At 37.8% G+C, this 144,179-nt stretch overlaps 8 protein-coding genes, 1 long non-coding RNA gene and 1 other non-coding gene across 11 annotated transcripts in view; 4 read left to right on the top strand and 6 right to left on the bottom strand.

Moving 5' to 3' along the window:
• The window catches only part of LOC130461247 (uncharacterized), a 5,854-nt gene extending 557 nt beyond the window's left edge, over positions 1–5,297 (bottom strand). The window contains exons 1-3 of the long non-coding RNA XR_008921659.1: positions 4,825–5,297; positions 2,928–2,992; positions 928–1,014 (exon numbers count right to left, since the gene is read on the bottom strand). This is a non-coding gene — a long non-coding RNA (uncharacterized lncRNA). The remainder of the gene's footprint in view (positions 1–927; positions 1,015–2,927; positions 2,993–4,824) is intronic.
• Positions 5,298–47,245: 41,948 nt separating this feature from the next.
• On the top strand, positions 47,246–48,787 carry LOC110805340 (probable F-box protein At1g44080). Its single transcript, XM_022010931.2, has one exon. It carries the CDS (start codon positions 47,346–47,348, stop codon positions 48,549–48,551), a length of 1,206 nt encoding a protein of 401 aa, XP_021866623.2. The 5' UTR covers positions 47,246–47,345; the 3' UTR covers positions 48,552–48,787.
• A 6,079-nt stretch (positions 48,788–54,866) lies between these two features.
• LOC110779966 (uncharacterized) lies at positions 54,867–57,947 on the top strand. Its single transcript, XM_021984410.2, has 3 exons — positions 54,867–56,326; positions 56,424–56,570; positions 57,137–57,947. Exons 1-3 carry the CDS (start codon positions 55,435–55,437, stop codon positions 57,649–57,651), a joined length of 1,554 nt encoding a protein of 517 aa, XP_021840102.2. The 5' UTR covers positions 54,867–55,434; the 3' UTR covers positions 57,652–57,947.
• A 641-nt stretch (positions 57,948–58,588) lies between these two features.
• On the bottom strand, positions 58,589–60,142 carry LOC110775725 (protein WHAT'S THIS FACTOR 1 homolog, chloroplastic-like). Its single transcript, XM_021980357.2, has one exon. The coding sequence runs from the start codon at positions 59,946–59,948 to the stop codon at positions 58,737–58,739; it is 1,212 nt and encodes a 403-aa protein (XP_021836049.2). The 5' UTR covers positions 59,949–60,142; the 3' UTR covers positions 58,589–58,736.
• On the bottom strand, positions 60,055–60,140 carry TRNAY-GUA (transfer RNA tyrosine (anticodon GUA)). Its single transcript is given in 2 exon segments — positions 60,055–60,090; positions 60,104–60,140. It is a non-coding gene; the product is annotated as a tRNA-Tyr (tRNA).
• Positions 60,143–71,970: 11,828 nt separating the features above from the next.
• Positions 71,971–72,384, bottom strand: LOC130460828 (glycine-rich RNA-binding protein RZ1B-like). Its single transcript, XM_056828435.1, has 2 exons — positions 72,126–72,384; positions 71,971–72,036 (listed from the first exon to the last, which is right to left on the bottom strand). The coding sequence occupies exons 1-2, from the start codon at positions 72,352–72,354 to the stop codon at positions 72,020–72,022; spliced, it is 246 nt and encodes an 81-aa protein (XP_056684413.1). The 5' UTR covers positions 72,355–72,384; the 3' UTR covers positions 71,971–72,019.
• Positions 72,385–81,170: 8,786 nt separating this feature from the next.
• On the bottom strand, positions 81,171–87,677 carry LOC130460702 (probable pectin methyltransferase QUA2). Its single transcript, XM_056828155.1, has 3 exons — positions 87,550–87,677; positions 81,854–81,989; positions 81,171–81,735 (listed from the first exon to the last, which is right to left on the bottom strand). The coding sequence occupies exons 1-3, from the start codon at positions 87,621–87,623 to the stop codon at positions 81,574–81,576; spliced, it is 372 nt and encodes a 123-aa protein (XP_056684133.1). The 5' UTR covers positions 87,624–87,677; the 3' UTR covers positions 81,171–81,573.
• On the top strand, positions 83,457–84,434 carry LOC110780100 (non-specific lipid-transfer protein 1-like). Its single transcript, XM_021984531.2, has 2 exons — positions 83,457–83,902; positions 83,998–84,434. Exons 1-2 carry the CDS (start codon positions 83,535–83,537, stop codon positions 84,008–84,010), a joined length of 381 nt encoding a protein of 126 aa, XP_021840223.1. The 5' UTR covers positions 83,457–83,534; the 3' UTR covers positions 84,011–84,434.
• LOC130460701 (high mobility group B protein 9-like) lies at positions 85,396–87,177 on the top strand. Its single transcript, XM_056828152.1, has 6 exons — positions 85,396–85,530; positions 85,689–85,767; positions 85,860–86,028; positions 86,376–86,441; positions 86,536–86,933; positions 87,034–87,177. The coding sequence occupies exons 1-6, from the start codon at positions 85,397–85,399 to the stop codon at positions 87,139–87,141; spliced, it is 954 nt and encodes a 317-aa protein (XP_056684130.1). The 5' UTR covers position 85,396; the 3' UTR covers positions 87,142–87,177.
• A 96-nt stretch (positions 87,678–87,773) lies between the features above and the next one.
• On the bottom strand, positions 87,774–100,530 carry LOC110805335 (rhomboid-like protein 19). Of its 2 annotated transcripts, none has more exons than XM_056828154.1 (9): positions 100,352–100,530; positions 100,109–100,251; positions 99,750–99,874; positions 95,812–95,872; positions 95,527–95,693; positions 90,460–90,574; positions 90,138–90,340; positions 89,904–90,041; positions 87,774–88,082 (listed from the first exon to the last, which is right to left on the bottom strand). In XM_056828154.1, the coding sequence occupies exons 2-9, from the start codon at positions 100,130–100,132 to the stop codon at positions 87,980–87,982; spliced, it is 936 nt and encodes a 311-aa protein (XP_056684132.1). In that variant the 5' UTR covers positions 100,133–100,251; positions 100,352–100,530; the 3' UTR covers positions 87,774–87,979. The 2 variants fall into 2 exon arrangements, with proteins under 2 accessions (XP_056684132.1, XP_056684131.1); XM_056828153.1 differs by having other exon boundaries at positions 100,109–100,237.
• Between the last annotated feature and the right edge of the window lie 43,649 nt (positions 100,531–144,179).

Below are 144,179 nucleotides of genomic sequence, written 5' to 3'. Positions count from 1 at the left end.
CCTGATACTATTACGTTTAAAGGTCTCATTCATTCGAGGTTCGTACATTCAGAAAACTTAAAGTGACTAACAGATAATCTATCAACCAAAATTTGATGATGATATATATGAAACCCGAAGTTTCTCATACTTCCTTGGACTGACTGTGCTGTGAAATCGCTGTCAGTATTAGATAAAAAATCTGAACACAATTAGTTATTCAGAAACATACATGATCAGTAGATCAATGATTTTGGCGGAAACTGTCTTCATACCTAATCCAAATTATTGGAAGAGTATGAGAATACTAATCTTTATATAAATGTATATTTGATTACAAAGTGAGAGTGTACTGACAGCTAATCAGAATACTAATTTGTATTAAACAACTAATCAGAGTGTACTGTTAGGAGAATGTTGTTTTCAGAGATAAGTTCCAACATTAGTTTCTAGTCTAATAAACTACTCTAGATGGATTCTGCACTTAGCTAGCTGAATACAGTAATCCTGCAGACCAATGTCCAATAGTTCGACATCGGATACGTGTACGTGTTCTACTGTTAAGCATGGAAAATGACAGCAATTTCAATGAGATTTATGACCTAAGAGTGCATGTTATAGCATCAGCTGAAAGATTATGTGAATTCATGGAAAATAGGAAAGCGAGGAAGAGAATAGAGTTAATTACATGAAATAGTGGAAGAAAAGAACATATATAAAATATTACCGTTATTGTGCCCCCCACATAACATTTTCATCTATTTTCCTATTTTCCAGGTGGTAAAAAACAATTTTTTTAAAAAAATTAGGTGGTAAAATACAAGTTTTAGTTTTTTAGGTGGTAAAAAAAAATTTATCCAAGACAATAACGAGCTAAGTAAATAGATTCCCCACTGTAACAACAATATGTTCTAGCTAGTTCTAATCAGGAAGCTAAAGTGTCCTTACCTTGATGTCTGGATGAGTTAAAATATACACTCCAAGAGATGGATCTAGAGTGAAACCATTAACACCGCTTCCAGTACTCAAAACAAGCTGTAAAAACAACAAAAACTGCCATGTTTTAACCACCTCAATTTAAACAAAGAAATAAATGAGAAAAAGAAAGAAAACAGGAGGAGGCTGCCATATAATTTGATTTCTACAATTTTGCAAATTCAAACAGATAAAACAATTCAACACAATGACGGACCAAGCAAGTACGAAGGAAACAGTTAGCACACAAAATGATAATATTTTTTTTCCTTGCTTTGCTGCTATAGTTTACCAATCTGCTATACTTAGCACCAGAATACGTGGGCATCACCGGCAGTATATCTTGAGATCAGCTGAGGCAACATAACCTCACTCACAATAGACAACATTAATGTCCTAAATCACAGGTTTCGATTAGAAAGAACTAGCTGTTTACTGCAAAGGAAACTTCAACAAACACACAGAATAATTTCCTTCAATAAATGTAAGAGCAAACCCATTTTCTGCACTATAGTTCTCAAGCAGCAGAAAACACTAGCGCTCTGAAATACACAAGTCCAACATGAATACACTTAATCACATCATACAAATAACGATCTGCTTTCTGCAATACGTCCAAAGTTTTAACAAAACCTAGAAAACGGATCGAAGAAGAAACTACTTCGATTTTATCAGATCGAAACAACAGCAACACATCATCATATACCATCCCAAAGAAACCCCTTGACGTCTTTCCACATCATACACCATTCAGACTTCAATACCAGCATTATTAAGGCAGAACCTTGATAAATAATGCTATTCAGGAATATAAATAAGGCAAAATGAAAGAGCACGTTTATACATCACTGCTCAATCTGAACTTATCGAAAAATGGGTTATAGTAGTGTTAAGTTAAACTGAACTTATTGGAATTCAACTGAGAAAAAGTGAAATTCTAAAGAAAAATAAATAAAAATAAAACATGGGATAACATTATTATTGGTGACATTAAGATTTCATTAAATTGTTACATTTAGTTCCTGTGAATATATATTAGTAGGAGTAGTACTGTAGTAATATATAGGTCTCTAGTCTCTAGTAGTATATTAGTAGGAATAGTACTGTAGTAATATTTAGATTTCATTAAATTGTTCATTTGGCCAGAGACACGACTCTGATTTGTAAACAATAGCAAAAGGCTAGACCTTGCAGTATCTCGTCCTCACTCCTCAGCCTATCAAGTCTAAATCAGAAACCTTAAATCAACAAAATAAGGCTAGTGTAAACATATAATTCCATCTAGAAGAAGCATGTTAATTAGAAGATTAAAGAATATCCTTAACCAAACACAAGAATGCAAACATAGAGGCAATTTTGAAGATCTTCACAACCATCGGTGATACCCTCCCCGCCTGAACCAAATAGAAAAAGGACTCAACGACCAGACAACCCATAATAGTATAATACTCAATGTGAGCACGACAAATAGAACAACCTAGTAATGGCTATGAAAGCTGCAACATACATGAATCTCTAAAAAGCAGTAATGGCTATGAAAAGGACTAACTTGAAATTCGGGATTGAAGCCTATACCAATCAACAACAACTTCTGGTCAAATCTGTTCAAAAGAGTAACTTATCATATGTGCCAACTAGAACTTGATGCATTGGAGCAACTATAAGTTCAAACGTGAAAGCAACAAAATATGTATTGCTAGAAACAATAGGCTAGTAAAACACTCAACAGACCACCAAATATATAAGGAACAAACTCGCAATTTGTAACAAAAAGTTAAAACGGACAAAAATAAAAAAAACAAGATAAAACCATGGATTCAAATTTCAAAATGGGCAAGTCGACAAGAAATTCCAAGTTAATATCCAATATTGATCAATGTCACACACACGAACAACAAAAGTCTAATCTCACACAAGTTGACAACTCCACAACCAGGATTACAAAAAACAATCAGATAATCTACATAACGTACCTCAGAGCCATGCTCCATATGGAACGTCTCTTGTACTCCACCAGACACTATGATACAACTGTAACCTGAAGCCAGACGAGATTTAAAATTCTTTCTAGTTGCTGGAGATAGACCCAACCATGTCCATAATTTCTTCTTTTTTTTCATTATTTTAAATTGCCAACAGGTTGTTGAATTTGTAAGAGGAATATGGACATAAAGGATAAAAGAAAGGTTGTCCATAGACCAGTCAATTGAGTTTACCAGGTGTGGTTCTAGTTGGGTCACGGTTTTTAACGGGTCAGGGAAAATAACACACATCACTAACCCATAGTTTCAATTTCAAGTCAACCCACCTATTGAAAGGAGCTCAGAGGCCCATTTCTAATGTCAAACCCTATACAGTCTTCCTACAGCATTTGCTGATTTCATGTTATGATTTTTTACAAATTTTCTAGTATATGTTGCAGTTCTCTTTTTGTTGTTTTATGCAAAAGACTAACACTCTAACAGTGTATAAGACTATTGTCCATGTCTTAGTGGTCCTAGAGAATGACCTAGGGATCAAATAATCAATACACTTTCATGCCTAAATTCGAACAAAAATGATTGAGCACAGGAAGAGAGAGAAGGGAATGAGATGAGAGAGGAAAGGTAGATGGTCTGATGGTTGGCAGCAGAGGAGGCGATCGCATGCAAGGTTGGCGGCGCCAGGCATAGGTAAGGGTGGCGGCAACAGGCACGGCGCCATGCACAGGTAAGGGTGGCGGCAACAAGCACAGCGGTGGGAGGCTGCAGTTGTGGGCCTGGTGGTAATGTGGGAAATAGCATGACAATGCCAAAGTTGGGGTTTCAGAGATGTTATGTGTAGATAAAACCCAACTGTGGCATAAACCAGTATAGGTAGCATGATAATACCAGTATAGCTTTCACATGACAATGCTATCTACGCTGGTTTATGTTTATCTACACATAAACATCTCTGAAGGGAAAACAAAGTTCACAGAGAGCAGTTGGTTAAACCTTATATGACAACTCCAAATGAGGTTCAGTGTTGCACTTAAACAAACATTCAAAATTATACATCATTGAAGACTACTTGTTCCTCCCCCCCCAACTCCAAATCCAGCAATACAGCATACCTAATATCCCGAATGGACCATAACAACCATCTTAAAGTGTACATAAGTGGTTAAGGAACAAAATCAATGAAAAGTCAAAACCTTCTCTTTTCTGTATGAAATCTAATATACTCTAGACTGGTAGGATTACAAAACTTTCCTGGCAGCATCAGTTCTAGTCAATGATCACCTTATTCTGAACATATACAAGCACATAAGTTCATAACCACTAAGAATGACTTTGTTTGTCAACGCGGGTCACGCAAGTGAAATTCATATCCGATAATGATCAATCTCACGCAAACGAACAACAAAACCGCTAACTCGCTGACACAAACTATCAAATACTCATCAGACAGATTAACATCAAAACAACAATCCTAAACCCAAAATAATGGACAAACAAAGTTTGAAATAGAAGATTGAAACAAGTAGAGTAGTTTGAGGAGTGTTACCCAAAGGGAGACGATAGTATCAAGAACCCAACCGAGTTGGCCAATGAAAGTAAGATAAGTCAATCCCACAACTACCATCATCTCATCATACAAAAAAAGCAGTAATAAAAGAAGACCCCATCCACCCAATCCCCATCCCCGGCCAGAACAAAAACAAAAAAGAATCAATTATAAACTAACAATTGAACTAGAAAACCACAAATATCAAACCCTAATTTGTAAATTCATCCAATATTGGAACATTAGCCTAAACTTTCTGCATAATCAACTCATTATGCTCAACTAATTGAAGGGAAACTGAATTTTAAGACCAAGCAAAACAAGAATCAATTAAAAGCTCACCTTGACAGATTGCGTCACTGTGTGAAACAGAGTCAACCGAGATAGGGAAGACGACGGTCGGGGGCGACTACTATGGAAGAGGAGGCGAGGAAGGTGGTGGTGGTGGTGGAGGCGCGCGGTGAGGAGCGGTGCGAACTCGCCTGCAGATTGCACTAGAAGCGTACTTGCTTTGTTTGAATATAGAGATTTGAAGGGATTGTTTTATCGGTTTGGCGATGAGAAGCTATGTTTTTATTGTTTTAAATTTCGTGAATATTGGTTGAAGCGAACAAAACAAAGCCCGCCCCTTTAGACTAGTATCTATTGAGGCGGGCAATATAAAGCCCCCTCCAACAAGTTCTATTGAAGCGAACTCTAAAAAAGCCCGCCCCAACCTGTTAGTAAATTTTTTGACCCGTGTTGACTAAGTGGTTGTTGAGGCCCACTTATATATGCCCCCCTCAACAAGGGGGCTACAACAGGGGTTTTTTCCACTAGTGTGTTAGCGGCCCAAAAGAAGACAACAGACTTACCATCCAAGGTAAACCCTCTAAAACTCATTCGAACCTAAAATGACATTTCCGCTCCCAACTTTGAACTAAAGAACCTAAGGACTCATTTGATTCTTATTACACGACTAATATGCATAGTTTTAAGTTTCTAAAACTCATTCGAACCTATTTATGCACATTTAAGGCTCGTTGGATCGTTATAGGTCATATATTGAGCTAAAATGACATTTTCGCTCCCAACTTTGAACTAAAGAACCTAAACACTCATTTTAATCCTATTACATGACTAATATGCATAGTTTTAAGTTTCTAAAACTCATTCCAACCTATTTATGCACATTTATGGCTCGTTGGGTCGTTATAGGTCATATATAGAGCTAAAATGACATTTTCGCTCCCAACTTTGAACTAAAGAACCTAATGACTCATTTTATTCTTATTACATGACTAATATGCATAGTTTTAAGTTTCTAAAACTCATTCGAACCTATTCATGCACATTTAAGGCTCGTTGGGTCGTTATATGTCATATATAGAGCTAAAATGACATTTTCGCTCCCAAATTTGAACTAAAGAACCTAAGGACTCATTTGATTCTTATTACACGACTAATATGCATAGTTATAAGTTTCTAAAACTCATTCGAACCTATTTATGCACATTTAAGGCTCGTTGGGTCGTTATAGGTCATATATTGAGCTAAAATGACATTTTCGCTCCCAAATTTGAACTAAAGAACCTAAGGACTCATTTGATTCTTATTACACGACTAATATGCATAGTTTTAAGTTTCTAAAACTCATTCGAACCTAATTATGCACATTTAAGGCTCGTTGGGTCGTTATAGGTCATATATTGAGCTAAAATGACATTTTCACTCCCAAATTTGAACTAAAGAACCTAAGGACTCATTTGATTCTTATTACATGACTAATATGCATAGTTTTAAGTTTCTAAAACTCATTCGAACCTATTTATGCACATTTAAAGCTCGTTGGGTCGTTATAGGTCATATATTGAGCTAAAATGACATTTTCGCTCCCAAATTTGAACTAAAGAACCTAAGGACTCATTTGATTCTTCTTAGATGACTAATATGCATAGTTTTAAGTTTCTAAAACTCATTCGAACCTATTTATGCACATTTAAGGCTCGTTGGGTCGTTATAGGTCATATATAGAGCTAAAATGACATTTCCGCTCCCAACTTTGAACTAAAGAACCTAAGGACTCATTTGATTCTTATTACATGACTAATATGCATAGTTTTAAGTTTCTAAATCTCATTCGAACCTATTTATGCACATTTAAGGTTCGTTGGGTTGTTATAGGTCATATATAGAGCTAAAATGACATTTTCGCTCCCAACTTTGAACTAAAGAACCTAAGGACTCATTTGATTCTTATTATATGACTAATATGCATAGTTTTAAGTTTCTAAATCTCATTCGAACCTATTTATGCACATTTAAGGTTCGTTGGGTTGTTATAGGTCATATATAGAGCTAAAATGACATTTTCGCTCCCAACTTTGAACTAAAGAACCTAAGGACTCATTTGATTCTTATTACATGACTAATGTTAATTGACTATTGTTATAGGAATTTTCGCATCCAAAGAAGTCGAATTCTAAGCCTAAGTCCAACTTAGAGGTCGTGGGTAGTTGTGATCGTAAAACACAAGAATCAACCACCAAAAGCAAGAAAGCGGGACTTGTACACGATGCAATTCAAGGTCTTGGCCCGTCATGCAAATACTTGCAGTTTATCATGACTTCGGCGCCTGATGATATATATGATAATACTACCATCCCATTGGCGGCCTCAGTTTGGCACTCGGATTTTGATCAAGAAACATACATAACTGCGTCTGATATAGGAGAGTTCCTTCGCGGGGCGTGCTTAAACATTTCAGCGATCCAAGTCTACATATTGTAATTAAATGTTTTATTGTTGTTAATATAACTATTATTTCTTTGAAGTTTTTCTCTTTATCGATCTTAATAGTGTAATCTTGTTTATTTTGTAGGTGTTTATTGCACGATCATGTCAAATCATTTGAAATGTCTCGGATTTCGTTCATTTGTCCCGAGATTATGTCAAGCACTAGAATCAAGGCCGACCCTGGAGCGCCAACAATGTATTTGAAAAACATTTTCCAAGCTGAAATTGAAAAGGAGAAGATGGGTAATCCTAACCTAACTAATTGGTTTTTAATCCCATATAATCAAGAGTAAGTGTGTTATATTATATAAGTTTCATATAAAATATTAATTATTATTGTTATTAAATATTTAATATATCATTTATAAATTATACAGAAATCATTGGAATTTATACGTGATGGACCTACGTAGAGGTTATGTATATATTTTCGATTCTGCTAGAGATCCACGTCGAACAGATTATGCATGGGGAATCTTGAGTTTGTAAGTTCTTTTGCTTACAAATTACATTAGTCTTTAAGAAACCTAAGCCAAAATCATATTCATGAGTACCCATGTTTCGTTAATTTTCTAGGGCATACCAAGTGTACAAGTGCAATGGTGGGCATTGTCCGAATAAAACGAGTTTTAAGTCGTGTAAACCCATTCATATAGAGGTATAACATATTTCTTAATTAGCTTTTTTCTTTGTTTTTATTAATTATTGGCCTTGCAAGATAAAGTATTATGTTTCTTAATCAGTGTGCTCAACAAATCGGCGGAACTGAGTGTGGCTATTACGTTATGAAGTTCATGTTAGAGATAGTCACGTTACAACATGACTATGAAGGCCGGCTAGATGAGGTAATTAAGTAACTAATTGATTCGTATTCTAGACTATTAATACATTGTCATTAGTTGCTTGAATGTTAAAATGTGACATTTCATTTGCATTTAATCGATCTAATGCTCCATCAATTTTTTGTTTTTGTAAGGTCTATACTCCGAGGACTGCGCCTTATGCTAGTGAGGAAATTGATGTGGTTCGTGAGCAATGGGCGAAGTTTTTTACCACCAAGTATTTATTATTGACCTGAGGGCGCTTGATCGTGTTGGTTTAGATGTTATAGAACAATCTTTTATGTTAAAATGTATGCGTACGTTGAAATTGGAACGTAAATATATTTAAATGTATCGGTATGTGCACTTTTGGTTTTGGGATATATACAAAACTCCAGTTGTTGTTTTTATATTTGTTATACAGGTTGCGTTATTCTATTATTGTTTTGACAGGTTTCTATATTTGGTGCAAGGCACTCTAGGTATCCCTAAACAAAATTAGAATTTTCCCGCCAAAAGTGCTTTTTTGCAGCGTACATATATGTTGTACGCTGCAACAAGGGAAAAAAATTTCGCAAAAATTCAGACTTGTTGCAGCGTACAAATAAATGTACGCTGCAAAAAATTGAGTAATTCAGACTTGTTGCAGCGTACAAATAAATGTACGCTGCAAAAAGTTGAGTCTTTTGCAGCGTACATATATATGTACGCTGCAACAAGTCCAAAATTTTGCCAATTTTTTGGCACTTGTTGCAGCGTACATCTAAAAGCCCGCTGCAACAAATCACTTTTTGCAGCGAACTTGTACGCTGCAACAAGTTCAGACTTGTTGCAGGCCTCCCAGTTGCAGCATACGATGTACGCTGCAACAGGGGTCTAAAAGCCCGCTGCAATAAGGGTTTTTTCTACTAGTGGACCAATTAAGTTTTATGTACTCCCACTAACTTCTTATATATCTATAAGAATCATGTACATTTTATGAAACTAAAATACTTATTAGCTTCACTAAAATACATTTCTAATTCCCAATTGCTTGCTTAAATCTGTACTTAGATTTTATAAACTAGCTTTTCTTTTCAAGCATTTATTTGGATCCACAAATCCTATGACATACCATGTACATAGTTTCTTCCAACATTTGACTGAGGAAGATGTTTTGTCATCCAATTGCCATATGTACCAATATGCAATCATTGCTTGAATTATAGACTTAAGCATTACGATTTTGCATGAGGTTTCAACACAATCCACATCGTGAATTTGCTTGTAACCTTTAGCAACTAATCTAGCTTTGTGTGTGAACACAATTTCATGTTTGATGGTTTTTATCCTTAAAACAAACTTTGCAACCAATAGGTGTGAAACTATTCTTGCAAATCAACAAAATTTCAATTTTGTCATCAAAACATTGAGTATGTTTTATGGTCTCTAACCATTTAAAACATTTGAGTCTATATATGGCCTCTAACCATTTTAGGGAATCTGGGTTTCGTCATAGCTTTCTTACAAGTCACAAACTCATTAACTACATGATAATAGTTTGACTGCAAGTTGTAGGTTTCTTCACTATCTAATAGAAGAATTTCATAGTTTCATTGACCAGAACTCTATGTTTCTTTACTATCTAATAGAAGAATCTCATAGTTCCAGTGACTTGAACTCTATGCCTACTTGGGTATAGAACATCAAACAATAGAATATCAACAGGCACTTTGAGAGTCCTTTGAATATTCTATTCTCTTTGAAGCACTTGTAAAGTCTTCTAAGAGATGTCTATTCTTTAAAGCCACTTCTAAAGTCCTTTAAGAATAAGTTCGGTTTTTCTGAAGCATTTCGAAAAGCCTCCGGATTGTCCGTTTATGTTTGTTGTTCGCCTCGAAGACTTTCGAGGTCTATTTTCTCCCACTGGTCATTTTGGAAACGAATCTCCAAAAGGACATTATTTCGAGCAAACAAACATTATGTTCTCAAAAATTCGTGGTAGAAACAATACCCTTGTGTCTCATTTGAATAAATCACAATGAAACATATATCTAGACTTGGGCCTTAGTTTGTTGAATAACAAACACTAAGCTCCCACTGAGTTTAGCAACTCTTTAGATATAATTGAAAAGATATCCTGAAATTACTTTTCAATAGCTTTGACGAATTTGGTTTAGTTTGGTGGTAGTTGAGCATTTTGTTTTATAAATTATAGGAAAAGTCTTTATGATTCATCATTGATCGAATCAAGTACTAATTGACTTCGATTATTTCAACTAAGATATGCCATATCTTATGGACCTAGATTGTGAAATTACAACACACAATCATTGATGATCATATTTGGTCTCAAGTAATCATCAACATGATCTAACCTAGATCTTTATGATTTCTTGCCAAGAGGATTTTATACTTCTGAATCTTTGAACTAGCCAAACAGATTCAACTTATATCACTTTTGAGTAAATAAACCTATATTCACTCAAATGTGAAATAATAAAGTCATAAAATCTTTCTTTAGCTTTGAACTCTATTGTCTAGGCGTTCTAACAATAGTTCATATCTTTTGTTACTTTCAACAAGTAAGACTAGCTTGTCTTGAATGATCTAGAAATCAATCAACTTTCAAAAGTCCATCAAATTAGAGCTTTTGAATGTTAACTTGTTGATATGGTCTAAGCAACAATGCCAAAGATTAGTGGAACTCAAATCAAGGGGTTGATTTGAACCTAGTAAAGTTCTTTAAAGAGTTCTTTGTTTTAATCAAGCATATTGACTCAACCTTTAATTGACCATTTCATTCAAATAAACAAACAAACATTTGTTTTTGTTTTTCTTGAATGTGATTCTTTCTGTGTTTGAAGCAGAAATTTAGGTATGCTGATTATGGAACAAAATAGCCATTAAGTTCCAGCCTTTGAAAGGACTTAAAACAAACTAGATGACCCTACAACTAATGTACCATTGCCATGCTTCATTTCCCACTTGTAGGTCATTAGTGTATCCTAGCTTCCATCGTTTGAGTTATTACCGAAGTAAGAACCTCAAGCGGTATATGATACCAAGGAAGTTTGATTGCTAGGTCACTGTTCTTTAAACATTTACTTTTAGGTAGAAACGGAATTGTAAATTCCTTTCATTTGTTCCTTGTTTTCCTATTTCTTGTACCCTTTCTTATAGTTTTAAGAATTGAATTCTCTAGTGTTGACTTTTATACTTTGTTAGACATGTCCAATGTCACTCCAACAAAGTTCTTACCATTTATGTTGAATATTCTGTTTCAACTAGATGATCTTACCAGAAGCTTCTAAAGTTCTCTAAGCATTGATCTATTCGAATGTCTAGGGTCTAGACTCATTCGAGAATTAAATGGAAAAAGATATTAGGTTGTTAACCATTGGTAAAGCTGAGCGTTTAAGCTCAATGCTTTATGATCCAAAACTACAGTGTATTTTGAATTCACAAGCACCAATTGGTTTGCCATTCGATTTTGATACTCGAAAACAACCATAAAAGTCGCTAAAAGAAACGTACATTTTAAATTGCTCATTTTCTCTCATTTCCGTGAATCGTTCTTGGATTCACTACCAATCGAGGAAATTTACTGTTACCTTTCTAAAAGGATTTACTGCAGTGCAAGATATTTAATTATAAACAATAATTAAAACATACATTGAAGCATGCAAAGTCTAAACATTTATCATGAGTAATAACTTGAAAATTAAAGCAATCATGCAATTTCAACAAGTTATTAGCATTTTATTCGAATTTATTGTTCCGGCAGGTGTGAATAAAATGATTCCAAGATCCTAAAATCATTGAAGAACTAAGCACAGTTTGTCGACTTAATCCTAAAACATCTTAGGTAAGCAAAAGCCTTTTGCTAATAGTCTAGAAACTATTCTTGGTTGATAGGTACGTCTAAGAACTTATTAGGTAAACCTATCGATTTTGCCACGACATAAAAGGACTCCTTACTTATATCGTTGAGTTTCACCAAAACTAACATGTACTCACAATTATTTGTGTACCTTGCCCCTTTAGGACCAATAAGTAACACCTCGCTGAGCGAAAACTATTACTAGATTGATGTAAAGGATATCCAAGCAAGTGTATATTTTGGCATGACACCTTATAGCTCAATTTTTAAGTTTGGAACTTAAGGCTCTTACTATGTTGGTTAGATTTTAAGTGAACTAAAATCCTTAATCATGCAACATAATCAAGCCACAATCTCATGCATAATTAAGACATATTTAAAGCAATAAATAACTTAAAGCATGCATAAGATAAATGTGATCTAGTATGGCCCGACTTCATCTTGAAGCTTTAACTTCAAAGTTCGTCTTGAAAATCTCCGTGGGAGGCACCATTTTCTTCAAATAGGATAAGCTATAATTAAAACTAATTACAACTATTTGATGGTACGCAGACCATATTTGAATTGAAAAACAACTTTGGTACTTTAGACCAATTACATTCAAATTAATGGTACGCAGACCATATTTTCTATCCTATTTGGGCCATACTAGTCACTTCATAACCTGCAAAACAGTACATATACAATATATACCATTCACCCATTCATTAACATGAATGGCCCACATAGCTGGTTAGTAAAACACATTATGCATCACATAAACATTTGCATCAATTAATCAAGGGCACCAATAATCTACAAATTATTCAGTCCTTATCAATTCTAATCAAGTTGTTTTAACCTTAAGGATTTGTAGACCTAATCAAGAGTTTATGACTAAAAGGGCTCCCACTTAAACCAATAAATTCATATGCTTTACTAATTTTAAACATAAAAATGTATTTCTAGTCTAACCGGAAACATAAAAATTTAATTAAAATTTAAAGCTCATATAAATTTATAATTGAATCCATAAAGTTTAATTTAATTTCAGTCGTATTCAAATTAATTCATGATTTTAATTTTAGTAAAATAATTAGAATAAATAAAATTTATTATAATTACAATATTCAAAATTAAAATCCAAGAAAATAATTTAAATTATTAATTTTAAAATTAATTAAAATTACGTAAACTGAAAATTTCAAATTAAAATTTCAAAACGATCTAATCGCAACGCAACAACCTTACGCATCGCACGCCCATGGGCCACACGCACACAGCCATCGCTGGCCATGTGCGCGCAGCCCATGCGCTGCCTCGCATCGCTGCTGCTTACCATCGCAAGGCATCACGTATGGTGCTCGCTGCGCGCGCCAGCGCTCGACGCACGAGCATGCTGCCGCAGCCCATCGCTGGGCGCAGCGCTCGTCGCACGTCGCAACACGCACCCGCACGCCATCGCTGGGCGCAACGCTCGTCGCACGCACAATAGCGCTCGCACGCCATCGCTTGCTGCGCGCGCTCTCCAGCACTCGATCCATGCAAGCCATCGCTCGCTGCGCGCGCTCGCCAGCGCTCGATCCATGCGAGCCATCGCTCGCTGCGCGCCTGCCTTTCCCGCACGCGAGCTTGCGCTCATCGCACGAGGCAGCAGTATGCGAGCTGGCGCTCGCTGCGCGCGACGCATCGACGCTGGGCGTAGCACTCGTGGCACGCGAGCTTGCGCTCGCTGCGCGCGAGGCTCCGCACGCTTGCGCGAGGCAGTGCGCGCTGTGGCGCAGCTCGCTTGCTGCCCACACGCGACTGCTCGGCCTTGCTCTCGCCCATTCGCCCATTGCACACAGCCCACGACACAAGGCAGGGCTGCTGCCTTGTGCTCGTGCACCATGGCCTTGCTCATTGCTTTTGTACCGCATGGGCGACGAGCTCCCTTGCTCGTCGTCACATGCCCGCACTATACAACACCCCTTAAGGGTAACACGTAGCGTCCATTGCTTTCGGCGTGCAAGTTATATGAGCGAATCGCATAAAAATTTAAAATTTATATTCAAAATTAATGACAAATTAATAAATAATATTAATTTCATAATTTCAGGGCGAAAAATCGAAAATTTATTATTCAATTGATTTCCGATTAACATGGATTCAAGTCTCGGTCATAAAAATTTAAAATTTAACATAAATTTACAATTTTTATGGTGGTTTTTAATCATAGGTATCTAATTAAATTATAACTAATTATGAAAATCAAATTAATTCTAAATTATTCCAATTTTCAACAAATTAATCATAATTACAAATTAGATTGCATAATTAACAAGGCTAGGCATTCAAACTTGTTAAACATATACAGTAGGTCAATCAAAAATTCAAGATTTATCAACAAGAATCGCAAATATTTAATTTAACATCTTAAATTTACGAAATTTTGCATTCGAAAAACTAAAACCTCCGAAAAGTCATAGTTAGGCTTCGAATTTGAGAATTCTGGGTTCGGCCGAAAAACACTATTTTTGTCAAAATTTTAGAATGCCTTTTACATGCGGAATTGACACAAAAATCACTCGATTTGGATGAGTAACGAAGAAACTGCCGAAAAACTGCGTACGTATAATTAAATAAACGCAATTTGCAATTAATTAACAATTACGAAAATTAATCACCCCTTTTAATTCTTGCAAATTTGTAATATTTAACCATGTTCATGCAATTTAGATTATGAAAATAATAAGAGGCTCTGATACCACTGTTGGGTTATGATACATATGACAATTCATAAATCATGCGGAAAAACCATAAAGCCAGGAAAACATATTATTTACACATAATCATTTAGCATAGTTTAGATGCATACTCTTTGTTGCGTGCCTTCCCTAGCTGCGCCCGAACCAAACAAGAACAAGTCTTTAGGACTCCAAGTGTCGTCCCTCCGTAGATAGTCCACAGCACGTCCGGATCCGCCTTAAGATTGACCAACTAGAATCGCCCTTAAGGTACTACTTATTTTCGGCTAAATGGGCAAGAGTTATGGCTGATTTTTCTGCTTAAAAATCCTAGATTTGAATACTTGAAAACACGTGTATAAATAATGACCCTAGGCCCTTATTTATAGAGGTATGGAAAAAGAATTGTAATCCTACTAGGATGTGGATTTGTTAATTAGAACTTTATTAGGACTCTAAATAACAAAGCAATTCTAATAAGATTAGGATTTTAATCTTCGCACGAATCCTAATAGAATCAGGATTTCCCGCACACGCATCGTACAAGCCGTGCACCCGCGCAGGCCTTGCGGCCCACGACAAGCGCACAGCCCATGTGCGGTGCTGCGTGTGCGCGCGCGCCCTTGGCTGGGACTGGCCTTGCGCTGGGTCTGGTCGAGGCGTGCGTTGCTGCGTGCGGATCGCTGGGCGATGGCCTGGCTTCGTGCTGGGCCTTCGTCTAGCGGGCCTCGTCCGATGCTAATTCGTACGATACGCTTCCGATTAAATTCCCGATTCCGGAATTCATTTCCGATACGAACAACATTTAATATTTCCGATTCCGGAATTAATTTCCGTTTCGAACAAATATTTAATATTTCCGTTTCCGGAATTATTTTCCGATTCCTATAATATTTCCGATTCTGACAATATTTCCGTTTCCGGCAATATTTTCGATTCCGGCAATATTTCCATTTCCGATAATATTTTCCGATACGTACCATGCTTCCGTTTCCGGCAACATCTACGACTTGGATAATATTTATATTTCCGATACGATCCATATTTCCGTTTCCGGCAATATCATCGTTTCCGGAGTATTCATTTCTTGCTTGTGACGATCTCAGCTCCCACTGAAACCAAGATCCGTCGATTCCGAATATCCATAGATAGAGTATTTAATGCCATTAAATACTTGATCCGTTTACGTACTATTTGTGTGACCCTACGGGTTCGGTCAAGAGTAAGCTGTGGATTAATATCATTAATTCCACTTGAACTGAAGCGGCCTCTAGCTAGGCATTCAGCTCACTTGATCTCACTGAATTATTAACTTGTTAATTAATACTGAACCGCACTTATTAGACTTAACATAGAATGCATACTTGGACCAAGGGCATTATTTCCTTCAGTCTCCCACTTGTCCTTAGGGACAAGTGTGCATTTCCTAATTCCTTTGTCGCTCGATGCTTGCTCTTGAACATAAGGTAAGTGTTGTCATCCTTATTATGTCCAGAGGTGTTCCTCGGTTTCAGAGTTCAACTGATCAAATAAACAGATAATCATAGCCTATGATTCATCCGAGCACGGCCATGCATTTCACAGTTTCTAGCTCTCCGAGTGGACTTGTACAACTTTTAAGCATCTCATCCCGATTTATGGGAGGACAATCCCAATCTTGCGATCTTGAGATTAGACTTCGTTTGATAGGTGATTACCTGAGCGTTGCCTTTATAGCCTCCTTTTACGGTGCGACGGTTGGTCAACGTCAAAGAAACCAGTTCTCAAACAAGTAATCTCAAATCACTCAGGTATTGAGGATTTAGTGTCTAATAATTTTAATGAAATTTACTTATGACAGATTTTCATCTCTTACAGTAAAGTTTCATAGGTCTTGTCCGATACTAGTCTTCCCAAAGTAAGTATCTATGCAAATGATTATGACATTGCCATGTCCACATAGTTCAAGAAACAGAACTACTAGTCATCTTGCATTCTAATCGTCTAACGTTTTCTATGCGTCCAATTTTATAGAAAACTCCAACTAGGGACCATTTTCAACCTTTAACATTCAAGTTCACTTGATAGACATTTCTTAGTCACAGGACTGGTCCTGACAGTCTATCTTGAATATATCGCCAAATTGAAGGGACTCATCATTTAATACTAAACCAAGATTAAATGGAATATGAAAATACATTTCATATATGATAAATGTTCAACCCCATTGTTTTAGAACCATGGGCCTCAAACCCATCTTTAAAACAGTTCATGGAATTCAAAGCTATGCTTGATTTCCAGTGCTACAATGTGAGTGTTGCTTCTCACTTGTTGCATAGGTTTAGTTATCATTCTTTGCCAATCTTAATATCCTTTTCATCGAATGTTCTTCGAGATAGATGATAAGATCTTTTGAGTATGTTTATTTTGTGATCTAGTCTTTCTTGCTGCAATAGTGGTTCTACGCATTTTGCAATGAAGAACCATTAAGTCAACAAACATGTGATCTTCCCAAGTTCAATGAAGAACTCATTAATATAAACAACTCTGTTTTATTGCTTCTTAGGCAATAAGTACTTTTACTTCAACTGTATAGGTTGCTAGTGATGCTTTGTTTGGATTTACTTATCCAAGCAGTTCACATATATGCGGAAGACTTTCCAACTATATCTTAGAACTTAGAAATTTAATTTCCCACGCAACAACTGATGGTCTCCAATCCATGTTGCCATTTCAAAACACGATGCTCTATAGCTCGTCCTTATCAATGGTTAATTCCAAAGGGTCTTGCTTGATCCTTTGCCAGTGTTTATGCGTGTAGCATCAATATTTAGGATTATCTTTATTTCCTTGAATCAAGAACTACTCTTATGTACCTTTTCAAGTACCGTAAGTTTTTCTTGATCTCAATCTAGTTGATCTTCACTTAGATCAATAGAGATTGGTATATGTTCCTCATGCCTAAAGTCATACGATACGTTTTTGGCGATCCTCATATTATATCATACATGATAAATTCTTTTGTAAAATAATTCCCAATTGAATTCTATTCATGTAACTTTAGCTCATTCTAGTTTCACTAAATCCAGGTAAATTCTTTGACATATAATTTAGGTTAAGAATCTTACTTAGATCTTTGATGTTTAACTTAGTAAATGCTTATACATAGTTCAAACATCCTTTACTTAGATTTATTCATATGGGTCAAATGTCTCCACTGGAGACTTTCTTGTTTGAGTTAGTAAATGCCATTACTTAATCCAAAACAATATTATAAGATCTTTGTAAATAGATCTTAATACCCAATATGTACTAAGTTTCGCCATGGTCCATCATTGATGAATAATTTCAAATCTAAGTCATTAGCATTTGAATGTTATTTCACAATAGAGAGATATGTGTGTGATACACACAGGACCAATTAAGTTTTACGTACTCCCACTAAACTTCTTATATATCTATAAGAATTATGTACGTTTTATGAAACTAAAATACTTATTAGTTTCACTAAATTACAGTTCCAATTCCCAATTGCTTGCTTAAATCTGTACTTAGATTTCATAAGCTAGCATTCCTTTTCAAGCATTTATTTGGATCCACAAATCCTATGACATACCATGTACATAGTTTATTCCAACATTTTATTGAGGAATTTGTTTTGTCATCCATTGCCATATGTACCAATATGCAATCATTGCTTGATTTATAGACTTGAGCATTACGATTATGCATGAGGTTTCAACACAATCCATGCCATGAATTTTCTTGTAACCTTTAGCAACTAATTTAGCTTTGTGTGTGAACTCAATTCCATGTTTGATGGTTTTTATCCTTAAAACCAATTTTCAACCAACAGGTGTTAACCTATTCTTGCAAATCAACAAAATTTCAATTTTGTCATCAAAACATTGGTTATGTTTTATGGCCTTTAACCATCTAAAACATTTGAGTCTATATATGGCCTCTAACCATTTTAGGGAATCTGGGTTTCGTCATAGCTTTCTTACAGGTCACAAACTCATTAATAGTTTGACTGCAAGTTTTAGGTTTCTTTACTATTAATAGAAGAATCTCATAGTTTCATTGACCTGAACTCTATGCCTACTTGGGTATAGAACATCAAACAATAGAATATCAACAGGCACTTTGAGAGTCCTTTGAATATTCTGTTCTACTTGAAGAATTTGTAAAGTCTTCTAAGAGATGTCTATTCTTTAAAGCCACTTCTAAAGTCCTTAAAGAATACATGTTCGGATTTTCTAAAGAACTTCGAAAAGCCTCCGGATTGTCCGTTTATGTTTGTTGTTCGCACGAAGACCTTTCGAGGTCTATTTTCTCCCACTTGTCATTTTGGAAACGAATCTCCAAAAGGACATTATTTCGAGCAAACAAACATTATGTTCTCAAAATTCGTGGTAGAAACAATACCCTTGTGTCTCATTTGAATAAATCACAATGAAACATATATCTATACTTGGGCCTTAGTTTGTTGAATGACAAACACTAAGCTCCCACTGAGTTTTGCAACTCTCTAGATATATTTTATGAAAAGTTATTCTAAAATTATTTTTCAATAGCTTTGACGAATTTGGTTTAGTTTGGTGGTAGTTGAGCATTTTGTTTTAGAAATTATAGGAAAAGTCTTTATGATTCATCATTGATCGAATCAAGTACTAATTGACTTCGATCATTCCAACGTAGATATGCCATATCTTATGGAGCTAGATTGTGAAATTACAACACACAATCATTGATGATCATATTTGGTCTCAAGTAATCATCAACATGATCTAACCTAGATCTTTATGATTTATTGCCAAGTGGATTTTATACTTCTGAATCTTTGAAGTAGCCAAACAGATTCAACTTATATCACATTTGAGTAAATAAACCTATATTCACTCAAATCCATGTGAAATAATAAAGTTATAAAATCTTTCTTTAGCTTTGAACTCTATTGTCTAGGCGTTCTAACAATAGTTCATATCTTTTGTTACTTTCAACAAGTAAGACTAGTTGTCTTAAATTGATCTAGAAATCAATCAACTTTCAAAAGTCCATCAAAATAGAGCTTTTGAATTTTAACTTGTTGACATGGTCTAAGCAACAATGCCAAAGATTAGTGGAACTCAAATCAAGGGGTTGATTTGAACCTAGTAAAGTTTTATTGTTAAAGAGTTGTTTGTTTTAATCAAGCATATTGACTCAACCCAAAAATGACCATTTCATTCAAATAAACAAACAAACAAGCATTGTTTTCGTTCTTCTGAATGTGAGTCTTTCTGTGTTTGAAGCAGAAATTTAGGTATGCTGATTATGGAACAAAATAGCCATTAAGTTCCAGCCTTTGAAAGGACTTAAAACAAACTAGATGACCCTACAACTAATGTAGCAATGCCATGTTTCATTTCCCACTTGTAGGCCATTAGTGTAGCCTAGCTTCCATTGTTTGAGTTATTACCGAAGTAAGAACCTCAAGCGGTATATGATACCAAGGAAGTTTGATTTCTAGGTCACTTCTCTTTAAACATAAACTTATAGGTAGAAACGGAATCGTAAATTCCTTTCATTTGTTCCTTGTTTTCCTATTTCTTGTACCCTTTCTTATAGTCTTTAATAATTGAATTCTATAGTGTTGACTTTTATACTTTGTTAGACATGTCCGATGTCATTCCAACAGAGTTCTTACCATTTTATTTATGTTGAATATTCTGTTTCAACTAGATGATCTTACTAGAAGCTTCTAAAGTTCTCTAAGCATCAATCTATTCGAATGTCTAGTGACTAGACTCATTCGAGAATTCAATGGACAAAGATATTAGGTTGTTAACCATTGGTAAAGCTGGGTGTTTAAACTCAATGCTTTATGATCTCAAAACTACATTGTATTTTGAATTCACAAGCACCAATCGGTTTGCCATTCGACTTTGATACTCGAAAACAACCATAAAAGTCGCTAAAAGAAACGTACATTTTAAATCGCTCATTTTCTCTCATTTCCGTGAATCGTTCTTGAATTCACTACCAATCGAGGAAATTTACTGTTACCTTTCTAAAAGGATTTATTGCAGTGCAAGATATTTAATTAAAACATACATTGAAGCATGCAAAGTCTAAACATTTATCATAAATAATAACTTGAAAATGAAAGCAATCATGCAATTTAAACAAGTCATTAGCATTTTATTCGAACTATGTGTTCCGGCAGGTGTGAATAAAATGATTCCAAGACCCTAAAACCATTGAAGAATTAAGCACAGTTTGTCGACTCAATTCTAAAACATTTTAGGTAAGCAAAAGCCTTTTGCTAATAGTCTAGAAACTCTTCTTGGTTGATAGGTACGTCTAAGAACTTATTAGGTAAACCTATCGATTTTGCCACGACATAAAAGGACTCCTTACTTATATCGTTGAGTTTCTCCAAAACTAACATGTACTCACAATTATTTGTGTACCTTGCCCCTTTAGGACCAATAAGTAACACCTCGCTGAGCGAAAACTATTACTAGATTGATGTAAAGGATATCCAAGCAAGTGTATATTTTGGCATCGCACCTTATAACTCAATTTTTTAAGTTTGGAACTTAAGGCTCTTACTATGTTGGTTAGATTTTAAGTGAACTAAAATCCTTAATCATGAAACATAATCAAGCCACAATCTCATGCATAATTAAGACATATTTAAAGCAATAAATAACTTAAAGCATGCATAAGATAAATGTGATCTAGTATGGCCCGACTTCATCTTGAAGCTTTAACTTCAAAGTCCGTCTTGAAAATTTCCGTGGGAGGCACCATTTTCTTCAAATAGGATAAGCTATAATTAAAACTAATTACAACTATTTGATGGTACGCAGACCATATTTGAATTGAAAAACAATTAACTTTGGTACTTTAGACCAATTACATTCAAATTAATGGTACGTAGACCATATTTTCTATCCTATTTGGGCCATACTAGTCACTTCATAACCTGCAAAACAGTACATATACAATATATACCATTCACCCATTCATTATCATGAATGGCCCACATAGCTGGTTAGTAAAACACATTATGCATCACATAAACATTTGCAGCAATTAATCAAGGGCACCAATAATCTACAAATTATTCAGTCCTTATTAATTCTAATCAAGTTGTTTTAACCTTAAGGATTTGTAGACCTAATCAAGAGTTTATGACTAAAAAGGGCTCCCACTTAAACCAATAAATTCATATGCTTTACTAATTTTAAACATAAAAATGTATTTCTAGTCTAACCGGAAACATACAAATTTAATTAAAATTTAAAGCTCATATAAATTTATAATTGAATCCATAAATTTAATTTAATTTAAGTCGTATTTAAATTAATTCATGATTTTAATTTTAGTAAAATAATTAGAATAAATAAAATTTATTATAATTACAATATTCAAAATTAAAATCCAAGAAAATAATTTAAATTATTAATTTTAAAATTAATTAAAATTACTTAAACTGAAAATCTCAAATTAAAATTTCAAAACGATCTAATCGCAACACAACAACCCCACGCAACGCACGCCCATGGGCCACACGCACACAGCCATCGCTGGCCATGTGCGCGCAGCCTATGCGCTGCGTCGCATCGCTGCTGCTACCCATCACAAGGCATCAATCGAACACGCGAGCCAGTGCTCGCTGCGCGCGCCAGCGCTCGACGCAACAAGCATGCTGCCGCAGCACATCGCTGGGCGCAGCGCTCGTCGCTCGTCGCAACAAGCAAGCTGCTCGCCATCGCTGGGCGCAGCGCTCGTCGCACGTCGCAACAAGCACGCTGCACGCCATCGCTGGGCACAGCGCTCGTCGCACGTCGCAACAAGCACGCTGCACGCCATCGCTGGGCGCAGCGCTCGTCGCACGCACACTAGCGCTCGCTGCGCGCGAGGCTCCGCATGCTTGCGCGAGGTAGTGCGCGCTGTGGCGCAGCACGCTTGCTGCCCTCACGCGACTGCTCGTGCCTTGCTCTCGCCCTTACCCATGCGCCCATTGCTCACAGCCCACGACACAAGGCAGGGCTGCTGCCTTGTGCTCGTGCACCATGCCCTTGCTCGCTGCATTCATACCGCATGGGCGACGAGCTCCCTTGCTCGTCGTCGCATGCCCGCACTATACAACACCTCTTAAGGGTAACACGTAGCGTCCATTGCTTTGTGCGTGCAAGTTATATGAGCGAATCGCATTAAAAATTAAAAATTTATATTCAAAATTAATGACAAATTAATAAATAATATTCATTTCATAATTTTAGGGCGAAAAATCGAAAATTTATTATTTAATTGATTTCCGATTAACATGGATTCAAGTCTAGGTCATAAAAATTTAAAATTTAACATAAATTTACAATTTTTTATGGTGGTTTTTAATCATAGGTATCTAATTAAATTATAACTAATTATGAAAATCAAATTAATTCTAAATTATTCCAATTTTCAACAAATTAATCATAATTACAAATTAGATTGCATAATTAAAAAGGCTAGGCATTCAAACTTGTTAAACATATACAGTAGGTCAATCAAAAATTCAAGATTTTTCAAAAAGAATCGCAAATATTTAATTAAACATCTTAAATTTACGAAATTTTGCATTCGAAAAACTAAAACCTCCGAAAAGTCATAGTTAGGCCTTTTACATGCGGAATTAACACAAAAATCACTCGATTTGGATGAGTAACGAAGAAACTGCCGAAAAACTGCGTACGTATAATTAAATAAACGCAATTTGCAATTAATTAACAATTACATAAATTAATCACCCCTTTTTAATTTTTGCAAATTTGTAATATTTAACCATGTTTATGCAATTTAGATTATGAAAATAATAAGAGGCTCGTGATACCACTGTTAGGTTATGATACATATGACAATTCATAAATCATGCGGAAAAACCATAAAGCCAGGAAAGCATATTATATTCACATAATCATTTAGCATAGAATTGATGCATACATGTTGTAGCGTGCCTTCCCTAGCTGCGCCCGAACCGAACAAGAACAAGTCTTTAGGACTCCAAATGTCGTCCCTCCGTAGATAATCCACAGTACGTCCGGATCCGCCTCAAGTTATACCAACTAGAATCGCCCTTAAGGTTACTAGGAATTTCGGCTAGTGTTTGCAAGTGTATGGTTAATTTTATTTCAAAAACTTACCCTTTGAATACTTCAATCGTTCTTGCAAATAATGACCCTAGGCCCTTATTTATAGAGGTATGGAAAAGGAACTGGAATCTTATTAGGATACTAATTAGTTAAACTAGAATCCTAGTAGGACTCTAATTAATTAATTTTATCCTTTTAGGATTAGGAATTTAATCATCAAACAAATCCTACACAATTTAGGTTTCGTATGTGAACACAAACTCTACACGAGCATGACCCACGAGCGTGCAGGCCATGCCCGCGCACAGCCCACACGGCCGCTCGGCCCACGCGAGCCGCAAGCCCACGCGAGCAGCAGCACAGCTCGCAGCCCATCGCTGCGCGCGCTGCCATGTCCTACTGGGCCTGGCCTTGCGCTGGGCCTGGCGTGGCCTTGGCTGTTCGTGTGGCGCGTTTGGCTTGCTGGGCGATGGCCTGGCTTCGTGCTGGGCCCTCGTCCGGCAGGCCTCGTCCGATGCTTATTCGTACGATACGCTTCCGATTAAATTCCCGGTTCCGGAATTCATTTCCGATACGAACAATATTTAATATTTCCGATTCCGGAATCAATTTCCGTTTCGAACAAATATTTAATATTTCCGTTTCCGGAAATATTTTCCGATTCCGATAATATTTCCGATTCTGACAATATTTCCGTTTCCGGCAATATTTCCGATTCCGGCAATATTTCCATTTCCTATAATATTTTCCGATACGTACCATGTTTCCGTTTCCGGCAACATCTACGACTTGGATAATATTTATATTTCCGATACGATCCATATTTCCGTTTCCGGCAATATCATCGTTTCCGGAGTATTCATTTCTTGCTTGTGACGATCTCAGCTCCCACTGAAACGAAGATCCGTCGATTCCGAATATCCATAGAAAGAGTATTTAATGCCATTAAATACTTGATCCGTTTACGTACTATTTGTGTGACCCTACGGGTTCAGTCAAGAGTAAGCTGTGGATTAATATCATTAATTCCACTTGAACTGAAGCGGCCTCTAGCTAGGCATTCAGCTCACTTGATCTCACTGAATTATTAACTTATTAATTAATACTGAACCGCACTTATTAGACTTAACATAGAATGCATACTTGGACCAAGGGCATTATTTCCTTCAGTTACAGGCCATCCCGAGCGTCGCTTATTTTTGTGGCGATCATTCGGGTTTGCGGAACACGTGTTTCGGTATAACTCTTTTGGCAAATTAGTCTATGAATGTTTGGGTAATTTTTAAGGTCGTTGATTTTCTAGGATAGTTTGTCACACACAATCACGTATTTCGCTACACATAATTACATTACAAACATGGATTTGAAAATTAAATATGTCACGTAGTTTATGATAGGCTTCTATGGGTAGTTTATTTGCGCCTGGCATGGTACCGCTTCTATCGTAGATCCAACACATGCCCCGGTCGAGGTAGTGTCTTCAACAAACGAATTTCGCCCAAGAGGCCAACCCGCAAGTGCAAGCCAAGGGGGCATGCAGGCGAGAGGGACCTAATGAGCGAGCGATTGGGTTCGGGATAGGTGTACTACCTGCACAAGTACCGAGTGGGAAACATGCGCGGCGTATGCACCCCCCTATTGGCGGAAAAAGGTATCCTTAGTCCCCATTCCCGAGGGAGCCGAGATTCGTTATGCGGTTCTGCCCGTTGACATTAATATGCTGATTTTCAGGTCGTCCCAACTTGATGGGGAAATAAACGCGGGGTAGGATCGTTTCACCCTTCGGCTATTTTGATTACCTACAAGCACGAGTATTTCCTTCACTATCCCCAGTGGAGTCGCCACTGTGAGGGGGTCGAAAAAGCACGAGGCTAATGCGTGACCTCGTCCCTCGTGGGTGTGACGATTCTTTTTATTCAATCAAGTGTAATTGGATTTCCTGTGAGTATACACCCAATTGACTAGTAATATAGGAGTCGCCATTCATTTTTTAACAACAATGAGAAAAACTGACAAAACCCGGTTATCGTGACATAAAGGGAGTGCAATTATGTTGGACCACGACGGCCGTAGGTTCCCTTGTGATCCCTGGTGTGGGGATCTCTCAATATACACCCGCAAGGTAGAGATTGAGGGTTCGGGGGACTGTAACTACCGAGAGGAGTACTTCGCTCGTCGATAACTCCAGAGGCAGGATATCCTTACTAGCTCTGCATAAATAATTGAAGGGACATGCGTTAACTATTAAACTAATCTGAGTTGATTTTAGCAATATGCAACATATAATACTAGATCGATCGTGATTATCTGATTTAAATAGTATTAAGGGACCTAGCATGATAATCCGATTTCCCAAAAATATTATATTTGTTAGGCGTGATAGAACAATAAGATTTAGTTAGTTTAACAGTTCATAAAAAGGGCGAGGAAAGCAGTTAAATCATCGAAAAGGGACACATTACGACGCACCCTTGAGAGGTGCGTCACGGTTCTCAGAAAACTAACCACTTTGACTTTGCTATTTCTCCTTTTTATTTAACGAATCTCAATTATGCGACAGGATACGTTCTGTTCGGTTTATGGATCGATTGCGACAGAACGCGTGAACAGTTTCACAGCGTGAGGCTTAGGCTAAGGGTTGGAGTCAATACTCAGAATATAATTGTGTGTTGTGTGTCCTTTTCACGTCGAATTTGGGGCTGTATTTATAGGTAAGAGTTCGTGGAAAGATAGAATTGCAGAGTTCTAATCCACAAAGAATTAGGAAAAAACACGTACCCAGGTATTTTCAGCGCCCAGGCCTGGGCGCCGAAGATTTCGGCGCCCAGAGCCAGGCGTTGAAAATAGGGTCTGGGCTGTTTTTTTAGTCAGATTCGGATTCCTGAAATCCGTAGCGTTTGAGACTTAATCGAGTCTTTTAGTGCGTATTAACCTTGCGACGGGATGCGTCTGGGCCCGTTACGAACTCTAGGCTCGTTAGGATTTTAATTAATACGTAACTCTTATTTCCGAATCATATTAGGAATAGGATTCTCGCAGTTTTCTATCTCATTTAGGATTTATGATGGAATGCAACACCTAATTCTGACAGGTTTCTATCCTTTATGATTTTCCACTTTTAGAAGCTACCTTTTACGGCAGTTACTATTTTTAGCAGGTTTCCATAAATAGCAGTTTTCTATAAATATCAGGTTTCGGGTGAAATGAAAAGGGGATTTGAGATTCGTTTATTTTATAGGAGATGCGTTGTCAAGTGGAGATTTATGCTTTCATCATCGAACCTTTCCCTTTCGGGAATGGGGACAAAAGTAGGTGTCTACAGTTAGCCCCCACTTTGACTGAGTCTTGGAGTAAGACGATGGTCAAAGTATTAGACGGAGTGCGTCACACAAGCCATGGTGTATGTGACCTGTTTTGCGAGGGTCTCACGAGCCCCCGAGTGATAACATTTGACTTAAGGGTCATCACTTGAAATGTCGACATATCCCTCACGTGTCTACACATATGTTTTAGGCTTTTAGGGCCATCTTTTCCAGAATTGCGGGAATATAAACCGTTTTCAAATTGACTTAGATTTACTTGGTGTATGTCTGCACAAAAGGTCAAGGTATACTTAGTTCTTTCCCTAACTCTTTCATTTCAATTTTTTTAGCCCCCAGTTGCTATTATGTTTTCCCATTGATGATGCTTTTAGATTTTGATTTTAGATGCCCGTGTCATATGTCTGAGTAGGGTGAGCCTTGGTTACGTGCCAAGTCCTATTGACAATGTCTGATTTCTTTTCAACGGAGATTCGCAAGCATTTGAATTACCATGAACGGGTGTCCTGAGTTCGAAGGAACGATGGGGCGATGCCGTAGGACAATCCTCTTTATTGCAAGCTTACTGCCTTTATTACTTGTTGGCGATTATGACTGTGTCTAGTGGTGAAAGAAGGTCTTTAAGCGAACGACTATGTCTAGTGGTGAAAGAAAGTCTTTAAGTGAGTTAGTTCGCTTTAGGGAGGGTCAAGTCGAGTACTTTAGAGGTCATGGACGCTTGCGCTAGCCCCCATTCAATTGAGGCAAAGCGATCCTTTGAGTCTTGGCTAAGTGCCTAGGAGTGTGAGTGCTCCTTCTGGCAAGGGTACGTGCCCTTATTATTTTTCGATGTGTGCTCGTTTTGGCATCTTGATGACTTGGATTCTTCCTTTGACTTAAATTTTTCTTTCGACGTGGGTTGCAAGTAATTTAAATTTCAATAAGGGACTCTATTTCTTATTCTTGTTATTCTATAGGCTTTAACATTTTTGCAAATTGGTTGGACCGAATCATGGATTGCCTACGTATCCGCCTTAAATAAATTTAATTTGGAATCAGGTCTTGCGTAGTTCTTAGCCAGAAAATGGTTTCTTAGAATGCCGATTTTAAACAAGTACGTTCTGAGGTGGAAACATATTATTTGAAACGGTGGAATAAGTGAAATTTATTATTATTTTAATCTGCTGCCTTACCGTAAGCCAAAAAATTATTTTATATTTTTTTGAGTACATGTATTTTTTTTTGGTGGTACGTATATCTGAATACGTGTTGTACCCCTCCAAGTGTTCGTTATTTTCCGTGCATGTGCGGATAAAAATGACGAGCACTTCTGAACAAAACTTGGCAGGCAGAGAGTTTCAACGCCCAGGCTGGGGCGTCAAAGTTTTCGGCGCCCAGCTGTGGGCGCTGAAAATTATTTCTGGGCGGATCTTTTTTGGTGCGCTAAATGCTTCTTTTTTTTAGACTAACTTTAGAGGCGCTTTGCAAGGTTTCTTTTTTATTATTCACATTTTTTTTTCTTTTTATTTTTACGTTGAGCGTAGAATGTACTTTTCATTTGTCTCTTTTTATTCGTGACTCAAGACGGTTTTGAAAGATGGGTTGAATGAGATAGGATAAGTTGTATAGGTATTAGTCAAGCACGAGGATTACATCAAGCAAGGCCAATGAATAGCATGGGGACGGCTCAAGGGTATATCAACAGGATGTATTCAAACAAGTTATATGGTCATTATGCTAATGGTGATGTAAGAGCAGGTTTTGGAAATAATGGGTATGACGCACGTGTCAATGGCCGTACGTGGTTTGCAGTTGATAACAAGTTCAAGAACAAGAGTCGAGGTAATGGTTTCTTGGGTTATGGCAATGAGAACATGGATGGGTTAAATAAGCTGAAAAGGCGCCCCAGAGCGAAGGCGTCTAAGAACATAAGGACTGGAAAGGGTAGACGTCGTAGAACTTTATGTAGTTTTTGTGGCATGATTTGGATTGGTTGACTCAATTCTTTTCTTCGTTTACTTGGGGATATTTTGCACTTTGGGAGGTACGGGCCAAGTATTTCATGGCTCGCTCTTTTCGCTCTCCCTTTTCTCTCTCTCTCTTTAAGTATATCATGGCTCTCTCTTTTCGCTCTCCCTTTTCTCTTTCTATTTTTTTCTTTTTGCATGGGATTTCTCCCCAACATAAATCCTTCAAATTTTTTTTTTATTTGGGCTAAAAGGTAGATGGTTGTGGTCTTTGAGTCACGAGGCGAGACTGAGTGAGCCTCGTTTGGTAGGCCTATAGTGGACCTTTAATTTTAGTAGGCCTAGGGTGGACCTTTAATTTTAGTAGGCCTAGGGTGGACCTTTAATTTTAGTAGGCCTAGGGTGGACCTTTAATTTTAGTAGGCCTAGGGTGGACCTTTAAATTGTCTTACTTTGCAAGCGTATTTAGTCGTTTCTTAAAATGTGCAAATATTGTAGATTCAAAATGTTGTTTTTACCTTATTGAAATTTAACGAAAGAATTACATCGAAAATAATTTTTTTCAGTTTTCGGGATTTAATTGGAAGTTGTGATTTAGACTCGAACTTTCATTAATCTTTCGGATTATAACCCGTGTATGAATACAAGGAGGTGACCTAGACTCAAAATAATGACGTGGCGTAAGCCTATAATACTTGACCAAGAAACTTTTAGACTTAGGCTAATTGGACCATAACTTTCATTGGTTGACACTTTAGATTTTAACCCTTGGGTGTTCATTTGTCATGCGCCATTTTGCTTAATGTTGGCAAAGTAGTTAGTTGGGGAGATCGAATTTTTCTTTTTTGCGAGACTAGAATCATTAGTGCGGTTTCCCTCTTAGTGTGTATTGCTTTACCCCGATGGTAGCCTTATTGCATGCCGATTTGGGTGTTTTCATGGTTCGTCATGTTGCATTCATGGAAAATCTTTTAGTCCGTACTTAGGAGTATTTCAAGGAGCGAGTGGCTCGAGAGGACTATGATAGTCGTGACCCAATGTGATCATAAGCCTTGAGGCCATTAAATTTTGCTAATGGTATTGACACCTTAGGTTCACTTTTGGGGGTTGTGCGACTATGGGGGAATGATTTTTAGAATGTGACTGTTTCCATTTTGCAAATACTATAATATATTCTTTTTATTGGTGAGAGAGAGAGTATTGAGGCCGTAGATTCTTAGCAAGGGATGACAATTACATATGGGTGCTTATTGATTTAAATGTTAGGAAGGGAGACTCAATATGGTTTAACCTTTTAACTTGCAGAACGACACCAAGCATTAGGACCGATTCTATGGATAAGACAACTAAGACTTAGGATTTAGATTGTACTTCGGCATAGCGTAGTCTAGACTCGGATATTTGTTTTATTATTATTCGAACATTATTTTTCCTTCAAAACTTCATTTGAACATTATTTTTTAAATACTTTGCCCATGTGACATTCGAGGTTATTTCAATTAGCGTGCTCGGTTTTGGAGCCGAACATTGTCGTCATAGGAGGCCTAACAACGACACAAAGAGTTATTTTATTTTTTACAAGTCGCTTTTAGAATCGAGTGCCTTTTCATACGCCCTTGCAGCAATTTTTACGAAAGGTTTTTTGCTACGTATTTTCTTCATGCGCGGGCACCGAGGCTGCTGCGCCTGACCAAAGGCCAGGCAGCAACTTCAGCGCCCAGCGTAGGGCGTGAGAAATTTTGGCGCCCAGCCAGGGGCGTTGAAAATGCGTCCCTGGCAGGTTCTCGTTTTCTGTTCGCGTATACTTTTGTTTTTGCGACTTTAATTTTGCGTTCTTGCCTTATAACGTCCTTTACGCGTTGTGCAGCGTTTGTGGGATTCGTTACAGGCCATCCCGAGCGTTGCTTATTTTTGTGGCGATCGTTCGGGTTTGCGGAACACGTATTCTGGTATAACTCTTTGGCCAATTGGTTTATGAATGTTTGGGAAATTTTTAAGGTCGTTGGTTTTCTAACATTGTTTGTCACACACAATCATACATTTCGCTACGCATAACTAACATTACATCATGAGGCAATAATAATATGTCATGTAGTTTATGATAGGCTTCTATGGGTAGTATTTGCGCCTGGCTTGGTACCGCTTCTATCGCAGATCCAACACATGCCCCGGTCGAGGTAGTGCCTTCAACAGACGAATTTCGCCCAAGAGGCCAATCACGATGTAAGCTAAGGGGGCATGCACCAATGAGAGGGACCTAGTGGGCGAGCGATTGGGTTTGGGACGGGTGTACTACTAGAGAAAGTGCTGAGTGGACAACATTTGAAGCGTATGCACCCCCCGGTTGGCGATGGGTATCCTTAGTCCCAACTCCCGAGATGAAACATCCAAGGGAGCCAAGATTCGTTATGCGGTTCTGTCCGTTCACATTAATATGCTGATTTTCAGGTCGTCCAAACTTGATGGGGAAATAAACGCGGGGTAGGATCGTTTTACCCTTCGGCTATTTTGATTACCTACGAGCACGAGTATTTCCTTCACTATCCCCAGCGGAGTCGCCACTGTGAGGAGGTCGAAAAAGCACGAGGCTAATGCGTGACCTCATCCCTCGTGGGTGTGACGCTTCTTTTTGTCAAATCAAGTGTAATTGGATTTCCTGTGAGTTTACACCCAATTAACTAGTAATGTAGGAGTCGCCATTCAGCTTTTAACGACAATGAGAAAAACTGACAAAACCCGGTTATCGTGACATAAAGGGAGTGCAATTATGTTTGACCACGACGGCCGTAGGTTCCCTTGTGATCCCTGGTGTGGGGATTTCTCAACATACACCCGCAAGGTAGAGATTGAGGGTTCGGGGGACTGTAACTACCGAGAGGAGTACTCGCTCTTCGATAACTCCAGAGGCAGGATATCCTTACTAGCTCAGCATAAATAATTGAAGGGACATGCGTTAGCTATTAAACTAATCTGAGTTGATTTTAGCAATATGCAACATATAATACTAGATCGAGCGCGATTATCTGATTTAGATTGTATTAAGGGACCTAGCATGATAATCCAATTTCCCAAAAATATTATCTTTATTAGGCGTGATAGAACAATCAGATTTAATTAGTTTAACAATTCATAAAAGGGCGAGGAAAGCGATTAAATCATGCGAAGGGGACACATTACGACGCACCCTTGAGAGGTGCGCGCGTCACGGTTCTCAGAAAACTAACCACTTTGACTTTGCTATTTCTCCTTTTATTTAACGAATCTCAAGTTACGGGACAGGATACGTCCTGTTCGATTTTTGGATCGATTGCGACATAACGCGTGATCAATTTCGCAGCGTGAGGCTTAGGCTTAGGGGTTGGAGTCAATACTCAGAATATAAATTGTGTGTTGTGTCTTTTTTCACGTCGAACTTGGGGCTATATTTATAGAAAAGAGTTCGTGGAAAGATAGAATTGTAGAACTCTAATCCACGAGGAATTAGGAAAGAACACGTCCCAGGTAATTTCAGCGCCCAGGGCTGGGCACAGAAGATTTCGGCGCCCAGAGCCAGGCGTTGAAAATAGGGTCTGGGCCGTTTCTTTGTCAGATTCAGACTCTTAGAATCCGGAGTGCATGAGACTTAATCGAGTCTTTTAGTGCGTATTAATTTTATGACGGGATGCGTCCGATGCCGTTACGAACTCTAGGCTCGTTAGGATTTTAATTAATACGTAACTCTTTTTTCGAATCATATTAGGAATAGGATCCCTCTTGTAATTTCTATCTCATTTAGGATTTATGTTGGAGTGCAACACCTAATTCTGACAGGTTTCTATCTTTTATGACTTGCCGTTTTCAACAACTACCCATTACGGCAGTTACTATTTTTAGCAGGTTTCCATAAACAGCAGGTTTCTATAAATAGCAGGTTTCGGGTGAAATGAAAAGGGTGATTGAGATTCGTTATTTTATAGTAGATGCTTTGTCAAGTGGAGATTTATGTTCTCATCATCGAACCTTCCCTTTCGGGAATGGGGACAAAAGTAGGTGTCTACACATGTGTTGAGTGGGAGAGTTATGGTCATTATATTAGTTGATCATGGTTGTATTTAGGATTTATGCTCCCCGAAGTCAAGGCTTTAATCTCAAATTTTTCCCAAATTTACCACACCCCTACCTAAGCCTAACATTACAAAAGTTATGACATGACGCATTTCGAGTCGACCACTAGGTTGAGTGTATGTTTTTCTAGACACACGAGTGTTGTGAGTTTGGGAGGGCATTGTTCACTTATATGTTGGGAGGAGAGCGAACGGGTACATCTTTTATCCGCCACATAAATGAGTGACGAGTGTGTGAGCACTACTCTTGAATTCCATTGTGCATTTGTGGTTCGCTTTGCGTGACGATTGTTAAGGTGGATTAGCGGTTAGATGGATTTGATTGGTTGACATTGATGCATGCTCATTGGATTTTGCCTTGAATTATATTTTTCATTTTGAAATATGTTGGGGGTGAAGTTGGTCTTGTATTCATCGATGATTTCCTTTCTTAGGGACAAGCAAGGATCTAGCTTGGGGGAGTTTGATATGTGTGTTTTATATAGTGTTTCACCCCCGTCCCTTAGTACTTTTATGCGTCAAATGAGCTCTTAGGAGCCGTTTTTAGTACTAATATGTGTTATTGAGTGTGCCTTGAGTTTCAGGTTTGATTTTGAGGAATCGGTCTTTTTAGACTCGTTTCATGTTGATTTAGGCCACTACACAAGCCCGAGGAAGTTCGGGACCTTTATCGTCGACTTCCGGGAGCCTTAGATGCTTATGGTTGAGCCCCGAGAGTTAGACTCGGTGATATGGGCGAAGGATATTGAGGATTGCAAATCGCCCTGTGAGCTGAAGGCGAAATGCGACCATCGGGCGGAATTAAAAGAGAATTGAAGCCATCTACACGCGCTCGATCGGGCACAGTTCGCCCGGTCCGGATCGGGCACCCATCAGAAGGCAGATATTGACTCTTCGCAAACCGCCCGATCGGGCGGAATTTGGCCCGATCGGGCCGACTGTCTAGCACATCGCCCGATCGGGCGAAGCGACGCCAACCTCTGCAGCTGTTCGCGTGTTTCCTTTTCCGATTTTTAGCTTTATTTTAGGCAAACTATATAAACTAGCTTTTATTATTTTAGAGAACATCTATTATTCTAGTTTCCATTACTTAGTTTGTTTTTAGTTCTCTCTATTTCTCAAAACACTTAGTTTTAGTTTTAATCAAAGATTCAAGCTTTATTATTTCATTGTTCTTCAATTCGGTATTGCTTCTTACTTTAATTCGTTTTATTGCTTTAATCATGTTTTCCATTATGTTAATTGCGTTGTTATTCGTTACCATGAGTGAGTAGTTTAATTTCTAGGGTTTAAGGGGATCCATGAATGCATGATTGGGATTATATGTGGACATGATATTTGATTGATTGATTATAATTTCTATAGCTTATTATTATTTCTCGTCAATTCTGTTCGGCCGGACTATTTTGATTTGAGTTTGATTAACCTTAGATTATGCGCCGAGAGGTACAAATCTGATGTTTTTGGTCTGTGGCTATTAGATAGGAATTATTTCTAGTACGTAGCGAGAGCCCGCTAGTTGTTCTATCCTAAGGAATTCATAAGATTCGAGCGATGCATGTTTTCCTAGTTATGATTGTTAATTGATTGTTATTGTCCGTTGTCCAATCCCGGTCTGCATTTATGGTGAAACGCTGCCCTAGATTCCTTTAATATTGTTATTTTCCGATTTGATTATTTGCTTTAGTTCAATATACAAACCAATCCAATTCTTGTTACCAGTAGTCTAGATTAGTCTATTAAAGTAGAAGAACGTTGTTTCCCTGTGGATATGATCCCTGCTTCCCTTCCTATATTTTTAGTTGGTGAACGTTAGGTTTATCTTTGATAGGAGTGCGATTAAGCCTGTCAGCCATCATCATGAAAAAGACTACCAATTACAAGGACTGGCCTCAGAAGCTTCATTTCGCATTGTGGGGATATCGAACTTCAATTCGCACTTCAACAGGTGCAACTCCGTTCTCATTAGTCTATGGAATGGAAGCAGTACAACCTATCGAGCTGGAGATACCTTCTCTAAGGATAGTCCTCGAAAGCAAAATCCCAGAAGATGCATGGGTATAAGCAAGATATGACGAGCTAGTCATGCTCGATGAGCGTCGGCTTCAAGCCGCTCACCACGTACAAGTCTATTAGCACCTAGTGGCCAGACATTTCAACAAAAGGGTCAGAACCCGAAACATCAAGGAAGCTTGTCCTGAAAGCCCTTCGCAAAAGCACCATGGACCCAAGGGGAAAATTCAAACCCAACTGGGCAGGACCATACATTGTCAAGAAGATCCTCTCCGGGGGAGCAGTCGAACTAACAGACATCGACGGAACAGAATTCAGATCTCTGACCAACCTCGATCAACTCAAGAAGTTCTATGTCTAAGTTCCATGTTCAAGTACAAGAATTCAAATTCAAGTCCTGTAAGGTAGTCAGAACTACGTCCGGCCTGATTCCCTTACGGGACACGTAGGCAACCTCATTTCGAGGCCCGACCACTTTAATACAAAAAAATTCAAAATTTCCTCAATTAAGGACATCCTAAAAAGCAAATCAAATTTCAAAACCCAATCCTTGTTGTCTTTATTCCAAATGTGCCAATTCAAAGAAAAGCATATTCAAGCGGAATTTAACACAATAACTTTTTATTTGGCCCTAACGCCTTCAAAGCTACTTCAAAATACGAAGTCAGGATCAAGTGAAGCAAAGTTCAAAAGCCTTTTCACTTCCTAAACACATTTTCTAAACACATCTTCCAAACACATTCTAAACACAATTCCTTCCAATACAATTTCAAACACATTTAGCCTACAAGGATCTAGGGTCGGGCGACTATGCTCTCGAGTCTTGGCACCTTGAGTACTATCCCCTGACTCCTCCCGCAATCAATCATCAATCTTCCCCTTGCCCAAGCGGCGGGAGAAGGAACTTGCAAGCCTTCCAAAACGGGAGGATGACGAGCCTCCTTTGGATTCCGAACGGTCAAGCACCAGATGGGCCAAACTCCCGTCCCCTTCCTCATAGTCAGTTGATACAGGACGTCTAGTTCTAGAACCTCGGACTCTAGCTGGTCCGGAGAGAGAAATGTCCCTCTAGCTTAGGCCTCTCATCCATACAATGTACCCCGCAGACAGAGTAACTGGCTCAGGTGGGAACTGGATACTCAAGAATGGTTTGGAAACCCAATACCGCCTCAAAACTTCAAGTCGATTTACATTCAGCGCAACAGGTTTCGGGTTCTCTTCAGTACAATCCGGGATCTCCTGTTTCAAGCCATATTGTCTCATCACTCGAGCAGGCGATTAGAAGACCAGCATTGTGAGGCTTGGCACCCTCAAAGCTGTGGAACCAGGGGCATATCTCATAGCAGCAATTCCCCACCAAGGAACTACCCACCTTATACAAGATTCAATCCCAGAGAGTGCGCATCTCCACTCGTCCAATGAAAGCCGGCCATACAACATGGGTCGCACAGTGAATCCCTTTCCATTATAGCTCTCCATGTTCTCCGGTGGTGCCACCAACATGAACCTCTCCATAAGCCAAACCTTGGGGAGTATACAAGAAATGCATTTCAACATTCAACATTCAAAATTCAGATACAAGTACAAATTCAAAATGCAAGAAGGCTCCAGATTCTTACTTGGAGTAATATCGGACTTCCCGGCGGCAGAGAAGAGGGGTCCGACTTCAGCATATCAAGGTCCATCAATGTTTCGCCCACCACGAGCGGCATTGGGTCCCGACCACTAGCAAACTGCTCTACAATCTCTATTAGGGAGGCATCACCATTGCCAAACCCCTGCCTCGAAAAGAGGAAGCGAGCGAATATATAAAAACTCAAGGCTCTCAGGCGGAAAACTTTGGGAACGTCAAGCCCAGCAAAGTAGGTGACAAAGAGGGACAAGTCCACCCCTCTGCCATACACTCAAAAGTGGGGGCTTCAAGCCCAAATATCTTTCAAAGCTCAAGAAAAAGTGTTCTTCAACACTGGGCATGCATGGCTCCAGCATCATGGGCCACCCCAATATGGCACTAAATTCCTCAGGGAGGGGACATACCTCATTATTTCCAAAGTGGAAGACATGATGATTCGGGTCCCAAGCCTCCAGAGCAGCAAGAATGAAGTGCAAATCCAATTTTACAAACCGGAAAGAGACGAGCACCCCAAGATGCATGCCATCAAGCTCCCTTTTCTCCAATTTGCCTAGCGAACCAAGCCACGAGTTCAAGGCACTTTCAAAGGACACAGCCATATTCTCTTTTCTTTTCGTGAGGAAGCAATATGCAATGATAGCAGGGAAGGATTGATGCAAGAAGTGATCCGACAACCTCCCTATTTATACAAGAGTCGGCTTGCACGACAGCCCACGGGCGCTAGGCGCCGAGCCCGCGCTACGCGCAGGGAGCCTGCACCAAAGGACAAGGCCACCGTCCTCTTTTATGACTCCGGGTACACACTCTTTAGTGTTTCGGACAGCAGACTACAACCACCATTATTCAAGTTTCCAAAGCCGCAAGCCGCGCAATTTCAAGCAGTCCGGATCAACGCTTCGGGCAGATTTCGGGTCATTTTTATTCAAAATTCAAGCATTCTAGTCCTAGATCGGCGTCCTAAGTCGAGTCTGCATATGCATAAGCAAAAGTTGAATATACTTTGACCTGCGCTTTTCCTAACCAAAAAACCGCAGTCAAAGTGGGGGCTTATAGTGGGTATATACACCCGAAAAATGGGCAAATTTTTTCAAAATTTTTTTGCAAATTTATCATGCATGCATATAGCTACAAGATTTCAAGGCACACACAACGCATGCAAGTTCAAACATTCAAACATACAAAAGTCAATCTTCAAAAATTTCAAGCCAATTCAACCATACAAAATTCAAGTTTCAAACCATACAAACCCATACAAATACAATACAATCCAGCCTATACCAAATCAACCCAGGCAAGCTGGAACTCGCTGCCATGCAGGGTCAGTCTGAATCCTCATCAACAGTGATATCAACCATTGGTGCCTTGTCCCTGTTACGCCTCCTAAGGCACTCCAAATCCCGATCCAACTCCATCCCAAGGGTACTAGGATCTTGCTCCGAGATACGAAGTGTGCCAGTGGAGGGATGAACTCCCTGTTGAGGAGAGGAATACTGATAAGGCGGCGGCATCGGCATATATTGGTACGACCCAAACATCGGAGCCTGGCGCATCCTCTCCATCTCTGCATAGTAAGCCCATGAATCTGCACCCCAAGGCTGAGGACCACTTCCTCCGAAGTAGTAACCAGGGGAAGAAACAAAAGGCAGTGAACTGCCAGCACCTCCAAATGAATGCCTGGTGGGATCTACATATACAAAAGGGGAAGCTCCCCGCTCAGCATCAGAATGCCTCTGATGAGCACCAGCACCGGACCCCTGTCCCAGCTCCAAGCTCGGTCCCTCCTGCCTCAAGGACGCCTCCGCCTGAGGCTCTCTGTCAACGGAATCTCTACGGTTTCGACGGCGCTCCTATACAAAATACAATTTCAAGAATCAACATCCAAATTCAAATTTCCAGAATACAAATTTCAAGATCAAGTAATGCACCTCTCTGTTCCGGCCAGAAAGCTTCCGGGTCAGCTTGGCACAATGCCTCTTCCAAGAATCAAGCAAGAGCATCCAACGACGCACCCTCGCCCGGGGCGCCTGCATACAAAATCCAAGATCAATTTCCCAATACAAGATTACAAACAGTTTCAAAAATGCAACAGTACTTACAGCGGCGTAATGCTTAGGTACAGCATCATATGATTTCCTGTGCGGAGGAGAAGCCAAAGGGATGGTCTCCACCACCTCTTCCCCGTCCGAGTTTTCATAGCGGAGGATCCTATCAGCATGGGGGATGTCCTCAGGATCAACCTCCTCCTCCTACATACATTCATGCAATCAATACAAGAGCTAGTACAAGAATACAAGAATACAAGATACAAGGTTCAAAAGCTCACCGGCGGTACGAAGCGTACTGGTGGGGCCAGCCTCCTCAAGAAGTCATCATAGCTACCCTTCTTGTGTACAAACTCCCTCCAAGAGCGGAAAACTGCATCGCCTTTAGCCTCCGCATAGAGCCGGGCAAGATCTTCATCTAGAGCCAGCATGGACTCCAGTAGGTCCTTGGGGACAAGCCTATCCCCCGAATGGTGTTGAAGGGACACTCGCTCCCCCAGATACCACATGTGGAGGTACACCCCTAAAAGCAAAACCCGCCGCCCAGACAGGAAATGGGCACGAGCAGCCGAGGCAGGTACAGCCGCGTTGGCAAAAGGACGCCATACCACCTGCAAAACAAGCAAATCAGGCAACAGTACAAATACAAATACAAGAGAGCAAGCCAGTACAAAAGATTACCTCATCACCGGGTAGAACTCTCCAAGCTCTGCGAGAAGCCGCCAAAGACACACTCACGCGCACCGCTCCTATCCAAGAGGCATCATACGGGTAAGCCGCATCCCTAGTACGATCCGACGCCAAAGTCGGAAAGTGCTCATATATCCAAATCTTTCAAGAAGCAAGCAAAACATCAGTCAAGTTCAAAATACAAGCATACAAATACAAAGTACGAGGTACAAGGAGTCTCAAGTACCTGAAGCACGCTCCACAGAGCAGCCATGCTCGGGTCACTCCCCAGCGCAGTCCGGGAGGCCCGCTTCATCTCATACAAAAGGTGGCTATATGCCAAGCTACCCCAGTTATAGCTCGAAACAGCTCTCAAGTTCCGCAGAACGGACAAGAATCTGATGTGCACCCGACTGTTCCTACTCGGGGCCATCACTCTACTCACCAAGGCTAGGAGGAAAAGCCTAACCCTCTGCTCCGCGGATACACCCACACCGCAGATAGCCTCCACGATCACCGTTACGGAAGCGTGGGAATCGTCATCTGACAAGTCAGCAACAGGGTCGAGCAAGTCCCTGGCAGCGGCCGAGCGCCACGTCAACTCAGAATCAAAGGTCACATTCCTCTCAGAAAAAGGAAGACCTATAATCATGGAAAACTCGAAAGGGGTAATGGTGATCTCCCCCCATGCCATATGGAAAGTGTTGGTGGTATCCCACCATCGCTCCAACAAAGCCCACAGCCGGTGTTTAATCCCCGTTCTCCTCGAAGAACCTCCCATGGCACGCCAAAAGTCAGCCAGACCCGTCTGCGACCAAATCTCCATAGCCTCCTCATCAGCACGAAGAGCTTTAAAGGCCCTCTGAACCTCCGCCAAGGACCAGAAAGTACGGAACGGCTTTCCATCAGCCTACAGGTAAACGAGTTAGCTCAGAACCTATACAAATACAAAATACAAACCCAAAACACAGTACAAGACTCACCATGCCAGCGCGAGGCCGCTGAGACAAGTGCCAATCCGGCCGAAACACCAGGTCGGAAGGGGTCCAACCAGTACCAGCAAAAGCAGGCGCATCTCGGGGAACCATACCCCCATCTGGCACGTTTATTGCAGCCGCTTCATCATCCGAAGCGTCCTCCTCAGCAGCTCGAACCACCGACGATTCGGCGAGCTTCCTCCGAGTGTGACGAGGCATACTAAATCAAGTGGAATACAAAGTGTCAACGGAGCTTGGGTCCGTTGGGAATACGGGTATACACATGCATCTCCAAGTACAAACAGATGAATATTTCAAGAATATAAAGTCCAAAAAATACAACTACTCAGGCGTCCAACTCCGAACAGACCCAAGCTCCGGGAAAGTCAGTCGAAATTTCAAAAATCTAAGGGCCGGTAAAAAGCTCTCATCCCCAGCAAAGCACATCCCCAACGGATCAACTCCGGGAATTCAAATTCAAAAATTCCAATTCAAAAATTCAAGACTCAAAAATTCAAGATTCAAAATTTTCGATGCCAAGCTCCGTCCTGAACTGAAGGCGGAAAAGTACAAGTACAAACCGGCGTCATCACCACCCCATCGAGGTAGACTCTTATCTTTTTTTCTAAAGCCTGTTTTATGCAGGTACCGGCGTACAAAGAATGGTCTCGATTTCAAAACATCTTTATCATTCTCCGCCCCTTTCGAAATACTTTGACTTGCGCTTTCCTAACCGAACGCTCAGTCAAAGTGGGGGCTTCTGTAGACACCTAATTTGTGTCTCCCCTTTGGGATGATGACGATACCATTATCCTTACTAGGTGATTGGAATAACTCCAGGCGGAAATCCCAATTGCTAAGAATATCTCCAAAATTCAAGGTCCAAAATCCAATCCCCGAGGCCGTTCCCCTCCCGGAACTCGGTACAAGATACAACTTTCAAAATCCAATTTCAAAATCCAAATACAATCTCAACTAGTAGACCATCCCATTGGTTTTATTAGGCCTTTTCCACTCAAAATCATATAAGGCAAGTCAAATTCGGGCGCCGACCCACAAAACCGAGCATGCCGGATCCCGTCCCGTAAAACCGTAATTCAAAACCCAAGAAAGGCTTGTTTTTAGACGCTAAACAATGCCTTAACCTCCAAGCATATACAAAACGCCAAACCTAGTACAATTCGTACAACAGGTACAACACTACAAGACGAAACAAGGACGGAGCCTGCGTCCTTGCTTTGGCGGCATTCAAACCACGTCAGCAGCGCACTGCGCTGGCGTGTGCTGGCGCCTTGCACCCATTCCTCCTATAAATACTCCTCATTTTCAGCATCATGGGGAGGAGAACAACGATACAACGTCGTAATTCTGACATTACGCCTCAAAATATAACTCAAAACTCCCTCAAAAACACATACAAAAATTCCTAAATTCTAAGCAATTGGGAGCTCTTGCCTAAACCTAAATAGGTAAATCCGAATCCCATTTCAATCAACCATGTTGTTTTGATTTCAAATGATTATCAAGTTGGTGTTTTCCTCATTAAAAACACCACTTGCAACAATCATACATGTTTTTCAAAAATACAAAATGCAAACTTTCAAGATTCAAGGATGTTCAAAGTTGCTTGCAATCATCTCTTTGAACTAGAATCACCTTCAAGTATGGAGTAATCAAAGATGACACCTTTTAACATTTAAAGGTTTAGTCTTTTGAGATTCAAAACTCCATTTTTCAATATACAAGTTCAAGTTTTCAAATTTCAAGATCCCACCATGTTTAGAGTTGTTCATGACTACCTCTCTAAACTAGGATCATTTCAAGTTCTAATTTCAATCATTTCAAGTTCAAATTTCAATCATTTCAAGTTCAAACATTTCAATATTCAAGCTTTCAATTTCAAGTTTAATATGCAAAATCTAGGATATTTGGGTTGAGCAACCTCTCCCAAGTTGAGATTTTTGGCTTTGAATTCGTATCGGGCGCACTTATTTTTAAGGAGCCGCTTGGCGTTCGAATCTCATGTGCCCAAGTACAAGTTTCAATTATGCACCTTTCAATATTGCAATTTCAATATCGCACCTTTCAATATCGCACTTTCAATACCGCAATTGCAATACCGCAATTTCAATTCCGCACTTTCAATTCCGCATCTTTACTTGCCTAGTCCATTTCTAGGCAATGTGGACCTACTCCCTAGTCCATTTCTAGGGGGTCTTGTATTTACTAATTCCGCACTTTATTTAGTATTGTGATGTTGGTTTATTTGCTTTATTGCTTTCATCACCGCACATGCTAAATACAACAAAATATAAAGGTTACATCACGCTTAACAAAGATAATTTCTTGGAAAAACCGGCCTTAGGTTCCTTAAATTAATCTTTAAAGCAAAGTGACCACCATACAAAGTAGAGATTCTATTTGCTCTAAATTCAAACCCATATAGTCTAATCTAGGGTATATTTTCGAAAATGTTGTGCCAATGTACTTGAATATTTCTAAAGCTCGCGGAATAAGCATTTCGTTCCCGTGCCCGGATCTCACCCATCCGTTTCGAGGATTCAAAGCCTTATCCAAAATAGAGTCACTTGTGGTATTTCCAATTTAGACTAAAAACAATGTTTGGTGGCGACTCCTTCGAGGTACAAAAATTCTATGGTTCTCTAAAGAACCGCGCCCCCCCCCCCCCCCCTTGTAGAACGGGAAGTACAAAAAAATACCCCCTACAAAGGCCGTAAGAGAGGTTAGAGTAAAGGTGAACCAGGATCTTTACTCAAGATTGGATACAAAAGAAGGGGAAAAGGACATCTATAGACTTGCTCGAATGAGAGATAGAAAGATGCGAGACATCGAGAGGAATAATGTGTGAAACATGTTGATCAAAAAGTTTTGGTGGGAGATAAGGAAATCAAGGATAGATGGAGGTTCTACTTTGATAACCTTTTCAACGGGGATCAAGGGCGCGATAATGGGGATACAAATATCCCTCGGGATATGGTTAGCCTAGACTTTATGCGAATAATTCAAAAGAGATAAGTCGAAATGGCACTGAAAAAGATGGGACGCAAGAGGATAGTGGGGCCCGATGGTATACCTATCAAAGTCTGGAGATGCTTGGGAGAGAGAGGGGTTGGATGGTTAACAACTCTTTTCAACAAGATTTCGGAAAGTAATAGGATGCCATTAGAGTGGAGGAAAAGTACTATCATCCCCTTGTACAAGAATAAGGGTGATGTCCAAGATTTTGCCAACTATCGAGGAATCAAACTAATGAGTCATACTATAAAACTTTGGGTGCAGATTAATGAACAAAGATTGAGTAGAAATGTGAAAATTTCGGAGCACCAGTTTGGATTTATTCTTGGGAGATCGACTATGGAGGCCATTCATCTTATAAGGCAACTAATGGAGAATTATCGAGATAAGAAGAAGGATTTACATATGGTTTTCATTGATTTGGAGAAGGCGTATGATAAGGTACCAAGGGAAATTCTTTGGTGGGTATTAAGTAGGAAAGGAATCCCGAGGAAATATATTGATATCATCAAGGACATGTATGAGGGAGTTAGCAAGAGTGTGAAAACTAGTGTAATTGGTAAGACCGAAGAATATCCCATTACGATTGGAGTGCATCAAGGTTCCGCACTTAGCCCGTTTCTTTTTTCTTGGTGTATGTTGGACTTTGTTAGTTGTTGTGTTATTATGTCCTTGCTTGAGATGGATTTATGAGCATGTTAGATGGAATTAGGCTGGTCTTTCTTGCGTTTTCCCTGGTTCCAAACCCCAAGGAAAAGTGTGATTCATGGTCTATAGTTAACCGTTCACACCGGAAACGCGCCCTTTGACACGGAAAGTCACTCGTTCTTCGTGTTCACCTTAGGAGTGTGCCTATAGTGTGTGTTGAGCCTCATTTCTATTTATCTAGTTTTCATCGGAGCACCGGGAACCTAGGTAAGGAATAGGAAATGTCAGGTTATGACAAATATAAAACATATATTTCATGCGGAAAAACCATAAAGCCAGGAATCCAAATTAATTGTCACATAGTCATGCAATTAGCATAATTTAGGATACATACATGTGACGCGTGCCTTCCCTAGCTGCTCCCGAACCGAACAAGAACAAGTTTAGGACTCCAAATGTCGCCCCTCCGTAGATAGTCCACAACACGTTCGAATCCGCCTTAGATTCAACCAACTAGGATATTCTCTAAGGTATTATGTTTTATTCGAAAGCTTAATTGCTAATTTAGGAAAATTATTAAATTCGTACTTGAACTTAACTATATGAATAGATATTAATTGTTGTGTATAAATTGTGATTATGAACCACGTATTTATAGGGAAGAAATATCGAACTTAGATTTCCACTAGGATTCAAATAACTAATTCTATCAGGATTCTAGTTAAATTAATCCATTAGAATTTAATGTTTAATCAAACACAAAACATTTAATTCTTATGGAATTAGGAAAACGATTTAATCAAGCAATCCTAAACGACCAAGGAATCGGTCGTACGTAGCATTGCACACACACACGCATCTCACATGGGCGTCGGTACGCGGCTCGGCCCAAGGCAGGCGCTAGCAGCACGCGGCCCATCGTGGGCGCTGCTGCTGGGCCTCGCCTTGCTCGCTTGCGGCTGGCTGGCCTTTGCCTTGCTCGCTGATCGCGGGCTTCACTGGCCTTGCTGCGCGCGGGATTCGCTAGGCACGGGCCTGGCTTAGTGCTGGGCCTTGCGTCTAACAAGCTCGTCCGACGATCGTTTCGCGCCGCGCTTCCGATTCGTTTTCCGATTTCGGAATTCATTTCCGATTCGAATAATATTTAATATTTCCGATTCCGGAATTTATTTCCGTTTCGAACAAATATTTAATATTTCCGATTCCGACAATATTTCCGATTCCGGTAATATTTCCGTTTCCGGCAATATTACCGATCCCGGCAATGTTTCTATTTTCGATAATATTTTCCGATACGTACCATGTTTCCGTATCCGGCAACATCTACGACTTGGATAATATTTATATTTTCGTTACGATCCATATTTCCGTTTCCAGCAATATCATCGTTTCCGGAGTATTGATATTTTGCCTTTTGACGATTTCAGCTCCCACTGGAACCGAGATCCGTCGATTCCGAATATTCATAAATAGAGTATTTAATTCACTTAATACTTGATCCGTTCACGTACTATTTGTGTGACCCTACGGGTTTAGTCAAGAGTAAGCTGTGGATTAATATTATTAATTCCACTCGAACTGAAGCAGCCTCTAGCTAGGCATTCAGCTCACTTGATCTCACTGAATTATTAACTTGTTTAATTAATTAATACTGAACCGCATTTATTAGACTTAGCATTGAATGCATGCTTGGACCAAAAGAATTATTTCCTTCAGGAAACACAATCTCGATTCTTTGATCCGGTCGCATGCATTGTGACCCTCGGGTGGGCATTGTCTGCGGTAGTGCACAATGCCCCCTAAACTAACTAGTAAGTCGCATTGGGTTCATGTATGAGTGGAGTAGAGATACTTTCATTTGTCATGGTTATACTAGGAGGAATCCCCCTCCCTAGCCCTATATATCCCTTAATATAGATACCCCATTTGTATAATCATTGACAAGTTTTGCAAACAACCCTCAATCAACAATTGTTTATTTGAACTGAAGTGTGATGGTATAGAAAACGCTTGATCCCCGAGAGTTCGGCCTCATACTTACACATTGTCAACTATATTTATTGTAAATTGTAACTGGTGTAGAAAACGCTTGGTCCCTGAGAGTTCGGCCTTATACGTACACGTTGTCTACTATATTTATTGTAAATTTGTAGTCTTAAAGGATTGAGTCAATTCACTAAAATAGTTTAACCACAAAAATTCAGTAACACGTTTAAAGGATTTTAGGTAGGGCAATCCAATATATATTCATAATATATATCCATGTAAATTATTAGACATCCTTATGTCTCCGTAGCCCATGAAGCTAGGTGTTATCAATCAACTTACAAACTTATCTTTTAGTTAGTCGTTTATGTCCTATTTAACGACTTAGACTAGGGACAACTCATAATCATAATATCAATTAACTTAATAGGGTTTTATCCATCAAAATTTTAAGACGATCCTATTTGATGATTATAAATAGTCTGAAATAGTCTAATTTTTCAAAAGAAATTAGAATATTTTTTACCCTTCTTCGTATTTTCCCATTGTTTTCTTTCCATGTTCTGTCTTTTTGTTTCATTTCTGTTGGTTTATTCCCAACTTATCATTAGGTTGTTTTCAATTTATTCTTGGGTTTCCCCTACATTTTCTAGGTTTTTGATTCTCATCCCTTGATGAGAATTTAATTTTAGGGTTTCAATACTTGGGAAGGTAATCTGGATTCATTCGGGTTTAGGGTTTATCATTAACTCATCGATCAAAATAATTCGTGCGCGGGTTGCGAATAGCTCTACTTGAAAAGACGCAAAATCTCAAAAAGCACTGCTCACGTGAAGTTAGAAACGGTAGAGTACGAGTTGTCCGTTAGGATGTAGAATAGTAACTGTTGATTGAAAGACATGTATTTTCTCTTATATGTGATATACATATATGTTTTATCATTATAGATGTCGCATGACTGATTATTATTGAAATTGTTTTTTCCCATCAAAATAAAAATTAAATAAAACTTACTTGAAATATTATTGAAGGGTCGGGTGGATCATATTTTATGCTAGTTAGGTTGGTTTCTTTGAGTTGAATCGGTATTCACAAGCCTTTCATTTTTTACAGGGAGGAAAAAAAAGAGTACGTGGTTAATCCAAGTCCACGAATAAAGGCTAATAGTCTTTGATCATCATTAAGCTCTGTACAAACTCAACAAAAAAATAAATTCCAAAGAAATGTCAGACACAGAAATCCAAGTAGATTGGTCTGCAATCCCAGATGACATCCTGGTTAAAATTGCAGAAACTCTGACAATCTACTCCGATTACATCCGGTTAAGAGCAGTTTGCCTTAACTGGAGAAAGTCTCTTCCTTTTACTCCACCTTACACTCTCCCATGTCAACTTCCATGGCTTCTCCTCCCTCCTCCTACCTCTATAACCCCTCACTACGACTCTCGTCGAACATTCTACAACATTCTCAGCAACAAACTCCACACCTTCTCTGTTTCAGAATCATCCTACCCTCGCCGTATTCTCGGTTCATCCCATGGCTATCTTATACTAACCTCTGGCACACCTGAGGTGTTCTGCCTAAATCCTGTTACCAAATCCAAAGTGCACCTACCACCACTTTCTACTCTTCCTGGAGTTGTCTCCTTTAATTTTTCAAATGTTGGTCGAGAATACTTTGTTCAAGATCAGCTAACTGGTCAAATTTACCCTCTTGAACTGAAGCAAATGAGGGATGATTTCATTCGGAAACTCGTTCTTTCTTCTCCTTCCAATGGGTTTGCTTTCGCTATTACCACTTCCTTCCTTTGTAAAACAACTGAAATGATTTTCTGTACAACCTCTGAGGATCACTGGGTGTGGGTTCCAGTTTCGAATTTTACTGCTGAAGATGTGATTTACTGTGAATCTCAAGGGTTGTTTTATGCTGTTAATGGTGTTGGGGATGTTGGGAGTTTTCGAGTTAGTATTGGTGGGGTTTGTGATGTAACCATTTGGCAAGCTGTGAATTTGATACCATGTGATCTGCGGTATTTGGTATGGTATAATGGTGAACTATTGCTGTTGACTCGACGTTTGGAAACAGAAGTTGATATCAGGACGTACTGTGAGTTGTACAGGACCGTTGGGTTCGAGGTGTACAGGTTTTGTGAGTATGAACCTGGACGTGTTTGTTGGGAGCCGGTGATAAGCTTGGGTGATGGAGTGGTGTTTGTAGGTGAGAGTGCGTCGTTGGCGTTGTCATCCTCAGATTTTCCTGGTTGTAAGAAGAATTGTGTTTACTTTACAGATGATTATTGTAACAGTAATGATGTTGGGGTCTTTGATTTGGAGGAGAAATGCATTCATGCATTGCCTTGTTTTCCAGATGATGCCAGTTTGCCTTTGTATTGGGGGTCACCCATATGGATTACTCCTAATCCGCACTAATTAGTACAATGTAATCTCTTGTAACACCAAATTTATGCAATGTTTTTACCTTGTACCAAGATGATGCTAGTTGCGTGATGGCGCTGTATTCATAGATACTCAGAATCAGGTAAAAGTGACAAGTGATGTCTGTTATAAAGTGTCAGCCAATGAGACAAGGTGCAAAACAATAAAATTAACCAAACAATATACATAAAAAGTTTTCACTAACCAGATGCTTTCCCTCTTCAGAGATAAGAAGTTAAACTTGGAGTAAAGTATGAGCAGATGTTACATCAATTATAAGAAAAGGCACGAGAAAAATGCTTCTGTTTTACATCATCACTTCAATTATGCTACTCTCTCTCCGTCAGTAATCTATGATTGCAATTCTTATTTGATACTCCCTCCGTATTTATTTAAGAGATACACTTGTCTTTTCCGGCCGTATTTATTTAAGAGATATACTTGCTATTTTTAGTAACTTATCAACCCACTATCTAATTAAATAATCTATTTAATATATCTTATGTCCCACCACTCTATTAAACAAATAATTTCATAACTACACCCCACCTCCCACTCTCTAAAATTTATGGTCCCCACTTGTTTTACTTATTAAAATATCTACCCAACTCCACTTGTTTTATTACTTTATTTCATTCAATTCTTCTTCTTAAAACCCGTGCCCAGCCAAGTGTATCTCTTAAATAAATACGGAGGGAGTATCTCGGAGATTTCCCCCTAGCTTTATCTGAAGTTCTGTACACAAACTGACTAAACAAACTGCAGTATGAAGGGGAAAAAAAGCTTTCAAGTTCATTTGATAGGTGTGATGAATCATGAATCATGAATCATGGAACTCCAGGTCTCGGGCATTTTCAAAACTTCCATTTTAGATTCAAGTTTACGTAAATTCTTTTTTTACAAAAATCAAAATACACTCTATCTTTTCATTTTCCCTTCAATGCCTATGACTGCTTTCCTCCCCTTCCTAATAGCTTGACCACCTCCGGCCCTCACCCACCTACCAGCAATCCATCATCCACCGAAAAATTCATAGGAGTAGTGACATTTCCGAATACCCAACTCAATTTAGCGAAGGATGTGTCCAATACCCTCTAACCCCTACCAGCGATCCATCATTAACACACAAATCATAAGAGTAGTAGCATTTTCAAACATTCAACTCCATTTGGTGAAGGATGTGTCCAACACGGAAACACCCTCCCCCCTCCCACTATTGACTATACCTTAAGATCTAAATGACAAATATAGCAAAGTTAATCATACAATGTATCACCTGCAACGATCCAACAGTACCCAACCACCATGACCAGTCAGCCACAGGCCCATAGCTGCTGAATCGTAATAGGAAACTGCACCACTTCTGCAACTTTACTGTCAAAAACAATCTTTACTCTCAGCCACACGTTCAACATTGTAATGAAAATTATTCAAGGATGGCTGATAATCCACTAGCACACACTTGGAAAGTTCAGGTTTTGGGGTTTACACACCACTAGATTAAGTTAGCCTTAGGGGCCGGTGTACGGCCAACATCGGGCCAAGAATGGAATAGATCCAAACAAAAAAATGTGTCAATCGTTAGCTAAAAGTTTCGCCCGCCGTTCAGGTTTTGGGGTTTACACACCACTAGTTTAAGTAAGCCTTAGGGGCCGGTGTACGGCCAACATCGGGCCAAGAATGGAATAGATCCAAACAAAAAAATGTGTCAATCGCTTAGTTTAAAAAGGCGCAAGGCGCACTAAGGCGCACAAGGGCCATGGAGCCTAGGCGCAAGGCGCAAGGCTCAGGCGCGCGCCTTTTGGATACAAGGCGCACATAATTTTCTAATAAACCTGAAAGTTCGGTAAAGAAAAAAATTAACATTATTTATACTCAAAACAACATATTTCTATTGGAGTGCCATATTTTCTTGCCGGTTCACAAACATTGCGTGATCCCGTCGATGGAGTGCCAAAATTAGAACCTTCCATAGTAATTACAAGCTGGAAATATGAAAATTAACTCATATTATGCTACTTCCACTACCCAAAAAGCTAAGGTTGTAGAGATATGACTGTTGATAGGTCACATGGGGTGTGTTTATATCATTAAAAAAGAAAAAAAAAAGGTAAATAAAAGATCCACGTCATCTTATTACGCCTAAAGACTGAAGGCGCACAAGGCGCTGCGCCTTGCGCCTTACCTAAGGCGCACAAAGGCGCACGAAGGCGCGCGCCTGGTTGACATCAGTGAGCCTGGAGAGCTCAAGGCGCCGAAGGCTGAGCCTAGGTGAGCCTTGCGCCTAGGCGCGCCTTGGGCGCGCTTTTTTAAACTAAGGTCAATCGTTAGCTAAAAGTTTCACCCGCCTCCCCCTGCCAGGCAGTATGCATCCCCAAAAGAAGGGGGAAGATTGGAAGAATACCTTCATCATTACACTGCTATATTACTATTTCTACCTAACCTCCATGTATCTGAATCTTTCATATACTATCACGGTATCAGCACCAATCTTCTCCCCCACCATAAAAGTAACAAAACATTTTCCTTAATTACAAGTGACAGAAACTGCAACATCAGTAGAAGTAGGTTACAGTTGGAGCAATGAGAAATGGAACCACTAGTGCCACATACAAGAGCTGAGTTTTACAGAGCCATCACTGCAGCTGTAGAGTTTATTTTGAAATATCAAATGGCAGTGAAGATCTGTACGGCAACGACACCAAAACCGTATATACAATGAACCAGATGCTGTACTCTAGCCTCCACTAACCAGCCTACCATTTGTCAGAACCATAAAATCGTAATATGAGAATACATCAGTTATGCTAATTCAGTGTCCCGGAACAATCCCCACTTTTGGACACATATCCTACACTTCATAGTAATCAGTAAACTATTCTACCTGCAGTTGAGTCTACTATTTATTGTCTTTTAGAAAATATTTGATTTTCGGGTTAAAAGTTTAAACACTCCTAGATTAAGAAATTAAGGGAGTATGGCCAACACCATCCCAAGGAATGGACACAGTCCCACAAAATAGGTTCATATGAATAAGCAATTACGTGATAGACTGAGAATCATAATTCCTTTCATGTCCTTGCTAGGAGCATCTCTAGAAACAACTAACCCGATAGCCCGAAGGCTAAGGAGAGTAATCAATAAGGAGGACCCAGCTGATATCCACAACAGCCAAAATTGTTCATCGAGGTCGCAATTATGTGCATGTTTGGTATGAATGTTAGAAAGGGAGTGGAATGGAAACAAATAAGAAAGGGAAAGGGTAATATTAACTATTACTATTATGATATTATCACATATACTTCCAAATGTTCTGGTTAAGCTTTCTATACAAACAATCAAGCATCATGGAATTTATCTCAAACAAGGGAAGAAAATTCAAATTCCCATCTTCCCCTTACACTTCTTCCTTTCTTAACAATAATGACACGAACACTACCATATACCACGTTAATTTATCAGGGAAATCTATAGAAAACATGGTAACCAACAATACAGGCTCAATCACACAATGGATAACCCAAACATTATCCCCCACAACTAAAAAAAGGTAAAAAAGTAGTGGTCGGCCACAACGTCGAGTGGAAGCCTAACCGTAGCAGATATATGAACATGAACAACAAGGCAGCTACTCTGCTGCTCTGCATTGACACCAAATGCCTTAAATCCAACTCATTTATCTCAATTCTATCCTCGGTCTCTAAGGGATTTTCTCACTGCTAGAGACGAAGAACACTATTAACTACAACTTCAATTTATTTATCAAACTCTTTTGAGCATTTCATCGAACATGTGGCAGACAATGTAGAAAAATTCGAACAACCTAAAAAAATAAGTGTAATTTCATTAACATTCAACAACATATGAACAATTATCAACGAAAATACCAATAATAAGCAATGACCAGAAAAATACAGATGAAAATAGAGCATATTTGAAGCACAACAGCCTAATTAAAAATTATGGTTGATTAAATTCGAAAATTAAACAATAATTCGCAAGGATCTTATTGCACGATTGAAAGAAAATTTCAGGAAAATGTATAAAAAATACAAGTAGAAAACTTACAGAAACGTCTGAATCTTGTGAGATTCAATCGAATATGGGAGTAAAGCTCAAAGGAGAGAGGGGAAGGAGAGGGAAAAGAAGGAGGCGGTGCAGTTGTCGTTGAGGGAAACAGTAATTGTTACCGTGGGATTTAGAGCAGTAACAAAGTAGGGGAATAAATTACCCTTATGACGGTAACGGCTACTATAAACTCTAAACCAAACAAATGTAAAGGGTTATCTTAATCCGTTTTCAACCTAAAAATTTACAAATTTTTCCGGGTGTGGAGTGACAACAGATGAATGTGAAATTATGAGTTTTCGTTGGGATATCTGGTTGGGATCTGCACAACAGAATGGATTAACAAGTCGTGGGGTGGTTCGAGAATCCCCCTCCGATGTTTAAGTAAGACTACTGAATGTAGTTAAGAGATAACTAAACGGTAAGTAAGGAGTGTGTTTACGTGTTTCGTATCTTATCGATGTGTCAGGATGTTTTCTTTTTTGTGTTGTGTTTTCTTGATTGAGGGATGACAAGAGATTTTTGACCGGTACGTGAGGTGTTACGGGACCTGTTCCATGAATGTTAGCGGATGTCACCTCAGATAGCGCCACTAGGGGTGTTCATCGGTCAAAACTTGGACCGGATCGGGCCGACCCAGACCGGACGGAAGATCGAAATTTAATAACTCAAGACCCGAAGACATGAACGATTAAGCTTGGACCGGACTGGACCGGAAAAATCGGTCCAAAATCCGGACCGGACCGGTTTAATTATCATGTTAGATAGCCAGTATAGACTTATTGTGGTTCTAGTATATTATTGTTGATAGTTATTGAGAAATTACTCTAATAATAATATGCTAATTTATTTTTATGTCTATTTGTGGTGATAATTTCTCTTGACTTGATGTTGCTTTGCAGTGTTTGCTGGTACTCTCACAACACTACTAGTGAATTTATTTTTCACTAGGTGGTAGTGTAATGTTTTGTAAAGATGCATAGCAGAAGTGTGTTTTACTATATGTATCCACTATTAAGTTGAGTTCATTGCATTGGATCTTATATTTCATGAAGATAATTGATCGCAACATCTGAAAGAAGATGGTTCATTGTGGGGGTAATGCGATCTCCACTTATCTACGTTTTGATTCACAAGTTTATATGTGTGTTTTTCCAAGATCTATGTGTTTGGTGACAATCTAAGACACATTCGTGTGTGAGACATGAGTTAATGAAACATTTCTTGTGAATATGATACACAATTGGAATATGTGAGAAAATACTTATTCAGAACCTTATATAAAGAATGAAGCATGATTCTTGCTTTACGCGCTGAGGGGAGTGGTTTTAAAATCCATGTGTTGATCCATCCTTAGGGGATGATAACGAGCTAGAGATTAAGGCTCTATCTATGCTTAGCCTCACAGACCTAGGCCTCTTGATTGGATGGTGTCTTGAGAAGTTATGATGGATACATTGTTTAACGTGTTAGCTTCATAGACCTGGTTGGCTTTCCAGTTGGACTGGTCGTGAGATGGTTGGTATGAGCATTGATATGTATGATAGCCTCATAGAACGAGGTCACTCGTGTTAGTGATGTCATGAGATGTTCTGGTTGATTTTCTTGTATCTAGCCTCATAGACCGAGGTCACTTGCCTAAGTGATGTCATGAGATGCCCTTGTAGATACATTTGTTCATGCTTAACTACATAGTCCGAAGTCATTCGAGTTAATGGTGTCATGAGAAGAACTATATAACTAGCCTCACAGACATAGGCCATTCAAGTTAGTGGTGTCGTGAGATGACCGGTGAGTTGTATAGAGGGAAGGATGAGCTTAAATGTTCTTAATGTTCGATTGGAACACCTACGTGAGTGTGAAGGGATAACCTCCTTCTATGAAAGACTGTGTGTATGTCTTACTAGAGCGCTCACTAGAATCCCAAGGTATTCGGGGCCATGTACGAAAGACCATGTCTTTCGTGTACGAGTAACATATGTCGTGTATGGATTTTATTCAGTGACTGCATAATTTATCTTTCCATGAAATATCATGTATATCGTGGAATCGCTCAAGCTCCTATGGCGAGGTATGTGTTGTCGGGTCCACAATGCCACTATGGTTAAAATACTGGCTCAAAAATCTGAAGCATCCAAAAACAAGAGCAAATCCATCTGCTATTTTCTTGACAACTGACATGCATCATGTCTCAATAACAATTATCACATTTTCCCTATTCTATAACAGTTAAAATTTAAAAGTTTAACCCTGATTGTTAAGGGTATAATCCACATGTGAGAATTGGACTAATTATCCCACATTGGAGAAATAGAGAGAGATTGACTGAAATATAAGATTGGTGGAGTTACTCCACGTATCACCGGAACAGATTTCGAGTCCATTCTCTGCACATTAAATACACCGGGTAGCCAAAATAGTGCACCGGTTATAAACTGACACCATCAAGATTCATCACTCTTTTCTTTTTTTTTCCTTTTCAGTGTCTTGGTCCCAATTCAAATCCGTTATAGCATTTCTCTTTGATTTATTGCCAATTTCGATTTTGGTGGAAAAGATTCATTACATCTCCAGAAAACCGGTGTGGTAATACCTTCTTTTGCCATTGTTGAGGCTGCCTACTTTTACTGAGTAGGACTTCGGATATCAGTGTTAATATAATTGCATATTTCTACCAATTTGTACATTTAGTGCATGGAATGTACGGAGTATTGGAAGTAGTCCATGTGCTGCTGAGGAAGATGATGATGCTAATAAGAATGAGGAGATTATTGACACGGCCCGAAACGGGCATGTCAGTGACCCGGGTATGACAAGGGAAGAAAAATGGGCTTCACCGAGGCTTTCACGTTCTTGCTCGAATCTCGAGTCAAGGGAAGTCCTCAAAACAACCCAGTCATTTAAGCAATTACAAGAACTATCAAACACAAATGAAAATGAAGCAAGGTCTCTTTGTTGCAGTCACTCATCAGCACTTACCCACCGAAGTGCAGACAAAGTAATGTTAAAGAAGCACTCTTACAGCCAAATCCTTCCTTCGAGGAGCAAGAAACTATGGTGGAAGCTCTTCCTTTGGAGCCATAGAAACTTGCAGAAACCAGAAATTGCTTCTAAAACAAGAGTATCATCCCTTCTTCTTGCTTCTGTTAACCAGCAAGGTGGGTACTCATCTGATACAATGGAACCAACTCGAGTTAAGCAGCTTAAGAAAGTGGAATCAACAGGTTCACTTTCTGAACAATGCAGTAGTTACAACAAGAGTAGTCATGAAGAAGACAATAATAATGGATTAGAAGGTAGATTTTCTGGGTTATGGCCTCAGAATCAGTGGGTTGCTTTCTCAGGGGAGTCATCTTCTTTAAAGAGGGTTGATGATTGGGTGAAAGACCTTGAGTTTCAGCCTGCAATATCTTCTCTTAAAGAAGGAAATGATGATGATGATGATAATGATGATGATGAGCAAATCGTGTTCCCATCTTCTCCAAAAGCCGATGAATCAATGGTGAAGAATACAACTCACTTTCCCAGACATAACAGCAAAATCAATTTAACAGAGGAACTACTGCATGCTAACAGTGTAATTCAGTCTCTGAATTCATCCTCAACTGTGGCTCATGTATCAGGAATGGGGTTGAAAGTTATCCCCATTATTTCACATTTCTCGAGTCTTCGTTCCATCAATTTATCCAATAACTCAATAGGTAGTAACTTATACCAAAATCTTGTTTCAGATAGAGTGATAGAACACTGACAAAAAGAACTGTTTTTTTCATTTATATTGTGTTGTTTGTTTTGCAGTTCAAATCACTCAAGGATCGCTCCCAAAGGGTCTTCATGTCCTGGATTTATCTAGGAACAAGATCACTACCATTGAAGGATTAAGGGAGTTAACCAGATTGAGGGTACTCGATCTCAGCTACAATCGGATCTCACGTATTGGACATGGTAATTATCAGTCATCTTTTGCTTCAATCACACCATATGTGTTTTGTATATACGCAATGGGTTGGGTCGGAATCAGGTCAACCCATTGATTTTCCAAAACCAACGTGACCTATTTACTTAAACGGGTTGAGATTCTCAACCCAACCCGGCCTGATTATAAACGATTTAACCTGAACTTGTCCGTTTATTTGACTTGAATTTATAACTAAAGGGATAATTTTTTTTTCCAGGAAAATCTCATTGCAAAAAACTAATACTCATTGTATGTACTCCATAGAGATAGAAAAATAAGTATGGATTTTGCTAAATGTTAGTTTAAGTTTTTCATATTTTTAATTTGTAAAAAGCTAAATATACCCACAATTAATATTTTAATTAGGGTTGACGTGACACATTTAGTTATATAGGTTAGGCGGGTTGAAATTTTCGACCCGACCCAACCCATTTAATTAAACGGGATGAAAATCTTGACTCAACCCTTTATTATTGGGTTAAGTTCGGGTCGGGTCGGTGGGTTGGGTCAGCTTTTACCAGCTCTAATTCACACTGTTGGTTAAAATGATCAGGACTTCCAAGCTGCTCACTACTCAAGGAGTTGTACTTAGCCGGGAACAAAATAAGTGAAGTCGAGGGGCTACATAGGCTATTAAAGCTCACTGTTCTTGACCTAAGCTTCAACAAAATAACCACAACAAAGGCACTAGGACAGCTTGTTGCCAACTACAATTCATTACTCGCACTCAACATTTTGGGGAACCCTATACTCAGCAACCTTAGCAGTGACCAGCTTAGAAGAGCAGTTTGCGGGCTTCTATCTAAGCTAGCATACCTTAACAAGCAACCTGTTAATCAGCAGAAAGCTCGAGAGGTTTCAATGGATATTATTGCTAAATCTTCATCGAGAAGCAATAGCTGGAATGCTCGTAGGAAGTCTGTGAAGAAGACGGGTCAAGGTGGGTCGATGTTGTCTGGCAGTGTAAGGAGTAGCGCGAGTGTTGGGCAGAGAACCAGGAATAAGGCGAAAAGGGAATTGAATCAGCAGTCAAGGTTGAAGATAAGGACTACTACTACTACCAGTTGACTGAAGAAGAAGATACTGATTTTGATTCAATTGTGTATAAACATAAGCTCAAGAATGGTTCCTTGTTGGTTTTGTGTCATTGTTTGTCTTCAATTTCTTCAAAATAATGCAACTCCGCCATTTTTCGGGGTGGTTTACATGATGTTTTACCTTCAAGAAAAGCTTCATTGCATGGAACATGACTGTATTTTTCATTGGTGGCATGGAAAAAGAGCAAGCTTTGAAGTAATTTATGTAAACCTGCACTTAATTGATCTCAAATATGACACAAAGATGCTAATGACAATGCAAGTTTCTAACCAAGTACTCCGTACAACTCTATTATGGCAGATTTTCAAAAGGAAAACTTAAAACAAGAGATCCTCAGTTGAATTCAAATCTATTTTGATATCTGTGCATTACACAAGGTAGACATGATAGAAAGGTGGGCCGGGAGGGGCTCGGGTCGGGCCACGACAAAAAAATCTGCCCATTTGGTCGCGCATGGGCGGGCAAGACATCCTGCCGAAATTTTCTGCCCAAGCCGCACTGTTTCTGGCCAAAATAGCTGTCGTTTCGGGCGTGCCTAATTTTATAACTAAATTTTCAATTTGAGTAGTCCAAAACCTGTCCCAAAAATTAAAAAATCGGACCAGGCCTAAAAGTTCTGTCCAAAACCATCTATTTTTCCGGCAGGTTGAGCCGGACCAGCGGCCCAGGCTCGTGATGATCAGGTATACACAAGTCAATACAACATTTCAGATCATGCTCAAAAAATTCTATCAGACTGAAGTTCAGAAACTAGCAAGAAATCGCCATGGCGGAACCAACATTCAGAGATATAGAATCATTCAAACAAACACATCATTTGCTAGAGAAACACAAAAACAGAACACAGTTTAAGTGATTAGCTAAATAAAATCTATTGATCTTCCAAAATTTCAAGCCAAACACCATAAGTTCAAAACTTCTTTTTGTCATTAAACCTTTCTGAAAACTTCAGTATACAAAAATTCATGTTACAGACTTACAGTTGACAGCTAAAATCATCTAAGAGTATCCAATTACCCCATCTTTCTCGCTTGATCAAGCTCAATTCGTCACCATCATTCATTCATACTGTCGCAACACAATTCATCAGGATGCTGCATTTGAGCAAACTTATACAATCTCTCATTAAAATCAACCTGAGGATCTTTCTGAATCAAATTCCCATCTTCATCATACCCATCATTCAGAAAAACAACCCAATTCATCTCAGTACCAGCCAAATAAAACGCCCTACTCTGTTTCTTAAGCATCTGATAAGTATGTTTAGTAAGACTAAACTCCTCCTTAAACTCAACTATATGATGTATAGAACCTTTCTTCTCCAATGTCAAGCTCAAAAACTCATGAATAATCCCAACCCTGTACTTCTCCCCCTCCAAACTCGAAAGTTCATGCTTCCACCCATCTGAATATGGCGAAACTAATGGCAATGTATTCAACAAATTCAACCTCCTCACATCATCTTCCTCCAAATCCAATTCCTTCCCATGTTTTACAGGAAATTTAAATGCTCTCTTTACCTTCTCTTCATCAACCATGAACTCCTTCTCTAATGCGCTAATTGCCAATGCTGGGTCCCACCTCACCAGCTCGAGTATTCTACTACCGTCTTCCCCATTTACAACACGAAAATCATCGGAAAATTTCAACACCCAATCTCTGAAATTCTCAGGAACACCAAACAATGACCTGCAATGGTAAATCTTACTCAACGCCATTCTTTTATCCTTTGACATCATTAACAGCTTCTTCACGACTTTCACCCTCTCTAATTCCATGGATTCCATGATTTTTACCTCCTCCTGGAGTAAATTCTCCATGAATTCGGTAAAACCCAACCACATTTTGTTGTTATCGTGGCGGTAAATTTCGAAGATGAGGGGGTGTTTGGCGACGAATTTGTTGACCTTTCTACCACGGGGGAAACCCAGTTCGCGGTAGAGTTTTCCGGCGTCATCTAAACGGAGGATATGCTCGGGTTGTTTCGCGAGAAATAGTTTGGATCGGGTGAGAAATCGGAGGGAATTATCACGATTGACGAGATTTTCGAAGTGGGTGTTGAAGGAAGAAGGGTGTTGAACGGAGGTGTTGCGAGGGCTGGGTTTCTGGCGTTTTTTCTTGAATTTTTTGGGGGTTTTTGTGATTAGAAAAGAGGTTGAAAATGGGGAAGTTTGGAGGAGAGAGAAAATGGGGGGTTTGGTTTTGGAGAGAGAGTAGGGTTTAAGGGAGTGTTTGGCTATGGCGGTGAAGAGGTGTTTCCAAGCCATGGATGGAGGTTTTGGTGGCGGTGATTTGGTGGTTTCTGGGGTTTTAGGGAGGAGTGAAATGAAGAAATTGGGGAAGAAAAAAAAATTGGGGGAAAGTGAAAAAAAGTCCGACCTGCCGGAATCGAACCAGCGACCTAAAGATTATCTGCAAACTACTACAGTCTTCCGCTCTGCCAACTGAGCTAAGGTCGGATATTAATTAAGAGTTACTAAATTAATTAATTATACCAATTGCAATTTAGAAGTTGGGAATTAAATTCTACTTGTATTTTGAATTTTGCCTTGGTACATCATCCTACACCTTACATCCCTAAAAGATTACCTTGTACTCCGTATTTGTTTTTGGGTGTCGGTTTAAGTTTGTTTCATACCTTAAATGATAAAATTTTCCACTTGTTTTCTCTCTATCTCTCTCCTCATGTGCCCAAAGATAAATTAATTCCCAAAATTTTTATTGACGGGAATTAATAAAAAATTTATCTATGGAACAATTTTTAGAGACGGATGGAATACATAATTCGAAAAAAAAAGTTAGTACTTATAATTGAGTGCTTAGGAAGATGGTAATCATGTGATCGGATCATTTGACTTGGAGATACAAGTATTAGACATTTTACATAAAAATAACAAGAATAAAATTACTACTCCCTCTGTATTTATTTAAGAGATACATTTGCCTTTTTCGGCCGTATTTATTTAAGAGATACACTTGCCATTTTTAGTAACTTGTCAACCCCACCATCTAATTAAATAATATATCTACCCCAACCCCCACCCCTCACTCCCTAAAATGACATGGTCCCCACTTGTTTTTCTTATTAAAATATCTACTCAACCCCATTTGTTTTATTACTTTATTTCATTCAATTCTTTTTCTTAATACCCGTGTCCGGCCAAGTGTATCTCTTAAATAAATACGGAGGGAGTACAATCTAACTTAATCGTGTAACTCAGCTGGCTTAAATTCTACTTTGTATAATGTGGAGGATATGATTGATTGTGAGGAGTTGTTTGTGGAGGTATGTTATGGCTTCATCCTATTGATTGACATCCGAAACCAATCAATATTTTGCCTTTGTCTGTTGAATAATTATGATTTTACATGTAACAGAAATGATATATTCTAGGGTTATTTCATGAACTGACTCTGAGATTTAACAAAAATCGCGAACTACTTCCATGTTTTCTGAAATGTATCAAATGTTAGGTTATGATACATACACTAGTAGAAAACACCCCTGTTGCAGCCCCCTTGTTGCAGCGTACATGTATTAATACGCTTCAACAAGCAGTAGGTCAACGCGGGTCAAACCCTTTAAAGGGTTATTGCAGCGTACAAATTAAATGCCCCCTGCAAAAGAGTTTTTTGCAGCGTACATATTAAAAGCCCCCTGCAATAGCTATATACTGTTGCAGCGTACATGTCATTGTACCCTGCAATAAGTCCGTGTAACAAAATTTATTTGCTGCAATAATATTATTGTTGATTAATGATTTCATTTAACCAAAATGCCTCTCTCAAAACTTTGGAGTTCCCCGCGCTCAACTCTTCCCTCAGTTTTCAATTCCCTCCGTCGTCGTCGAACTCAGAGCTTGCCCGGTCCTGCGCCGCCGTCGAACTCAGCTTGCTCGGATCCGCCGTCACTCTCCTCGCCGGTGAGTGTCTTTCCTCGCTTCCTCGCCACCCGTCGCGTCCTGTACGTTCTCCGCGCTGAACCATGACTGACATAGTCGCTGAAAACTCAGCTAGCTCGGACGGTGGTTCCAAGAAAGAACGGTCTGTTCTTCGGTGCTTGCTCGGCCGTCAATCTAATCGCCACAACAAGTAATTCTCTTCCTGTCCCCTTTTGATTTTCGTTTTCAGAATTAGGGTTTGTACAATTTTTTTTTTTCTTTTTTGCTAGTTGTTCAATTCGTTCTAATTGTATTCAGAATTTTCTCTTTTTCCTCTAATTGAGTCATGAATCAATGAGTCATAAATTTGAGTTAAAGCTATAAACAAGGCAGCTATGAAAAAAATTGACAACTAAATTGACAAGTAGCTTCCATATGAGAAGCTGGTGAAATTAAAATACACTAGAACAGATATGCAACTCATATTAGCAATTGGAGCTGTAGAACACTCAATATTATAACTTATTATTTCATACTCGGGATGAAATGATGCATACTACAAAGCAATAAATCATTGGTAGAACTTGAAATGATACATTCCAGGGCCATAAAACTGTTGTTAGCTTCTACGTGGTTTTCATTGTTAGTAACTTGAAATGATATATTCCCGAGCCATAAAACAGTTGTTAGCAATGCAATCTCCCTGTCTTCCTGAAGTGATAATTAAGTGAAGAAGAATGCGCTTAAGATGTTTGAAACAAGCAGACTGCAGAATACAATTTTTATCATCGTGAAAAAATTTCGATCACCTGTACTTATGGAAGTTCAGTACATCGTCAATGACCAAGTAATTACTCTGATTTAGATGGTTGTATTCATTCGCCATTTTTTATGTTCAATCTACCTGCAACAACATTTAAGTGGCAGTGACGACAAATTAATAGCTAGAATGATGGACAAATGAAGGGGTCTTGGGGAAGGGGTCATGCATGAATTATTTTCATCAAGAGGAAGGTTGAGGCGAGGGGTGGTTGGTGTCAAGGATTTGGATTTTTAATGGTTATTTAAGTTCCATTTTTGTGTTGTTTCTATATTTAAGGAAACACTATTGTCTATTGAAAGGGGTAGTTGCTGACTTGCTGCATCACAAACATCAATTTATCTTTTGTCTGCAGAGTCTGCAGTATACAGAATATATACTGGTACTATAATTAGTTATCTCTGTAACTTATTTATGTATTCCATAATTGCTAATCTGAAACAGTGATTTATTCTATGTGCAGTAAGTTAGGTTAGAAGTTAGCTACATTATTCTCTACTCCGTCCTTGGATTTGTGAAGGATTTAGTATATATTAATGTTAGGGGATCTATTAATCTGTTTTGTTTGTTTTGTTTTTAGGATCTCTTTTAGTTTGATGGTATTACTAGCTAGTTTCTTGAATCCAATATCCATTTCATGTCGAGATGTGAAATAATCAGGTGTTTATGATAGTTTCAGTAGGTTAGCTTATGGTCTCTTGTTATGTGAATTTGTAATTCCCTCTTTTGCGCTCATATGAGCCTTTCCTTGGCTTATTGTTGATGATTCTATAGGGTTCATGCAAAAGTGGTTTTCCACTTTATTCTCTTCTTGTTGAGATTTATTGGACGACTCAACTGATTAGTATATAAATCGCTCAAGTTATTGGTCAACGGCAACATGTAGAGAAATTTTACCGTGTTTACAAAGATGAACAGTAAGTGCGTGCTTATATTCTTGCTACTTTATGCTATTTCCCCTATAACCCTATGGTGGTTTGCTGTCCGTCTTGCATCTCCTTAGCTAGGCGAATACATCAGTGACACTAATAACTAATTTTATTCGCACTTACAGTGTCGTTGTATGTCTATCCGTCAATAGCTTTCATGTACTAATTGTAATTTGCTTAAAATATGCAGTCACCGTTGGTTTTTTTCCAAGGAAGTGAAAAAGGTGGACATGCTGACAGATGACTTGGTATGTCTTTAAATTGCTTTTTATTTACCATAATTATAATTAGCCTTATACATCATGCAAACTAGTCATCTCCTGCTTGTGAAATACCCCCTCGCAAACACAATTATTAAACTGATTTTATTTCTATGTGGAGTTTGAGTTTTCTATGTAGAGTTTTCTCATTTCAAACTTATAACATAATTCATATGATTAGTTTTAAGTTTCCAAGACTCAATCCAATCTATTTATTCACATTTGAGACTTGTTTGGTCGGTATAGGTCATATTTAGGCTAAAATAAGGCATTTTCGCTCCCAATTTTTAGCTAGATAACCTAAGGACTCATTTCAAACTTATTACATGATTAATATGCTTAGTTTTAAGTTTTCAATACTCGTTCCAATCTATTTATGCAAATTTAAGGATAATTGGATCGTTATAGGTCATATTTAGGCTAAAATGACATTTTCGCTCCCAACTTTGAACTAACGAACCTAAGAACTCATTTTAAACTTACTACATGATTCATATGATTAGTTTTAACTTTCCAAGACTTAATCCAATCTATTTATGCACATTCGAGACTTCTTTGGCCGTTATAGGTCATATTTAGGCTAAAATGACATTTTCACTCACAACTTTGATCTAACGAACTTACGAACTCATTTCAAATTAATAACATGATTCATATGATTAGTTTTAAGTTTCCAAGACTCAATCCAATCTATTTATGCACATTTGAGACTTGTTTGGTCGTTATAGGTCTTATTTAGGCTAAAATAAGGCATTTTCGCTCCCAATTTTGAACTAGATAACCTAAGTACTAATTTCAAACTTATTACATGATTAATATGCTTAGTTTTAAGTTTTCAATACTTTTTTCAATCTATTTATGCACAGTTAAAGATAATTTGATCGTTATAGGTCATATTTAGGCTGAAATGACATTTTTTCGCTCCCAACTTTGAACTAACGAACCTAAGAACTCATTTCAAACTTACTACATGATTCATATGATTAGTTTTAACTTTCCAATACTAAATCCAATCTATTTATGCACATTCGAGACTTCTTTGGCCGTTATAGGTCATATTTAGGCTAAAATGGCATTTTCGCTCCCAACTTTAAACTAACGAACTTAAGAACTAATTTCAAACTTATAACATGATTCATATGATTATTTTTAAGTTTCCAAGACTCAATCCAATCTATTTATGCACATTTGAGACTTGTTTGGTCGTTATAGGTCATATTTAGGCTAAAATAAGGCATTTTCGCTCCCAATTTTGAACTAGATAAGCTAATGATTCATGTCAAACTTATTACATGATTAATATGCTTAGTTTTAAGTTTTCAATACTCGTTTCAATCTATTTATTCACATTTAAGGATAATTGGATCGTTATAGGTCATATTTAGGCTAAAATGACATTTTCGCTCCCAACTTTGAACTAACGAACCTAAGAACTCATATTCAAACTTACTACATGATTCATATGATTAGTTTTAACTTTCCAAGACTTAATCCAATCTATTTATGCACAATCGAGACTTCTTTGGCCGTTATAGGTCATATTTAGGCTAAAATGACATTTTCGCTCCCAACTTTGAACTAACGAACTTAAGAACTAATTTCAAACTTATAACATGATTCATATGATTAGTTTTAAGTTTCCAAGACTCAATCCAATCTATTTATGCACATTTGAGACTTTGGTCGTTATAGGTCATAGTTAGGCTAAAATAAGTCATTTTCGCTCCCAATTCATAACTAGATAACCTAAGGATTCATTTCAAACTTATTACATGATTAATATGATTAGTTTTAAATTTCCAACACTCGTTCCAATCTATCTCTGCACATTCGAGACTTCTTTTGCCGTTATAGGTCATATATAGGCTAAAATGTCACTTTCGTTCCCAACTTTGAACTAACGAACCTAACTCATGTCAAACTTAAATACATGATTCATATGATTAGTTTCAACTTTCCAAGACTTAATCCAATCTATTTATGCGCATTTGAAACTTCTTTGGCCGTTATAGGTCATATTTAGGCTAAAATGACATTTTCGCTCCCAACTTTGAACTAACGAACTTAGGAACTAATTTCCAACTTATTATATGATTCATATGATTATTTTGAACTTTTCAAGACTCAATCCGATCTATTTATGCACATTTGAGACTTGTTTGGTCGTTATAGGTCATATTTAGGCTAAAATGAGACATTTTCGCTCCTAACCTTGTACTAAGGAACCTAAAAACTCATTTTAAACTCTTTACATGATTAATATGGTTAGTTTTAAGTTTTCAAGACTCCTTCCAATCTATTTACGCACATTTAAGTCTCATTGGGTCGTTATAGGTCATATTTAGACTAAAATGACATTTTCGTTCCAACTTTGAACTAAAGAACCTAAGGACTTATTTCAAACTTATTACATGATTAATATGCTTAGTTTTAAAGTTTTCAATACTCATTCCAATATATTTATGCACATTTAAGGCTCATTGGGTCGTTATATGTCATATTTAGACTAAAATGACATTTAATCTAATGCTCCCATCAAATTTTTGTTTTTGAAGGTCTATACTACGAGGAATGCGCCTTATGCTAGTGAGGAAATTGATGTGGTTCCTGAGGAATGGGCTAAGTTTTTTACCAGCAAGTATTTATTATTGGCCTGAGCGCGTTTGATCGAGTTGGCTTAGATGTTATAGAACAATCTTTTATATTAAAATGTATGCGTACGTTGAAATTGGAACGTACATATTTTTGAATGTACTACATGAACTTTGTTTTGGGATATATAATATACAAAACACCAGTTATTGTTTTTATAATTGTTATACAGGTTGCGATATTATTAGCGATATTATTATTGTTGTGACAGGTTTCTATATTTGTGTGCAAGGCACTCCAGATATCCCTAAATAAATTAAAAAAATTCCGCCTAAAGCTCTTTGTTGCAGCGTACATATATATGTACGCTGCAACAAGGGTGTAAAATTTAGCAAAAATCATTACCTGTTGCAGCGTACAAAGAGATGTTCGCTGCAACAGAATGGGTTTTTTGCAACGTACACCAATTTGTACGCTGCAACAAGTCTAGATTTTGGCCAAATTTTACACATTTGTTGCAGCGTACATATAAATGTACGCTGCAAAAAAGCACTTTTCGCAGCGAACAATGTACGCTGCAACAAGTTCAGACTTGTTGCAGGCCCCCCAGTTGCAGCATACGATGTATGCTGCAACAGGGGTCTAAAAGCCCGCTGCAATAAGGGTTTTTTCTACTAGTGATATGACAATTCATAAATCATGCGGAAAAAACCATTAAGCCAGGAATACATATTATTTACACATAATCATATAGCATAATTTAGATGCATACTCTTTGTTGCGTGCCTTCCCTAGCTGCACCCGAACCGAACAAGAACAAGTCTTTAGGACTCCAAGTGTCGTCCCTCCGTAGATAGTCCACAGCACGTCTGGATCCGCCTTAAGATTGACCAACTAGAATCGCCCTTAAGGTACTATTATTTTCGGCTAAATGGGCAAGAGTTATGGCTGATTTTGCTGCTTAAAAATCCTAGTTTTGAATACTTGAAAACTTATGTATAAATAATGACCCCTAGGCCCTTATTTATAGAGGTATGGAAAAGGAATTGTAATCCTACTAGGATGTGGATTTGTTAATTAGAACTTTATTAGGACTCTAAATAACAAAGCAATTCTAATAAGATTAGGATTTTAATCTTCGCACGAATCCCAATAGAATTAGGATTTCCGGCATACGCATCGCACAAGCCGTGCACCCGCGCAGGCCTTGCGGCCCACGACAAGCGCACAGCCCATGTGCGGTGCTGCGTGCGCGCGCGCGCGCCCTTGGCTGGGCCTGGCCTTGCGCTGGGCCTGGTCGAGGCGTGCGTTGCGTGCGGCTCGCTGGGCGATGGCCTGGCTTCGTGCTGGGCCTTCGTCTAGCGGGCCTCGTCCGATGCTAATTCGTACGATACGCTTCCGATTAAATTCCCGATTCCGGAATTCATTTCCGATACGAACAACATTTAATATTTCCGATTCCGGAATTAATTTCCGTTTCGAACAAATATTTAATATTTCCGTTTCCGGCAATATTTCCGATTCCGGCAATATTTCCATTTCCGATAATATTTTCCGATACGTACCATGTTTCCGTTTCCGGCAACATCTACGACTTGGATAATATTTATATTTCCGATACGATCCATATTTCCGTTTCCGGCAATATCATCGTTTCCGGAGTATTCATTTCTTGCCTGTGACGATCTCAGCTCCCACTGAAACCAAGATCCGTCGATTCCGAATATCCATAGATGGAGTATTTAATGCCATTAAATACTTGATCCGTTTACGTACTATTTGTGTGACCCTACGGGTTCAGTCAAGAGTAAGCTGTGGATTAATATCATTAATTCCACTTGAACTGAAGCGGCCTCTAGCTAGGCATTCATCTCACTTGATCTCACTGAATTATTAACTTGTTAATTAATACTGAACCGCATTTATTAGACTTAACATAGAATGCATACTTGGACCAAGGGCATTATTTCCTTCAGTCTCCCACTTGTCCTTAGGGACAAGTGTGCATTTCCTAATTCCTTTGTCGCTCGATGCTTGCTCTTGAACATAAGGTAAGAGTTGTCATCCTTATTATGTCCAGAGGTGTTTCTCGGTTTCAGAGTTCAACTGATCAAATAGACAGATAATCATAGCCTATGATTCATCCGAGCACGGCCATGCATTTCACAGTTTCTAGCTCTCCGAGTGGCCTTGTACAACTTTTAAGCATCTCATCCCGATTTATGGGAGGACAATCCCAATCTTGCGATCTTGAGATTAGACTTTGTTTGATAGGTGATTACCTGAGCGTTGCCTTTATAGCCTCCTTTTACGGTGCGACGGTTGGTCAACGTCAAAGCAACCAGTTCTCAAACAAGTAATCTCAAATCACTCAGGTATTGAGGATTTAGTGTCTAATAATTTTAATGAAATTTACTTATGACAGATTTTCATCTCTTACAGTAAAGTTTCATAGGTCTTGTCCGATACTAGTCTTCCCAAAGTAAGTATCTATGCAAATGATTATGACATTGCCATGTCCACATAGTTCAAGAAACAGAACTACTAGTCATCTTGCATTCTAATCGTCTAACGTTTTCTATGCGTCCAATTTTATAGAAAACTCCAACTAGGGACCATTTTCAACCTTTGACATTCAAGTTCACTTGATAGACATTTCTTAGTCACAGGACTGGTCCTGACAGTCTATCTTGAATATATCGTCAAATTGAAGGGACTCATCATTTAATAAACCACAAATTAAATGGAAAAATGAATTCTTTTCATTTATTGTGAATGATTAACCAATAATGTTTTACAAAGATTTAAACTCTAAAACTTTAAAACATTAAACAGAGACATCAAAGCCATTCTCCAATATGCTTGATTCCCATAGCTGCAGTGTGCGAGTTGTGCTTCGCCTGCGGCAGAGGTTTAGTTAATGGATCTGATATGTTGTCATCAGTACCAATTTTGCTTATCTCGACTTCTTTTCTTTCAACGAACTCTCGTAGAAGGTGAAATCTACGAAGTACATGCTTGACTCTCTGGTGGTGTCTAGGCTCCTTTGCCTGTGCAATAGCTCCGTTATTATCACAATACAGGGCAATTGGTCCTTTAATGGAGGGGACTACACCAAGTTCACCTATGAACTTCCTTAGCCATATAGCTTCCTTTGCTGCTTCATGTGCAGCAATGTACTCCGCTTCAGTTGTAGAATCCGCAATGGTGCTTTGCTTAGCACTTTTCCAGCTTACTGCTCCTCCGTTGAGGCAGAAGACAAACCCAGACTGTGATCTGAAATCATCTTTGTCGGTTTGGAAACTTGCGTCCGTATAGCCTTTAACAATTAATTCATCATCTCCACCATAGACCAGGAAGTCATCTTTGTGCCTTTTCAGGTACTTCAGAATGTTCTTGGCAGCAGTCCAATGCGCCTCTCCTGGGTCTGACTGGTATCTGCTCGTAGCACTGAGTGCGTACGCAACATCCGGGCGTGTACATATCATAGCATACAATATTGAACCAATCAATGATTCATATGGAATCCCATTCATTCGTCTACGCTCATCAAGTGTTTTTGGGCACTGAGTCTTGCTTAGAGTCATTCCATGAGACATGGGTAGGTAGCCTCGCTTGGAGTCCGCCATCTTGAACCTATCAAGCACCTTATTGATATAAGTGCTTTGACTAAGTCCAATCATCCTTTTAGATCTATCTCTGTAAATCTTGATGCCCAATATGTACTGTGCTTCTCCTAGATCCTTCATCGAAAAACATTTCCCAAGCCAAATCTTGACAGAGTTCAACATAGGAATGTCATTTCCGATAAGTAATATGTCGTCGACATATAATACTAGGAAAGCAATTTTGCTCCCACTGACCTTCTTGTATACACAAGATTCGTCTGCGTTCTTGATGAAACCAAAGTCACTGACTGCTTCATCAAAACGTATATTCCAGCTCCTGGATGCCTGCTTCAATCCGTAGATTGACTTCTTTAGCTTGCATACCTTTTTAGCATTCTTTGGATCCTCAAAACCTTCAGGCTGTGTCATAAACACAGTTTCTGTTAAAACGCCGTTTAAGAAAGCAGTTTTGACATCCATCTGCCATATTTCGTAATCGTAATATGCAGCGATTGCTAACATTATCCGAATAGACTTTAGCATTGAAACTGGTGAAAAGGTTTCATCATAATCCACACCGTGGACTTGCCTGTAACCTTTTGCAACCAATCTAGCTTTGAAAACTTCAAGTTTCCCATCCTTGGCCTTTTTCAGTTTGAAAACCCATTTGCTTCCAATGGCTTGGTAGCCATCTGGCAAATCGACCAAATCCCATACTTGGTTTTCAGACATGGAGTCTAATTCAGATTGCATGGCTTCTTGCCACTGCTTGGAGCTAGGGCTCGTCATAGCTTGTTTGTAAGTCGCAGGTTCATCACTTTCAAGTAATAGAACGTCATAGCTCTCGTTCGTCAAAATACCTAAGTACCTTTCCGGTTGAGATCTATATCTTTGCGATCTACGCGGGGTAATATTTCTAGATTGACCATGATTCTCACCAGATTCTTCTAAAGATCTCTGAGTTTCATCCTGAATGTCATCTTGAGCATTCTCTAGAGTTTGTTGTTCGACTCGAATTTCTTCGAGGTCTACTTTTCTCCCACTTGTCATTTTGGAAATGTGATCTTTCTCCAAAAAGACACCATCTCGAGAAACAAATACCTTGTTCTCAGATGTATAGAAGTAATACCCCTTTGTTTCCTTTGGATAGCCCACAAGGATACATTTGTCAGATTTTGGATGAAGTTTGTCTGAAATTAATCGTTTGACGTATACTTCACATCCCCAAATCTTAAGAAATGACACATTTGGAGGCTTTCCAAACCATAACTCGTATGGAGTCTTTTCGACAGCTTTAGACGGAGCTCTATTTATAGTGAGTGCAGCTGTATTTAGTGCATGTCCCCAAAATTCTAATGGAAGTTCGGCCTGACCCATCATTGACCTGACCATGTCTAGCAAGGTTCTGTTCCTCCGTTCCGACACACCGTTCCATTGTGGTGTTCCAGGAGGAGTCAATTCTGATAGAATTCCACATTCTTTCAGATGGTCATCAAATTCATAGCTCAGATATTCACCGCCTCTATCAGACCGCAGTGCCTTTATCTTCTTGCCTAATTGATTCTCTACTTCACTCTGAAATTCCTTGAATTTGTCAAAGGATTCAGACTTATGCTTCATTAGGTAGACATAACCATACCTACTGAAGTCATCAGTGAAAGTGATAAAGTAGCTGAAACCACCTCTAGCATTTGTACTCATTGGTCCACATACATCTGTATGGATTAAACCCAATAGTTCATTTGCTCTTTCTCCAACTTTAGAGAAAGGTTGCTTTGTCATTTTGCCAAGTAAACATGATTCGCATTTACCATAATCCTCTAAGTCAAATGGTTCTAGAATTCCTTCATTTTGAAGTCTTTCTAAGCGTTTCAAGTTTATATGGCCTAATCGACAATGCCACAGATAGGTGAGATCTGAATCATTCTTTTTGGCCTTTTTGGTATTTATGTTATATACTTGTTTGTCGTGATCTAATAAATAAAGTCCATTGACTAATCTAGCAGATCCATAAAACATCTCTTTAAAATAAAACGAACAACTATTGTCTTTTATTAAAAAGGAAAATCCCTTAGCATCTAAGCAAGAAACTGAAATGATGTTTTTAGTAAGACTTGGAACATGGAAACATTCTTCCAGTTCCAAAACTAGCCCGGAGGGCAACGACAAAAAGTAAGTTCCTACAGCTAATGCAGCAATCCGTGCTCCATTTCCCACTCGTAGGTCGACTTCACCCTTGCTTAACTTTCTACTTCTTCTTAGTCCCTGTGGATTGGAACATAAGTGTGAGCCACAACCTGTATCTAATACCCAAGAAGTTGAATTAGCAAGTATACAGTCTATAACGAAAATACCTGAAGATGGAACGACTGTTCCGTTCTTCTGATCTTCCTTTAGCTTCAAGCAATCTCTCTTCCAATGCCCCTTCTTCTTGCAGTAGAAGCATTCGGATTCAGAAGTGGGTTGACTGACCTTCCTCTTTACAGATTTGGCGCCAGTTTGCTTAGTTGGGCTGGCCTTGTCGCCACCTTTCTTAGCATTCCTCTTCTTTCCAGATTTCTTGAACTTGCCCCCACGCACCATAAGCACATCCTGCTTATCACTTTTGAGCGTCTTTTCAGCGGTCTTCAGCATACCGTGAAGCTCAGTGAGCGTTTTGTCCAGACTATTCATACTGTAGTTCAGTTTGAACTGATCATACCCGCTATGAAGAGAATGGAGGATGGTGTCTATAGCCATTTCCTGAGAAAATTGCTGATCCAGCCGACTCATATTCTCAATGAGTCCAATCATTTTGAGAACACGTGGACTTACGGGCTCACCTTTCTTAAGCTTGGTCTCAAGAATTTGCCTATGAGTCTCGAATCTTTCGACTCGAGCCAGATCTTGGAACATGTTCTTCAACTCACTGATGATTGTGAAAGCATCTGAGTTGATGAACGTTTTCTGCAGATCCGCACTCATGGTGGCGAGCATTAGACATTTCACATCCTTGTTGGCATCAATCCAACGATTGAGGGCTGCCTGAGTGACCCCGTCGCCTGCGGCTTCGGGCATCGCCTCATCTAGGACATACTCCTTTTCTTCCTGCATAAGAACTATTTGCAAGTTCCTTTGTCAGTCAAGGAAGTATTTCCCGTTCAACTTCTCCTTTTCGAGAATTGATCGAATGTTGAATGAATTGTTGTTTGCCATATTAAAAACTACAATTGAAAAGAATAAACAAATAAATAACCATTCACAGTTTCTCTTAATAAACTTAAATTCTAGCATACATGCATAATTCAATGTTTATTAAGCATTTTATTCAAGTTATGTGTTCCGGCAGGTGTGAATAAAATGATTCCAAGATCCTAAAATCATTGAAGAACTAAGCACAGTTTGTCGACTTAATCCTAAAACATCTTAGGTAAGCAAAAGCCTTTTGCTAATAGTCTAGAAACTATTCTTGGTTGATAGGTACGTCTAAGAACTTATTAGGTAAACCTATCGATTTTGCCACGACATAAAAGGACTCCTTACTTATATCGTTGAGTTTCACCAAAACTAACATGTACTCACAATTATTTGTGTACCTTGCCCCTTTAGGACCAATAAGTAACACCTCGCTGAGCGAAAACTATTACTAGATTGATGTAAAGGATATCCAAGCAAGTGTATATTTTGGCATGGCACCTTTTAACTCAATTTTTAAGTTTGGAACTTAAGGCTCTTACTATGTTGGTTAGATTTTAAGTGAACTAAAATCCTTAATCATGCAACATAATCAAGCCACAATCTTATGCATAATTAAGACATATTTAAAGCAATAAATAACTTAAAGCATGCATAAGATAAATGTGATCTAGTATGGCCCGACTTCATCTTGAAGCTTTGACTTCAAAGTCCGTCTTGAAAATCTCCGTGGGAGGCACCATTTTCTTCAAATAGGATAAGCTATAATTAAAACTAATTACAACTATTTGATGGTACGCAGACCATATTTGAATTTGAAAAACAACTTTGGTACTTTAGACCAATTACATTCAAATTAATGGTACGCAGACCATATTTTCTATCCTATTTAGGCCATACTAGTCACTTCATAACCTGCAAAACAGTACATATACAATATATACCATTCACCCATTCATTATCATGAATGGCCCACATAGCTGGTTAGTTAAAACACATTATGCATCACGTAAACATTTGCAGCAATTAATCAAGGGCACCAATAATCTACCAATTATTCAGTCCTTATTAATTCTAATCAAGTTGTTTTAACCTTAAGGATTTGTAGACCTAATCAAGAGTTTATGACTAAAAGGGCTCCCACTTAAACCAATAAATTCATATGCTTTACTAATTTTAAACATAAAAATGTATTTCAAGTCTAACCGGAAACATACAAATTTAATTAAAATTTAAAGCTCATATAAATTTATAATTGAATCCAAAAAGTTTAATTTAATTTCAGTCGTATTTAAATTAATTCATGATTTTAATTTTAGTAAAATAATTAGAATAAATAAAATTTATTATAATTACAATATTCAAAATTAAAATCCAAGAAAATAATTTAAATTATTAATTTTAAAATTAATTAAAATTACGTAAACTGAAAATTTCAAATTAAACATTCAAAACGATCTAATCGTAATGCAAACACCATACGCATCGCACGCCCATGGGCCACACGCACACAGCCATCGCTGGCCATGTGCGCGCAGCCCATGCGCTCGTCGCATAGCTGCTGCATCTACCCATCACAAGCCGTCGCACAAGTTGGTGCTCGCTGCGCGCGCGCCAGCGCTCGATGCACGCGAGCCATCGCTCGCTGTGCGCGAGCCATCGCTCGCTGTGCGCGAGCCATCGCTCGCTGTGCGCGAGCAATTGCTCGCTGCGCGCGATCGACGCTGGGCGCAGCGCTCGTGGCACGCGAGCTTGCGCGAGGCTGCGCGCGAGGCTGCGCGCGCTTGCGCGAGGCAGTGCGCGTTGTGGCGCAGCTCGCTTGCTGCCCACACGCGACTGCCGTGCCTTGCCTTCGCCCATGCCCATTCGTCCATAGCTCGTGGCCCACGACACAAGGCAGGGCTGCTGCCTTGTGCTCGTGCACCATGCCCTTGCTCATTGCATTCGTGCCGCACGGGCGACGATCGAGCTCCCTTGCTCGTCGTCGCATGCCCGCACTATACAACACCCCTTAAGGGTAACACGAAGCGTCCATTGCTTTGTGCGTGCAAGTTATATGAACGAATCGCATAAAAATTTAAAATTTATATTTAAAATTAATGACAAATTAATAAATTTATATTAATTTCATAATTTTAGGGCGAAAAATCGAAAATTTATTATTCAATTGATTTCCGGTTATCATGGATTCAAGCCTAGGTCATAAAAATTTAAAATTTATCATATATTTACAATTTTTATGGTGGTTATTAATCATAGGTTTCTAATTAAATTATAATTAATTATGAAAATCAAATTAATTCTAAATTATTCTAATTTTCAACTAATTAATCATAATTACAACTTAGATTGCATAATTAACAAGGCTAGGCATTCAAACTTGTTAAACATATACAGTAGGTCAATCAAAAATTCAAGATTTATCAACAAGAATCGCAAATATTTAATTTAACATCTTAAATTTACGAAATTTTGCATTCGAAAAACTAAAACCTTCGAAAAGTCATAGTTAGGCTTCGAATTTGAGAATTCTGGGTTCGGCAGAAAAATATTATTTTTGTCAAAATTTTAGAATGCCTTTTACATGCGTAATTGACACAAAAATCACTCGATTTGGATGAGTAACGAAGAAACTGCCGAAAAACTGCGTACGTATAATTAAATAAACGCAATTTGCAATTAATTAACAATTACGAAAATTAATCACCCCTTTTAATTCTTGCAAATTTGTAATATTTAACCATGTTCATGCAATTTAGATTATGAAAATAATAAGAGGCTCGTGATACCACTGTTAGGTTATGATACATATGACAATTCATAAATCATGCGGAAAAAACCATTAAGCCAGGAATACATATTATTTACACATAATCATATAGCATAATTTAGATGCATACTCTTTGTTGCGTGCCTTCCCTAGCTGCGCCCGAACCGAACAAGAACAAGTCTTTAGGACTCCAAGTGTCGTCCCTCCGTAGATAGTCCACAGCACGTCCGGATCCGCCTTAAGATTGACCAACTAGAATCGCCCTTAAGGTACTACTTATTTTCGGCTAAATGGGCAAGAGTTATGGCTGATTTTTCTGCTTAAAAATCCTAGCTTTGAATACTTGAAAACACGTGCATAAATAATGACCCTAGGCCCTTATTTATAGAGGTATGGAAAAGGAATTGTAATCCTACTAGGATGTGGATTTGTTAATTAGAACTTTATTAGGACTCTAAATAACAAAGCAATTCTAATAAGATTAGGATTTTAATCTTCGCACGAATCCCAATAGAATTAGGATTTCCGGCATACGCATCGCACAAGCCGTGCACCCGCGCAGGCCTTGCGGCCCACGACAAGCGCACATCCCATGTGCGGTGCTGCGTGCGCGCGCGCGCCCTTGGCTGGGCCTGGCCTTGCGCTGGGCCTGGTCGAGGCGTGCGTTGCGTGCGGCTCGCTGGGCGATGGCCTGGCTTCGTGCTGGGCCTTCGTCTAGCGGGCCTCGTCCGATGCTAATTCGTACGATACGCTTCCGATTAAATTCCCGATTCCGGAATTCATTTCCGATACGAACAACATTTAATATTTCCGATTCCGGAATTAATTTCCGTTTCGAACAAATATTTAATATTTCCGTTTCCGGCAATATTTCCGATTCCGGCAATATTTCCATTTCCGATAATATTTTCCGATACGTACCATGTTTCCGTTTCCGGCAACATCTACGACTTGGATAATATTTATATTTCCGATACGATCCATATTTCCGTTTCCGGCAATATCATCGTTTCCGGAGTATTCATTTCTTGCCTGTGACGATCTCAGCTCCCACTGAAACCAAGATCCGTCGATTCCGAATATCCATAGATGGAGTATTTAATGCCATTAAATACTTGATCCGTTTACGTACTATTTGTGAGACCCTACGGGTTCAGTCAAGAGTAAGTTGTGGATTAATATCATTAATTCCACTTGAACTGAAGCGGCCTCTAGCTAGGCATTTAGCTCACTTGATCTCACTGAATTATTAACTTGTTAATTAATACTGAACCGCATTTATTAGACTTAACATAGAATGCATACTTGGACCAAGGGCATTATTTCCTTCATCAAATGCCCCTGTGATTTGCGAAAATGTATCAAATTGACCCAATGAAGGTCACTAAATCAATTGGCAATCTCTCATGTATGTTCTTATGTTGTTGTCTATGATTATGTTATAGAAGTATTAGAAGAATTGAAGAATTTAAATCATGCTAGGAAAGCACATGCTTCAACAAGATTAAATGTTGTTGGTCACAAGATTAAATGGAAGTTAGGGCTTTTCGTATCGGTGGCAGAGCACCACTCAGAACCACTCCACAGCAGCGGCTTGAGTGACTGACGACAGCCCACAGTGGTGGTCGACGGAGCAAGCCGAGATTACTTGAGAGTTGAGACGAAACGGAGAGGCAAGTAATATAAGCAACTTAATAGGTTTAATTGTTTTCTTGTGGATTGATTTGTCTTTAATACTTAGCAGTTTTGGAAATTCGCATCATCCGGATTCACTTAGCTTGCTGGTAATTTCCCTGTACTCACAGATTTGTTTCAATCAGTTGTTTGCAGTTTGTTTTTTTAAAATCTTGCTGGATTTGAGAATTTGATAACATGATAGATTGAAGAATGATGATGGTTTTGGGTTTAATTTGTTAGGAAAATGCCTTTCTGGGTTATGTTGCTAGTATTTCGTGGGTCTTGATCATCTAATATTCATCGTATAAATCAACAGGGTAAACGAATCGATCGTTGCTGCTAGCCTTTTGCCCTTTTACTTCGAAATGGATCATTGTTTTTAGTTTCAGTCTGAGTTATTGTTAACGATTAGTCACAACTTCTTGTTTGTTTTATGACTGTATTTATTCCTGAAACCACTTCTTGTTTGTTAATTTGGTGAATTAATTTTTCAAATTGTTTGATTCATATGTTAATTTAATGAATTCATTGGTTTATTTCATAATATCTTGGTCGCAATTTGGTTTATTTCATAATATCTTGGTGATGTTATTCTTTTAGTGTAAATTGATCTTTGTGAAAATTTTCACTGTATTTGGGCTTGTTGCGGGTCGGAATTATTGGGTTTACCTTATGGTAATTTTCTTGATGCTAGGGCTTCCAAGAAACCTGCATTTTAGCATCGTCTTTCTAGAGAACCGCAAACTCATTGGCGATCGGCGTCGACTTCTCCGGCGAGGTATTCCCGTCTCTTAATCTCTCTCCTTCCCTTTCTTCCGCCTCACCCCTCCTGCTGCTTGTGATTTCTTCCCTTTTCTCAAATATTTTATATTGTTTGAGTTGTGTACTTATCAAGTCTGTTTTTTGGTTTTTTTTATGTATGATTTGGATGTAAATGCTTTTGTTATGAATTGTATTTTCCTGTTGGGCCAAGTCCGTTTGTGGATTATTTCGGAGATTGTTTCGGAGGTTTGCTCTTTTCTTTGTGTGTCACTAATAAGAACTTCCAACAAAAATTAGGAAGGAAAGATGAATTAAGGTAGTGTTTTGGTTTAGCAGAGTTTCGGTGAGATTGATATTATTAGAATAATGTCAGATTGTCAGGGTGCTATAAGCCACATTTTTAGAGATTTTGGTGGATTTTCTGTGCGTTTTAGCTCTTTTTGCTGGCTAAAGATAAAAATAGTGTCTCAGCCAGGGAACCAAGGCCTGTGGATATTGTTTGGTTTACATAGTGTGTTAACGTCCATTGATTCCTTCAAGAATTTACTAACCTGCTAACAAAGCAGCCTTCTCCTGGAAAAAACCAGCTAACAATCACTTTTTATTATCGGTATTTCGCTCTGTGGTCTGATATATCACTGTCACCATCATGCTGGATTGCAGGTATGCATAGTAATGTCAGAAAAAGACTGTTACTCGTATCCTTGTACTTTTGTACACTTACTGCCATTGATAACTCTTAGTTTCCCATGATTATTTAGGGAAATAGGGTGGAAATTGTAACTAGTTGTTTATGTTATTGTTTCATTTGAAGGTTTATGCTTTAGATGCAAACCGCAGCAAGTTCTGAAAATTAAAATAGCATTGATATTCTGCTTCTGACAGGTTCTAACATTGGTGTTACTGGATCTTCCTGGACTTCTGTTTTTCTCCACATATACTCTCCTTGTCCTCTTTTGGGCAGAGATCGATCATCAGGTAGAGTGTAATCTGATGTTGCCTTGCTTACATTTGAAAATGACAACATTCATTTCATCTTAGCTCCTTTTCCGCCTAACAAGTGCCTACTTTTTCAGGCTAGATATCTACCAACTGATAAGCCGAGGCTTGTTTACATATTGCTAAACGCTGGAATTTACTTCATACAGGTTTATTACATCTCATGTTTACTTTATCTTTCATGTTAGTGATTTGTTACCAGTTTATTTTCAAAGGGTTTGAACCCATGATAGTTATATTTTATGCTTTAGGTTTGTATCTGGATTTTTCTCTGGTTGTATAACAATGAAGCATTGGAAACCGTAGGACGGATCTTTATTGCAGGTTCGTTTCTGTTATTGATGATGATTTTTTTTTGTTATGGGACCACTATTTTCAGACTGTCTAAACTTCTTTATATTCTGTCAGCTGTCTCATTTGTTGCTGCGATCAGTTTCTTGTTTTACGGACGAAGGTCAGTTTTTGAATGTTTGAGTAGTTTGATCGTCTATAACCGAACAACAATGCAAATTTGGTATACCAGTATACTTCGTATCTGTATTTACTTGTCATGTTTTCTATGAACGACTCCAGATTGTTTGTAATGCTGAGACAATTCCCAATTGAATCTAAAGGAAGAAGTAAGAAGTTATACGAGGTTTGTCTTCTTTCCTGAAACATTTTTAGTCCAGTTTCCCGCGTAATTTCTAAGTTCTAACCTGCTAACAAAGCAGCCTTCTCCTGGAAAAAACCAGTTAATAGACAACGCCTAAATGAGTTTAAAGCCAATAAAACCTAGGGTCATGTTAGCTCTCCTCAAAGCTGGTCTCATTTATCAGGCCATTATCCTGAGATAAACCAGTTTAAAGCTAGTAAAACCCTTTAAACAGGAGTCAAAGTGTACTGCTGTTATATACAACACCCATGAACAACCTAAATATGACCTATAGAAACAAATAAGAGCACGGGAGAAAACAACACTGTTATTTCAGAATAGAGTCTGGACTCAGTCGACGAGCTAATACCCCTCTTCTCTCTCTTTCTTCCCCTCAACCCTGCTTGTAATAGATTTCCTATGTGACCTGGCTACTGCTCACAAATTCATCAGATAAGATCTGATAACTTCTCAATATTTGAAGATAGGTCTTTAAAATTTTAGTTTGGCCTAATAACTCTATATTTTACATCGTGTTTTATCCTATTTACAAGAGTTTTAGGGATATTTCTTTCTTAGTTACTTGAATGTTAAAATGTGACATTTCATTTGCATTTAATCTAATGCTCCCTACAAATTTTTGTTTTTGTAAAGGTCTATACTCCGAGGAATGTGCCTTATGCTAATGAGGAAATTGATGTGGTTCGTGAGCAATGGTCTATACTCCGAGGAATGCGCCTTATTATTGGCCTGAGCGCGCTTGATCGAGTTGGTTTAGATGTTATAGAACAATCTTTTATATTAAAATGTATGCGTATGTTGAAACTGGGACGTACATATATTTAAATGTAGTACGTGTATTTTGGTTTTATGATATATACAGAACACCAGTTATTGTTTTTATATTTGTTATACAATTTGAGATATTATTATTGTTGTTACAGGTTTCTATATTTGGTGCAAGGCACTCTAGCTATCCCTAAATAAAATTAAATTTTTTCCGCCAAAAGTGATTTGTTGCAGCGTACATATGTATATGTACGCTGCAACAAGGCTGTAAAATTTGGCAAAAATTATGACCTTTTGCAGCGTACAAATAGATGTTCGCTGCAACAGGATGGGTTTTTTGCAGCGTACACCAATTTGTACGCTGCAACAAGTCATGATTTTGGCAAATTTTTCACACTTGTTGCAGCGTACAAATATATGTACGCTGTAAAAAAGCACTTTTTGCAGCGAATAATGTACGTTGTACGCTGTAACAGGGGTCTAAAAGCCCGCTGCAATAAGGGTTTTTTCTACTAGTGACTATATGGTTTGATAATTCTTCAAAATATACCATTCAACAAGTACTCCCAACTTTTGTGTAACAAGACTTGCATATTACTAAATGAATTCCTTTTAAATAAAGCTTTCTACAATGAATATATACTGCCGCAGTATCATATATATATACTGCGGCAGATGCTCTTTTCCTTATTCTGCTAGTCCGTATAACTTAAAAAAAACGAGACAAAAGAGTACAGAACGCATTTTTTTCACCCTGTACTTGAAATTAATGCCTCAAATCGCGTAATTACAAGGGCCCTATAAGTTGCCTTTGGCTTCAAACTAATGATGAAAATATATTGTATACTGAACTTTTCTCTTCTTCTTGTTCCAAAAACCTGTTGACTTCTTGAATCTCTCTCTATTTGACTTTGTGTCGTGGTATAATGAATCAATGTTTTAATCACAAGTAGCTTAACCCTTAAAGGCTTCATAGTTGTTGACTTTTGAATCTCTCTCATTGACTTGTGTGCCTCTTGAAGAAAGGCTTTTGGCAGACGAAGAGCTTCTCGTCGTTGTTACTCTCGATTTCGATAACTCGAGCTTCCCATTTGAGTCGTGCTACAAGCGGTCTCATTGACTCGATTACGGTTGCTTTGTCTCGGAAAATTGCCCATCCCTGAGCCAATATATACTCTTATGTTAGCTGCCTTGTTACAAAATGGTGAGCAAAAATCATTTTTGAAATGAAAAAAGATAATAAAAAATAATTTTAAAAAAAAAACTACTTTAGATACCTCGGGCCGAAGAATTCGATCAATCTCAACAAAAATATCGAAAGTATTACATCTGCGCTGGGAACCTTCTAGAGTGAGGAGACCATCAGCATGCACCATGTCGTAAGTTCGAGGGTATGTTGGGAATGCTTCACACCTACATATGAACCCCACTCCATTATGTGTTAGTTCAAACCTTCAGGACACTAACATTTTAGTACCAAGCTTTTCATTTACTGCTCAGTTTTCTAAATCTCATGTCTGTATGCATTAGTGGAGAGACATAAAACCCAAAAATACAAATCATAATATCTCTATTCGAGATCTGAGCAGTTCTTGAGCAATTCAAACCTTTGAGTTCGGGGTGTAGAATTCGAAGGAGTTTTGTTAACCTTGGGGAGCGTTCATCACTCTAAGCTTGCACTGGTAAGATGGCGAAATTCGCTTCTAAGGCAGTGACCTCCATACCACGGCGGAACGTTATTCTTATGAGATCTACAATCAAATAATATCTTTGTTTGTCTATAGCTATTTTCGGATCAACAATTATTTTACCTACAATTATCGTACACCACTTATAAATAAGAATTTGTACCAACCGAAATAACAAAAGTAGGCACGAATGCATAAAATATTCGGATTCCCAAATAACATTGTGTTTTTGGTTCCGCACGTCCATGGCAAGATAGAGAGGGTAGTTAGGCTATGATCTTGACGGGCATGAAACTATGAACGTATGATAACGGGGATTCAATTACAACGAGCATTTTAGTTGAGAAGATGTACACACTCTAGTTTAGGAAATGTTGATGTAATTGGGCGTTACGCATCTTAATCAATATTGTACATCTAAACATGCTTATGTCTAATTGTCTATCAAACTATATTACGTGCGTTTGAGCTCAATATATGGTCGCACATGTTCGCTCACTGACTGACCAATTGAGAAGACGTACTATAACCGTCTTTTATACTTGCACAAAACAAACCTATGTTTTTGTTTTCCATTCCTTTACGAGTTAACGGTGTACTAATCTTAATAGGAAGCTGGTCTACAATACAATTCTTCTTTTTTTATTTGTAATTTATATTGTCCTAACTCATTTTCAATAATATTTGCCATAACGAATAAAAGAAGACTAGATTAAAGAGGAGGATTAATATTCGAATTACTTTTATCACAAGAGTGTTTGGTTTTCATGTAAAATAACTTTCCTCTTTCAATCATTTTCCGTTGTTTTTTCCGTTGTTATAACATTTTTCCAATGATGCAAACCATTTTCCCTCCTTATTTCCCTCTTCTCTCTTCCCATCAACTCTGTCTCTCATCCATCCACTTTCATTTTCCAGCATTTTCTCTACGACTTTTCTTTTGGTTTTGTTTTTCATTTAAGTGAAAACGTTTTCCGCCAAACTAAACAAAGCCCCTAAAGTAACTCACAACCTTCCTCTTTCTCCACATGTAAGTAACCAATGTAAAACTTAGAACTTGTGATGTATACACTTTAATGTTTGGAAATCCATAAAAATTGGAGTGTTCCAGTTTGAGTTACCAATCTTTGATCAACATTAAAATCAAAGTCCCTCTATAAATACCTCGAGTATCTCCTTAGAAATTCATCAAGCCCTTTGTCTAACACAAACTAATTAAACAAATTCGTCAAATCAATCTAACAAGTAACAACAACTCAACATATATATAATGGATAGGTCGTCCTTGTCCATGGTAACTAAGACAGCATGCCTAATCTTGATAAGTATGATGATGATGATAATGGCAGCTGATGCGGCAGTAGCCAGGAGAATGATGCCATGTCCACAGGTGATAACAACGCTAATGCCATGCCTTAATTACTTGAAGAAAGGTGGAGCCATTCCAGTTACATGCTGTGATGGAGTTAAGAAACTGGCTAACTCGGCTAAGACTCAACCTGATCGCCAGGCAGCTTGTGTGTGTCTCAAACCCGCGGCTAAGTCATATGGCATCAACTATGACCTTGCTAATAAGCTCCCTGCTTCTTGCGGTATTGACTACCAAATCAACCTCAGTCCCGACATTGATTGCACAAGGTTTATATATATGTTATATATTTTTACTATACCACGTACTCTAATTTTAAATTTATTATTTTACTCCATCTTATTATTGTGTTAATGACTTGCAGGGTCAAGTACTGAAGCAGCAAAACACGGTTTAATAATAAACTATATTTATACAATAAGGATGGAGTTCAGCTTATTTTCCCCCTTTATTACGGGGCGATCATGAAGATGAGGACAACCATGTACTTCGTATTTGTTATTAGAAAGAAACTACTGGCAATGTTATACATAAATAAAAATGTAATCTATGTTATATTGTATTACTACACCAAGTATAAAGTATCATATACTTGTATATCCGAGTTAAATCTATTGTATAATCAAATTAATGTGTTGAGAAATACGCATTTGTGACACATACCACGGGAAGAAAAAAATACATTATTTGGTAATATGTATAGACCGGCTGTAAGTTGTAACATGTACTCAGCTAGTCAGCTATATATGGTGTCTATGTATATCCTTTATATATATTTCGATATTATAGTTGAACCATAAAGGATCTTGTGCATACAATAATAAGATTGAAGGGTTCCTTGTTTGAGGGGAGGAGCTTTCTTAATCAGAGAATTAGATCCAACAGTTGTAGCTCAAATTATTTCCCTATTTAGATACTCTAATCGACAGGGATACTATTTGTCTCAACTTAATTACTCCGCGCGCGTATCAATAGCTTTTCCTTTTGATATCTCATATCCTAAAACAACACGAACTAAGTTTGAACAAGATCGACTATCAATCTAGCTTCTTCCGCGAACCCACGGGGTATTATATTAATTTTATCGTTGATTTGCAATGACATGAACTAGCCACGATAATAACCAAAATTTGAATTTCATCTTGTCAAACTAGAGGTTACAATCACAATGAGGAGTAGGAGTTGTAAGGATACTACTTTATAAAACATTACTCCAATCTTTTTTTTTTCTTTCCCTTTAGAATCTTGCCACATTCACATTTCACAATGAAAAGAAAATCTTCTAAAATTTTCCAATTATGTAAGAAAAGCACATGTAAGGTATTGTTTGTATCCTTACTAATCAGTAGTATTTTAAAAATATTAACTACTTAGTATTTACTTATAATCTTTAATAGCTTGTAATTGGAGATATTAACGCAATAGTATTTTTGACTGCCTTTTTTTTCTTCTGCAAATGAGTTTTTGGAGCCATACTCTATTTTAATTTTCAGGGACTAATATAAAAATATATAAATACATTATGTGACTTGTATTTTTTATATATATATACGATGAAAAAACTATATGCTATTTATCAATCCATAAGTATTATTTTTGGGGTCAGAAAATTCCTCTAGGTCTTAATACCAATCTTATCTTAAAACCAATCACATAGCTCTATTTTATTTACACCACTTTTTAACTCAAATTTAAAAAGAAAAATCCCCTGTTTCTCAAAATCCCCTTTTAAAATTTCCGGCACCTTTTCCAAGAGAAAACTAATGTTTCCGGCGTCGGTAAAAGATAAATATAACTACCTTTCTCCAGTTGCTACACATGAAGAAATTGTCAACCAACCTCTGCTCTTCTTGGAAACACTTAAAAGTTTTCATTCTATGTTGGGCAGCAAATTTATGTAGGCCATCTTTTTTAATTTCTTATTTCCCTTCATTTCTACTTATGTTCTTTCGGGAGCACCATACTCGCGAGTGTGGGATCTAATTTACGTCATTCTAACCTACTATGAAAACTTATAGTGCACAATGATGTTTGTTTTGTGTTATATACAAAAAGGGTGCCAGTAATTGGAAGAAAGGAGCTAGATTTGCATGTTTTATATGTGGAAGTTACAAAGAGAGGTGGCTATATTAAGGTTAATAATACAATTTCGCGATATTTTATTTACTTTTTCCCAAGATTATTTTTATTTTGATGTTTAACATAATTTTTTTGTGAGTAATACAGGTTATTTCAGAGAAGAAATTGAGGGAAATAAGCTCAACCTTCAAGTTTTCTGCCACAACTACAAGTGCTTCTTTTGTGCTAAAAAAACATTACCTTAGCCTCCTATACCAGTATGAGCAAGTTTACTTCTTTAACGTACAAGGCCCTATTATTACAACTCCTCCAACAGGTACCAAGTTTATTTATTCATCTCCTCTTTTTATACATTTTAATTCGTATTTGACTCGCAACAATTCTTCGGTGAGAGGCCGAGAGCGAAAGCATCACAATAATTTATTACGAGGCATTAAAAGGCGCCCTTAATTCTACTGGATGATACTCGGATCAAATCTCTTCGATCTATATCACTCAAATTGCGTATCTTCTGCTATACCTTAAAAAATTAAAAGGCTCCCTTATAACAATAAAATAAAAAAAACAATTGTAAAAATCAAGAAAAAGTCACATGTGTGAGTTTATATGAAAAGATATCATTATAACTTGTTGAGGTTTTAAGTTTCACTCCTTCTTTGGCAGGTCTATGCCCTAATGATAATGATAAATATGCACACGAAAGAGTTGAAGACTCAGACTCACTCGGAGGTAATAATTCATTTAGGTCAAACTCTAAATCTAGGGAGCACCATTATTTTGCTGTTACCCTGCTATAAATTAAAACTCTCGTTCTGTAATCCAGATATTATTCCCTTGAGCATACCAGCAGTAGGAACAATTCATGGGAAATTCGAGTGCGGCTATTTAGTCTCTGTCAAACTAGGACATGAACTTCTGAGTGGAGTAATTTACCATCCTGTAAATATGCAATGCATTCCCTCCTCTACAACTGATGATCTTAGGTTAGCAATAGTCCCTTACAACCCCAAACAACCTCGTCAAGCATCAAGAAAGAGAAGGCGTAAAAGGAAGCGATGGGGTGGAGATCCCAGCCACCCAAAACCCAACAGGAGTGGCTACAATTTCTTCTTTTCAGAGAAACATGCACTCCTTAAGTCCCTTTATCCTAATAGTCGAGAGAGGGAGTTTACTAAGATGATTGGAGAATTATGGAACAAGCTCACCTCTCAAGACAGAATAGTGAGTATAATTTAGAGTAACTGATACAACTTTTTTTTGTTAAATCTTATTAAGATCAGAAGAAATACTATTGATTTACTGTTTCATTGATTGTTTGCAGGTTTATCAGGATATGGGGTTGAGGGATAAGGAAAGATATAGAACAGAACTTCAGGAATACAATGCCAAGTTACCAGCAGTTAAAGGCAACATGATCCACCGCCGATAGCAGTGACTAACCCTCTCGCCCCATATGCTCCGATTAAGGGTAAAGGACTGGCTAAGGGTCTGTTTTCATTCCCGGATGTTGAAATTCAAACCCCAAACCCCCAAACCTTTTGGTTAAGAGACAAAGTAAATAACCACTTTGCCAAGACCAACTTGGTTACCTCTTAATTTGTTTAGATAACTAGAATGCATGCAACAAAAGATGAATACTTTTTACTTTTTTAGACCTAGATAGACAAGTCTGTGTTCCTTGTTAAACCGAGTAAAGACAACATTCATGATGTGGTTACCTTTTGTGACTGCACAACCGCCCTCAGTATCGCCAATTTGCCAATGAAACAAATCATTTGGCATACTACTGGTTAGTAGCAGCATGAGTATTGCTCAAGTAGTAGTATTAGTGTATTACCGGAAGTTTCGTGTTGTGAACTGCGATCGCAGGTGGTTTAATGTCTTGAGCAAGGATGCATTATCATTCCACATGGTGGTCGATGGCTCAGTCCAGATTAGGAGAAGAAGAAGATGATATGAAAGGCTTGCTACATGCCTGCAATGTTAAAACCTCAATTATGATTCCCTAAAAATCTTTCTATTAGTGTATTACCTCTGTCAACATTGAAGGTGTCCCAACAATTTGATATCAACAAGTATTACTATTAAAAGATTGTATTGTATCAAGAGTTCAAAGGTCAAACAAATACCAAATTTTCACTTCTACAAAATTAAGGAATACACCTCCCTTATATATGCAACAATCATTTAGCTAATTCTTGAAAATGGAGCGACTCGCACCGCTTAATAGACCAACAGTAGGTTAAGCGCTGTAGCAGAGTTAAGATTCAGACTTCCTCAGAGGCATCTATATGTTGTCCATCTACGGTTGTTGCACCAACCAACCTTTCTGTTGCTAACCTTTCCTCGAGAGCCCGAGCACCTCTTTCTCTGAAATATTAAGACAAATGGACTTAAGCAGTTATCATGATTTTGACTCTACTTCCAAAATGGAAAGAAAAAACCAACCAAATGAAACCACCAACAAAATGACAAAAAAAAAAAAACACATACTGCAGAAAGGAAAAGGTACAAATCTTAGATCCAGGGAGAATCAGTAACAGTAGAATGCTTGATTCAACCATGCTGACAAATAATTACAGAATAAAAAACACATGAATGGCATAATGTGAAGTTCTATAATTCATCCCTGACTAATGAAGTTGCAGCCGCTGATTCTGGGGTTTGGGCAAAAGCAAATTTATGTCTTTGGCTTTGATTTGAGACTAAGGTTATCATTTTGGGTTCTTCCATCTGTCTTTTCTAAGATATTCTTAACCGACCTCTCTCTTACTTCAATTGAAACATAAATCTCATCAGTTTACTGAATAGTACAGAGTAGTTTCAGCTAAAATAAAACACCTTATAGTACACAGTATAATATTAAGTTCATCAACATAAAAGAAGTAATAACTAAACAGTTCCAATAAACGTCTATCAATAAATTCAGCTTCACTCAAGTTTTTCAATTATATGATTACTAGCTATGCAGGTAATTTCAGATTTAAGGTTGGTTTACTTTAGGCTCAGGTCATCCTGACTAAGTTATTAAACACATTGTGACACCTCACATTAAGTAATTTCAGGAATTACACAGATTTGATTAATGTCACCAAGTTTCAGGCACACTTATGTTTGTTTATTTGATTGAGCTAAGGTCACACCCTAAAACACTGCCCATATCTATATTATTTCATCAACAGATCTATACCACAGTTAATAAACACCATATACCAAGGTATAGGGCTTGAAATAACTTCTTCCATGATCTACCCTTGGCTTATGTCAAAGTATTGGCGTGTAAGTTTCATGACGATAAAATGTATTGATAAATTAGATAATCATTAGACCATTTAAGGGTAAAGGTACATACATACAGACCTCTTGGAGCCTAACAACAGTGGATTTCAAATTGAGTTCTACTAATTATGGATAATCCCTCAGTAGTATGATTTGGTTATTTGGAAGGACATAATTTCTGTGTGGGGAGGGAGCAGAACGAATAACAGAGAGATGAAGAGACTAATGAGGGAGAATGGAGAAGAAGGGGGTAATGGATAGGGGAAAAAGAGGATCTACAACTGCCAGCAAGGCTCTACATCTGGGAAGTGGGAACAGCAGCAAATGAGGCTGAAAGAGATGAATAGGGAGAGGGCATAGAAAGGAAGAAGGTGAATCAGAGTCAGAGTGAGAGTGAGAACTTGGGCCATTCAAAATGGTAAATATTTATGTAATCGGCATTAGTGTGCAAGATATCAGATATGCATATAAGCGGTAAAAGCTGATGCACAAAAACTAATCATGGGCTGTGATGACAAAAAGGAAAACCATCTTGATACATAAATCAGACCAAAGAAGGAGCTATGGTGGGGGTTTTATCCCCTTTTGTATACAAAGCTTGAGTTCTGCTGAACACTTAGTAATTATGTCCGGGAAGAAAGAAAATTAATTAAAAATTGTGCAACCTAACTCCCTTTTACACTGTCTTTAGTCTGATTCTTAAGATCTACGGCACATATATATAAAAACTTAATGACGCTGGATCTTCCACTTATATATAGCACTATTCCATCCAACTAGCACACAAATTTCAGTTAAATGCCGGGGCTTTATAAATTATAGGTAAGATTAAGACAGAAGTCTTAGCACAGTTCAAGTAACACAAGGCTAATAACTTGAAAAATTACTCATGAAAGAGAAGGCAAAAATTACCTTCGTCTTGAAGCCTCAATCGAATCAGAGCCTGGAAGTGGGATCCCTCCCAGATCATAACCATTTCCCTCATTAGAAATATCAGACCTTCCACAGAACATCCGATGGAAAATTGTTGAAATAGGATTAACCACTGGTCTGGATGTTGACAGCATCAGAAGAGGATCAACTGAATAAATGATTTAAGGGAAATACTTACTTTCCAAGAGATGAATAGGTCAAACATGATGTTACCTTAAAAATTCTGGGAAGAAAGTGGCAAATGCAAACTCATCACTTGGGTCACCCCTGAAGTTAGTTTCTGATCTTCTCTGCAAGTATCTTAGGTAGATCCAGCTCATATATGTACCAAAGATTATCATGGGAAGGTATGCTGCCGAATCTGCCAAGAAAAAGCTTGCAGTGACGGACAGAAGAATCATGATAGATGGTAGCCACTGCATTTTGATGACACAAAAGGCGTGAAATAATCAGAACTTAAATTTCAATATCTCTTTTGCATTCTTCAGCTTGACTTTTTTAAGGGGTGTTGGGGGTAAAACATGCTCGGTGTTACCTTAGCTTTAATTTTTGCAATTCCAAATACAGAAAGCTCCTGATCGGGGATGATTTGCTTGATACCAACCAGAAACCCTGAAAGCACTCCATGGAAGCCAGAGATTGGCATATAGCTACATAAAGATGGAAAAGTTAAGTATCAGCAGTTTCAGCACTTCAGCAGCATAACAAATCTGTTTCTCAGAAACAAGAGAAAAAACAAAACAGACAAGGAGAGTGGGGGGAGTAACAACAAACTGAAACTTTGTACAACACTGTAATGTTTAGGAAATTAGGGCAAGGACATAATTGAACTTTGCATCATCCTGCAGTGAAGTCAACTGCTTCTATTAAGCAAAACGACAATTCCTAGGATCTTCAAGACATGTCTTTGATTGTCACGGAGTAACTGATCAATGCTCATGCTGAACTGTGCATACACTACCATAAAAAAGAATATTCTAGTCAAACCTAGTTAGTAGTGCAAGCTAATATCACTATAAGAGCTTAAGAGCCTAAAGAATCTGAATGATAAACTCACTGATAACCAACAATTGATTATATCCACTAACAACACAATCAGTACTGTTCCAAAAGCAGCTACGTCCTAGAACCCAGGTAGCAGGAGCTACCCTTTCAAAATTAATGGAAGAAATGACCAGTGGATACGAGATACTAACATGTGCCACAGGAAAAAAAAAGTTGATGTAGCCCACAACTGCTTGAGTTGGTCTAGAAGACAAATGACGATAGAGATGAGATAATAAAGAGAAAACTGAAAGAAGAGAACACAGGCAAAAAGTGAGTGAGGGATGAAAGGAGAACAATAATAAAGAAAACACAAAATGTAAATCCAGCTAAAACTTCCAGAGTCTTCATCAAAATGTATACACGAGGGCGCAGAGAATGAGTGATGAATGAAGCAAGTTCGAAAAGATAATGGGAGTATAGAGTGATGAACTGATGATGGGGGAACTCATTGTAAAAATATAATATCCATGACAGACAGGATGGAAAAAGAGGGTTTGCATGAAATTCAACTACAAGTTTCCTAAAAGATACTCAGAAGTATATAAGGTGATTGGACGGTGATAACACATTAGTCTGCAGGAGTATTACAATGTGGCAGGCAGTAGTTCTTATTCAGACAGTTGATATCACCCTCCCCTGAACATCGTGGCAATTGGATATCAATACCACTACAACAGCCCCACCCTATACCGTGCAGAACTTCCATCGACAGGGTGACAGACACCACATATGGCATAGCTTGGGCAAGAAGCCAACTCCATGAAGATGAATGTGGGTCAACATATCCCGAACGCCATACAACTTTATTCCTTCCAAGTAATTTCAGGTGTAGAAGCCAGAATATCCAGCCTACATGCTCCAACAGAAGACCTTCAAGAGAGTAAGAACCAACATCCAACATTTTTCTGAGTAAAAGCTCAGAACTTTTTCTTTCAACGATTCGTACAACAGAAAAACCAAAGCCTTATTTACAAATGGATAGGGTCGGCTGCATGAACCAAGAAACTATCTCCCTTTAATCATCCACAAAGATCCTCTTCCACCATTTGTTTCTATCTAGTGCTACTGCACGCTCTCGCAAACCCATTTTCCTCATGTCATTTTTAGCTCCCTCCATCCAAGTCATATTTGGCCTACCTCGGCTTAATTTAAACCATTATCCCAAATTTCCACCTTCCTTACCAGTGCATCCATTTTCTTTCAGCTCTTTGTGATTTTAAGTAACCCATTATTTCCTTTTTCTGGGGAGTACTACCCAAGATATTCATTAGATCTATACTATTCAGTTCTCACACAAAATTAAAAGATAGAAATCAATATGACATGTATGATAATACTAGCAAAACGGCCCAGAAGGGAACCCGACAGATCAAGCATACCAGTCCACCATTTCAATAGTCATTCTAATTGGGCATCTAAAAGTCCATTATATGAAAATACCACGATCCTTGTTAAATCTCTCAATCTACAAAAGGTCAATATGTGATACAGACTAGAAAATCTAATCCAAGTCATCTTTAATATGCTGGTCAAGTTATATCTACATCGTTTAACATTTACAGCATATTATTGGTCTAAATTCCAACCAAGGACTACTAATTAGAAAGAGAAATTTCTTAATGGCAATGGGACCAGACCCTCCCCTCTTTCCCATGTAAGAGATACAGGAGTCTTTAAGCACACAATTACAACAACGTACATTTCAAATGTTTAAAGGATAAATGGCAATACTAAAAGTAACCTAATGAGGTTTTACAATTACCCAACAGAGAAAATTCTTGCTACTTTGATGGCCCCAATTTCATACAAGTTAATTTTGTCTGTAAATAGATAACACAGTTTTCTATTGGAGTTTTAAGTACATAAATCGAGGGCTTTTGAGTGGTACAAAACTTCATATGAGACGGTAGTTTCCATTCCCTGATACCAAAAACAAAGTTGAGGAAGAGTAAATCCCCATGACAAGCAGAGACCAATTTATGAGTTTAAAAAGTGAGTGACTGTTTGTGGGACAAACAATATGAGCATGTAATACACAATTTGATCATTAACATTGTCCTGAACTAACTCACTCAGAGTACCAACCCAGTTAGAATATTAGCACAGTCATTAACATGGTCAGATTGACTCACCAACTAACTCATTTATAATGCTAACACTTGGCAGAAGTTGTGACTAACACGAATGCTCAAGTGGAAACAAACTCCTTGCCTCGAGCAGGAAGCTCAATCTTTGCTTAAACTAGTTTACCTACTAGGCCAAACACTCATACACAAAGTTTCAGTGTCCACATCCATCAACTCTAGTTTAGAGTTTAGACGAAACCAGCCACCGTTTCTTTTTAGAACAAAGATCCTGTAAATCATTATCCTAACCTTATTGGTTGGATAGAATCTACAAGCCTGGATGTCCCAGAGGTCTGGGCTTTAAAGGGGATGAAACAAGCTTAGTTTTAAAAGGCGCGCTTAAGCGCGCTTAAAGCCTTGGAAGCTCGGAAGCTCACAGAAAAACGCTTCTGCCAGCCGAAGCCTAGCGACATACAGGAAGCGCGCACTTCTTAGCGTTTCTGTGCTTCTACGCTTCCTAGAGCTTTTGCGCTTCCTGTAGTCTGGGCAAGACCCTTCTTTTTATTTAAAAAATAAAGCCACGTGACTCTAATTTTTTTTCTAAAGTATCACGTGATTTTTTTTTTTTAAAAAGCGAATATTTGGGGGGTTTTTGAAAACCCTAGTGCAATTTTCTCCCGTAGCCGTAGCCGGATTTCTCTAGCCTTCTCGCCGGATTTCTCCAGTCGGATTCTGAATTTTCTTTCATCTTTTCGATTTCTTTTTTTTTCATATTTTCTTTCCATATTTTCTCCATCTTTTCTGAACTTTTGAAATTTTATTATTTCTTTCCGGGTGCTCTTCGCCTACAGAAATCGTGCGCTTTCGCTTTGCGCTTAACCTCCGGGGCCTTTTTGCCCGACTGTGCGCTTCGCGCTTTTTCAAAGTAAGGAAACAAGTAACAAAGCTATGTAATAAAGCTGCTATGGAGAATAATCTGAAATCCAGATAATCCTGGGCTTTAAAGGGGATGAAACAAGTAACAGAGCTATGCAAATGAAGCTGCTACGGAGAATAATCTCAAATCCAAATAATCCTGGGTCCAATCGATCACCAAAAATTCCTAAGAGGTAGGGGTTTTGGTCTTAGTATGAATCCTCGTATGATTATATACTCCTTTTGGTAGTGGAAAATATTAAAGAAATTAAAACCATTGTTTAGCAAAGGTCTTTGTGAAAGTGGGGTAAGGTTCTAATGTTCTCTTTTATCATAACAGTTAGGTTCATCGTTCTCCGCCAAAAACTACCGTTCTAGGTAGGCAAGATTATTCAAGATCCACATTAAATGATTTTATCAATTCATAGAACCAACGGAATGTAACTAGTAAGCTTAGCCTAAGTGCTTCTCCCTCAAATGCAGTTAAGGATATTACAACTTTTATAAGTATCCACAATCCATCTAATGATATCGAGGATAAGGTTTTTTTTTTAGGGTCTTTCTCCGAACCCCTCATTGCCTTTCACATGAATTAGGTTCCTTCCCACCTCCAAAAGTGGATTATAGGTGAAGTGAATGATAATTAAGCACTACTAAGTTGCTCTTCTTTTTCAAGCGATTTTGTCGAAAACCTTAACACGTGTTGTAAAATTTGAACAATCCAAACATATTTATGCTAACTCTCCAGCCTCTTCTCTCGCTCAACGAAGAAATCCTAATATTTGACGGAATACCCCCTTCCCCCTTCCATACCATTTCAAGCTAAATATTGGTAACTAGGGCTCTGTCATTTATGGCCACTTAGGACCTAGCCGATCTTGAAGCCCTAAGAAGTATTGTTGGCATTTTGCAAGCAGAATCCTTCTCTCTGGAATTTCGGGGAGGCGTTATTTCTCTGGTCTTAAACTTTTGGTCATTGAGGTCATAATTTGTGGCATCATCTCAACAAACGATAATAGAAGATTCCTTGGGCTGTCCACGACATAGTTTGTGATGCAGGGATGATACTATGCAACTTGGATTCTCTTTCGGTCACTACTACCAAGAGATAAAACAAAGAGCCAATATTTAGGACCAATATCCTTCTAAGAGTCCCAATCCCCCTTTTGATTATGTATCTGTTCCATTCTTGTAATATGCATTTTCTTTGAGCATTTGTAGCAATGAATTAAGTTGGTCCTATCCCCAATCTCCGGTACAAGGAAAAAATATAGAACTCATGTACCGGGTAAACTTTCTACATGCCCAATTTAATTTTTCTGACTATACATTGCACTTTGTTATTTCTCCTCCATTTTTCAATTTACTTTATGTGTGTGGCTCTGTGCACCCGCTGCACCGTCAACTTAGGAAAGTCGATATGAGACGGAGGAGGTATTGGAAACATATTTTTTGCCAAGTACCAAACCATATCAAAATAAAGGTAAAACATGCTCTTACACAATATGCAAAACGATACCGAACAACGCAAAGACAAGACTGCCCCAGTAATTTGACAACTCTACAGCACTTACAGGTAAATTTCCAGCCTTGTTGCATAGTAAAAAGCAATTGCCGTGATGAAGACACAGACGTAAGTAAGAAAGTTGACAACAAGGATGAACTTCACAAATTCCTTAGAACCCCAAATGGGTTCAAGCAGCTTTCCAATGAAAAGTAGAGCAAATATACTAATCGCCGCCTGGAGATTTCAAATAAAAAAAAAAAAAAATATCAAGATTAGTGAAGTCATCCATAATATAAAACACTGATAAAACAGCATCAAGGAAGTTTGAGATAGAAATGAACTGTTCAGTTACCCCATATGTTGTCTGTTCAATGTAACCAGCTGTTAGGAGATTCCACGCAAAAGGAATTGTCCTACCAATCAAACATTATAGGATTATAGATCCATTTACATATGAATATATAAAGTTCAAGCACAAGCAACATCTTATATCATACGACAAAGAGAAAAGAAGGGTTAGTTAGAGGAAGAAGGGGTATTTCTCACTCAGCCGCTTAGGTTTTAAGAAAATGTCAAATACCTTCCTCCGTAAAAAATTCAATGTGAGATTTATACATCAAACATCCTGTTCAAACACCCTAGCAGCTACAGAGATACTGAATGAGATACCCCCTAAAATTCATACACTTGAAGATCTTTAAAAATATCTAAATGACCTGGCTCTAACTAAAAACCCAATCAGAGTGTGTTGGTGTATTTTACCTCTTCCGTCAGTGTATGCAAAATATGCATAGTTGCTTACTATCATGGCCCCCAATAATTTTCTGTTGAAGGTGATCCCAATATGCAAGTGAGGCTTTTAGATTTAAGGTAACTAAATCCCTGTTTAGCATTGCCCTCAATTTCAGAAAATGGTTGAAGCTGCCTAAGCTGCTCTAGCATTTAAGGAGGGATTTCTGCTGCTTGTTGATAATGTTGTAGGTTCGCCAACAAATTATCTTCAGTGTGAAATTTTAATTATTTTCTGAAAGTTAGGAACATTTATGGAAGTGTTGTTTTGCCTTAAAGTACTCAAAAGGTATTTTCGAGGTGGTCCGAAGGGTTCCTATATCCCGATGACCTTCTTTTCCCTCATTTGAAGCCCAATACAGGGTAAAAAGAATACACTCTCAAGATGTACTAAAAAAATAGATCATGGCATTGAAAAACAAATGGAGCACAAAAACAATGCAACCTAATAAAGGTTACCACAGACAGGTATGAAAATCCACGCGGTCCTGGGAATCATCCAGAAGAACAAGGCAGAAAGGCACAGGCCAGATTTCAACATCATCAGGTCGTTGTCCAGTTCAGATCAGTCATGCATGTGGATTTTGGTGTGGATTCTTGCCAATATCATCCACACCTATACTCATTTTTGTTTCATGATATTATAAAAAGCCTCTTTATTTAGAAGAATTGTACAAAGCCTCTTGACCATACATATTCAGTGCGAATTGAATTTATACCTATGTTGTGCATCTTGAGAAAACTTACTTTCCCTATATACCAGCCACTACTAACTAGAAAAGGAGGAGTTGTCCAAATGTACTCAGTTGGAGACTTATGCTTTTTTGTATAATAATTGTGAGTCATAGGGAGAAAATCATGGTCAGCCTGTACATGTGCGCAAGAACATAAAACTGAGTATTGAAGAACAGGAAATTTTCACATCACTATAATTGAAGATATCAAGAACACATTTTTTATATATATTATACTTGAAAGTTGATACTTGAGACTCTACTTTTAGAACCTTAACTTGTTAAAAAAGGTTATAAAATTTACTCCCTCTGTTTTCCTGAGTTCAGTTACTAAACCAACAAGACCAAGGAGAAATCAAAAGACGGACAACATATGTGGGAATTATTACTTTTAGGAGGAGAGAGATAGAGAGTAAGGGTTTTATTAAATAAAATAGGTTCCATAAGGTGGGGTAGGTGACGATAGGATATGAATAAAAGGTTGTCACAAGGAAATAAAGTAAACGTCAGTAGAACTCAAAAAAACTGATTAGAACAAAAAGTGAGTAGAATTCAAGAAAATCGAGGGAATATTTTAGTGACAATAAGACAAGTTTGAACTTATGTATAAAGTGAATTACAACAACAACAACAACAAAGCCTTAGTCCCAAAATGTTTTGAGGTCGGCTAACATGAATCGTCGTAGGAGATCGTCATTGTCACCAAACAAACCAAACCAGAAAGGAGCAGGAAGTTAAAAAATAAACAAGAGGGAGAAAGTGGAATTAATGAAAGTAAGATAAGAGGAAAATGTGTGCGTGTGTATATATATATATATATATATATATATATATATATATATATATATATATATATATATATATATATATATATATATATATATATATATATATATATATATATATATTACAGAAAAATAATATTATAAGCGATAATAAAAATATGTATAAAGTGAATTAACTGTATAAATACACCAGTCCTTAGTAAAGAATAATAAAAGCAGCATGAGATATTGATAGAATAAAGGAATATAAGTTTTTGGATTTTTGGACTAAGTCCACACCAAATTCGTGGTTTGAATAGGTCTTTTCTAATTTAATTTAAACTCACATTCAACATTTCAAAAAAAATTCTACTTCTGTTAAAATTTGGAAATCTAAGGCGCTGGATGCAATAAAATTAAAATTCTCCTTACTTGCTAGCCTATAAGCACTTTATAGCGTGAAACTAGATAGCCAAAACCCAAATATCACTTGCATTACTAAAACTACAAGTATTATCCCCTTCTTCAGAGCGAAAAATGGCTTAGTCCTCACTTCCTTTTAGTCACTCTTTCGCTCATCTCTCCCAAATTGCTGGATGCACTAAGACTCTTCGTTGAAAAAAATGCCTCAAACAAGCTTATAATGCTTGTAGAAAACAAGTAGGCTGGCAAATATATTTTGGATGGATTTTTCCTTAGTCCAAATTCAGTTTCAATAAGAACTAAAATATCTTAATTCTAGTATTAATCATATCCATTGCATTTAGATTTAAGGTAAATTCAAACCACCAAGTCCAAATGCCCCACTCCCAATTTACAATACAAAAAGTGATTTCAAGTAAATGTAATGAAACAAGTTTTCCCATAACTACGAGTTGAAACCCTATGCCGGATGGCAAGGATTTACTTTATATAAATAATAATCTATAAACCCCTCTCCTCGGTGAAAATATTAATCTTTGGGGTTGAATAATGAACCCTGATTACTATTTTGGTTCAACAATCACTTGCTTAGTGTTAGATAATAGCAGTTAGTCTCCAATTTCTGTTTGATTCGTACTTACACAAATTGAATCTATACCTTCACTTCCTTATTCCTCTTCCATACTTCCATCATCAACATTCAAAATTTTTGTGAACTTCAACTTTAATCTTTGAACTTTGGTGAGAACAACCACATTTAACTCCAAACCTTGTTTTCCATTTCCAACACATGCAGCAATGAAACTCAACACATCATACATATTTCCTCAATGATCAGTTCTCAAGGGGTCCATGATTGTCTAGACTCCCTAATGACCAGAAAGAGCTGAAAAGATGAATGCTATGTGGATCATATATATAATTTCTTCTGATTACTCCTTCCGGAAATGTTATCATACTTATGATAGATGCTTTGAGTGGGGTAAGTCTTCCTTGTATTAATGGAGATTATGGTCTCAACTCTCAAGTTGTGTCAAGTTGAAGGATGTTACAACAACAACAAAGCCTTAGTCCCAAAATGATTTGGGGTCGGCTAACATGAATCGTCGTAGGAGATCGTCATTGTCACCAATCAAGTTGAAGGATGTTAACACCACAAAATCACATTCTTGCTTAGCTTTTAGTACTTACTACCCATAAAAGAAAGTTATGTTGTTAAAACGAGCTCCTAGGACTTAATTCCTTCAGTTCTAATCCACATCCCTTTCACTCTACAATAAATCTTCTAGTTATTTAAGCAGGATATAAGGTACTGTTTTAAAGGGAATGCTGCAAGTGCCATATATACATATAAAACTTGTAATGCTTTGAATAATCTATACACCCATTCATGACAAGTGAAAACATCGCCCTGGATGTTGGCATGTTGCTTTCTACATCACATATGCTTAGTAGACAAAATAAATTTATCAGTTCCACTAATATAAAAAACACACACAAACGCTCAAAAAGATATACGAAGTACTCCGTACTAAAAAGCAACAAAAACAACCCATCAAATCAAGCACAATGTAGTGTACCTTGCAGGAATAAGAGCGAGATAAGTGACGGCCAGAGGTAAAAGCTGAACTACAATGTGGCCACCGACAAGCACCACTGCAAGCCCTTTACACAGCTGTGTAAACCCTGTAAACAATCCCCCACCCTACCGACATCGCCAATTAGACGAGGACAAACCAACAACACCAGTTTAGAAGATAGCTAATGCAACTTTACAATCTACAATTTACACTTGAACTTAATGTCATCAATAGCAAATTGGAACTTCAAATATCAAAGAAAATCATTTATCATACAAAAATTAACATACACAGATCTAGATAACCTTAAAAATATCAAAACTGAAGTGATATGAAAGAGAGAGAAAAAGAGATCATACTCCAGAAAATGCCGGAGTACTCATGTCCTAAGACTTCGATTGACGACGATAATTAACCCAAATGATTCAATTTCCAATGATCTTCGTCAATTGTTCGTTTGCGAATTCCTTCGCCTTTGAATTGCAATTCTGAAATTTTGAAACTGAGAAATCATTTTTGCGTAATGTGAACTTGAAGGATTAAAGTGAGTAATTTCATGCCAGATCTGAATGATTGAATATGAGATTAGGGATTGAACGAACCTGAAAATGTTGCTATTCCGCTGTTCAATTAGTCGAAGAAATTTGATTCTGAATTGCAGAAGAGAAGGGAATGAGAGTGATGGTGGCGAGTCTTTCTGTAGGATGCAGAGTGGAGAGAAAGAGCGTGACTTCTGGAGGAAGTGAAATTCAATTCAGGAATTTTGTTGTCGTTGGAACTTGGGAAGGCCGATTAAAATTCAAAGGTAATTTTAAGTATGGTAAAAGTTCAAACGCTCAGATTGTGCAGGGGTGTGCATGGTGCTCTTGGTGCACCTGTCCCAAAACGCACATAAATAACAATAAAATTCAACAAAAATAAAAACCGCAAAAAAAAAGAACATTAACAGAATAACATTAACAAAAAGAACATTAACAAAAAGAACACTAACAAAAAGAACACTAATATTGACAAATCAGACAAAAGGTACAAATATAAAAAGCAGTTATATTTTTTCTTGTTCTTTTAAGTTCTGGAAATGTTCTTTTCCAACCAATTTACAGTATGTTCTAATTAAAAAATAAAACGACGAACCTTTGATGAACTTTAAAACCAGATTTATAATTTTTCTTGTTCTTTTAAGTTCTGGAAATGTTCTTTTCCAACCAATTTATGTTCTAATTAAAAAATAAAACGACGAACCTTTGATGAACTTTAAAACCAGATCTATATTTTTTCTTGTCTTTTAAGTTCTGAAAATGTTCTTTTTCAACCAATTTATGTTCTAATTCCGTTATTTTATTTATCAAAAGATATCTCAAAACAACACTATAAATATGTAAAAAGAACAATTGCTGATTCTAAAAAAGAACACACTGTTTTGATGCCACAGAAATAGAAAGTTATAAGAAAAGAACATTAAAATTTAAAAAGAACATAGAATTAAGAACGAGAAAATTTACCTTAATCACCCGATGCACCTTCATCAACAGCATAAACCTCTTTGAATGAATAAAAAAAATTCAAAAAATAGCGAAATTGAAATAGTATTTCGCTTAATAAACTAGTTTTTTGTAAACGTAATTCAATTAAAATCACATTTCAGAGAAAGAAGGAGGAGAAAATTTGTTCTGAACTTTCTCTCTCATAAAATCTCTCTTTTGTTGGGAGAAACTAAAAGCTCTCCTCTTTCTCTCTCAAGAATGTGTTTCTAAAATGAGAAGTTATGAATCCAATAGGAGAAATATTATATATATATAAAATGAAAAATAAAAAAAATAAAAAAAAAGAGGGGGAAGGAGAAGAAATACAAGCCATGTTCATGATAAGAACGGTGCACTTGTTTTTTTTTTTTTTTGGGTTTTGTTGTTCTGTTCTTTTATGTTTATTAGATATAAATCTTAATGTTCTTTTATGTTTGTTCTTTTTTCAAAAAGTACAGTATTGAAGAGCAAAGGAAGCTTTTACTTGACCAGCAACAAATGATGTTAAATCTTCAAAAACAGCTGAAAGAACAAGAAGAGAGGCTGAATAAACAGAGCAATTCCTCAAAAGAACAAAAAGAGGATGAACCTAAAAGAACATTATAAATAAAGAAAAAGAACATTATAAATAAAGAAAAAGAACATTATAAATACAGAAAAGAACATATCATGTAGAACACTTATTTTAACCATGTAAAATAACATTACCAATAAAAAAACGAACAACAATAGAGCATAAAAGAACATAATAAAGTAAAGAAAAATAACATTAAAAATAGCAGAAAAGAACATATCATGTAGAACACTTATTTTAACCATGTGAAAAAAGAACAACAAAAAAGATAAAAGAACAACAAAAATGGTAAAAGAACAATTTGATCTGAAGTGTGTAATATCAAAAGAACAACAAGTTAAAGCAAAAAAGAACAAAGAACAACAAGCTAAAGCAAAAAAGAACAACAAGCTAAAGCAAAAAAGAACAACATGTTCAATAATTATTTTCTGTATTATTACAATCTCTTAATACATATATGAGAACCAATATATAAAAGAACAAAAGATAAGACTAAAAGAACATATAAAATCGAAAAAAGAACAGAAATCAAAATCATCATAAATATATAATCAAGATACATTAATCATCAAAATTATCAAAATATAGAATCAAAATACATTAATCAAGGTTATTGAGAAATGCAGAAATCGAAATGATCAAAAAAATCAAAATAAATTGAAATGATGAAAATAATGAACATGGAAATCAAAATCATCATAAATAAGTAATTCGTTTTAAAAAATTGAAAAATTACCTTCACAAATCGGATTATCAGCAGAGGAATTCAAATTTGAAGAAGAAGAATCAATAGAATTTGATATTGAAGTAGAAAAATCAACCAATATCTGAGAATTTTCCATTACTTTCTCTCTCCTCTTCACAGTTTCTCTCTCCTTTCCATAGTTTTTCTCTCTCCTCTTCACAAATTCTGATTCGAAAATTATAAAAAAGAAGGTATATATACCAGAAAAATGGAGTGAAAAACAAAAGAACGAAAAAAAAGGGACAGAGCAGTCATTGTTCTTTTTTTTAACAAAAGAACAACGTTTGTTCTTTTTTTATCAAAAAAACAACGTTTGTTCTTTTCTTCTCCGAATTCAACAAGATATCCGCGTTTTATATTTATTGCATGTCGTTTGGACACCAGTGCACCAAGAGCACTGTGCACACCCCTGCACCATCTATTTGCGGTAAAAGTTGACACCAATGTGTGTCGTGTGAGGTGGTTAGTTATTTTTTATTTAGTTTTTAACTTTCGTTCAGTTCAATCCAATCCAGTTTACTTCAGTTCCGTTTCGTTCCGTAATATTCAATTTAATTTAATTCAATTCAATCTGTAATTATTACGGAGTATTATTTGTTAATTTATTATTATTATTTTTGGCAAATAAGTAATCAATATATTGAAGTATTTCAAAGAGTTTTACAACATAATGCCAAGGAGGCACCTAAACAAAAGGCTAAGAACACCTAGCCTAAAAGAAACAAAGGAAAAAGTTGCAAAGCATGGAACCATTCCCTTTTAGAATCGCTTACTTTCTTCCGAGTAAGATTAACTATTACGGAGTATGTTCTTAACATCATGTTTGATGCTAGCCACCACCTTCTGCACAGAAGGAACTTGTTGAAGCCAAACATCCTAATTTCTAGCTCTCCAAACATTATAAACCAAAGCAGCAACAACAATTTAGCTCACTGCCTTCCTGAACTGGCCTTTGCTATGTCTTTTATTCCACTACATCAAAGAATCCATATTGGATTTGTTGTTGCTGATCCCAAACCAACTAAAGATGGCTGCTTTACATTGAATGCTAAACTCACACCAAGAAAAGGTGAGAAACAGTTTCACTGGCAGAGTCACAAATTTGGTAAAATTCGAACATGAACTTGACTACCTTGACTGGGGCTTGCAAGGAATTGATGATAGATTTGGCACCTCGGAACTCAACCCAAAGTACCTTAGAGTTTTTGCATAAACTATGTGCGCATTATATCGAATTCATGCTCGTTGTTAGTTTGTGTAGAATATTACGTGATATGTGAAACTAATAAACCAATGCATAGTTTAAGGTCAATAATGTCAATAGAAAACGCTTAAAATGTCAAAATGTAAACAATAGTTGTGAATCGAAACGACCAAAATTCCGTGCTCCGCAACTAATAGCGCCTTCCAGGAAGGCGTTATGATATTCCAACGGTGCTCACTTGAGCGCAAGAAAATTGTAAGTGTTGTCATTTGTATTTGTCTATCATTAGTAACGAAGTCATCATTATCATTCGCATCATCATCTTTTGTCTGCATTAAAAACACTCTTCCATTTGACGTTGGTCCACGTGCGGGATTACGGTTGAAACTTGTAGTGCCACCATTTTCTTTGTTTACATCGTTTCTCCTATCACCTTGCTTTCTATGTATTTGAGGATAATCTTTAATTTTGTGGTGTTTGCTACCTCATTTAAAGCAATCTCTTGTGCCAATTCGACATTCTTTCTCGGTATGCTTCCATCTTCCACAATTAGCGCATCACGATTCTTGTTGAAGTTTTGGTTTCCGTTGTTTCCTCCTTAATGGCAAGTATTTTGTTTCTTGTCGTTCGACTGATATTCTTTGAAATTTCCTTTTCGTTTTCCATATGTTTCTTCTGTAGCTTGATGATTCTTTCTACGTTAATTGCTCGATCGTACAAATTTTGGAAAGTGTTGATCCTAAAACTCGAGAGACGATCTCTGATCTCAAGGTTTAGTTCTCCATCAAAGTGATTCATCTTTTGCCTATCAATAGTCACCAGGTCAGGGAAAATCGAGCGAGTTCGTTGAATTTCATTATACATTCCAGAATATTCTTCTTTCCTTGACTTAGTTGGATAAATTCTAACTGCATTTGCAGTTGTATAGAATGGGGGTAAAATTATTCCCGCATAACTTCTGTGAGTTTCTCCCAGCCAAAATCAGGCTCATTTTGGATTCCTTTTATGCTTTTCCATCAAAGGTGGGCTTGTCCTTTCAGGTAAAAGACGATATAGTTAACCTTCCATTTCTCAGGGCATAGCGTTGCATCGAACAACTTCTCCATATCGTTAATCCATTCTTCAAATTCGGTAGGGTCTGGCTTGCCATCATAAGTAGGCAGGGTTATGAGAAGTAAATTTCTTGAACATGTTGGAGCATTTTTCTTGCTCTGACCTTGGCTTTTGACAATTTCCTTGCAGAAGTTTCGAGATTATCAATCTCATTATTTCCAGTCGATTATCACTTGTTTCTCCTGGGGTGTCCCCGAAGATTGGATCCTTGCGCAATGCTTTGATTCTTTCCCTGAATCCTTCCAGAGATAATGTGAATTCATGATAGCCGTTTCCACCTTTAACGTCGTGATCGTTCCTAGCACTGCCAATAGAAATATTCCCCCTTGAAGCCATCGTCGATATGGTAGCAAAAATACATACTTCAGATCATAATAAGGAAAGCATTCTCGTTCCCCATTCCTATCACTCACACTCAATTAATTTGTTTTTAACCATTTTACTTCTTTTAATTCTATGTTTGACCTAATTCATCTTATTAGTATGACAAAATTGACATAAAAACCTTAGGATTTTATTTAATGGTCGCAGAACTTTTGCTCTGATACCAAGCTGCAAAGCCCTGACTCCTAGATACCATTAATTATGTTGATTATATTTAATTAGCAGCGGTAACCCTAACTTAGTCGGAGCGTCACATGCCGTATCCATCGCGGAAAATAAAAGGCGACATTAAACTTCTTATTTTGCTAAATAAACTTTAGTAACAGTAAATACTTTTGACTTTGATTAAACCTTAGTATTATAATTAAGTTAACTCAATTCGACATGCATGAATATGAATGCGACATGCAAAGTTCTCAACCTAAGGTCGGTCTAAGTATTGTATGATGCAAGTGGTCGGTTTAGGAGGGAAAAGGGTCCTTGACTGAGAGGCGGTTCAGGTAACAAAGCACCTCCACCCAAGGGATGTGTTTGTTGGCGGACGACCTCCATGCAAGGTTTCAAGAACATCAAACAAATGTCAAGGTTCGGTGGGCTCGGAAGTGGTCAAACAGTTTAATCGGGAAATTTATGGAGATTGACCACTACTTTACCCCCGGGCTAGCCCGAATGTAGAACACATTCGTATGGGCGAAGGTAGAAATTCATTTTGCACAAATAGTATTTTCGAAAACATGCATGAGATGCCTAGAATCACAATTGTATTTTGAATTTTGTATTTGAAAATCCTACCTTTCGACATTCGTTCTCGAAGTTTGGGAGCACTCTTTCGAAGTTTAAGACTTGAGCTAAACTCCCATTTGAACTTTGTGCAAAATGGGCAAAGGGCCACTGTTAGCCACTTCGCCAAGTGCAGACAGCAGTGCCAGGTGTTGTACTAGCGTCTAGCGCTCCTTCCAGTGCCCAGCGCTTGAGCGCAATAGTGGCGGATTGCTCAAAATTGCTTGCTTATTCGAATTTGAAGTTTAGGACTTCCCAGTGGAGTCCCCAGATTGTAGGGGTTTTTTTGAATTGTACGTTGTACTTTGTTTTCGTAAAATTGTATATGTTGTATTTTTGTATCTCGAAATGCAAGTTAGGGGAATTTGATAACCCCCGATTAGGACTCACCAAAGACCTAAACTTTGCCCGGTTTATCGAAGAGAAAAACTCGTAGTTTTGACTTGATTTTTTACAACCCCACCCGATGAAAGGGCCAAAATCTAGAATTTTCTAATGACGTTAACCGGTTTTGAACATTTGAAATATCAAAACTTAATATATAAAAGTCTACATAAAGACACCTATGACTTTCAAATGTTGAACCTTGATGGAGTCGCCACCAAACATATTAAGGGTCCCGTTTGAAATGACCAATGTTGGCTCTTTTTGGACAAGACATTGAATCACTAGTACATAATTAACTTTAGGTAACACCGAAAAACTGCTACATAAAGGGGGTAAAGTGTTCCCATAGATAATAGGTAACACTTTATGGGTGATACATCTCCTCGTGCTACCTATTCTATTAGGTAACACTTTTAATAACATATGATAACACTTTTACTAGTGTTACCAAAAATAATTTTATGTAACACTTTTCCATTCTTATTGTAGCACTTTAAAAGTGTTACTCGTAATATCTAAGGTAACACTTTTTAACCATTAGTATCACTTTTTTATATCATCTTTTGATTTACAGTAACACTTTATTGAATCGTAGGTATCACTTTTCACCATATAACGTAACACCTTGTTCGGTATTTAGGAACACTTTTCTATTATTAGGTAACATTACATATTTAACACTTTTTAATATCTATTGTAACACTTGCAAAGTAATGCTTTTCATTAAATATAATAATTTAACAAATATTACAAAATTGGTTCACAAATAATAATAATATTTATAATAAATAATAAAATTATAATTTTTTTGGTAAAATAGCGATTTTATTACCAAAAGGTAGTAGACAAAATAAGTTTCAAACAAGGAAACAACAAAAGCAACTAAAGGAAGGGAGCATAGCCCACTCCCTAACAAATTAACAAACAGAAAGAGCAGACACAAGAAGGAATCAACCCTTAATAATAATATGAATCCAAAATAGTTATTGCATGCACGAATGTGCAAATTTCATTTTGAAGGTTAAACTAATAAACAACTCTCTAATGTATTTGATGTACGATCTATGAAAATTACATTATTATGTTAGAAATAAAACCAAATGATCATATCCAAAACTAAAATTTATAATCCATAACTAAACGTCTTCTATCTTTTCATCGTCAACTAGTTTCCCTTACGTGTGCATGATTCTCAATGTCAACTTTAATCTTCATTTGCTATCCGATCCAATCCATCATCTTGATCCTATAAGAAGTATAAAATTAGTAACATCCAACATCCATAATCATGTAAAGCACAACCAGACATTGCAATACAAGAACTGAAGTTAAGATGAAACAAAGGATGTGCCAAGCGCAGACATTGCAAATAGTTTTAGACCTAGAGGACATCATCGCAGAAACGAAGACAAACAACAAGAACCATTGAATTGGTACTACAACTCACATTGGTAGTGAATTTATCAGAGTACCTGACTATTACGAGAAGTATTTAATTTGTGTTACTAGCTTAATAAATCTACTGCTTATAATTCAAAATTAGTAGATAATAATACGTCTATTAACGTTAATGGAGATCTGATTTCATCTCCCAGCTTAACTATCCTTTGATGCTCCACCTGATTTGTTTCCCTTCTCTCATCATATAATTCCGGTTCCTATGAAAATCCCCACACACCATGTCTAACCAAATTATCTTTTCTAAAAGCTCGAAAAAGAAATATAGAAAACCCCCCTTACCAAAAGCAAAACCTAAGACTAAGCTTTACAAGGTTGAAAAGTAAGAAGAAATTCTGACGTTTCAATTTAACAGTGGATATTTAAACCGATCAGAATTAGTCATATTACAGGTCGCCCCACACCGATTTTCAATTGTACTACCAACCAGGCTGCAACCTTAGTCTCGGAATTTGTACTGTCGTAGTAAGTTAAAAAAACACTCTGCTTCTTTAGTTACACTTTGCTTCTTTAGTTAGAAAAAAATAATTTTGCAGACTTCTTGCTGGTGATTGCGTTCTCTACTAAGGATTGAGGGGGGGGGGGGGGGGTGGGGATTGGGTGGGATGGGAGATAATAGATTAGACAAGCAACACACATCTATAAACAAAATTAAGAGACCATTGAAATCAAGTTAACACTTTGATGTCAGTGGAACAACAAGACACATAATGTGTTATAGTCTAAACTTTTTTCGGGACACTAGAATATCACTGCTTCAGTTAAGTCCACACAGAACCCAATACATGTCCACGCTCAAGATTGCTTCCGGATTGCAAGAAAGACAAATACATAGGTGGATTCATAAATCAAGTGTAAAGAAGAAAATATATTTAGTAAAGAATCTGGGAGATTAAAGGATTGCAGACTGCAGCAACCCCGTAATTTGAACGCCTCTCTGAGTGCCCATCCCATATTCTATTCTATGAACTAGCTTTTCACACTAACTAAAGAAATATATGATGTTCTTATATCTATTTAGAGAAAACACGTCATTTTTGCAAAAGCATTTGCGGGAAATATTTCCATTTTTACTGAAACCTGCAAATAAGAGCGGGTGACAGATTACATTTTATCTTTATTGAAATGATAGCTGTAAAAATCATGTCAAAACAATCTTTATAGGTTAACAAACTGAACCCAAGAAGGCCAGCTGCATATGTTTTACATGAAGAGTTCATCCCACCACTGGCACCACAGGTGTGGTGGTTGATATAGACACATGTTCCCGTAGTAGGGATATTTAGCATTGTCTTTGCCTCAAACCCACCATGATTATTATATTAGATATCACAAATTAGACAGGCACTAGAGGTACTAGGGGACCTCTATTATTGCTTGGTTAGATCAAAATAATTCTACCACCAATAAGTGAGTAAGCAAACGAAATCCATGTCAAAATACACTAACGGGTACAAATTGCTTTTTAAGAAAGCCCAACTTTCGAGAACTATCCAATATGCAACAATCTTCACATATAAAAACAATTTTGAACATACAAGCAGACTTTGCAGATCAGTACTGAGCAGAAAAAGAAAACCACAAGCAGAGAGAAGGAACATCATACATCAACCTGCTCCAGGAAATAGCAGTTGCAAACCAAACACACAAACTAGAGTCAGCAACAAGACCAAACAAAAACACACAGACTCAAAGTCAGCAACCAGAAAAGGTGAAACCACAAACTATAGTCCTTCTCATTATACCAAAAAATGTAATTTTGAACAAGAACCCACAAATTATACTCCTCGAATACCCAATTAAAGGTGAATACATTCTAAATACCAAATCAAAATATAAAAAATTAAACATTAAACACTATAATCTAGATTGTAACAATTCATAGAAATCTTGAAATTCAAGGATTAAATAACATAAAAAATTAAGAACACCCACCACAAATCATAAAATACCTGAAATTTGAAGCCCGCAAATTCAATAAAACCCGATCAAGACCACGATCGAGACAACGATTAAAACCACAAAATTAATTGGAACCGGGCATCCGATGAAATTTCCCCCCTTCCGATTAAATGCAAACCTGGGTATCTGATTTCTCATCATATCGCACCATTAATTTTTTCATCCCCTTCCTATTAACGAAAACATAACTAATTACAATTGTGAAGAAATCAAACTTCTAAAAGTTTAAATTGGTGAAATAACAATTAAGAGAAAATTGACTTACATAATTTAGGGTTTGACTTACATTATATTCTGGAAGAGTATGAGAGACATTAATGCAAAGTTGTTGGATTATTTAATCTCAATATATTACACTATGATGGCCGACGACTGGTATTAGCAATTGTTGGAAGCATTGTATGTATGGAAGATGGACGGAGGATAGAAGACACGAGAGGTGGAGGATGGAGATGTTGATCTATTATGTTTCGAGGCAATTTGTCAATTATCCCCCCTTTTATTTCCTTTTTTAATAACGGAAGCAAGAGCTAATAGGGATGGGCCTAGCCGCCTAGCACAAGCTTCCTTAATTTCTTGTTGTACACAAAACTCAACAAGTATAAAAGTGGTGGTCAACAAATGTTAGTTAATTAATTTTATACTTCGTATAATATTTTAAGGTGTTACAGATTAGTGTTACGTAATACTAAAGTGTTACAAAATAGTGTTACCGTTTATCAAAGTGTTACAAATTGGTGTTACCTAATATTAAGTGTTACAAATAAGTGTTACCTAATATTAAAGTGTTACCAAAGTGTTACTTATACATTGAATAATTTTACAACTTTAAAAGTGTTACCATTTGGTGTTACCTATGGTCACTTTTGTACTAGTGAATCTTGAAACCGAATGTGTGAGATTCGGGTACGGGAACGAACCGCTTATTTTGGTAGGCTTTAGAAATACAATCAAATACAAGGCAAGGATTGTTTTGCGAAATCCTAATCATGGCACTAGGTAGGTTGAATCATGCATTTTAAAATCATTGAAATTGCTACTTGTACGTGGTCACTTTGTTTTAAAGTTAATTTAAGGAATCTAAGGCCAGTTTGTCCAAAAATTATCTTCGTTAAGAGTGATGTAACCTTTTGTATTTTGTTTTATTTAGCATGTTTGGTGATGAAAGAAATAAACATGTAAATCATCATCATAAGTAGAAAAGGAATTATTGAAATGCGTACAACACCGTTGAGGTGCAAAACCACATCGCCTTGAAAATGGCGAGTAAAGGGTGCGGTATTGAAATTGCAATCATAGTAATAATAAGAGTAATAATAATAGCAATCACCACTTAAGTAAATTAAGCAGATAAAGGTGCGTTATTGAAATTGCAATATTGAAATAACACCATTGTATTTGAGATCCGAACACCAAGCAACTTCTTAATAATAAGTGTGCCCGACACAGATTCAATTCTATAAAAATCTTAACTTAGATGAGTTGCTCATCTTGAAGTGTCATTGATTTTTGGACATTGAAATAGAACTTGAAATTGAAATAGAACTTGAACTTGAAAAGGGAGGTTCAACATCAAATATTAAGAGATTTTATGCTAGAAAAATCTCATGTTTAACATACTCCGTGATTTAAAATGCTCTAGTTTAAAGAGAGTTTGCTCTCATTTAAACACATTGACCTTGAACATTTAATTTTGTATCATGAACTTGCATGTTCATATGTTCTAGTTTAGAAAAGGGATTGCACTTTTCATAAACATCCTTGAACTTTTGAAAAGGTTTGGATTTTTGAAGATTTGAATGATGATTGTTGTACCGGAGGCTTCGTACCTTTGTACGATTTTGGAGTGTAATGACTTGCTTGGTGGTTAAGGAAAGAATTTGCGACTAAAACCCCACCTTTTGAATTCGAAATTTGTATTTGGACTCGGTTTTACGGGACGGGGCCCGACATGCTCTGTTCTGTGGGTCGACGACCGATTTTGGATTGCTTGATGGCATTTTGATTGCAATTGGCCTTGTAAAACCAATGGAGAGGTCCATTGGGTGAGATTGTGTTTGGATTTTGAAATTGAATTTTGGAAGTTGGATTTTGTACCGAGTTCCGAAATGGGAACGAGCTCGGGAGTTGGACTTTGGATATTGGATTTTGGAACATGTCTAAGCAATTGGGACTTCCGCACGGAGTTGCACCAACCACCTATCAAGGATATGTTAGGTTATGATACATATAAAGCATATATATTTCATGCGAAAAAACCATAAAGCCAGGAATCCAAATTAATTCCACATAACAATTAGCATAATTTAGGATGCATACATTTGTAGCGTGCCCTCCCTAGCTGCTCCTGAACCGAACAAGAACAAGTTTAGGACTCCAAGTGTAGTCCCTCCGTAGATAGTCCACAGCACGTTCGGATCCGCCTTAGATTTAATTAACTAGAATTCAACCTAAGGTTTTAAGTTATTCGAATATAATTTGTGGCAAATTATTAACTTTAGTTTTAACCTTAAAACTATATGAATACTTGAATTGGGTGATTATAAATTGTGAATGCCATCACCTATTTATAGGGTTGGAATAATGGAATTAGAAGTCTACTAGGTTTCAATTAATCTAATCCTATTAGAATTAGACATTAATTAAAACTAATAAGTTAATGTTTAATTCAACAACTAACTCTAGTAGCTTTAGGAAATTTAATCTTTAATCTAATCCTAATTACTTAAGAATTCGACGTATGCATGAACTCAATGCACACACGCACGCACAGCCCACGAGGGGCGCTTGACGCGCGCGCGCACGGAGCAAGCTCGACCCACAGCGATGCAACCCATTGCTTGGGCGTGCCAGCCTTGCCTTGCTCGCTGGGCCTGGCCTTGCGTGTTGCTTGGCTGGGCCTGCGTGCCTTGGCGGGCTGCTGTGTTGCCTTGCACGCATAGGCTTGCTAGGCGTAGGCCTGGCTTCATGATGGGCCTTGCGTCTAGCAAGCTCGTCCGATGTTTATTTCGTACGACGCGCTTCTGATTAATTTTTCGATTCCGGAATTCATTTCCGATTCAAACAATATTTAACATTTCCGATTCCTTAATTAAGAACAAATATTTAATATTTCTGATTCCGATAATATTTCCGATTCCGACAATATTTCCGTTTCCGGCAATATTTCTGATTCCGACAATATTTCCATTTCCAATAATATTTTCCGATACGTACCATGTTTCCGTTTCCGGCAACATCTACGACTTGGATAATATTTATATTTCCGATACGATCCATATTTCCGTTTCCGGCAATATCATCATTTCCGGAGTATTCATAATTTGCCTTTTGACAATTTCAGCGCCCACTGGAACCGAGATCCGTCGATTCCGAATATCCATAAATGGAGTATTTAATTCACTTAAATACTTGATCCGTTCACGTACTATTTGTGTGACCCTACGGGTTCAGTCAAGAGTAAGTTGTGGATTATTATTAATTCCACTTGAACTGAAGCGGCCTCTAGCTAGGCATATAGTTCACTTGATCTCACTGAATTATTAACTTATATAATTAATTAATACTGAACCGCATTTATTAGACTTAGCATTGAATGCATACTTGGACCAAGGGCATTATTTCCTTCAGTCTCCCACTTGTCCTTAGGGACAAGTGTGCATTTCCTAATTCCTTTGTCGCTTGATGCTTGCTCATGAACATAAGGTAAGAGTTGTCATCCTTATTATGTCCAGAGGTGTTTCTCGGTTTCAGAGTTCAACTGATCAAATAAACAGATAATCATATCCTATGATTCATCTGAGCACGGCCATGCATTTTACAGTTTCTAGCTCTCCGAGTGGCCTTGTACAATTTTCAGCATCTCACCGAATTATGGGAGGACAATCCCAATCTTGCGATCTTGAGATTACACTTCGTTTGATAGGTGATTACCCAAGCATTGCCGTTATGGCCTCCTTTTACGGTGCGACGGTTGACAACGTCAAAGTAACCAGTTCTCAAACAAGTAATCTCAAATCACTCAGGTATTGGGGATTAGTGTCTAATAATTTTAATTGAAATTTACTTATGACAGATTTTCATCTATTACAGTAAAGTTTCATAGGTCTGTCCGATACTAGTCTTCCCAAAGTAAGTATCTATGCAAATGATTGCGACATTGCTATGTCCACATAGTTCAAGAAACAGAACTACTAGTCATCTTGCATTCTAGTCGTCTAGCGTTTTCTATGCGTCCACCTTTATAGAAAACTTCCGACTAGGGACCTTTTTCAACTTTTGACATTCAAGATCACTTGATAGACATTTCTTAGTCACAGGACTGGTCCTGACAGTCTATCTTGAATATATTGTCAAATTGAAAGGACTCATCATTTAATACTAAACCAAGATTAAATGGAGTAAGAAAAATACATTTCATATATGATAAATGTTCAACCCTAATGTTTTACAACCATGGGCCTCAAACCCATCTTTAAAACAGTTCATGGAATTCAAAGCTATGCTTGATTTCCAGTGCTACAATGTGAGTGTTGCTTCTCACTTGTTGCATAGGTTTAGTTCTCATGCTTTGGCAATCTTAATATCCTTTTCATCGAATGTTCTTCGAGATAGATGATAAGATCTTTTGAGTATGTTTATTTTGTGATCTAGTCTTTCTTTCTACAATAGTGGTTCTACGCATTTTCTAATGAAAAACCATTAAGCCAACAGACATGTGATCCACCCAAGTTTAGAGAAGAACTCTTTAACGTAAACAACCCTGTTTCATTGCTTCTTAGGCAATAAGTACTTTTACTTCAACTGTATAGGTTGCTAGTGATGCTTTGTTTGGATTTACCTATCCAAGCAGTTCATAGATATGTGGAAGACTTTCCCTCTTTATCTCAGAACATAGAAATTAATATTAAATTTCCCACGCAACAACTCATGGTCTCTAATCCATGTTTCCATTTCAAAACACGATGCATATAGCTCGTTCTTGCCAATGGTTAACTCCAAAGGGATCTTGCTTGATCCTTTGCTAGTGTTTATGCGTGTAGCATCAATTATTTAGCATATCTTTATTTCCTTGAATCAAGAACTATTCCTATGTACCTTTTCAAGTACCATAAGTTTTTCTTGATGTCGATCTACTTGATCTTTACTCAGACCAATTGAGATTCGTATATGTTCGTTATGCCTAAAGCCATACGATACATTTTTGGCGATCCTCGTATTATATCATACATGATAAATTCTTTTGCAGAATAATTCTCAATTGAATTCTATTCATGTAACTTTAGCTCATTCAGTTCCAATAGATACTGAATCCAACTAAATTCTTTAATATATAATATAGGTGAAGAATCTCACTTAGATCCTTTGATGTTTAACTTAGTAAATGCTTCAAACATTCATTACTTAGATTTATTCACATGGGTCGAATATCTCCAATGGAGTCTTTCGTGTTTGATTTAATAAATGCCATTACTTAATCCAAAACAATAATATAAGATCTTTGTAAATAGATCTTAAAACCCAATATGTACTAAGTTTCGCCTTGGTCCATCATTGATGAATAATTTTCAAATTTAAGTCATTTAGCATTTGAATGTTATTTCACAATAGAGAGATATGTGTGTGATACACATAGGACCAATTAAGTTTTACGTACTCCCACTAAACTTCTTATATATTTATAAGATTCATGTACATTTCATGAAACTAAAATACTTATTAGCTTCACTAGGGGACAATACATACCAAAAGGTTCGAAGAAAGGAAGATAAGAAAGCAGAATGAGCACCCCTTCTCCCGAAGTTACGGGGTCATTTTGCCGAGTTCCGTAGCCAAGAACAAAGAAGCAAGCCGAACCTCTGAAAGATTTTCGAGTCCGAAGCGCACTCACAGGGCCTATTTCACCCGCAGACTGGGTATTAAGAAAGCTATAGCGTGGTACTAACCAGCAACGGTTTTCGAGCTATCGGGAGAATAGGTCTACTAGTTCCCGATTCCATGTGAATGTATTGTTCGCATCGGATCTCAGGTTCTCTATTGCACTCCCTAAATAGGGTTCTTTTCTGGAGGAAGGTTGGTTTGCCCGGGTGACTGATCCTGCCAGGAAATCCAAAAGCTCCTTCCTACTGGATGAATAGCCTAAGCAGGTGCTATCACTTAAGAGAATCTCCGGGTCCTTCCTTGTCAGCGCATCAAAGTCCTTCTCTGAGATCATGGAGAAATTCCCCGATAAAGCTGCTAGTACCAGGTAAACTCTGCAAGGATCGGATTTGAGAAACTTTCTGGCAGTTGCCTCGAGGGCACGGATGCGCTGATAGATCCGCGCCTCGTTCTCGGCCGCACCGGCCACTTATTTCATTCGACGTTCCGGGCCCGATTCGACCAACTTTCCCATCGGACGGCAGCCCTTTCGGGGGTTCCGTTTCATGCTGTTCTTTATTCAGAAGATAGGATTAATTTCTATTTCTGTCAGTGAAACTGTTGATTTCAGGTCTCTCGACCCTCTAGGAGCCGAGGAATCGCCCCAGACGGTGCCCCGTGGTGGGTAGGAGCGGGTCGAGTGAAACCACGGGGCACTCCATACCAGAGCAAGCAAGTCTTCTTTCTTTAAGAGACCGCTCTTGATCTGGGCGGGATTGAAAGACCCACTGCCGAGGGGACTGAGTGGCATGCGTAAGGGTGGGTTCCTGTCAAATGGGTGGGGTTCTGGCAATGGCACGCGCTCGCAAAACTTGCCTTGGTTCGGGACGAAGCCAAGCCGAGTCTGAGGTCATCGGCCTCCGTTTGCGTGGGTTTTGGAAAGTTTTGATCCTTCAGCCAACGAAATAGTAACCCCTGGGGGAAAATGGAAGGGTCTTCGTTTGAGCTTTTGTTCAAGGCGCAGAGGGGGGAAGCCTCTCTTGCATCTTGTTTGGAAAAATCGTTGCCGAAGAAGGCCAGCTAGTTGAAGTGGAATGAACCCGGAATCTCAGGTATCACCCCCAAATCGTAGCCATAGCACTGCTATTAAGCCCCTGTTGCCCCTGAAGCGAAGGACGGGAACGAGCGGAATTAATGTGTTCCCGTTAAACACGCTTTTAAGCTCCTAAACATTCTTCCGGTTGATCCCGAGCCCGAGGCTCTGAAAGAGTCAGAGAGGGGAGAGAAACTATCTTCGTTCGGTTCGGCGGGCCCCACCATCTTACATTTCCCACAGAACGGAGGAGTCCAATCATACATCACTGGTCCCCCGATCTCTTTTCCTACTCGTTAGGGTAGGGGTTAGAGCGGAATGCTTGGAGCAAGCCGAGCGCTTTCCAAAAACTTCGCTCCGATCGCTCCACTCTTTTCAGTTTATGCCAAACTTTTGCCATCGCAGAACCTATGAAATGAACGAGTTTCACGGGAATTTTCTTGATCGTTTTGGCTAACTGCGAGGCACTCCCCCTGTCTGCCGAAGTGATAGGAGGGGCGGACACGAACAACCTGACTCAGGGATTTCAGTAGAGAAACTACCGGAAGACACTTGCTTCTATTAGCTGACATAAAAGACTAAGATTGGGAAGCGAAACCCAAGATTTGCTTTATCCGGTATCAGGGTGTTCACCCCAAAGTGTTCCCGGACCGCATGCATACATCCGGGTTGCTCACGCAGGCGGATCTCTCTCTCTAACGAGCATTTTCGGGGACTAGCCCGCTTACCATCCGAAAGCATAGCTTTAGCTATTACAAACCGAAAGCTTCGCTAGCACTCACGTTCTCAAGGCTCTGTTGGCCCAAAAGGAAAGGGCCGGAAGCTCCCGATGGAGCCATCATGTGAAAGCTCATTACAAAGAAGGAATGAAGGCCCGCTCCCGGTTCACCAGGGCCTCTTTCCTCCTCCCGGCGATCCCGCGTACGTTAAGGTGAAATAGCTAACGTGCGCTGCCGCAGCAGATCGAAATCAAGGCCTATCTGCAGCTCAAGCTTGTTTAACAGCCTAAGGAAGTTCCTAACACGGCTGGGGCTGAGGTGCAAAGACAAAGGAATGCGACCTTGACTATCAACTACAGATTGGTTGAAACCCATAAAGGCGGACCCTTTAGAGTGCCGAAAGAAAGAAGATCGGTGGGCAGGTAACTTACTAAGATGACCGAGAAGATCCTTTAGAAGACCTGCAGGTCGAGGTAGTATCTACTTGCTTAGTTTTAGACAGCGTCTTGAACTCTGGGACCGCCTCGTCTTGAAAGTAAAAAACGGGGTTTGGTTACTCGTTCTAGTGTGTTCCAATTCCCAATTGCTTGCTTAAATCTGTACTTAGATTTCATAAGCTAGCTTTCCTTTTCAAGTATTTATTTGGATCCACAAATCCTATGACATGCCATGTACATAGTTTATTCCAACATTTGATTGAGGAATACGTTTTGTCATCCAATTGCTATATGTACCAATATGCAATCATAGCTTGAATTATAGACTCGAGCATTACGATTATGCATGAGGTTTTAACACAATCCACGTCGTGAATTTGCTTGTAACCTTTAGCAACTAATCTAGCTTTGTGTTGTGAACACTATTCCATGTTTGATGGTTTTTATCTTTAAAACCAATTTGCAACCAATAGCTGTTAACCTATTCTTGCAAATCAACAAAATTTCAATTTTGTCATCAAAACATTTATTTTGTTTTATGGCCTTTAACCATCTAAAACATTTGAGTCTATATATGGCCTTTAACCATTTTAGGGAATCTATATTTCGTCATAGCTTTCTTACAAGTCACAAACTCATTAATCTACATGATAATAGTTTGATTGTAAGTTGTAGGTTTCTTCACTATCTAATAGAAGAATCTCATAATTTCATTGACCTGAACTCTATGTTTCTTCACTATCTAATAGAAGAATCTCATAGTTTCAGTGACTTGTACTCTATGCCTACTTGGGTATAGAACATCAAATAATAGAATATCAACAGACACTTGAAAGTCCATTGAATATTCTGTTTTCCTTGAAGAACTTGTAAAGTCTTCTAAGAGATGTCTATTCTTTAAAGCCACTTCTAAAGTCCTTAAAGAATAAGTGTTCGGACTTTCTAAAGAACTTCTAAAAGCCTCCAAAATGTCCGTTTTTGTTTGTTGTTCGCCTCGAATACTTTCGAGGTCTATTTTCTCCCACTTGTCATTTTGGAAACGAATCTCCAAAAGGACATTATTTCGAGCAAACAAACATTATGTTATCAAAAATTCGTGGTAGAAACAACACCCTTGTGTCTCATTTGAATAAATCACAATGAAACATATATCTACACTGGGCCTTAGTTTGTTGAATAACAAACACTAAGCTCCCACTGAGTTTAGGAACTCTTTAGATATATATTATGAAAAGATATTCTGAAATTACTTTTCAATAGCTTTGACGAATTTTGTTTAGTTTGGTGGTAGTTGAGCATTTTGTTTTAGAAATTATAGGAAAAGTCTTTATGATTCATCATTGATCAAATCAAGTACTAATTGACTTGGATCATTCCAACGTAGATATGCCATATCTTATGGAGCTAGATCGTGAAATTACAACACACAATCATTGATGATCATTTTTTGTCTTAAAGTAATCATCGTCATGATCTAACCTAGATCTTTATGATTTCTTGCCAAGTGGTGATTTTATAATTTTTCTATGAATCTTTGAACTAGCCAAACAGATTCAAATTTATATCACATTGAGTAAATAAACCAATATTCACTCAAACCTAGGTGAAATAATAAAGTCATAAAATATTTCTTTAGCTTTGAACTCTATTGTCTAGGTGTTCTAACAATAGTTCATATCTTTTGTTACTTTCAACAAGTAAGACTATCTTGTCTTGAATTGATCTAGAAATCAACCAACTTTTAAAAGTCCATCAAAACAGAGCTTTTTAATGTTAACTTGTTGATATGGTCTAAGCAACAATGCCAAAGATTAGTGGAACTCAAATCAAGGGGTTGATTTAAACCTAGTAAAGTTATTATTGTCAAAGATTTATTTGTTTTAATCAAGCATATTGACTCAACCCATAATTGACTATTTCATTCAAATAAACAAACAAACAAACATTGTTTTTGTTCTTCTGAATGTGAGTCTTTCTGTGTTTGAAAACAGAAATTTAGGTATGCTGATTATGGAACGAAATAGCCATTAAGTTCCAGCCTTTGAAAGGACTTAAAACAAACCAGATGACCCTACACCTAATGTAGCATTGCCATGCTTCATTTCCTACTTGTAGGTCAATAGTGTAGCCTAGCTTCCATTGTTTGAGTTATTACCGAAGTAAGAACCTCAAGCGGTATATGATACCAAGGAAGTTTAATTACTAGGTTACTTTTTCTTTAAACATAAACTTTATAGGTAGAAACGGAATTGTAAGTTCCTTTCATTTGTTCCTTATTTTCCTATTTCTTGTACCCTTTCTCATAGTCTTAAGAATTAACTTCTCTAGTGTTGACTTTTATACTTTGTTAGACATGTCCAATGTCACTCAAACAAGGTTCTTACCATTTTATTTATGTTGAATATTCTGTTTCAACTAGATGATCTTACCAGAAGCTTCTAAAGTTCTCTAAGCATCGATCTATTCGAATGTCTAAGGACTAGACTCATTCGAGAATTAAATGGATAAAAGATATTAGGTTGTTAACCATTGGTAAAAGATGAGCGTTTAAACTCAACGCTTTATGATCTCAAAACTACATTGTATTTTGAATTCACAAGCACCAATCGGTTTGCCATTCGACTTTGATACTCGAAAACAACCATAAAAGTCGATATAAGAAACGTACATTTAAATTTCTCACTTTCTCTCATTTCCGTGAATCGTTCTTGGATTCACTACCAATCGAGGAAATTTACTGTTACTCTTCTAAAAGGATTTACTGCAGCGCAAGACATTTAATTATAAACAATAATTAAAACATACATTGAAGCATGCAAAGTCTAAACATTTATCATGAGTAATAACTTGATAATTAAAGCAATAATGCAATTTAAACAAGTCATTGGCATTTTATTCGAATTTATTGTTCCGGTAGGTGTGAATAAAATGATTCCAAGATCCTTAAATCATTGAAGAATTAAGCACATTATGTATTTAGACTCAATTCTAAAATATTTTAGGTAAGAAAATCCTTTGCTAATAGTCTAGAAACTACTCTTGGTTGATAGGTATGTCTAAGAACTTATTAGGTAAACCTATCCCGTTTGCCACGACATAAAAGGACTCCTTACTTATATCGTTGAGTTTCACCAAAACTAACATGTACTCACAATTATTTGTGTACCTTACCCCTTTAGTATCAATAAGTAACACCTCGCTTAGGCGGAAAACTATTACTAAGATTGATGTAAAGGTTATCCAAGTAAGTGTTATTTTGGCATGGCACCTTTTAACTCAATTTTTAAAGTTTGGAACTTAAGGCTCTTACTATGTTGGTTAGATTTTAAGTGAACTAAAATCCTTAATCATGCAACATAATCAAGCCACAATCTCATGCATAATTAAGACATATTTAAAGCAATAAATAACTTAAAGCATGAATAAGATATAATTGTGATCTAGTATGGCCCGACTTCATCTTGAAGCTTCAACTTCAAACTCCGTCTTGAAATTAGATTGGAAACTCCGTCTTAAATTTCACCATGGGAGGCGCTATTTTCTTCAAATAGGATATGCTATAATTGAAACTAATTACAACTATTTGATGGTACTCAGACCATATTTAAATTAAAAACTTTGGTGCATTAGACCAATTTTACATTCAAATTAATGGTACGCAGACCATATTTTCTATCCTATTTGGGTCTTACTAGTCACTTTCCATAACCTGCAAAACAGTACATTTACAATATTACATTCACCCATTCATTTACCAATGAATGGCCCACATAGCTTATTAGTAGAACATATTATGCATCACATAAATATTTGCAGCAATTAATCAAGGCTTCCAATAATCTACAAATTATTCAATCCTTATTAATTCTAATCGAGTTGTTTTAACCTTAAAGGAATATAGACCTAATCAAGAGTTTATGACTAAAACGCTCCCACTAAACCAAGAATTTTACATGCTTTACGAATTTTAAACATAAAATTGTATTTCCTAGTCCAACCGGAAACATACAAATTTAATTAAAATTTAAAGCTCATATAAATTATTATTTAAATCCTTTAATTTATTTTCAGTTTATTAAATTAATTAATTTAAATTTAATCAAGGTTTTAACTTTAGTAAAATAATTAGTATAAATAAAATTTATAATAATTAAATTATTCAAAACTAAATTCCGAGAAAAAAAATTAAATTACGAATTTTAAATTTAATTAAAATCGTTTTTCCAACTGAAAATTAAAATTAAATTAAAACGAACCAATCGGGTCAAGACGAGGCCATAGGCTCGCGCCCATGCCCGTCGAGTCCACGTAGAAGCAAAGCCCCACTCGACTGATCGCATAGCAAGGCACGAGCAGCCACGCATAGACGCAACAAGCCGAGGCAGCCACGCCTACGCGAAGCAGCAGTTCGCTTGCTGTGGCGAGGCAGCGCTCGCTGCTGCGGAGCATCGCTCGCTGCCCACGCGCGCGCAGCTTCTTACTTGGTGCCTTGCCTCTCGCCCCATCCGTCCACTCGTCACAGCCCTCGACGCAAGGCAAGGCTACTGCCTTGTGCTCTCGTGCCACGCGCTTGCTCGCTGCATTCGTACTGCATGGGCGACGAGCTCCCTTGCTCGTCGTCGCATGCCCGCACTATACAACACCCTTAAGGGTAACACTTAGCGTCCAATGCCTTGTGCGTGCAAGATCCGTGAACGGATTTTATAAAAATCAAAACTTTATAATTTAAATTTATACACGAATTAATAAATCATATTAATTTCATAAATGTAGGTCGTGCGAAAAATCGAAAATTTATTATTCAAATTAGTTTCCGATCAAGTTTATTTTCATGGATTCAAATCTAGGTCAAAAAATTTTAAATTTTTTTCCAAATTTAACAAAATTTTATGGTGGTTTTTAATCATGGATTCCTAATTAAATTTCTAATTAATTATGAAAATCAAATCAAATTCTAAATTATTCGAATTTTAACAAATTAATTACAATTACAAAATAGGTTGTATAATTAACAAGCTTAGGCATTTAAAATTGTTAAACATATACAGTAGGTCAATCATAGATTCAAGATTTACAAACAAGAATCGCAAATATTTAATTTAACATCTTAAAATTACAAATTTTGCGTCCGAAAAACTAAAACCTCCGAGAAGTCATACTTAGGCTTCGAATTTGGGAATTCTGGTTCGGCATCAAATCTCTGATTTTAGTCAAAATTTTAAAACTCCGTTTACATGCGAAATTCACTATAAAATTATACGATTCCGACCATTATTGACTAAACTGCCGAAAATTCTGCAAACATATAATTAAATAATCGCACGAATTTGCAATTAATTACAACAAAACGAAATTAATCACTCCTTTAATTAATTGCAAATTTATAAAATTAAACCATGTTAACTATAATTTATTATGGAATTAATTAGAGGCTCATGATGCCACTGTTAGGTAATGATACATATAAAGCATATATATTTCATGCGGAAAACCATAAAGTCAGAAATCCAAATTAATTGCCACATAACAATTAGCATAATTTAGGATGCATACATTTGTAGCGTGCCCTCCCTAGCTGCTCCCGAACCGAACAAGAACAAGTTTAGGACTCCAAGTGTAGTCCCTCCGTAGATAGTCCACAGCACGTTCAGGTCCGCCTTAGATTTAATCAACTAGAATTCAACCTAAGGTTTTAAGTTATTCGAATATAATTTGTGGCATATTATTAACTTTAGTTTTAACCTTAAAACTATATGAATACTTGAATTGGGTGATTATAAATTGTGAATGCCATCACCTATTTATAGGGTTGGAATAATGGAATTAGAAGTCTACTAGGTTTCAATTAATCTAATCCTATTAGAATTAGACATTAATTAAAACTAATAAGTTAATGTTTAATTAAACAACTAACTCTAGTAGCTTTAGGAAATTTAATCTTTAATCTAATCCTAATTGCTTAAGGATTCGACGTATGCACGAACTCAATGCAGACACGGACGCACAACCCACGAGGGGCGCTGGACGCGCGCGCGCACGGAGCAGGCTCGGCCCACAGCGCTGCGGCCCATTGCTTGGGCGCGCCAGCCTTGCCTTGCTCGCTGGTCCTGGCCTTGCGTGCTGCTTGGATGGGCCTGCGTGCCTTGGGGAGCTGCTGTGCTGCCTTGCACGCCTGGGTTTGCTAGGCGCAGGCCTGGCTTCGTGCTGGGCCTTGCGTCTAGCAAGCTCCTCCGATGTTTATTTCGTACGACGTGCTTCCGATTAATTTTCCGATTCTGGAATTCATTTCCGATTCTAACAATATTTAACATTTCCGATTCTGGAATTAATTTCCGTTTCGAACAAATATTTAATATTTCCGATTCCGATAATATTTCCGATTCCGACAATATTTCCGTTTCCGGCAATATTTCCGATTCCGACAATATTTCCATTTCCAATAATATTTTCCTATACGAACCATGTTTTCGTTTCCGGCATCATCTACGACTTGGATAATATTTATATTTCCGATACGATCCATATTTCCGTTTCCTGCAATATCATCGTTTCCGGAGTATTCATAATTTGCCTTTTAACGATTTCAGCTCCCACTGGAACCGAGATCCGTCGATTCCGAATATCCATAAAAGGAGTATTTAATTCACTTAAATACTTGATCCGTTCACGTACTATTTGTGTGACCCTAAGGGTTCAGGCAAGAGTAAGCTGTGGATTATTAATAATTCCACTTGAACTGAAGCGGCCTCTAGCTAGGCATACAGTTCACTTGATCTCACTGAATTACTAACTTGTATAATTAATTAATACTGAATCGCATTTATTAGACTTAGCATTGAATGCATACTTGGACCAAGGGCATTATTTCCTTCAGGATAATGTTTTCGTCATCATCCCATTAGGGGAGACACGAATCAGGTGTCTACACTTATATATACTGAGATTCTAGTTGGTCTAATTTAAGGCAGATTAGAACGTGATGTGGACTATCTACAGAGGGGGGGACATTTGGAGCCCTAAACTTGTTCTTGTTTAGTTCGGGAGAAACTATGGAAGGCACACATCATTAATTGTATGTATATTCAATTATGCTAATTGATTTTGTGAATTACTTGGATTAGATTTTATAAATTTGCAAGGAATTAAAGGGGTGAATTGATTTCGATTTAATTAATTTTAAATTCTAAGCGATTATTTAATTATGTTCTCACTGGAATTTCTGCAGTTTTTTCAATAATGGCCAGAATTTTATGATTTTATAGTGAATTCCGCATTTAAATGACGTTTTAAAATTTTGGCGGAATTCCCAAATTCTAAGCCTAACTATGACTCTTCCGATGTTTTAATTTTTCGAACGCATAATTATAATTTTTAATGATGTTAAAATTAATAGGATTTTTTGGTATTTACTACCTTATAAATACAACTCTTTTGTATTTACTACCTTATGAAAATTTTATTTTAATTTACTACCTTAAAGTATGTTTTTATTTGTAATCAATACCATACAGTTTTCTCATTTTAAAATTAAAATATATCTCTTTCGTTTCTTAATCGTTTAAAGTAATTCAAACCTATTCTTTTCATTTATGTGTAAGGATTCCATAAAGATCTTGTTTTTAAAATCTCATAAAAGGTAAAACGAATTAAATAATATTTGTAAAATTTCATAATAAGTGTGTATTAACAAACGGACTATTTTGAAATGTCGTTCTTAAAGAAATCCCTATAAAAAAAGGAAAATAATGAACTTTAAATAACTTTAAACGATTAAGAAATAAAAAGGATATCTTAATTTTAAAATGAGAAAACAGTAAAGTGGTAGTGATTCCAAATAAAAACATACTTTAAGGTAGTAAATTAAAATAAAATTTTTATAAGGTAGTAAATACAAAAGTGGTGTATTTTTAAGGTAATAAATACCAAAATTTCCAAATTAATAGTTGCGAATTTTGTGTGTAATTCTTAATATAAACTATTAACATAATGCATATGATTAACAATTTTAAGAATTTTTATTTCGTTAATTATGCGGCCTAATTTGTAATTATAATTAATTTGCTGAAGTTTTGAATAAATTGGATTTTGATTCGATTTTTCGTAATTAACTAAGAAATTTAATTAGGTTCTATGTTTAATAGACCACCTATAAATTGTTAAAGGTTGAAATTTTTAATTTTTTATGAACCCTAGATTTTTATCTCAAATAATCACGTAACCGAAAATTAATTGATAAATAAATATTTGATTTTTCTCCCGAATTCATGAAATTTATACGATTTATTTATTTGGCATGAATTTTGAAAATAATAAAAGATCTGACTTTTATAAATGATAATATGTACACGATCTTACACGCACAAGCAAGACCGCAATGCCGAGCTAGGTGGAGCGTCCAAGGGCGTTGATGTGTTGGTGCTGGACGTGCAGCGACAAGCAAGGGAGCTCGTGGCTCGCGCGACACTGATGTAGTCCTTGGTGGACTTTAGGACTCATTTTCTAATTCTAGTTTCCTAATCCTAGTGTCTTAGGGTTTTTAGAAATTCTAGAATATTTTGATCACTATATATAAGGGCCATTTGGTCGGCCAAGTTATTTATACAACACACAAAACTCAAAAAACACACATGTTGATTTTAAATCAACGTAGAATTACAGTTTTGCCTATCACCTAAGTGCCTGTTTGGCCAAACTCTTACAAGTTTTTCTCACCTTAAGAATCTAAAATTGGGCCAAACAAGGATATTTGGTGAAGTAATTTCTGTTTCTCAAGAACCCCAAAACAGCTTCTGGACCCCTTGGAAACAGAAGCTACAATTTACTACTTCTCAATAACTGTTTCTCGCGGAGCTATTATGCTCATTTAATGAAACTTTCTGAGGGACAGTTATACCCTTATAAAATCGACAAATGATCAAAAGTCCCACCCAATTACTCACCTTTCCTTCTCTCTTCCCCTTAACCAAAAGGCAACCTCTCACCTTTTTCTCACATTTGCATCAACACCATTAACGACTCATGTAAAGCTTGATTTTTCTCCCACCTTAAACTCAAATTTTATAATATCGGTGACCCTTAATTTTATGGTTGTTCTCACTCTACCCTTAATTTTTATGGTTGGTCTCACTTGAATTTTAGATCTAAAGTTCACATGTAAAATTGATGGTGTTGGCCGGAAATAATGGTGCTTTGTGGATGGGGCTCACGGTGGCAGTGCAGCAAGGGGATATCGTTACCAATCCAGCACCAATAATATTGGATATCGCAAGATTGTGAAAACTCATCAATGGTGTAGACGCTGCTGTAAATTTTAACCATTTGATTACAACATGCTACCTATTATGAAGCATTTGACTAACTAAAAAGAGAGAAATTCCTTAAATGATTTTTTTTAAAACAAGAAAAATTTGAAATTCCATTTATGGTGGACAGAGGTGGTGCCGTAGTGGTGGATGGTCGTAATTTGTGAAGTGAGAGATAAAGGGGAAGGGTGTGGGACTATTGGTGTTTTAGCGTTGTTGGTGCTTGGCTGATGTCGATGATCGTTAAGTGGGGATGAAGAGTGTATAACACTAGTAGAAAAACAGTTATTTGCGTCACACATTGGTGCGACGCAACTGGCTGTGACGCAAATAAAAAAGTCATTTGCGTCGCACTTTTGGGCGACGCAAATAAGAGTCATCTGCGTGGAAGATTAGCTAACCTACGACGCAAATGACCTTTTTTTAACATGCTGAAAAGTCATTTACGTCGCAGATTTGCTAAAACTACGACGCAAATGACTTTTCTTTAACATGCTGAAAAGTCATTTACGTCGCGCTTAAGCTAAAGTGCGACGCAAATGACTTTTCAGCATGTTTTAAAAAAAGTCATTTGCGTCGCAGTTTTAGCTAATCTGCGACGCAAATGACTTTTTAAAAAAAAAAAAAAAATGAGCTCCACATTTTATTATTTAACCTGTACAATTATAATGCAGATTAAATTAACAAAATGTGAAAGTCTTAGTTTTATTTCCTCTAGCTCACACTAACATTATACAAATTAACATTCAATTTCAACAATAAGTTCACAATGAATAAAGTTTACAAAAATCAAAATCAAATGATATTAATAAACAAGAACAAAAATATGATGTCTCACCTCTTAGTAACACTTAATGAAGCTGCCAACACCAAATTTGAGACCTTACAATTACAATATTCAAGTAACGCTTCTAGATAAATTCCCTAACTAATTTAACATTAAAAAAAATTCTGAAAATTGCTTGAGGATAAAGCACAGTTGAAACTCAAGTTCCACTCAAGAAAACTCCAATTCCGGCAAATCTAAAAGGTTACCTTCCCTCGGATCCTGCACATGTATATCACAACATTGAAGCCATAACACACAAGAATACATGACATTTCGATTATATTTAAAGAAAAAGCCTCGTCGAACTCAGAAGACATTAACTGCTTTTAACTAACTGAAAAATAAAGTAGAAGTATAGGGAAATGACCCGAATATTTCAAGGGCGAAATGTCACTCACAAAGTTACAAGTTTTAATGAGCCAATCTAGCTCACTGCTATTTGTATCTGATCAACGGCATCCCCATCACCTCCACCCTAGTGTAGAAGGAAGCAACACAATCAACATCAAATTAAAATACAACACTCTAATGGACAAAGAGAAACATTGTCCACATAAACCACAGGACACTCCCCCCCCCCCCAGACTTCTAAAACCAATGCTCGAAAGTCACATTAAATTACCTCACAAAGTTCCACACTACTGCTTTACTTCCTTCCCACAACAACAAAAATATAAACATATAACTCACATAGAGATATTATAACATTAAACACCATAAGAGAAACTATTAATGTTAACCACTTGCCCTTAAGTCTACAACTTTTGTTACCTCCATCCCTATTAGATAACAAAGAAGAAGAGCCGAGTAGAGTTGACTAGCAGGAATTTTTTTTCAAAAACATGTAACAACACACAAGCTTGTACAATCTAACATATTACCTTCTCGATAATTCTGAATCTCTTCTGGCAGATAAGTGGTCAGATTTCCATGTCCATTTTCATCCCTACTGCTTCTTGAGTTCCAACCATGCATCTAAATTCGAGATGAAGGGAGCCGATTGCAGGGGAATACAGTTAAAAACATATTAACGCAGCGGAATAATCCCCAAAGCCAGGAACCATGTATAAAGTAGATATTAAGCAGACTTACGTTTGTAGTGTGTTTTCCCTAGTTCAACGAATCGCGAACACGAACAAGAACTCCAAATGCCGTTCCTCTACTTGGTTCACCGACATGTTCAGATCCGTCTTGAGATTCGTAGCTTAGATGTCACTCAAGATATTTTAGCTTTTAGGGAAGAACAATTTGAACGGAGGCATAAGGAGAATAGGGTTTCTCTTTTTTATTTTGGTTAAAACTGATGTACGTAACTAGTTGTGTGTGTGTGGAGAAACATAAGGAGAGGTAAGGTGTTATAACCTTAAGGGTTATAAGATGACTGGCCAAGGCACAAGGCCTCAACCGGCCAGCTCACGCACAAAGCCCACAAAGCAGCGCGCACAAGGCAACACAGCCATGTGAAGGAAATAATGCCCTTGGTCCAAGTATGCATTTAATGATAATTAAGTCTAGTAAATGCGGTTCAGTATTAATTATACAAGTTAATAATTCAGTGAGATCAAGTGAACTATGACTTTTCGGAGGTTTTAGTTTTTCGAACGCAAAATTTGTAATTTTTAAGATGTTAAATTAAATATTTGCGATTCTTGTTTGTAAATCTTGAATTTTTGATTGACCTATTGTATATGTTTAACAAATTTATATGCCTAAGCTTGTTAATTATACAACCTAATTTGTAATTGTAATTAATTTGTTGAAATTCGAATAATTTAGAATTTGATTTGATTTTACAAAATAATTGACAATTTAATTAGGTATTCATGATTAAAAACCACCATAAAAATTGTTAATTTTTTGATAAATTTTAAATTTTTATGACCTAGATTTGAATCCATGATAATCGGAAATTAATTGAATAATAAATTTTCGATTTTTCGCCCTAAATTTATGAAATTAATATGATTTATTAATTTGTCTATAAATTTGAATTAAAAAGTTTTAATTTTTATATAATTCGCTCATGAAGTTTGCACGCAGAAAGCAATGAACACTACGTGTTACCCTTAAGGGGTGTTGTATAGTGCGGGCATGCGACGACGAGCAAGGGAGCTCGTCGCCCATGCGATACGAATGCAGCGAGCAACGAGCGTGGCATGCGCGCAAGGCAATAGGCTGCCTGGGCGTGTGTGCTGCATACCATGGGCGATGGGCAATGAGGCAAGGCACAACGAGCGAGCAGGCGCTCGTGGGCAGCGAGGGATGCTGCGCCACAACGCGCGCTACCTCGCCCAGCGAGCAGACCAGAACGCGTCGAGGAAGCGGGCTGCGCGCATGCGTGGCTGGGCTGGCTGCGTATGCGTGTGGCCTGCTCGTGCATTGCTATGTGATCAGTCGAGAGGCGATGCTGCCTCGTGCACCCGACGGGGCATGGGCGCAAGCCCATGGCCTCGTCTTGATCCGATGCGTTTTGAATTTAATTTTAAAATTTCAGTTCGGAAACGATTTTAATTAATTTTAAAATTCGTAATTTAATTTTTTTCTAGGAATTTAATTTTGAATAATCTAATTATTATAAATTTTATTTATACTAATTATTTTACTAAAATTAAAACCTTGAATAAATTTAAATTTATTAATTTAATAAACTGAAAATAAATTAAAGGATTCAATTAATAATTTATATGAGCTTTAAATTTTGATTAAATTTGTATGTTTCCGGTTAGACTAGGAAATACAATTTTATGTTTAAAATTAGTAAATCATGTAAATTTATTGGTTTAAGTGGGAGCTTTTAGTCATAAACTCTTGATTAGGTCTACAATCCTTTAAGGTTAAAACATATGATTAGAATTAATAAGGATTAAATAATTGGTAGATTATTGGAAGCCTTGATTAATTGCTGCAAATATTTATGTGATGCATAATATGTTCTACTAACCAGCTATGTGGGCCATTCATTGATAAATGAATGGGTGAATGGTATATATTGTATATGTACTGTTTTGCAGGTTATTGAAAGTGACTAGTATGGCCCAAATAGGATAGAAAATATGGTATGCGTACCATTAACTTGAATGTAAAATTGGTCTAATGCACCAAAGTTTTTAATTAAATATGGTCTGCGTACCATCAAATAGTTGTAATTAGTTTAAATTATAGCTTATCCTATTTGAAGAAAATGGCGCCTCCCATGGAGAAACAAGACGAAGTTTCCAATCCATTTTCAAGACGGAGTTTGAAGTTGAAGCTTCAAGATGAAGTCGGGCCATACTATATCACATTTATATCTTATGCATGCTTTACGTTATTTATTGCTTTAAATATGTCTTAATCATACATGAGATTATGGCTTGATTATGTTGCATGATTAAGGATTTTAGTTCACTTAAAATCTAGCCAACATAGTAAGAGCCTTAAGTTTCAAACTTTAAAATTGAGTTAAAAGGTGCCATGCCAAAATAACACTTACTTGGATAAACCTTTACATCAATCTTAGTAATAGTTTTCCGCCTAAGCGAGGTGTTACTTATTGATCCTAAAGGGGCAAGGTACACAAATAATTATGAGTACATGTTAGTTTTGGTGAAACTCAACGATATAAGTAAGGAGTCCTTTTATGTCGTGGCAACTGAGATAGGTTTACCTAATAAGTTCTTAGACGTACCTATCAACCAAGAGTAGTTTCTAGACTATTAGCAAAGGCTTTGCTTACCTAAAATATTTTAGAATTGAGTCTAAATACATAATGTGCTTAATTCTTCAATGATTTAAGGATCTTGGAATCATTTTATTCACACCTGCCGGAATACATAACTTGAATAAAATGCTTAATAAATGATAAATTATGCATGAGTTGTAGAATTTAAGTTTATTAAGAGAAAATGTGAATGGTTATTTATTCGTTTATTCTTTTTCAATTGTAGTTTTTAATATGGCAAACTGAAGGAAATAATGCCCTTGGTCCAAGTATGCATTCAATGTTAAGTCTAATAAATGCGGTTCAGTATTAATTAACAAGTTAATAATTTAGTGAGATCAAGTGAGCTGAATGCCTAGCTAGAGGCCGCTTCAATTCAAGTGGAATTAATGATATTAATCCACAGCTTACTCTTGAATGAACCCGTAGGGTCACACAAATAGTACGTAAACGGATCAAGTATTTAATGGCATTAAATACTCTATCTATGGATATTCAGAATCGATGGATCTTGGTTTCAGTGGGAGCTGAGATTGTCACAAGCAAGAAATGAATACTCCGGAAACGATGATATTGCCGGAAACGAAATTATGGATCGTATCGGAAATATAAATATTATCCAAGTCGTAGATGTTGCCGGAAACGGAAACATGGTACGTATCGGAAAATATTATCGGAAATGGAAATATTGCCGGAATCGGAAATATTGCCGGAAACGGAAATATTGTCAGAATCGGAAATATTATCGGAATCGGAAAAAAGTTCCGGAAACGGAAATATTAAATATTTGTTCGAAACGGAAATTAATTCCGGAATCGGAAATATTAAATATTGTTCGTATCGGTAATGAATTCCGGAACCGGGAATTTAATCGGAAGCGTATCGTACGAATAAGCATCGGACGAGGCCTGCCGGACGAAGGCCCAGCACGAAGCCAGGCCATCGCCCAGCAAGCAAAGACGCGCGCCAACGCCCAACCCAAGGCAGCGCCAGGCCCACCGCAAGGTAGGCCCAGCGCGCCAAGGCAAGGCTGCCCAGCGTGGGCTGCGTGGGCTGCGTGGGCCGAGCGCACGCGTGCGGGCGCCTTCGTGGCTCCGTGATTGTGTGTGTTTGTGTCCATGCACAATTCCTAAATCTATTAGGATTTGGTGTATGATTAAATTCCTATTCCTATTAGGATTATTTAATTAATTAGAGTCCTTGTAGGATTCAAAGTTTAATTAAATCGTATCCTACTAGGATTCCAATTCCCTTTTCCAAACCTCTATAAATAAGGGCCTAGGGTCATAATTTATAGACACGATTGAAGTATTCAAAGGGTAAGTTTTTGAAAGAAAATTCAGCCACACACTTGCACAACAATAGCCGAAAATTCCTAAGCACCTTAAGGGCGATTCTAGTTGGTCAATCTTGAGGCGGATCCGGACGTATTGTGGACTATCTACGGAGGGACGACACTTGGAGTCCTAAAGACTTGTTCTTGTTCGGTTCGGGCACAGCTAGGGAAGGCACGCTACAAAGTGTATGCATCTATACTATGCTAAATGATTATGTGTAAATAATATGCTTTCTTGGCTTTATGGTTTTTCCGCATGATTTATGTATTGTCATATGTATCATAACCTAACACAAACAACAATTCATTCAACATATGATCAATTCTCGAAAAGGAGAAGTTGAACGGGAAAAACTTCCTTGACTGGCAAAGGAACTTGCAGATATTTCTTATGCAGGAAGAAAAGGAGTATGTCCTGGAAGAGGCGATGCCCGAAGCCGCAGGCGACGGGGTCACTCAGGCAGCCCTCAATCGTTGGATTGATGCCAACAAGGATGTGAAATGTCTAATGCTTGCAACCATGAGTGCAGATCTACAGAAAACATTCATCAACTCAGATGCTTTCACGATCATCAGTGAGTTAAAGAACATGTTCCAAGATCTGGCTCGAGTCGAAAGATTCGAGACTCATAGGCAAATTCTTGAGACCAAGCTTAAGAAAGGCGAGCCCGTAAGTCCACATGTTCTCAAAATGATTGGACTCATTGAGAATATGAGTCGGCTGGATCAGCAATTTTCTCAGGAAATGGCTATAGACACCATCCTCCATTCTCTTCATAGCGGGTATGATCAGTTCAAGCTGAACTACAGTATGAATAGTCTGGACAAAATGCTCACTAAGCTTCATGGTATGCTGAAGACCGCTGAAAAGACGCTCAAAAGTGATAAGCAAGATGTGCTTATGGTGCGTGGGGGCAAGTTCAAGAAATCTGGCAAGAAGAGGAATGCTAAGAAAGGTGGCAAGAAGAGGAACGCTACGTGTTACCCTTAAGGGGTGTTGTATAGTGCGGGCGTGCGACGACGAGCAAGGGAGCTCGTCGCCCACGCGGTACGAATGCAGCAGGCAAGGCGATGACGCGCGAGCACAAGGCAGCAGCCCTGCCTTGTGTCGAGCGCTATGCGTGATGGGCGATGGGCGAAGTCATGGCACGCTGTGGGCGCGCGAGCGAGCGAGAGCTGGTCGCCCAGCGATCGCTGCTCTGCGCACCACAACGCGTGGCCTCGAGCGAGCGATCGAGCGAGGAGTATCGTAGCAGATGCGATGCTATGGGCAGGCAGGCTGCGCGCAAGCGTGGCTTGTCTTGCTGCGTTTGCGCGTGGCTGCTGCGACGATGTGCCATGGACATCGATGGGTCGTGCACTCGACGGGGCTTGGGCGCAAGCCCAAGTGCTCGTCATGTCACGATTGTCGAGTTTTAAATTTTAATTTGAAATTTCAGTTCGTGTAATTTTAATTAATTTTAAAATTAATAATTTAAATAGTTTTCTTGGATTTTAATTTTGAATATTATAATTATAATAAATTTCATTTATTCTAATTATTTTACTAAAATTAAAATCATGAATTAATTTAAATACGACTGAAAAATAAATTAAATAAGCGGATTCAATTATAAATTTATACGAGCTTTAAATTTTAATTAAATTTGTATGTTTCCGGTTAGACTAGAAATACATTTTTATGTTTAAAATTAGTAAAGCATATGAATTTATTGGTTTAAGTGGGAGCCCTTTTAGTCATAAACTCTTGATTAGGTCTACAAATCCTTAAGGTTAAAACAACTTGATTAGAATTAATAAGGACTGAATAATTTGTAGATTATTGGTGCCCTTGATTAATTGCTGCAAATATTTATGTGATGCATAACGTTTTTTACTAACCAGCTATGTGGGCCATTCATGATAATGAATGGGTGAATGGTATATATTGTATATGTACTGTTTTGCAGGTTATGAAGTGACTAGTATGGCCCAAATAGGATAGAAAATATGGTCTGCGTACCATTAATTTGAATGTAATTGGTCTAAAGTACCAAAATTGTTTTTCAATTCAAATATGGTCTGCGTACCATCAAATAGTTGTAATTAGTTTAATTATAGCTTATCCTATTTGAAGAAAATGGTGCCTCCCACGGAGATTTTCGAGACGGACTTTGAAGTTGAACCTTCAAGATGAAGTCGGGCCATACTAGATCACATTTATCTTATGCATGCTTTAAGTTATTTATTGCTTTCAATATGTCTTAATTATGCATGAGATTGTGGCTTGATTATGTTGCATGATTAAGGATTTTAGTTCACTTAAATTCTAACCAACATAGTAAGAGCCTTAAGTTCCAAACTTAAAAATTGAGTTAAAAGGTGCCATGCCAAAATATACATTTGCTTGGATATTCTTTACATCAATCTAGTAATAGTTTTCACTCAGCGAGGTGTTACTTATTGGTCCTAAAGGGGCAAGGTACACAAATAATTGTGAGTACATGTTAGTTTTGGTGAAACTCAACGATATAAGTAAGGAGTCCTTTTATGTCGTGGCAAAATCGATAGGTTTACCTAATAAGTTCTTAGACGTGCCTATCAACCAAGAATAGTTTCTAGACTATTAGCAAAAGGTTTTTGCTTACCTAAGATATTTTAGGATTGAGTCGACAAACTGTGCTTAATTCTTCAATGGATTTTAGGATCTTGGAATCATTTTATTCACACCTGCCGTAACACATAACTTGAATAAAATGTTTAATGAACATTGAATTATGCATGTATGCTAGAATTTAAGTTTATTAAGAGAAACTGTGAATGGTTATTTATTTGTTTATTCTTTTCAATTGTAGTTTTAATTATGGCAAACAACAATTAATTCAACATTCGATCAATTCTCGAAAAGGAGAAGTTGAGCGGGAAAAACTTCCTTGACTGGCAAAGGAACTTGCAAATAGTTCTTATGCAGGAAGAAAAGGAGTATGTCCTGGAAGAGGCGATGCCCGAAGCCGCAGGCGACGGGGTCACTCAGGCAGCCCTCAATCGTTGGATTGATGCCAAAAAGGATGTGAAATGTCTAATTCTCGCCACCATGAGTGCAGATCTGCAGAAAACGTTCATCAAGTCAGATGCTTTCACGATCATCAGTGAGTTAAAGAACATGTTCCAAGATCTGGCTCGAGTCGAAAGATTCGAGACTCATAGGCAAATTCTTGAGACCAAGCTTAAGAAAGGCGAGCCCGTAAGTCCACATGTTCTCAAAATGATTGGACTCATTGAGAATATGAGTCGGCTGGATCAACAATTCTCTCAGGAAATGGCTGTAGACACCATCCTCCATTCTCTTCATAACGGGTATGATCAGTTCAAACTGAACTACAGTATGAATAGTCTGGACAAAACGCTCACTGAGCTTCACGGTATGCTGAAGACTGCTAAAAAGACGCTCAAATGTGATAAGCAAGATGTGCTTATGGTGCGTGGGGGCAAGTTCAAGAAATCTGGAAAGAAGAGGAATGCTAAGAAAGGTGGCAACAAGGCCAGCCAGACTAAGCAACCAGCTGGCGCCAAATCTGAAAAGAGGAAGGTCAGTCAACCCACTTCTGAATCCGAATGCTTCTACTGCAAGAAGAAGGGGCATTGGAAGAGAGATTGCTTGAAGCTAAAGGAAGACCAGAAGAACGGAACAGTCGTTCCATCTTCAGGTATTTTTGTTATAGACTGTATACTTGCTAATTCAACTTCTTGGGTATTAGATACAGGTTGTGGCTCACACTTATGTTCCAATCCACAGGGACTAAGAAGAAGTAGGAAGTTAAGCAAGGGTGAAGTCGACCTACGAGTGGGAAATGGAGCACGGATTGCTGCATTAGCTGTAGGAACTTATTATTTGTCGTTGCCCTTTAGGCTAGTTTTCGAACTGGAAGAGTGTTTCCATGTTCCAAGTCTTACTAAAAACATCATTTCAGTTTCTTTCTTAGATGCTAAGGGATTTTCCTTTTTAATAAAAGACAATAGTTGTTCGTTTTATTTTAAAGAGATGTTTTATGGATCTGCTAGATTAGTCAATGGACTTTATTTATTAGATCACGACAAACAAGTTTATCACATAAATACGAAAAAGGCCCAAAAGGATGATTCAGATCTCACCTATCTGTGGCATTGTCGATTAGGCCATATTAACTTGAAACGCTTAGAAAGATTTCAAAAGAAAGGAATTCTAGAACCATTTGACTTAGAAGATTATGGTAAATGCGAATCATGTTTACTTGGCAAAATGACAAAGCAACCTTTCTCTAAACTTGGAGAAAGAGCAACTGAACTATTGGGTTTAATCCATACAGATGTATGTGGACCAATGAGTACAAATGCTAGAGGTGGTTTCAGCTACTTTATCACTTTCACTGATGACTTCAGTAGATATGGTTATATCTACCTAATGAAGCATAAGTCTGAATCCTTTGACAAATTCAAGGAATTTCAGAGTGAAGTAGAGAATCAATTAGGCAAGAAGATTAAGACACTGCGGTCTGATAGAGGCGGTGAATATCTGAGCTATGAATTTGATGACCATCTGAAAGAATGTGGAATTATGTCAGAATTGACTCCTCCTGGAACACCACAATGGAATGGTGTGTCGGAACGGAGGAACAGAACCTTGCTAGACGTGGTCAGGTCAATGATGGGCCAGGCCGAACTTCCAATAGAATTTTGGGGACATGCACTAAATACAGCTGCACTCACTATAAATAGAGCTCCGTCTAAAGATGTCGAAAACACTCCATATGAGTTATGGTTTGGAAAGCCTCCAAATGTGTCTTTTCTTAAGATTTGGGGATGGGAAGTATACGTCAAACGATTAATTTCAAACAAACTTCATCCGAAATCAGACAAATGTATCCTTGTGGGCTATCCAAAGGAAATAAAGGGGTATTACTTCTACAATACATCTGAGAACAAGGTGTTTGTTGCTCGAGATGGTGTCTTTTTGGAGAAAGATCACATTTCCAAAATGACAAGTGGGAGAAAAGTAGACCTCGAAAAAATTCGAGTCGAACAACAAACTCTAGAGAATGCTCAAGATGACATTCAGGATGAAACTCAGAGATCTTTAGAAGAATCTGGTGAGAATCATGGTCAATCTAGAAATGTTACCCCACGTAGATCGCAAAGATATAGATCTCAACCGGAAAGGTACTTAGGTATTTTGACGAACGAAGGCTATGACGTTCTATTACTTGAAAGTGATGAACCTGCGACTTACAAACAAGCTATGACGAGCCCTAGCTCCAAGCAATGGCAAGAAGCCATGCAATCTGAATTAGACTCCATGTCTGAAAATCAAGTATGGGATTTGGTCGATTTGCCAGATGGCTACCAAGCCATTGGAAGCAAATGGGTTTTCAAACTGAAAAAGGACAAGGATGGGAAACTTGAAGTTTTCAAAGCTAGATTGGTTGCAAAAAGGTTACAGGCAAGTCCACGGTGTGGATTACGATGAAACCTTTTCACCAGTTGCAATGCTAAAGTCTATTCGGATAATGTTAGCAATCGCTGCATATTACGATTACGAAATATGGCAGATGGATGTCAAAACCTCTTTCTTAAACGGCATTTTAACAGAAACTGTGTTTATGACACAGCCTGAAGGTTTTGAGGATCCAAATTATAAAGAATGCTAAAAAGGTATGCAAGCTAAAGAAATCAATCTACGGATTGAAGCAGGCATCCAGGAGCTGGAATATACGTTTTGATGAAGCAGTCATTGACTTTGGTTTCATCAAGAACGCAGATAAATCTTGTGTATACAAGAAGGTCAGTGGGAGCAAAATTGCTTTCCTAGTATTATATGTCGACGACATATTACTTATCGGAAATGACATTCCTATGTTGAACTCTGTCAAGATTTGGCTTGGGAAATGTTTTTCGATGAAGGATCTAGGAGAAGCACAGTACATATTGGGCATCAAGATTTACAGAGATAGATCTAAAAGGATGATTGGACTTAGTCAAAGCACTTATATCAATAAGGTGCTTGATAGGTTCAAGATGGCAGACTCCAAGCGAGGCTACCTACCCATGTCTCATGGAATAACTCTATGCAAGACTCAGTGCCCAAAAACACTTGATGAGCATAGACGAATGAATGGGATTCCATATGCATCATTGATTGGTTCAATAATGTATGCTATGATATGTACACGCCCGGATGTTGCGTACGCACTCAATGCTACGAGCAGACACTAGTCAGACCCAGGAGAGGCACATTGGACTGCTGCCAAGAATATTCTGAAGTACCTGAAAAGGCACAAAGATGACTTCCTGGTCTATGGTGGAAATGATGAATTAATTGTTAAAGGCTATACGGACGCAAGTTTCCAAACCGACAAAGATGATTTCAGATCACAGTCTGGGTTTATCTTCTGCCTCAACGGAGGTGCAGTAAGCTGGAAAAGTGCTAAGCAAAGCACCATTGCGGATTCTACAACTGAAGCGGAGTACATTGCTGCACATGAAGCAGCAAAGGAAGCTATATGACTAAGGAAGTTCATAGGTGAACTGGTGTAGTCCCCTCCATTAAAGGACCAATAGCCCTGTATTGTGATAATAACGGAGCTATTGCACAGGCAAAGGAGCCTAGACACCACCAAAGAGTCAAGCATGTACTTCGTAGATTTCACCTTCTACGAGAGTTCGTTGAAAGAAAAGAAGTCGAGATAAGCAAGATCGGAATTGATGACAACATATCAGATCCATTGACTAAACCTCTGCCGCAGGCGAAGCACAACTCGCACACTGCAGCTATGGGAATCAATCATATTGGAGAATGGCTTTGATGTCCTTATTTAATGTTTTAAAGTTTTAGAGTTTAATTCTTTGTAAAACATTATTGGTTAATCATTCACAATAAATGAATAGAATTCATTTTTCCATTTAATTTGTGGTTTATTAAATGATGAGTCCCTTCAATTTGACGATACATTCAAGATAGACTGTCAGGACCAGTCCTGTGACTAAGAAATGTCTATCAAGTGAACTTGAATGTCAAAAGTTGAAAATGGTCCCTGGTCGGAGTTTTCTATAAAATTGGACGCATAGAAAACGTTAGACGACTAGAATGCAAGATGACTAGTAGTTCTGTTTCTTGAACTATGTGGACATGGCAATGTCATAATCATTTGCATAGATACTTACTTTGGGAAGACTAGTATCGGACAGACCTATGAAACTTTAATGTAAGAGATGAAAATCTGTCATAAGTAAATTTCATTAAAAATTATTAGACACTAAATCCTCAATACCTGAGTGATTTGAGATTACTTGTTTGAGAACTGGTTGCTTTGACGTTGACCAACCGTCGCACCGTAAAAGGAGGTTATAAAGGCAACGCTCAGGTAATCACCTATCAAACGAAGTCTAATCTCAAGATCACAAGATTGGGATTGTCCTCCCATAAATCAGGATGAGATGCTTAAAAGTTGTACAAGGCCACTCGGAGAGCTAGAAACTGTGAAATGCATGACCGTGCTCAGATGAATCATAGGCTATGATTATCTGCTTATTTGATCAGTTGAACTCTGAAACCGAGAAACACCTCTGGACATAATAAGGATGACAACTCTTACCTTATTTTCAAGAGCAAGCATCGAGCGACAAAGGAATTAGGAAATGCACACTTGTCCCTAAGGACAAGTGGGAGACTGAAGGAAATAATGCCCTTGGTCCAAGTATGCATTCAATGTTAAGTCTAATAAATGCGGTTCAGTATTAATTAACAAGTTAATAATTTACTGAGATCAAGTGAGCTGAATGCCTAGCTAGAGGCCGCTTGAGTTCAAGTGGAATTAATGATATTAATCCACAGCTTACTCTTGACTGAACCCGTAGGGTCACACAAATAGTACGTAAACGGATCAAGCATTTAATGGCATTAAATACTCTATCTATGGATATTCAGAATCGACGGATCTTGGTTTCAGTGGGAGCTGAGATCGTCACAAGCAAGAAATGAATACTCCGGAAACGATGATATTGCCGGAAACGAAATTATGGATCGTATCGGAAATATAAATATTATCCAAGTCGTAGATGTTGCCGGAAACGGAAACATGGTACGTATCGGAAATGGAAATATTGCCGGAATCGGAAATATTGCCGAAAACGGAAATATTGTCAGAATCAGAAATATTATCGGAATCGGAAAAAAGTTTCGGAAACGGAAATATTAAATATTTGTTCGAAACGGAAATTAATTCCGGAATCGGAAATATTAAATATTGTTCGTATCGGAAATGAATTCCGGAACCGGGAATTTAATCGGAAGCGTATCGTACGAATAAGCATCGGACGAGGTATGCCGGACGAAGGCCCAGCACGAAGCCAGGCCATCGCCCAGCAAGCAAAGACGCGCGCCAACGCCCAGCCCAAGGCAGCGCCAGGCCCACCGCAAGGCAGGCCCAGCGCGCCAAGGCAAGGCTGCCCAGCGTCGGCTGCGTGGCGAGCGCACGCGTGCGGGCGCCTTCGTGGCTCCGTGCGTGTGTGTGTTTGTGTCCATGCACAATTCCTAAATCTATTAGGATTTGGTGTATGATTAAATTCCTATTCCTATTAGGATTATTTAATTAATTAGAGTCCTTGTAGGATTCTAAGTTTAATTAAATCGTATCCTACTAGGATTCCAATTCCCTTTTCCAAACCTCTATAAATAAGGGCCTAGGATCATAATTTATAGACACGATTGAAGTATTCAAAGGGTAAGTTTTTGAAAGAAAATTCAGCCATACACTTGCACAACAATAGCCGAAAATTCCTTAGCACCTTAAGGGCGATTCTAGTTGGTCAATCTTGAGGCGGATCCGGACGTACTGTGGACTATCTACGGAGGGACGACACTTGGAGTCCTAAAGACTTGTTCTTGTTCGGTTCGGGCGCAGCTAGGGAAGGCACGCTACAAAGTGTATGCATCTATACTATGCTAAATGATTATGTGTAAATGATATGCTTTCCTGGCTTTATGGTTTTTCCGCATGATTTATGTATTGTCATATGTATCATAACCTAACACAAACAACAATTCATCCAACATATGATCAATTCTCGAAAAGGAGAAGTTGAACGGGAAAAACTTCCTTGACTTGCAAAGGAACTTGCAGATAGTTCTTATGCAGGAAGAAAAGGAGTATGTCCTGGAAGAGGCGATGCCCGAAGCCGCAGGCGACGGGGTCACTCAGGCAGCCCTCAATCGTTGGATTGATGCCAACAAGGATGTGAAATGTCTAATGCTTGCAACCATGAGTGCAGATCTACAGAAAACATTCATCAACTCAGATGCTTTCACGATCATCAGTGAGTTAAAGAACATGTTCCAAGATCTGGCTCGAGTCGAAAGATTCGAGACTCATAGGCAAATTCTTGAGACCAAGCTTAAGAAAGGCGAGCCCGTAAGTCCACATGTTCTCAAAATGATTGGACTCATTGAGAATATGAGTCGGCTGGATCAGCAATTTTCTCAGGAAATGGCTATAGACACCATCCTCCATTCTCTTCATAGCGGGTATGATCAGTTCATGCTGAACTACAGTATGAATAGTCTGGACAAAATGCTCACTAAGCTTCACGGTATGCTGAAGACCGCTGAAAAGACGCTCAAAAGTGATAAGCAAGATGTGCTTATGGTGCGTGGGGGCAAGTTCAAGAAATCTGGCAAGAAGAGGAATGCTAAGAAAGGTGGCAAGAAGGCCAGCCCAACTAAGAAAGCTGGCGGCACCAAGTCTGAAAAGAAGAAGGTGAGCCAACCCACTTCTGAATATGAATGCTTCTACTGCAAGAAGAAGGGGCATTGGAAGAGAGATTGCTTGAAGCTTAAGGAAGATCAGAAGAACGGAACAGTTGTTCTGTCTTCAGGTATTTTCGTTATAGACTGTACGTAGGGGAATACAGTTAAACATAATAACATGTGCGGAACAATCCCCAAAGCCAAGAAACATGTATAAAGCACAGATTAAGCAAACTTACATTCGAAGCGTGTTTTCCACAATAAGCTGTCAACGAACACGAACAAAGAACTCCACTTGTCGTTCCTCTACTTGGTTCACCGACACGTCAGATCCGTCTTGATTATCGTAGCTTAGACAATCGATCAAGATACTTTGCCTTTGGGAAGAACTCACTTTGGAGGCACAGAGAGAATTAGGGTTCTTTGTGTCTCTAGGGTTTGAGTAATATGAATTGTTTATTGTTGGAAAATCCAATATTCCTATTGTATTAATGATGTAACCGGCCAAGAACCAAAGGCCTTGACCGGCCACATCACGCAAGCACACACGGACCGCACGCTCGCGCCCAGCGACACACTACAGGCCGAAGCCCACAACGCGCGCGCCGAGCAGCTGGGCCGTGGGCCTTGCTCGCTCGTCGCTGCGATGCGCTGTTGCGTGCTGTTGCGTGCTCGCGTCCAATGGGCTGGCCTTGCTCGCCTTTGCTCGCGAGCTTGCTGGCTCGTTGGGCCTTGCACGCTTACGTGCTTGGCTCGACGGGCCGGCAACTCCGATGCCCTTCGTATTCGCGATTTAATATATTTCCGATATATTATTTATCGTTTCGTATACGACGAATCACCGGCGTACGATACAATTTATTCGTGTCGCCCAGCTTACGAATATTCGCGATACGATATACGATTTCGACAAAGGTCGTATCGTATAATACGTTTCCAACTAATTCCCGAAAAGCTATTAAATGAATTTCCGATTCATTTAATCCGGTGATCTGTTACGTGTCATTGGTGTGACCTTGTAGGTTTAGTCAAGAGTAAGTTGTGAGTTCAATATCCATTAGAACTCACTAATCGGAAGCATGTCTCCAGCTAGCTGTTCCGATCACTTGATCTCACTGAATTAATTGTTCGCAATTAATCTGAACCTTGGTATTAGACTTAATGCACCTTGGGTGAAGGACATATTTCCTTCAATCTCCCACTTGTCATTCAGACAAGTGTGCATCCACATTCCTTTGTCACTTAGTGTTACTTAATGAACATAAGGT

The sequence above is a fragment of the Spinacia oleracea genome, chromosome 5, assembly GCF_020520425.1.
Source record: "Spinacia oleracea cultivar Varoflay chromosome 5, BTI_SOV_V1, whole genome shotgun sequence".
NCBI classification, from domain to species: domain Eukaryota; kingdom Viridiplantae; phylum Streptophyta; class Magnoliopsida; order Caryophyllales; family Amaranthaceae; genus Spinacia; species Spinacia oleracea.
This window is presented reverse-complemented; position numbering and strand designations above follow the sequence as displayed.

What these genes read in the sequence shown, in the direction of transcription:
- LOC110805340 (XM_022010931.2), top strand. Translation starts at nt 47,346, where the DNA reads ATGTCAGACACAGAAATCCAAGTAGATTGGTCTGCAATCCCAGATGAC.
- LOC110780100 (XM_021984531.2), top strand. Translation starts at nt 83,535, where the DNA reads ATGGATAGGTCGTCCTTGTCCATGGTAACTAAGACAGCATGCCTAATC.
- LOC110779966 (XM_021984410.2), top strand. Translation starts at nt 55,435, where the DNA reads ATGACAAGGGAAGAAAAATGGGCTTCACCGAGGCTTTCACGTTCTTGC. An exon ending in TTTATCCAATAACTCAATAG is followed by an intron (nt 56,327 to 56,423) that starts GTAGTAACTTAT and finishes TTTGTTTTGCAG; the next exon opens with TTCAAATCACTCAAGGATCG. An exon ending in GATCTCACGTATTGGACATG is followed by an intron (nt 56,571 to 57,136) that starts GTAATTATCAGT and finishes TAAAATGATCAG; the next exon opens with GACTTCCAAGCTGCTCACTA.
- LOC130460701 (XM_056828152.1), top strand. Translation starts at nt 85,397, where the DNA reads ATGTTTCCGGCGTCGGTAAAAGATAAATATAACTACCTTTCTCCAGTT. An exon ending in AGAGAGGTGGCTATATTAAG is followed by an intron (nt 85,768 to 85,859) that starts GTTAATAATACA and finishes TGAGTAATACAG; the next exon opens with GTTATTTCAGAGAAGAAATT. An exon ending in TATTACAACTCCTCCAACAG is followed by an intron (nt 86,029 to 86,375) that starts GTACCAAGTTTA and finishes CTTCTTTGGCAG; the next exon opens with GTCTATGCCCTAATGATAAT.
- LOC130460828 (XM_056828435.1), bottom strand. Translation starts at nt 72,354, where the DNA reads ATGGTGCGTGGGGGCAAGTTCAAGAAATCTGGAAAGAAGAGGAATGCT.
- LOC130460702 (XM_056828155.1), bottom strand. Translation starts at nt 87,623, where the DNA reads ATGTGGAATGATAATGCATCCTTGCTCAAGACATTAAACCACCTGCGA. An exon ending in TTCACAACACGAAACTTCCG is followed by an intron (nt 81,990 to 87,549) that starts GTAATACACTAA and finishes GTTCATATGTAG; the next exon opens with GTGTGAAGCATTCCCAACAT. An exon ending in ATCGAATTCTTCGGCCCGAG is followed by an intron (nt 81,736 to 81,853) that starts GTATCTAAAGTA and finishes ATATTGGCTCAG; the next exon opens with GGATGGGCAATTTTCCGAGA.
- LOC110805335 (XM_056828154.1), bottom strand. Translation starts at nt 100,132, where the DNA reads ATGAGTACTCCGGCATTTTCTGGA. An exon ending in ACAAGGCTGGAAATTTACCT is followed by an intron (nt 90,575 to 95,526) that starts GTAAGTGCTGTA and finishes ATCTTTATGTAG; the next exon opens with CTATATGCCAATCTCTGGCT. An exon ending in TTGCAAAAATTAAAGCTAAG is followed by an intron (nt 90,341 to 90,459) that starts GTAACACCGAGC and finishes ATCAAAATGCAG; the next exon opens with TGGCTACCATCTATCATGAT.
- LOC110775725 (XM_021980357.2), bottom strand. Translation starts at nt 59,948, where the DNA reads ATGGCTTGGAAACACCTCTTCACCGCCATAGCCAAACACTCCCTTAAA.